The sequence below is a fragment of the Chiloscyllium punctatum genome, chromosome 37, assembly GCF_047496795.1.
Source record: "Chiloscyllium punctatum isolate Juve2018m chromosome 37, sChiPun1.3, whole genome shotgun sequence".
Lineage (NCBI taxonomy): Eukaryota > Metazoa > Chordata > Chondrichthyes > Orectolobiformes > Hemiscylliidae > Chiloscyllium > Chiloscyllium punctatum.
In genome coordinates, this window is record NC_092775.1 from 33,055,431 (window position 1) to 33,199,609 (window position 144,179).

The window sequence follows — 144,179 nt, forward strand, 5'->3', positions numbered from 1 at the left end:
TTTGCAGTGACAGTTCGAGGCAATATGGTATTTACAAGAGCTAGGGGGTATGATGGATGGCACTTATAGGAAGAGAGAAAAGCCACAGATACAGTCAAATGGATGGGTTAACTCCAGGAAAGGTAGGAGGGGTAGGCAGGTAGTGCAGAAGACTCCTGTGGCTATCCCCATTTCAAACAAGTTTGCTGTTTTGGAAAATATAGGAAGTGACGGACTCTCAGGGGAATGTAGCACAAACAATCATGTTTCTGGTTTTGAGACTGGCTCAATTGTAATGAGGGGTATGTTGGGTTCCAAGTGACCGATTGTGTTAGGGGACTGTCTAGTCAGAGGCACAGACAGATGTATCTGCAGCCAGCAGTGAGAAATCAGAATGGTGTGTTGCCTCTCTAGTGCAAGGATCAAGGATATCTCAGAAAGGGTGCAGAATGTTCTCCAAGGGGAGAGGGATTAGCAGGAGGTCATTGTATACATTGGAACTAATGACTTAGGAAGGGAAAAGGATGAGTTTCTGAAGGGAGAAAATAGGAAGTTAGGTAGGAATTTAAAAAGGAAGTCCTGGAGGGTAGTAATACCTGGATTACTCCCGGTGCTATGAACTAGTGAGGGAAGGAGGAGAAGGATAGAGCAAATGAATGTGTGGCTGAGGAGCTGGTGAGGGGAGAAAGGTTCACATTTTTGGATCATTGGAATCTCCCCTGGGATAGAAGTGACTTGTACAAGAAAGATACTTTGCACCTAAATTGGAAGGGGACCAGTTGGCAGGGAGATTTGCTAGAGATGCTCGGGAGGATTTAAACTTGTGAGTGGGGGATGGCAGGAAGACCAAGGGAAATAGTGAAGAAAGAGATCAGTCTGAGACTGGTACAGTTGGGAATGGGATACTGGATTAGTGGTGCTGGAAGAGCAAAGCAGTTCAGGCAGCATCCAACGAGCAGCGAAATCGACGTTTTGGGCAAAAGCCCTTCATCAGGAAAGGCTTCCTGATGAAGGGCTTTTGCCTGAAACGTCGATTTCGCTGCTCGTTGGATGCTGCCTGAACTGCTGTGCTCTTCCAGCACCACTAATCCAGTATTTGGTTTTCAGCATCTGCAGTCATTGTTTTTACCCAGTTGGGAATGGGAGCAAGTCAAACAGTCAGAGCAGGCAGGAACAAAACAGAGAACAAGGTCGGACTGATAAATTAAACTGTATTTACTTCAATGAAGGAGGCCTAACAAGGAAGGCAAATGAACTCAGGGTATGGTTAGGAATATGGGACTGACATATAGCAATTACAGGATCATGGCTCAGGGTGATGAATTGTCAGCTTAATGGTCTGGGATATAAATGCTACAGGAAGGATAGATAGGGGGGCAAGAGAGGAGGGAGGACTGGCATTTTTGATAAAGGATAGCATTACAGCTGTGCTGAGGGAGGATATTCCTGGAAATACATCCAGGGAAGTTATTTGGGTGGGAGTGAAAAATAAGAAAGGAATGATCACCTTATTGGGATTGCATTGTAGACCCCCTAATAGTCAGCAGGAAATTGAGAAACAAATTTATAAGGAGGTCTCAGTTATCTGTAAGAATAATAGGGTGGTTATGGTAGGGGATTTTAGCTTCCAGACATAGACTGGGACTGCCATAGTGTTAAGGGTTTAGATGGAGAGGAATTTGTACAAGAAAATTTTCTGATTCAGTATGTGATGTACCTACTAGAGAAGATGCAAAACTTGACCTACTCTTGGGAAATAAGACAGAGCAGGTGACTGAGGTGTCAGAAGGGAAGCACTTTGGCACCAGTAACCATAATTGTATCAGTTTTAAAGTAGTGATGGAAAAAGATAGACCAGATCTAAAAGATACGTTCTAATTTGAAGGAAGGCTAATTTTGACGGCATTAAGTAAGAATATTGCGTGCAATTCTGGTCTCCTTCCTATCGGAAAGATGTTGTGAAACTTAAAAGGGTTCAGAACAGATTTACAAGGATGCTACCAGGGTTGGAGGATCTGAGCTACAGGGAGAGGCTGAACAGGCTGGAGCTGTTTTCCCTGCAGTGTCGGAGGCTGAGGGGTGAGCTTATAGAGGTTTACAAAATTATGAGGGGCATGGATAGGATAAATAGACAAAGTCTTTTCCCTGGGATTGGGGAGTGCACAACTGGAGGACATAGGTTTAGGGTGAGAGGGGAAAGATATAAAAGAGACCCAAGGGGCAACCTTTTCACGTGGAGGATGGCATGTGTATGGAATGAGCTGCCAGAGGATGTGGTGGAGGCTGGTACAATTGCAACATTTAAGAGGCATTTGGATGGGTATATGAATAGGAAGGGTTTAGAGGGATATGGCCAGGTGCTGGCAGGTGGGACTAGATTGAGTTGAGATATCTGGTCGACATGGATGGGTTGGACCGAAGGGTCTGTTTCCATGCTGTACATCTCTATGACTCTATGACTCTATAACTTTCAAAAGCTGATTAGGGGCAGATGTTTGCAGGTAAAGGAACAGCTGGTAAATGGGAATCCTTCAGAAATGAGATAACAAGAGTTCAGAGACACTGTATTCCTGTTAGGGTGAAAGGAAAGACTGGTAGGTCTAGGGAATGCTGAATGATGAGAGAAATTGAGGGATTGGTTAAGAAAAAGAAGGAAGCATTTATCAGGTAGAGATAGGATAGATCGAGTGAATCCTTCGAAGACTATAAAGGTAATAGGAGTATACTTAAGAGGGAAATCAGGAGGGCAAAAAGGGGCATAAAATAGCTTTGGCAAATAGGGTTAAGGAGAATCCAAAGGGATTCTATAAATACATTAAGGATAAATGGGTAACTAGGGAGAGAATGTGGCCCCACAACAATCCTCAAAGCAACCTATGTGTGGAGATGGGCGAGATACTAAACGAGAATTTTCATCAGTGTTTACAGTGAAGAAGGACATGGAAGATATAGGTTGTAGGGAATTAGATAGGGGTGACCTTATAGAGGTTAATTAAATCATGAGGGGCATGGATATGGCAAATAGACAAGGTCTTTTTTCCTGGGGTGGGGTGTCCAGAACTAGAGGGCATGGGTTTCAGGTGAGAAGGGAAAGATATACAAAAGGCCTAAGGGGCAACTTTTTCATGCAGAGGGTGGTGCGTATATGGAATGGGCTGCCAGATGAAGTGGTGGAGTACAATTGCAACATTTAAAAGGTATCTGGATGAGTATATGAGTAGAAAGGGTTTGGAGGGATATAGGCCAAGTGCTGGCAGGTGGGATGAGATTGGGTTGGGATGTCTGGTCAGCGTGGACAAGTTGGACTGAAAGGTCTATTTCTGTGCTATACATCTGTATGACTCAATGACATTTTGAAAAATATCCATATTACAGAGGAGGAGGTGCTGGATGTCTTGATTCACATAAAAGTGAATAAATCCCCAGGACCTTATCAGGTGTACCCCAGACCTCTGTGTGAAGCTAGGGAGGTGATTGCTGGGCCCTTTGCTGGTAAAGGTGGTAAGGAAAATCCAGGGAACTGTAGACCATTGAGCCTGACATTGGTGGTGGGCAAGTTGTTGGAGGAAATCCTGAGGGACAGGATGTTCATGTATTTGGAAAAGCAAGGACTGATTAGGGATAGTCAGCATGGCTTTGTGCATGGGAAATCATGTCTCGCAAATTTGATTTGTTTTTTGAAAAAGTAACAAAGAAGATTGATGAGGGCAGAGTGGTAGATGTGATCTATACGGACTTCAGTAAGGCATTCTACAAGGTTCCCCATGGGAGACTGGTTAGCAAGGTTACATCTCATGGAATACAGGGAGAACTAGCCATTTGGAAGTTGGCTTTTAACTCTGGAGGCCTGTGGTGTGCCACAAGGATCGGAGCTGGATCTTCTGCTTTTCATCATTTATATAAATGTTTTGGATGTAAACATAAGAGGTAAAGTTAATACATTTGCAGATGACACCAAAATTGGAGATGTAGTGGCCAGCGAAGAAGGTTACCTCAAAGGACAAGGGGATCTTGATCAGGTGGGCCAATGGGGGATGGTGAATGGCAGATGGAGTTTAATTTACATAAATGTGAAGTGCTGCATTTTGGAAAAGCAAATCAAGCAGGACTTATACACTTAATGGCAAGGCCCTGGTGAGTGTTGCTGAACAAAGAGACCTTGAAATGCAAGTTCATAGTTCATTGAAAGTAGAGTTCAGGTAGATAGGATAGTGAAGAAGGCATTTGGTATGCATACCTGTATTGGTCAGAGCATTGAGTATAGGAACGGGAAGGAGTTGCAGCTGTACAGGCCATTGGTTCAGCCACTTTTGGAATATTGCATGCAGTTCTGGTCACCTTCCTATTGGAAGGATATTGTGATGCTTGAAAGGGTGTGGAAAACATATACATGGAGATTGCCAGGGTTGAAGGATTTCAGCTATCGGGAGAGGCTGCATAGACTGGGGCTGCTTTCCCTAGAGCGTTGGAGGCTGAGGGGTGACCTTATAAAGGCTTATAAAATCATAAGGGGCATGGATAGAATAAATAGATAAGGTCTTTTCCCCGGGGTGGGAGAGTCCAGAACAAGAGGGCATAGATTTAGGAGGTGAAGGGAAAGATATAAAAGGGAGGCAACTTTTTCACACAGAGGGTGGTACGTGTATGGAATGAGCTGCCAGAAGTGATGGAGGCTGGTACAATTGTAACATTTAAAAGGCATCTGGATGGGTATATGAGTAGGAAGGGTTTAAAGGGATATGGGCCAAGTGCTGGCAGATGGGGCTAGATTCGGTTAGGATATCTGGTCAGCAAGGGCAGGTTGGACTGAAGGGTCTATTTCAGTGCTGTACATCTATATGATTCTATGTGCAGGTTAGGTGGATTGGTTATAAAAAAATTGCTCTGTGTCCAGAGATGTGTAGGTTAAGTGGGTTAGACATGGTAAATATGGGGTTAGAGTGGGAGGCTATATCTGGGTGTGATGCGGTTCAGAGGGCCAGTGCAGTATCAATGGGCTAAAGAGCTTCTTCCCACACTGTGGGGATTCTTTGATTCTATGATGAATCTCATGTGTGTCGGTGGTAAATTGGCTGTGTACCTCCCTATATTATGTCCATGATTACACAATTGGCTGTGAATTACTTTAGGATGTCTTAAGCTCATGAAAGAAATGTATATAAAAGTAAAGCTTTCCTTTCTTTCTTTGCAGGGTTTTGATGCTTATTGCATTGCTGTGATAGATAGTTTTCAGATTTTTACCAGGACATTATGGCAGCAGTGTTTCTTTCATATGGTTTAGTTTTAAATACAACTTCTCTTTTACATTTAACTTTTCCAATCTAATTCATGTATCTGTAGCTTTTAAGTAGAATAAAAACATTCATTATTTAGGATGAGGTTTTTCTTCGTATTGCTATACATCGCCAACATTCCAGTAATACATACAAACATATTCTGAGCTAATATAGTACCAGAATTTACAGCTGTAAAGATAGCAGTGCCATCAGTGATGGTCACCATTACTTCTTCAAAGGGACATTAGTTTCTGGCGCCTGCACATGTGCAGTTAAGCCCAGAAGTTGTCAGCAATATGCTGCGCGCCCGTAGGGTGCAGTTTGATGTGTTTGTGGACACAATCACACAGGATCAGTGAACTGCAACTTTTTTGCACATTATTCTTGCTCTAGAAAAGAAACCAAAGTAGTAAATTTTGTTTAGTCAGCCATAACTTGAGTTTTGAATAGCAAACACAGAGAATGCTGCAGAAACAAAACAGCTAGGGCAGCATCAGTGGAGATAATTTTAATTAATGTTTTGAGCCTGATATGACTCTTGTCTCTTTTATTAAGTTGCTAATGGTGTATTAAGTCATAATCACTGGTGACTACCACTTGAGTGTAAATAAACTAATTTTATAAGTGTAAAGTGTCATTCCATCAAGACATTCAAAATTGCATGGTTTTAAAAGAAAAAATTATCTTTTTTAATCAAAAAGTCTTTCTTTATTTTTCAAATTCTTCCCTGATCATGTGTACCAACCTTTAAACTGTATTCTGCACAGTGAGTAGAAAGTGAATTTTGTTTAGTTCTCTTTGCTACTTATGATAATTCTTCAGTGTGTTTGGTTGATAAGTGCCTTCTCCATTGCTAAATTCCACAGATCCTCTAATTATGGTGCCAATTTCAAAGTGAAATTTACATCTTAAAATTGCTAAATCAAAGTCAGCATGAGCTCCATCCTTGACAAAAGAATTGAGTTTTAAAGAGTCTTAAAGTGAGAGAGTAAGATGGAAAGAAGGGGGTTTAATAATGGAGTTCGAAAGAATTCAAAAGGATGATGAACCCACAAGAGCGCAGGGCTAGAGGAAATGAGAGTTTGTGGGGCAGAAAATACAGAGATGGGGAGGTGGAGGAACCTGGAAAGGCATTGATAGATGGAAGAACTTTATATTTGACACATTGAGCCCCCAGGAGCTGGGATAGGTCAGTGAGCACAGCAGGCAGAAAGAGTATATCAAATCTGATATTCTGAGTCATAATATGACCATACATACTTACTTGAATTCTTAACTCTCCTTCAGGCAAAACAATCAAGATCGATCATCATCAGATTCCTCAGAATCTACTGATGGCTTCCAGCTTCATGGTTGTTTGCACAGTAAATTAGTCTCACTAATTATGTATTCAGTTCAGGTTCACAGCCACATAAAATTTAACAATGCATTGGTTGCTAAGTGTTGTAAATGTGTGTTTTTATTCAATGGAGGCTTGATGGTGATATAACAAGTACAAAACTTACTGTTGATATTCCAAATTCAGAATGCAAATTTTCAATTCTTCACGAGATATAGATTAAGGAGAACTGGCTCAAGTCTAGTGTATAGAGTCGAAACTAACTTGTTTTACCTGAGAAATTGGAAAATAAATGGCAGATATGCATATTATTTGAAAATGGTTTAATTTCTATTTATGAAAGTTTCATTTAGCAAATGTGCTTTTATATCTACTATTAATCTATGTAAAGGAGAAACTGAAACTTCTATTGAACTTTAGAAATTACAGCTCAACATACAGGTGATATCTTACCCTTCTGTACCATTTAATGGAATTGTCAAACATATTGTATGGTTCAACTATATTGTGTACTTTGATGTATGTTGGAACATTAGGTTGAGGTTATTTTAGTAATCAATAAAGTAGCAAATAGATAATTGCTGTGTTCACTGATGTTTCTTATGTAACCACCATGAAATACTTCACATTTTGTTAAAGGTAAAAATTTTATTACATATTCTTTACATAATGTACCTGTTAAAAGTCTCAGCAATACAAAACTGTCACGTAGAAAATTACAGTATACAAAGTAATACCAGTGTACCCTTGTAATGTAAACAAATATATATTGTGACAATTCTGTACAAACACTGTATAGAAAAAAGATGCATTCACCAGGCACCTGTCAATAGCCATAAAAATCTTTTGGCACACACCTGTCAATAGTCAGGCATCTATCTAAGCCCTGCATTGTAACATGTGACAACTGCTTGCCATTAGTTATACATCCACTGAAAAGCAGTTGTTAAGGTTGATATTAACAGGTGCTTCAGCTTGCCTGTAAACAGGAATCTTATTTCAGATTGCAAGTGATGTCTACTAAACCCATTGCACAAATCTTTAGACACTGCAGGGTTTCATTGTTCCACTGAGAACATTTTATGCCAGCAACCCTCAGAAAAAGACATTATATTGCATAGTTACACAGTAAGAGACAAACTCTTTTTCTGGTGGGTTATACCGAATAAAATACTGAATGTTTTTGATATCCCTTAAAGAATCTCTAAGAGAGCCAGCGTTTTCTGTTCTTACCTCCTCGTCCCCTCAAAAAAGATGGGAGCCTTGATATACAAAAACAAATGTTAATATTTATGTTCAAATAATAAATAAAATTCAGCATAGGCCAGCATAAGAGATTCACTCTATAATCAAATGAAATGGGCTGAAATGCACACAGCAGTTCTCATTTTAAAAAAATAGTTTCAACGAGTTGCGCAGCATCCTGTTTCTTCATGTTTATGAAGAAGAGACATTCTGGAGAAAGTCTTGGAGCAGTTTTTGCACTGGTATTTTTTGACATCTGAGTGAGTCTGCAGGTGGGCTCTGAGGTTGGACCGATCTGCAAATGCTCTGTTGCAATGAGGGCAGGAGAAGGGTTTCTCACCTGAAGGAATATGAAAAAAATAACAATAAGGAATGCTGTGAATTCTCTGAGGATAATTGATTCCTCAGGTATTTTTAGTAATAGGAAATGCATTTAACTTGCTTATCTTAGTTCAATTTTACCCAGAAATAAAATACACAGTGTATAGAAATGAAAGAATATTTTATGCACTGAGAAGGGTTGAAATTTGATATAAACTAAATTAAATAATTGGATCTCTGAAATTTTTTCCCCCACAATGAGTCTAATGCAGCCAAAATAAAGCAAGAACTGAAGAGCTCTTAAGCAAACAAACACAAAAATTGCTCAAGAAACTCAGCAGGTCTGTTGCATCTGTGGAGACAGAAACAGAGTTAATGTTTTGAATCCAATAAATTGTTCTTCAGAAATGCAGAGGTCATATTGGACTCAAAACATTACTTCTGTTTTCTCTCCAGATGTTGCCGAACCTGTTGAATTTCTGCAGCAATTTTTGGTTTTGTTTAAAGCAGCCATCTTACTTTAAAATAGCAAAGAGTTGTAATGAATTATATTAACAATGGATACAAAATCACAAATCAGAGATTTAATAAAGGCATAGTTTTATCAGTTTATCCTAAATTGTGCAATACATTAAATGGTTTAAACATCCTAAACTGAATAGTGGCAAAGCTGCAACAAAGCAAGGCTGAATATTGAACTTTTAACAAAATATAAAACAAATAAATCATCTGTCTTTAAAACAGTGGAGAAGTTGGAACCTAAAGTTAAGAATGGCATCATCAAACAAACTATGATTACGCCTTGATTTATGGCAAAATGAAAAAAAGAAGTTTTCTTTAACTAATTCCTTTGAGGGCATTTGCTTTTCCTTAAGGTGGTGTGAAATCAACAACAAAGTGGGAATTAACCCACGCCAGAGGCTGGTAAATAGATCTGGGGAGGCTGCATTGTGAAAAGTGATAATTCTTGTATTTAGAACTGATGGCCCCAATAGGTGACAGCTGGAGTCTATAGCTGTGCCTGCAGTGTACTGTAACAGGTGCACTGTACAAACTGCACTGCTACATCAATGCACCTGCCCCATGTCTGTCAACCATTCACATACACGGTCCTCCACAGGACAACACCACCACTCAAAAAGAATTAAATGCGATAGTGGTGAAACGAAGAATCACAACAGGGTCTTTTTGTTTGCCACTAAGAACATCCTCTTTTAGCTGTTGGAGACAATGTAAGGGACAAAAACGCAGCCTGGAAAGCCACGAACAATGTTTTGCCTGAAAGGTGGTTTTATTGCACCATGTGCGCCTTTTGTACTGATCCAAAGAAAAGTAAGTTATACACCAGTGTGTGAAATACATGACGCATATTTTTTTTTAAAAATGGAATAAATTGTGAGGAGCGGGTTACTTTCAGATATTAGTAAAGGTGAACTGTAAATGCTGACACAACTATGTGTATCAAAAAATGCTAACTGGTCCATGAGGGTACCGCGAATTGACTACTTATCAGAAGCAGGTACAGAGACGTATCTGTCCATCTGATCATCCTTCTCACTAAGACACACAAAATATCCCGGAAATGGCTCTTCAGGGATGAAGGTTCCGCGGATTTGCACAGGTCAGCACTGACATAATTGTACTATATGTTACAAAACACCCAGAATATTGTGCAAATCACCTTCCAATGTATCGTATCGGCAGGGATTAAAGCGTTTAAAATAATCGCGTGGTCGTCAATTCCTCAATTTTAAAAAAAACTAGAGCAACGTTTAAATCTCCCTATCCAAGAACGGATTGATGAGAGAAGTGGATTGGAAAGGAATGCAGTACTCACCAGTGTGCGTGCGGATGTGCCCTTGGAGCAGCCACGGTCTGGAGAAGGCTTTGCCACAGATTTTGCAAACGCAAGGCAGCGTGTGGCTTCTGATGTGCATCTTCAGGGCTCCCAGACTCACGTATTCCTTCTCACAGTACTTACAGTTAAAGCATTTCCTGGCCTGGGGCTCGCAGTGCAGCTGCTTGTGTTTGGAGAGTCCCGCGAAAGTCGAGTAGCATTTGCTGCACTGACTGCACTGAAATTTCTCCGCTTCCGTGGCCGAAGAGTCTGGGCTGGGCGGCTCCGATGTCTTGCCGTCCTCTTCCTCGCTCGATAGGGATGCCAGGTCGTGAGGTTTGCGTCGTTTGGGGTTGTCCGCCGTGGGGGGCTCGCTTTTCTGGCTGGCCAGGCTACTCTCGATTTCGGCAGAGTAGAGGCTTGAGATCAACCCGGCGTCCCACACCATGGCGGGATAATAAGCTCCGGGACTGAGGATTTCAGGCTGAGGGATGACTGGGATCGGATACTTCTCATAGAGAAATGGAGAGATAATCACTGCAACCAACAAACAACATGACACTAAATGAATGGAGCTCCCAGTATCTGCCCGCACCCTTTAACACACCACAACAGGGCACTGCTTCCAAAATTCTAACTCACGGGCACCAACACGTCTGCAGGTTATATCGATGCTGTCTCCCAGTCACCCCAATATGTCCCCCAAGGCAAAGGTTTTACTTTCTTCTTAATCCTAACTTCAATCGGCAGCATTTGATACATTGACATTGCCAGTTTCACTATTCACAGTAAGTTACATCTATTGATATAGGAAGGAATAAAGATCCCACCCACTGCTAACACAACCGAATATTGTCATCAATTTGTCTACCTGTCTGGCTGTCGAGTTCACTGTAGTTTGGTTTCTTGGTGGTCGAGAAATGCTTCTTAATAAGAAACGACCGAGGCATCTTGAGATTCCGGTTTGCCTAAATTCTCCCAAGTCCTGTTTAAACAGCGAGGGTGCCTGGATTAAAGACAGCCCGTTGGTTTGCTGCAGGGAGCCAGCCCACTTGTGGAAAATGTTCGCGATCTGGTGTACATATTGGCTTCAGGAGCCGGCTGGAGGAGGGGGGAAGAACTTGCATTTGTCACATCGCCATCCAATCGGCTCGAAGCACCGGGGGGAAGCCGAGAGACAGGGCGGGGCTTTCGCGTCGGGCTCTGCTCCCAACAGGTGTTTGTACAAAGCTGCAAAGCTCAGGCGCTCAGTGCACAGACTTCCCAAGGACTGAAGGACATTGACGGACCGATCGAAGCCCATTGTCTGGGTGGAATAAGCGCTTAGCGCAACAACAGCAATTCACAGCCGTTCAGGAATATAAAGGGCTGTGAACTGCTGCATTAAATGGAGCATTTTAATAGCATGAGGTTGATGCAGTAATGCATTAAAATTCAGTTTCAGAAGTTAAAAATCACACAATACCAGGTTATCGTCCAACAGGTTTAATTGTAAGGTTTCAGAAGCGGTAGGCTCAACTAAGTGGATTTTTATACCAGAATGTTGTATTGAGTGAATTGATTTTAATTGTAAATATGATATACTTATATCCCAGAGGCATGGAAATGGTCCCTGCTTTGACCTGTTCACTCCTGCACCATTTAGCTTGGTTGTATTCTCCTTCAGTTTGCCTGAACTGATGATTGTCACTAGTTTTGAATTGCTGTTAACTGGAGACGTGTGGTGTCTCGCGTCAATCTGGTCATTCCTGCAGCCCATACCGCACAGATAGCGAGGGATAACCTCGCCGACACCCTCACTCCGTTCGCAGCAGTTGAGAAAAGATCATTTGTTTGTCTGAGACAGGTACAAAAACCGAAATCAGACGTGCATCACTGTGCACGGTTGAGCTGTGTGCTGTCTAAACAGTTGTTGTTGGAATCTTAGAAATCTACAGCACAGAAAATTCTAAGATCTTAGGATTTTTCTAAATACATCTCAATCACTTGTCTAATATTGGATTTGCTTGCAAACAGAACTTTATTCTTCACCAGACATTAAATATGAAGGGAGCCGCAGCTGGGAAAGCTGCGCCTCCTCGTTGTTGATCTGTTTGTTGAATGGAGTCCCGCCAGTTTGCTCAAAGCATACCAACGGATCGAATGCTGGTGCTTTTGAATGCGAGGCTCACTCGGATCCTCCTTGTAAAACTTAAAAGGTGATCATTTGAGTTGAGAATAATGCACAGCAATAGAAGCTAAAATGGACGTGGCCTAATGTTGTACCAGCCTCATGGTTATGTATACCTAATGCTAGGGATGCCAATGCAAGTCGCGTCTTGCTTGTTTAAAGAGCAGTAACTGATTCAGCTTCGGAGTGCTTGGCACGTACAGCATTCCATGCAGGCAAACAAAACACTGGCTAGTGACTCAGATTTCCTCCCAGGCACCCCGCCCCAACCAGGCTAGGAGCCACGTGTCAGGACAGGATGCACCTGCCTGGCGCTCGCCTCTCTCTGCTGTTGTCATCCAGGTGTGAGGACAGATAAGGTAAGACATTTCTGGACAGGTGCAGGCAGTCACAGGTATTCTGCACATGGGGACTCCTCCTTGTACTGGATACAACTGCAGAGAAAGTCCATGCCTCCGGGGCAGCTTGTCAAGTGATTCCATGTTAACCCTTTGAACCAGCAGCGCAAAATATCCGCCTGAACAAAGGCACCTCCAGACAAACCCAACATTATTCAAGGTGTTTTTTTTAAAAAAATGTAGATCATACCACAGCTTAATGTAATAACATTAGACCCAGAATTGTTCTCAGGGCAGGTGGCTGCAGAGTTTCCTAACTTTATGTTGCTGGATGCCGGCCATGATGAAAATGGGCTAGCGTTTCAAAAAGCAACTTCGGAAGATAGCACCATGCTGGGGGGGGGGGGGGTTGCCATATAATCATTAACTCTTCCGTCAAATCTGACCGTGTAGAACTCAAGTGGAGTTAATAAAGACAGTTTAACAAAGTTGTCTCGTATGCATCAGTAACATCTAATGCAATGCTCAAACAGCAATGTACAGAGACGTCCGTTGATTTTCAGAAACGAACAAGTATTTAGGTGTAAAATGGTGCATGTTGCAGTTTAATTGCAATTCTGTTTATGTTGTATTTAGCATTATTCCATTACTGAAATGCAAATGGCATTTCAAGAGACTTTATAACTGTATCCATTTTGAGGAGAAATTCAAAAAAATAAATTGTAGATTTTACAAAAGTTTCAGTTAAAACAAAACTAATGCCAGTTCGTACATCGCTTATCATTGTTCAATGTCTTTATCAAGCTTGCCTTGCAAACATCATACGTTTCAGATATTCTTGTAAGAATTCAGTTGCTGCTGGTCTCATTTGGGATTCTAGTTTGCTCCATTTGTTATTTTTATCAATGAACTGACAGGGGTGTTCTCCAATAGTACCTTCATTCTATAATGAGAAAAGTGAGAGCCAACAAACAGACATATTCTTAATAATGAGAAGATCCTGGTGCTTCCTGACCGTCTGGGGACAACACAACTCTACTCGTTTCAGTTTCTGATGCCCAACTGGCGACAATGTGTGCGTGTGTTTTGGGCAAGGGTGGCTGTTGGGGGAGAGAGGGGAGACATTGGTCACGAGACTATCGGATCAAAATAGTTGACGGTAATGGAAGATTAGAACTAAATCAATGACTTTTAATGCTCTGTGACAGGCTTGGTCAACCATTACTTGAGGCCAGGCCGGTCTGTTGTACGTAATCGGGTCACTGGTGATTGACTAGTGTCCTGGCTCATTGATGGGATCCATTATAACCCAGTGCTTTAACCCAGGTCGTACGTGGACAAGCGGTCTTTGTGCTGATAAGCTGCATGGTTCATTACCCCTGTGGTCATAGTGGGGTCTGCAAACTTTGGCTCTTAACAACTGGTATCTATATTAACCTGGCCTTAGGCATATTGAGTTTGTACTTACACGGGAAATGAGCATCCGTATCAAGAAACAGAAACTCTACTATACTAATCCCTCAATGGCTGCTTTTTAAAATAGCTATTAAGCATAATAATAGGCTTTGTGTATATTAGATTGATCAAAAGGTTTGAATATTGACATGATATTGAATTACTACAATCTTTTAACGACAAAATTATACACCAGAACTGTTAAAATTGTAATGAATCTAGATTTGAATTGGCGTCCATCCTAAATACGATAATTTCTATAGTCAAAGAAACAACATGAACATGTTTTTTCCTGCCAATAAATGTACACTTCTTAACCAATTGTATTTATAAAGAATCTGTATTTTATGTTAATGAGATAGAAACATAGTCAAGTTAAAACAAATATTCATGTGCTATGTTCCTTACGTATATCTTTAAATGTAACAATTTAATTTTAATAACTGCGCTTAGCTCACCGGAAATTTTATCAAAATTGTAAAAGCTGGAACATAAAGAAACTGAATCATTTAATAAATCGTTTGTACTGGTATCAAAACTGGATCTTCACAGTGATGACTTCATCAAATTTGATTACTTTAATATATAAAATATAATTCTTTTAACGATTGTTACAGGGAATAGATATATTGGTTTTGAAATACTGTCAAGAGTGACACCTACTGCTCACTTTTAGTATTGTGGATCTCCTTTGATACAGGATTGGGGATAGTGTGTATTCGGAATAATTTGCAAACCTGCATTCCATAATCTCAATAATAAAATTAAAATAGAAACGGGTATGTTGAATACAAGCCCACTTAAAATTTCAACGATTTCTCAGCTCAGTAATGCAACTATTTTAAAGTTAATACATTCTTTTAAATAGGAGTAAATACGTTCAATACAATGTTAGAACCCTGCAATTTACATTTATTCATCGAAAGACGAAGACAACAATTATCTGGTCATATTATAATTTCTCTCAGACTATTAAATGTGAACCTATATAAGACAAATGCATACAGTATTTAAAGGATTAGTTTGATCAAATTGTTTTATACTAAAAGTTCTCATCATTTGATTTAATAACATTTGATTTTCTTTTAAATTTTTAAATATTTTATATGCTGCACATTTCATCCAATTACCTTATTTCAGGAGTCCCAACGGTCTAAACTAGCAGAACAAAGTATACATATGGTGAATAATATAAATCTTGCCAATTTCCTGCATCTGAAAAATATAGCAGTAGCTAAATTGAAATAAACATAAGCTCCTTGTGTTGAAAAAACACTGCATGTCATATTTCAAATTATTTATGCTTTTCTCTATCTTGTTCACCAACAAAAAATATCTCCGTTCCAATTAAGTTTTCTAAACTCATCCAGTGAATGGATAACTATTTTTCGGCTTTCCATGTTCTTACCTCTCTCAACTCAATGCCATTGATTCAGTCTTTTTTTCATTTTCCCTGACAAATTTAATTTAGCAGTAGACTTCTTCAATTCTCAAGTGTCAAAGTATGAATTTGTTTACTCTGGATTTATGTTCTTCATGATATAAACTTTCTTGGTGTATGAAATTGTAAATTTTCTTTATCAAGCTATATTCTGAGATTAAAAACAGCCTTTCATTATAAGTCCAGGGCTCCTTGTAGTGAAACCAGCATGTATCATGCTTCTGAGGAGCTAAATTAAGATCATAAATATCTACATTTCAGTTCCAGTTCCAGTGCTCCATCTGGTGTGTTTCAGGCAAACATATAATTTTCAAAGTCAAAAAGTGTCGTGCTGGAAAAGCACAGCCGGTCAGGCAGCATCCAAGGAGTATCGACGTTTCGAGCAAAAACTCGTCAGGAATGGGGAGGGGGCGGTGGGAGCTGAAAGATAAACGGCAGGGGGAGGGGCTGGGGGAACGTACCTGGGCATGCGATAGGTAGGTGATGGTGATAGTTCGGGGCAGAGGGCGGAGCGGATACATGACTTTGAAATGAGTGACATTTTACTTTGGATTTGGGGCATAATTAACATGGAATTGGAATTTGTAATGGGATTCAGTTAGGTTGATCTTTGTAAAATTTATCAGTGTGGGGTGGAAGACATCAAGTGGAGGTATGATTGCGGAATTGTGTATCTAAAGTCCTAGCAGTCGTCATTCGCAAACTTTCCATTACTGCACAGAACAGCCTTTCCCTCAGTGATGCACCTTGAAGTATTTTCTCTATGTAAGTACAATTTGTTCCTCACGTGTAAGTGAAAAAATAAAAAAGTAATTTCTGCATAATGCTAATTTAGAATATTAGGATTCCTGAAATAACGTGATTGGATGAAACTGCAGCCTGTCATATTCTGTTGTTTCTCATTGAAATTATTTAAGCAATTGCAAAGATATAGTACAATTCATATTCAAAGAATTTCCCAATCTCTGAACTTGCAGTTACGAATTTACTAGAGTATTACAAATCACATTATAAGGCATATTTCTGTAAATACTGTCCTTCATATTATTTAGCTAAAAGATATGACTTTATATCAAAAAATTGTCAAACTCCATGTATAATAAAGATTCCTAATATAACATATAATATATAAAATAAACTCAATTCAACAACTAAGTACAAATAAGCAGTTCATCACCATCTTCTCAATGGGCAGCTAGGGATGGGAAATAACTGCTCACCTATGTCCCATGACTGAAATTAAAAAAAAGATTATGCACCAAACAACTATAAAAAAGTTTTTTTTTTAAAAGAACCATTAATTGCATATGGGCAGGTAATTAAAGCTGATTAATAACAATTGCTCAAATAACTTTGTTAACAGTGTTTGAGTCACCATTTTGATTTTACAGCTGGATAAAAATTACACCCTTGTAAGTAATGTTTCTAATAGAAGAATTCCTTTAAAAGTTATTTACAAAAAAAGCTAGGAATGTAAATTGTCAAGGCAAGTCTGCAAAAGATATATAGACAAGTTAATTCATTGGGCAGAAATTTGGCAAATAGAGTATAATGTAGGAAAATGTGAACCTGACCTCTTTAGCAGGAAAAATGCAGATGCAGCAGATTATTTAGATGGAGATAAATTGTAAAACCCTATGGTACAGAGGGGTCTGGATGCCCTAGTACATGAATCATAAAAGGTTATGCAGGGATAGTAAGCGATTAAGACGACAAATGGATTGTTGGTCTTCTTTGCAAGGGGAATTGAATATAAAAGGCAAGTACTGCTACAGCTGCACAGGACTTTAGTAAGATTGCATCTGGAATATGAGTGTGTTTTGGTCTTTTACTTAAAAAAAAGGATGTAATTACATTTGAAGTAATTTCAGGGAATGTTCACTCAACTGCTTTGAGGAATGAATGGATTATCTTATAAGGAAAAGTTGTGTAGGTTGGATGCATACTCATTACAAGAATGAGAGGTGATCTTATTGAAGCAGAAGATCCTGAGGACACTCTGATGCTATAATGATGTTTCTACCTGTGAGGGAATCTAGAACTAGAGGACATAGTTTAAAGATGAGAGATCTCCAATTTAAGATGAAATAAGACTTGTTTCCCATCTCAGAAGGTTGTTTATCTTTTAAATTCTGTTACTCAGATAAGAGGGAATGCTGGGGTAATTGAAGAGATTCAAGTCTGCTAAATTGTTTTCTAATTGATGAGAAAATCAAGGATTATCAGACAGTTAAATGAATTTGAGGCCACGATTAGATCACTGAATTGCAGTGCAGACTCAAAAGGCTGAATGACTCATTCATGCACCTTATTTATGTATTTATTACTAAAAGCTCAATTGCTATACATGAATACCATGAAAGTATGTTTCTGCATAGGTCTCCCTCCACTTGGAACTTGACTTACAATAGCGAGACTCCAAGATGATATGTTGCCTCCCTGGTGCTCAGGTCAAAGATGCCTTTGAGCATGAACAGTATGTTTTGAAAGGAGATGGCGAGCAGGCAGTGTTTGTGGCCTATATTGGTACCAATGACACAGACAGAAAGAGAAATGAGGCCCTGTGAAGTAATTGAGGGACTTCGGTAGGAAGTTGAAAAGCAGAACCTGTAGGTTGTAATCTCAGGATTAATCTCTGTGCCATGTGCTAATGAAGCCAGAACTAGGAAGGTAACACAGTTGAACGGTGGCTAAAGAGCTGGTGTAGGCAGGAGGGATTCACATACCTGGATCATTGGGATCTTTCCAAGGGCAGGCAGAACCTGTAGAAGAAAGACCAATATCCTTGCAGGGAGGTTTTCTAGTGCCACTTGGGAGAGTTTAAACTTATGTGGCAGGGGACAAGAAACAGAGCAGTAGGTCAACAAATAGAGCGATTCAGGAGAAGTTGGCATTAAGAGAAGTCGGCATTAAGAGAAGTCTAATGGGAAGGACAGGCAGGGGCAGGTGATATAAGCATGGCAGGAATGGTGGTCTTACATATATTTATTTTATGCAACAAGTGTAACAGGTAAGGTTGATGAGCTTAGAGACTGGATTAGTACATGGGACTATGATGTTGTAGCCATTACAGAAACTTGTTTGAGAGAAGGGCAGGACTGGTAGCTCAACATTCCAGGGTTTAGATAATTCAGGCATGATGGAGAGGGATGTAAAAGGGATGGAGGAGTTGCTTCATAACTGTAGCCACAGCTGTACTTAGAGTACACCTTGATGAACTCACCAATGAGGAAGTGCCTAAGATGAGGGTAGGGCAGTGGATCTTGTCTATATGGACTTTACTAATGCTGTTGACAAGGTTCCTTATGGTAGCCTGGTCCAGAAGATTAAGTCACAAGGGATCCATAATGAGTTGGCAAGTTGGATACAAAGTTGTCTTGGTCATAGGAAACATAGGGAGTTGTGGAGGAACGCTTTTCTAATTGGAGATCTGTGACCAGTGATGTTCCTGGGACTTCTGTTTGTAATATTGATTTGGATGAAAATGTCAATGGTCTAATTAGTAAGTTTGTAGATGACACAAAAAATGAAGTTTTGGATAGTGAGGAAAGCTATCAAAGGATACAGCAAGATAAAGACCTGTTGAAAAATTGGGTGCAGAAATGACAGATAGTGTTTAATTTAGTCAAGTGTGATGTGATGCGTCCTGAGGAGCATTGATATACAGAGGGATCTTGGGGTCCAAGTTCAGAGGTCTCTTAAGGTGACAACTCAAGTGCCTAAGGTGATAAAGAATGCATAGAGCATGCTAGCCTTCATCAGTCAAGGCAATGAGTATGAAAGTTGACAAGTCATGTTGCAGCTGTGTGAGAATTTAGTTAGGCAACAGTTAAGAATATTTATGCAGCTCTGGTCACCATACTATAGGAAGAATGTGGAGGCTTTGGAGATGTTGCTTGGATTGGAGTGGAGCAGTGATAAGGAGAGTTTGGACAAACTTGGATTGTTTCAACTAGAACATTGAAGGCTTTGAGGTGACCAGATATTATATAAAATTATGAAAGGTTTGGATAGGATGAATGGAATGTTTTCCTCAGTGTATAAAATGTCAAATACTAAGTTGCATAGTTTTAAAATGAGAAGGGAAAGATTTAAAGGGGATATGCAGAGAAGGTTTTCTTAAACACAGAGTGGTAGGTGCTAGGAACATGCTGCCAGTCAAGATAGTAGAAGCAGATATAATAGCAATGTTTAAAAGGTATTTAGACAGACACATGAACAGAGAGTGATAAGGACCACGGACAGGAAGATGGGATTAGTTTGAAATGGCTTCATGGTCAGCATAGACATGGTGTGCTGAAGGGCCTGATCCAGTGCTGTACTGTTATATGCTACATGTTACAATTAGTCTTTCTTGACAATTTTTCTTCTGATGGTGCCTCAGTACATCACTAAAGTAAGATGTCACTTTCTCTTCTACAGCCTGATCCAACCACTCTCCCATAGCTCTTACAGCATCATGGGCCACCATTCCTACGTGGTGTGTATGGTTTGACAAACAAGCATCTCATGTTTTTACAAGCAATCTGTCTCTGTTATCCAGGCTTCTTCTCAGACCATCACAAACCATTTTCTCTTTGTACTGACCCACTAATGTCTTCATACAGAGAAAAATGGCAATCATAATGTGACAAAAAAGCATAGAAAGAAACAAAGAAGCGCAGGCACAGTTACAAAATGTCCTTTACTGTTGTCAGTGGTGCTCTTGGAAAAATTAAACTACCAATCATTGTAACAAAGAAGTTACCACTATTTGTTACAAAATATCAGCTCCTCTGCACTTTGATAGATTCATTAAACTATGTTTGTAGCAAAATCGGAGTTTAAAATAACAACATTGCTTTGTAGAGTTACCAGTGGAAATGAAACATCTAGAAAAACTATTTCCCAAGTTCAATGCTACAAATTGGATAACTATAGCTAGTAGATCCCCAAAAAGTCAAGGAAACCAAAAATTATATATAGACAATAAATTGTTGTGGTTCTGTTCGCCAAGCTGGGAATTTGTGTTGCAGATGTTTCGTCCCCTATCTAGGTGACATCTTCAGTGCTTGGGAGCCTCCTGTGAATCGCTTCTGTGATCTTTCCTCCGGCATTTATAGTGGCCTGTCTCTGCCGCTTCTGGTTGTCAGTTCCAGCTGTCTGTTGCAGTGGTCGGTATATTCGGTCCAGGTCGATGTGCTTATTGATTGAATCTGTGGATGAGTGCCATGCCTCTAGGAATTCCCTGGCTGTTCTCTGTTTGGCTTGTCCTATAATAGTAGTGTTGTCCCAGTCGAATTCATGTTGCTTGTCATCTGCGTGTGTGGCTACTAAGGATACACGACCAGCTATCCTTAGTAGCCACACATGCAGATGACAAGCAACATGAATTCGACTGGGACAACAGTACTATTATAGGACAAGCCAAACAGAGAACAGGCAGGGAATTCCTAGAGGCATGGCACTCATCCACAGACTTGATCAACAAACACATCGACTTGGACCCAATATACCGACCACTGCAACAGACAGCTGGAACTGACAACCAGAAACGGCAGAGACAGGCCACTATAAATGCCGGAGGAAAGATCACAGAAGCGCTTCACAGGATGTTCCCGAGCACTGAGGATGTCACCTAGACAGGGGACGAAACGTTTGCAAGACAAATTCCCAGCTCGGCGAACAGAACCACAACAACGAGCACCTAAGCTACAAATCTTCTCCCAAACTTTGAATTATATTACATAATTTAACCTGGATGTATTTATTTTCATGCCATAAGCTTGGATCCCGTTACTTATTCTATCCATTGGTATATGTATATCGTCTATTGTGCTGGTCACAGAAAATGGTCATCTGCAAATGTTACAACCTTCACAACTGAAATCATACCTCAACACCTTTGTTATTTATTAATTTTTTAAACCTTGACTTCTGCATTAATGTTAAAAGAGCAATAGCAACTCAATACCTAGCTGAAGAAATGAAGCTGCAAAAACTACAGGCTTTTAACAAAACCGCAGCTGCAGTACTGAAAATCTGTGTTTCAGAAGTAGTTAAAATTTTGACAATTACCCGGCAATGTTTTTCAAGACACCCAACACCCACTCCTTAATTTTGACATGCTCCAAAATATCAACACATATCTCCCTAACCTTATCATTATTCACTTTCTTCTCCTTGGTGAGTACAAAGTGAAGTACTTGTTGAAGACCTCACCCCTTTCCTCTAGTGTTCTGCATAAATTCCCTCCTCTGTCCTTCAGTGGACAGTTTCTTTCCTTTGTTACACTTTTGCTTTCAGCAAGGATACTTAAGCAGCACGTCCAAATCCATGATCACTTCCACCTAGAAGGACAATTATTTTGTGATACAGAGTGTAGTTTGTGTGTGGAATGAATTTCCAGAGGAAGTGGTAGATACGGCTTCAGTTACAATTTTTAAAAGACATTTGGATAAGTACATGATTAAGAAATGTTTGGAGGGATATGGGCCAAGTGCAGGCAGGTGGCACAAGTTTAGTTTGGGATTATGTTCAGCATGGACTGGTTGGACTGAAGAGTCTACTTCCATGCTGTATGACTATGACAAGGGCAGCAGATTCACAGGTCCACCCCATATAAGTTCCCCTCCAAGTCACTCACCATATAATTTTGGAAATATATCATCGTACCTTCACTAACGTTGAATCAAAATCCTGAAATTTACTCCCAAACATCATTGTGGGTCTATCTACTGCACATGGTCTTCAGAGGTTCAAGTGGACGGCACAGTGGTTAGCACTGCTGCCTCACAGTGCCAGAGACCCGGGTTCAATTCCTGCCTCAGGCAACTGTCTGTGTGGAGCTTGCATATACTCCCCGTGTCTGCGTTTCCTCCCACAGTCCAAAAATGTGCAGGTTAGGTAAATTGCCCCTAGTGTTAGGTGTAGGGGAATGGGTCTGGGTGGGTTGCTCTTCGGAGGGTCGGTGTGGACTTGTTGGGCCAAAGGGCCTGTTTCCACAAGGTATGTAATCTAATCTAAGGCAGCTCAACACCTCCTTCAAGAGCAACTAGGGTCAGGCAATAAATGGTGGCCCAGCCAGCAACGTCCCACGAATGAATTTTAAAAAAAGATAATTCACTGCCACTGTGAGATGATGCAATCTTTCAAAAAGTAACACCGTAGTGAGAGAACAAAGATTTCTAATACCTTATCCAAAAGGTGGTTATTCTTTCAAGTAGCTCCATAAATCAGAGCACATGAGCTTCCTATTGGTCCTGTTTTGGAACTAGAATTTGTTGGATTATGTTAATACTTTCTCATGGAATCCCTGAGCTTCCTTGCCTGCACCTCAGGAGCTTCCATGCCACAAGGTGATACCACAACTGTAAAAGGAATATTTCCTGTCCTTGAAACATCACTACCACCTTAAGGTCAGGAATCCAACTTCAGGCACATCAGATGAGGGAACGACAATGGGTGTACGTGTGTCTCTCTCTAGATGGCATTCGATGCAAGACTGAGGGTGTTGTACTTAAATGCACAGAGTGTATGAAACAAGTCAAATTGAAATTGGCAGGTATGATATTGTAGGTATCACAGAGACATGGCTGCAAGTGAATCAGGGCTGGGAACTAAATATCCAAGGATACACATCCTATTGAAAGGACAAACAGTTGGGCAGAGGGGATGGGGGTGTTTTGCCAGTAAGAAGTGAAATTAAATGGGTAGCATGAAATTATATTGAATTGAAGTTGTGGGTAGAGTTGAAGGAGTGCAAAGGAAAAAGGGCCCTGATAGGAGCGGTTTACAGACATCTGAGCAGTAGTCAGGTTGTGAAGAAGAAAATAAATCAGGAGATAGAAAAGGCATTCAAAGTTTGTGCGAAGATTTGTAGCTTAGGTGCTCATTGTTGTGGTTCTGTTCGCCGAGCTGGGAATTTGTGTTGCAGACGTTTCGTCCCTTGTCTAGGTGACATCCTCAGTGCGTGGGAGCCTCCTGTGAAGCGCTTCTGTAATCTTTCCTCCGGCACTTATAGTGATTTGTACCTGCTGCTTCCGGCTGTCCGCTGCAGTGGCTGCTATATTGGATCCAGGTCGATGTGCTTATTGATAAGCATCAATAAGCACATCGACCTGGACCCAATATACCGGCCACTGCAGCGGACAGCTGGAACTGACAACCGGAAGGGGCAGATACAAATCACTGTAAATGCCGAGGAAAGATCACAGAAGCGCTTCACAGGAGGCTCCCAAGCACTGAGGATGTCACCTAGACAAGGGACGAAACGTCTGCAACACAAATTCCCAGCTCGGCGAACAGAACCACAACATAGAAAAGGCATGTGAGAAAGGCACGATTACAATAATTATGAGGACTTCAATATGCAGGTGAACTGGAAAAACCAGTTTGGTAGCAATCACAAGGAATTCATGGAATGTCCACAAGATGTTGTTTTTTGGACCAGATTGTGCTAGAGAACAGGCAATTCAGGATTTGGTGATGTGTAATGAAGCAGGCTTGATTAGGGAGCTGAAGCTGAAGGACCCTCTGGGGCTTACTGACCATAACATGATAGAATTCACCATGCAGTTTGAAGGGGAAAAAGCTGGCGTCAAATGCAACAGTTTCACAACTGAGTAAAGGTAACTCTGGAGATACAAGGGAGAAGCTGGCCACAGGCGATTGGAAAGGGGATCCTAGCAGTGAAGACAGTGGAGCCACAATGCAAGGAATTTCTGAGGGCAATTGAGACTGGAAAATGGTTAATGAAACATCTATTTAAAGGAGTGTTGAGGAAGTGCAGAAGAGAGGAAACAATAGGCTGGTTACCAGTGACTGAGGTCAGGCTAAGATTTTCAGGTTCATTATTAGGGATGAGATTGCGGAGTACCGTTCTTGGAAGTGTATGGTAAGATAGGGCTGAGTCAGCACGGTTTATTCAAGGAGAGGTAAAGCTTGACAAATCTGTTAATTCTTTGAGGAAGTAACAAGTATATCAGACAAAAGACATGATCTACAGTATTTGGATTTCCAGAAGACCTTTGACAAGATGGTACACAGGAAATAAGAGCCCATGATTTTACAGGCAAGGTATTGGCACAGATATACAGTACTGGATTAGCTGACCAACAGAAGACAGACAGTAGGGATAAAGGGTTTATTTTCCAAGATGGCAGCCAATGATTAGTGGAGTTCATGTGGGGGTCTGTGTTGGGATGGCAACTATTCATGTTAAAAATTAATGATCTGGACAAAGGTAGGTGGAGGGACAGATGGTGTTGAGGAAGCACAGAAGGACTTGGACAGGCTAAAAGAATGGGCAAAGAAGTGGTAGATGCAATACAATATAGGAAAATGGGAGGTTTTGCAGCTGGTAGGAAGAATACATGCATAGACTATTTTTTAAATGGGGAAAGGCTTGGGAATCCTAGTTCAGGATTCCCTTAATGTTAACATGCAGGTTCAGTCGGCAATTAGGAAGGCAATTACAATGTTAGCATTCATTTGAAGAAGGCTAGAATTTAGACCATAGATGTTTCCTGAGGTATAATGACTCTGGTCAGATGGCATTTAGAATAGAGAGCAGTTTTGAGCCTGGGATCCAAGGAATGATTTGCTGGCATTGGAGAGTGTCCAGATTTACAAGATAGATGCCAGGGATGAAGGCCTTGCCATAGGAGAAGTTGAGGACTCTGGGTTTGTACTTGATGGAGTTTAGAAGGATGACAGGGATCACATTGAAACTCTCAGAATATTGAGGGGCATGGATAGAGTGGGCATAGAGAAGATATTTCCATTAGTCGGAGGGAGTAGAACCTGAAGGCACAGCCTTCAAGATGTATCTTTAGAACTGAGATGAGGAGGTTAATCTGCAGAATTCAAAATCATAGAGGGGTGTGGAGGGAAAGTCACTGAGTGTCTTTAAGACTGAGATAGATAGGGTCATGTTTGGTAAGGGGATCAGGGTAATGGGACAAAGGCAGGAAAATGGGGTTGTGAAAGGTATCAGCCATGATCGAATGGCTGAGGAGACATGATAGGAGCAGAATCAGCCATGCGACCTATGTCTTATGGTCATCTGCAAGTTTCCTCCAAGCCACACACCATCCAAACTTAGAAATATATCAGCATTCATTCACTACTGCTGGGCTAAAACCCTGGAAACTCCTCTCTATGGCATTGTGGGTCTATCTTCAACACAGCGACTGCAGCAGTTCACAACTGAACAATAAAGATAATCCACCCACTGCCCCTTAATGTTCAACAGCATTACTATGACTGAATCTCCACCATCAACATCCTGTGAGCTCCTATTGACAGTCAGATCAATCATACAAATATTGTAACTACAAAAGGGCATGACAGATCATGGGAAAAAATGTGGGAAATGCACTTACCAATTCCTCAAAGGCTGTCCATCATGAAAAAAACACAAGTCAAGAATCCAACTGATTACTCTCCAGTTGCCTGGATTAGTGCAGTTCCAACACAAAACTCAATCACATCGAGGAAGGAGCACTTGATTAGCACTCAATCTGCTACATTAAAACATTCACCCACTTCCCACTAGTGCAGCAGTAGCAAAATTTTGCATCAGCTACAAAATGCAGAGCAGCCCAGGTTCCTTTAATAGTATCTTCGAAAGCCATGACCTTTACCACCTGGAAGATCAAGGGCAGCAATAATCAGTGAATTTTACTCCTTGGCTTGTCCATGATTGGATAAGCAATGAGCAGTAAGGAAACTCTGTGTTGGCTTTAGGGGACTGTCTGTGCCTTTTTCTCAGGGCTGGGATCCTGCCAAGACATGGAGATTCCCCCAACTCCAGAGCTGGTGAGGACCAGTAAGGGGGGGGGGGGGGGGGGGGAATGGAGGGGGAGAGGGGTCGGTGGGGGATGGAAATAGAGAAGGGGGTTGGCATAAGATTAGTATTTCATTTTGCTGGATCTGGCAGCTCCATCTGTTGGGGATGGGTACCGTTACCCAGTGAAGGCAAGAGGTTGAGATGAAGAGGCAAGAGACAGAGGGAATGGTAGGGGTGAGGTGACTGCAGCAGGAATAGATGGAAATAGAAGAAGGTGAGGCAAGGAATGAGGACGATGCCAGAGGAGTGGGTGGGGTGGGGGGGGGGTGGGAGGGGGGAGGAGGAGGACGAGGCGGAGATAGTTACAGGTATACGGAGTTGGAGAAAAGAGGGTTCAAAACGACATGGAGTGGTAAAAAATGTTTACAAGAGTTGTAGCAACAAGACGGAAGAGGCTATTGCATGAAGAGTAGGAGTGGGAAGGGAAGTTGCAAGGTGGGGCAAGAGGTAGCCTGTACAAGGCAATAACAGTTAAACAATCATGAACAAAAGGAATACTCAAATAACTAGTGTCGGAGTGACCTCAGTCCCTGAGGCAAGAATACTCTAAGCTTTGGGAATTCAGCAGGAACAGCAGTTTAATCTAGCAGCAATTGATTACAGCAAGGAGAGGAACTCAAGACTGTCACACAGGACAATCAAGCTCACTCTGCAGGATACCTGCGCAACACTATATACTTTTTTTACATCGATATTACACAAGTCTACAAGCTGTTACTATGCCGTTGATTATATCATGTCTATAAGTCAATGAACTAAGCAGTAGTTACATCAAATCTATAAATCAATTGACTGGGTAGTTAATTACAAGTCAATAAATTAATTATGTCAAATTTATAATTCAATTAACTTGGCATTTTAATTATGTCATAACGCTGTGCATTACATATCTACTAACCACATTCAAGCATGTGGTGTCCATTTGCTTATGTGATCACTTATTCATCCCTTAACCTTTGCTCCTGAACATTGTGGTCTGCTCGTGTTCTGCCCTGCTTACCCATATCAGTTGGCAACTAACCAACCATACTTCTGTTTTTTGGGTGGTATGTCTTGAGCAATGCAGCAAGTCAATCACTCCAAACATTTCGTTCCATGGTCCTGACACCCAAAGCAACACACTAGATGCACCACTGCCTAGCCAGGAGCCCCGAAAGACCATCCCTTTCCCTGTCCTCCCTCTTCACCCCATTGTCTCCCCTATCACTGCTTCAATGAAGGACCTCGAGCATACACCTGAGGCAATTCCCAGCAACCAAAGAGTACCCTTATTCCCCTACAACTAGGATCCAAGAAAACTTTAAATCAATGAGGTAATTAATTCCTTACATATTATTGTGGAATTTCTAGTTTAAGGCTCATAAGAGCGATTGTTGTGGGGTGGTAAATGTCAAAAATCAGTGGATTCCTTTGGAATAAATATGCATTAGTGTGACCTCATTAATCAGCGTATAGAACTGTGCCAATTAGTTTGAACAAAACTTTTGTTAACTTACATCTATTGTCTTTCAACAATTTAAATACTATGGTATCTATGAAATTAATGCTCTCACTGTATGTTGTGGCTTTAAGTTCAATAGAAAATTGATAATTCAGGATATTGGTGAGTTATTTTAATTCTGCTTCTGTACATGACCAAGTACCACATCCACAGAAATACAGAAGGTATTGCTATTTATTAAGTGATATTACGTAATGAGTTAAGGAATGAAAAAGCCCCCAAGTAACACTATGCAGTCTGAGAAAATTTCAAACAGACCTTGAGAAAGAAAAATGTTGACCATTGGTTAACAATGAAAAAGTGAGAAAAATCACAATTTACCTGTAATTCAATTAATGTTTTATTAATCTTTCCAATAGTTTGAAATAGCTAACAAGAAACAAGTTACATAACAAGGCAGTGTAGCTGGAATTTATTCAAAATGCAAATATATCTATTTTTAAACATGATTAAAGTGCTTTAACGATCCTCAGACTGAAGAGATCCTATGTTATAAAATGTATCATCCTCAATCTGACATTTAGTATATCTTAGAGTTACCTAACCCAATTGTATCCTAGAGTACCACACTGATGATAAATGGTAGACTTATGATACAAAGAGCTGAATTATTATTGCCATTACAAGTGTTTTAACTAAAGAATCAAAAAAGAGCATAGGATAGATTGGTTGACACACTAAACTGCTACATAGCAGTAATTAGAATTGAGTCTCTCATCTGATATTTGAGAGAAAAGCAGGAATAGGTACTTAAATCTACAAATTCATATTTCTGTCTTGCAGAGAAAGTTCAATGGCTTCCTGTACCATTTCATCCTCGTCAACACTGTAATCCTGAAAAATAAAGAATAAATTTATATAGTGCTTGAAAAGCAGCTTGATAATTGATACTGTAGTTACATGTAAAAAAAAAATCATGCCCACTGTAGTGGAGCTTTAGCTTTAGAAATGTGCTCTAAAAAGGTTATATTCCTGTAAACCAGACCCAGCTTCCTGAGAACCAAGATAGCTTTGAAACCAACCAAAGAAATTCAAATTATGTTTTATGTAGTAGCATTAATATACTGCACAGAAACACTGACCAATATTTGATATCAAGCTACATTAGGAGATAACAGGGCAGATAACCAATCCTTGGTTAAAAGATGGAAGGCTTTAAGACGCTTCTTCAAAGTAGAGAAGAGATTTAGGGAGAATATTTTACACCTTGGGGTCTGTAACTTCAGCTTCCACTGGTAAAGTGATTAAAACCAAGAATACTCAATTAAGATCTGAAGGTATAGGCACAGAAATTTAAGGAGTGCACAAAATGTGGGGAATATTTGAGTTTGACAAAGAAGAGATCAGAAAACAAAGACAAGCCAAGCAGCATTGTTTATCCGGGAATCCATGCAAGTCAGTGAGCAAATAATGGAGATTTGGTGCATTTTGAGACACAGGCAGTAGGTTTTGGCTGATTCTCAAGTTTGCTAAGGGCAGTTTTTTTTAAATAGAATTCCTACAGTGTGGATTCAGGCCCTTCGGCCCAACAAGTCCACAACGACCCTCCGAGGAGCATCCCACCCAAAACCCATTAGTCTACATTTACCCCCGACTAATGCACCTAACCTACACATCCCTGAACGCTATGGGCAATTTAGCATGACCAATTCACCTAACCTGCACATCTTTGGATTGTGGGAAGAAACCCGAGCACCTGGAGAAAATTCACGCAGACATGGGGAGAATGTGCAAACTCCACACAGACAGTTGCCCAGGGCTGGATTCGAACCCAGGTTTTTGGCGCTGTGAGGCAGCAGTGCCAACCATTGAGCAGTTCACAATGCACTAAAATATGGAAACAAATAAAAAGTGGCAGGGGAGGAATAAGGCAAGTTTAGAGGTGTAAATGGGTAACCTTAGTGATGGAACAGATGTAGTGGGTAGCTCAAAGTCAGGTACACCAAAGCTGAAAACAGTTTGGTTTAACATCAGACAGGAGAGGGATTAGAAATGGTTAGGGATTGTAAATTCTGATTGAGACGAACAATAATGACTTTGATCTTTTTCATATTTAGTTGAAGAAAAGTTCAGTGCATTCAGTATTGGATGTCAAACAAGTAGGCTGACAACAGAGAGAAGTCCGAATGAAGAAAATTAATAAAAGTTAATCTAGTCTTTTCCATGACCTCAAGTCCTTCTCATGTGGTTCCCAGCCTGTGAATTACAGCATTAACTTTCCTACAACAGAAAGTTAACCATCAATGTCAGTGATATTAGCAGGAGTTTAAGTTTGGTCAGAAAACTAGAAAGTACCTTAACTTAGTCAAATAGTGCCATGTGGTCTTTTACATCTGTCTTGGAGGTCAAACCTTGGTTTAAGTGGAGCACTTCCCAAACATTCTCCCATCATGATCCCATTTCAAGGCTTCACAATAGCCACAAGCTCTCAATAAGAGAGTTAAGTCAGAAATACAAGAGCAGCTGGGGCCAAGATGATCTGGGATTGGGGGTAGGATGGAAGATCAGTGTGATTATTCTTCAGGAATGTCTTAAAAACCTACCATTTCACAGGCTTTTTTTGGAGCATAAATCTGGCTGAGCACATGACTCCACACCCCCAGCTGGGAGCCCTAATTTAACATTTTATCTGAAGAACACTAGCTATGTCAGAGCAGCATTCATTATTTGCAGAAAAACATTAGCCTAGATGAGGCGCTCAGATTTATGGAGGGGGAGTTAAACAAATGATCCTCCACCAACTTAATAAACCCAGTTTGGGTAAAAAAAAGGTCTATTGTTAGGAAAACACAGATGACTACCTCAGAGATTTGGTGAAACATTGTTAATAGACATGCGGCCCTTTTGGTGGCTTAGGTTTCTAAAGAACAGCATTAGGTTTCTCAACAGCAGATACAGATGAGCAAAGACATACAGTCATTTATTTTTCTACAAACTTTTGGCTGGAATTTATAGACTCTGCAGTATGAAAGGCTTCCTCTATGCTTTATTAGTGGTATTAGTACTGTTCAAACTTCTGCGAAGGGACAAGTCAGTGGGTTTACAGATTGAAGGTCTTGCAGGTATGATTGTGTGTTTACACTAGAGTTTCCTGAAAATGAAAGTACGTACCACAAAAGTATCGTACGAAAACTTATGACGAATTTTCAAATGTTGTATCAAGTTTGCACTCTTGAAGTTTGGGTCACCCCATGGCATGGAGGAACAAATTGGGCAAACCTGGTTAAAAAAAACAAAATGGAATGCAGAAATAATTGTAAAATACCAAAGCGATATGAATTGCACAATACTGATTTGAACAGTATGCTAACAAATAGTAATTATTCCCATTGTCTTTTAAACGGTTTCAAAACACTCTTCAGTCTGAATAGATTGAAGATTGTAAATTCTAACAATCTACTCAAAATTGGAAAGAAAGTGAATAATGGAGATAAAAATAATCTGCTAGAAAATTGGGTTAATGGACAAAATGCTCTTGTTAGGAAATAGTAAAATATTCTAACTCTCACAAAGACTTTGTTAAGAAAGAGATCTCAGTTCCAATCTCCTATCCCTTTCTTGTAGCCCTCCAAATATTTATAGCCAGACTTTTAAAAATAAAAATCATTCACGGGAATGTACCCCAGGCTGCAGGTAGAGTCAGAGTCATACAGCAAGGAAACAGATCCTTCAGTCGAACTGGTCCAGATCAACCTTATTTCCAAATTAAACTAGTCCCACTTGCAAAATTTGTCCTTTATCCCTCCAAACCTTTCCTATTCACGTACTTAACCAAATGTCTTAAATGTTGTAGCTTACCTACATCTACCTCTACATCCACAATGCTACTTGATCCAGCGGCAGGGAAAGAACAGTAATACAGTCAGGCCAGTGAGTGGCTTTTGGAAGGGGATTTGCAAGGGTGGCGTTCCCATGTATCTGCTGCCTTTGTCCAGGTATATTTTAGTGGTTGTGGGTGTTTGGAATGTGCTATCTAATGAGCATGTGAATTTCTGAAGTGCGTCTTGTAGATGGTACACACTGCCACAACTGAGCAGTGGAGGGAATGGATGATAATAGATGGGGCACCAATTAAGTAGGCTGCTTTATTCTGGATAGTGTCAAGCTTCTGGAGTATTTGTGGAACTGCACTCATCCAGGCAAGTGGGGAGTGTTTCATCATATTGCGCATCACAGGTGGTAGACAGGGTGGACAGAGTTTGGAAAGTTAGGTGGTAAGTTAGCTACTACATGATTCCTAGCTTCTGACCTGCTCGTGGCCACATTGTTTATATCACAAGTTCAGTTCAGTCCAGTCTCTGGTACATCGTAATCTGCAGGATGTTGCTAGTGGGGAATTCAGAGATGGTAATGTCACTCAATGTCAAGGGATGATTAGACTCTTTCTCAGTGAAGTTGGTCAATGTGTTGACTCTTAATTCTGGAAGACAATCTTAGCAGGATTTATACACTTAACTGTAAGGTCCTAGGGAGTGTTGCTGAACAAAGAGACCTTGGAGTGCAAGTAGATAGGATAGTGAAGGAGGTGTTTGGTATGCTTTCCTTTATTGGTCAGAGTATTCGGTACAGGAGTTGGGAGGTCATGTTGCGGCTGTACAGGACATTGGCTAGGCCACTGTTGGAATATTGCGTGCAATTCTGGTCTCCTTCCTATCGGAAAGATGTTGTGAAACTTGAAAGGGTTCAGAAAAGATTTACAAGGATGTTGCCAGGGTTGGAGGATCTGAGCTACAGGGAGAGGCTGAACAAGCTTGGGCTGTTTTCCCTGGAGCGTCGGAGGCTGAGGGGTGACCTTATTGAGGTTTACAAAATTACGAGGGGCGTGGATAGGATAAATAGACCAAGTCTTTTCCCTGGGGTCGGGGAGTCCAGAACTAGAGGGCATAGGTTTAGGGTGAGGGGGGAAAGATATAAAAGAGGCCTAAGGGGCAACTTTTTCACGCAGAGGGTGGTAAGTGTATGGAATGAACTGCCAGAGGATCTGGTGGAGGCTGGTACAATTGCAACATTTAAGAGGCATTTGGATGGATATATGAATAGGAAGGGTTTGGAGGGATATGGGCTGGGTGCTAGCAGGTGGGACTAGATTGGGTTAAGATGTCTGGTCGACATGGACAGGTTGGACCGAAGGGTCTGTTTCCATGCTGTACATCTCTATGACTCTATGACACAAATTTCAGTTTAAAAGAGAAACAAATCTTTATTTCTGGATAGTCAGAGAGAGATCCTGAGTGACACCAAAGGAGTCTCATAGTCTTTTTGTGGTGGCATCCCTCGATGAATCTCTGAACATTACATGTAAGCAGTCCACTTAATATCTTGTTTGGGTGTGACGAATAAGGATTTCTTAACATCACATAGCTGATTGCTATTATATTGTTAAAAACAGGTATTTCTCAATCTTGCAATGACTAGTGATTGCTACCTTCCTGTGACAAATACCAAGTTGTTCATAAGGGCCTGTTACTGTATTATTCACAATTTTGTGTTAATGGGTAAGGAGGTCGATAATAGGATCCAGTATTGTTCTCATTGTTGGTCTTCATATACCCTTGTTAATAGGTAAGGAAGTTACATTAAAAGGAACAGGAGGCAGTTAATAAGATGGAATGAGCTGCCAGATGGAACAGGAGGCAGTTAATAAGATCTATAACTAGGGCTGACAGTCTTATCCAAGGAACAAATAGCTTTGCCAAGGGCTGAGGGTAAAATACACACCTATGGCTTCAGACAATTCCTACAGTTCGGAGATAAGCAGATACCTTCTGTGATTTCCCGAGAGCAGGCACACAGTCAAAATTATAGTAAGCCACTATGATAGAGATTTTTTAAACTGTTGAATTCCAAATGCTCTAAAAACATTATGATCGGCCATTATAATAGAATGTTTGCTGTTGAATTACCAAAACTTTATCAAGTGTCTCATGCTTGTGTGGTTCAATTGTCATTTGCCATTTGTCAACTCAAACCTGGATGTTATCTAATTCTTACTGAGTTTGGATATGGGCTGCTTCTGGATCTAAAGAGATATATTATCAGAAGTTCTTTTGAAAGTCACCATTTTATTAAAATCATTCTTTGGAGGAGTGTCACTGACAAAGTGAGCATTACTAATTACGATTGAGATGGTGGCATCATATTCTTGAATCATTGCAGTTTCTGATGGAGGTACGACCAGTGTACTTATTTTGACAATTTTCAGTCTATTTGGGCAGTGCATTCCAGATGCACTGCACACGGTAGTCAAAATCACTTTTCTGAGATAACCTTTGAGCTATTGTCTGCTATTTATCTTAAAAACAAAAGTCTCCATTTCCTGGTTCTCCATCCTTTCTTCAATGGGGAGAGTCACTTTCTACTCTGTCCAGACAAATGATTTTGAGCACCTGTATCAAAATCTCCCTCAAACAGCAGACCCAACTTCCTTATCCCTTATCCTTGAAGTTCCTTATCCCTGGAACCATTCTGTAATAAACCTTTTCTGCAGACTTCTTACATGCCTTCTCATGTTTATTTTTCTCCCCCCAAGAAATATTGTGCCCACAACTGGACTCATTGCACAGTTGAAGCAGCCACAGTATTATGCTCTGCATTAACTATAAGTCCTATTAACAATCCCATTCTCACTTGTCCAGCCAACCTCAATTTGTATATACATATCCTCCCTACCTCTGTCCTTTAGCTTACAATACCTCTCGTCATTCCTTCTTTCAATATTATCACTTCACACATCACTGCATTCTGTTTCATCTGCTAAACGTCCACCCATTCCACCGGCCTACATGCTCTTGAAATTTATCACTATCCTCCTCAGATTTCAAAATACCTCCAAGTGTTGTTCCATTTGAAAATTTTCTAAATGCACCCTACCAAAATGCTAGATATTAAAATGATATCAAAGAACACTTCTAGTACCAAGGTTTGGGAAACTCTACTGTATATCTTCCTGTTGTTTGAAAGATAATTGTTCACCATTATTTCACTTCCTTTTATTCAGTCAACATCATATCCCTGCTGCCAATGTCCCTACTCTTCCAGGGGCTTCCAGAGAGTTAAAGTGCAACATTACTGGTTTGCCTGCAAACAATATATTTATCACATTTACTATAATTTCATGGAAATCACTCAAAGTAAATTGTTTTAAATTCTATTGAATAATTGAGAGGATCTGAGAGATATGCATCATAATTAATCAAAAGATTTAGATTTAAAACATTAATGCAAAAACCTAGGGAAGAAAAGATTAGGAAGAGGCAGTTTTGGAAGAGGCGGTTTTAAAAGAGGCAGGTTTGTTGCCATTGTAAATATTCTGGAGTTATATAAACATCAAATTAACCATGCAATATATAAACATCCTTTTCAATCTTAGTCTTTATTTAGATCAGATCACTTCAACATTGCAAATAATAGCAGTATAGAAAGACAAATTCCAAGTGAAACATAAAGCCACAAACAAACACGTGCAAAGTACATTGAAGTAGGGATAGAAAATAGAAAGTGACCATTTGGTTCATCATAACTCTGCTAACTCTTTCACATAACGAATAGATTTGCAAAATTTTCCACTTTCCGTACTTCTCCAGTTACCTTTTGTATTCAATCTGCTTCCACTAGCCATTTAGTCAATGCATTCAAATAACAATGTTTTTAAAATATTTCCCTCATCATCTCACCTCTAGCTCTTTAACAATTATACTAATTCTGCCTTTTACCAGAGTTTCTCAATTACACTGAAAAATTCATGATCTGAAACACTTGTCAGATCACTCCTTTAAAAAAAAACTTTGCTGCTCTAATGTTTATTGTTTAGTCAACTATATGGAACCATTCCAATTCTGCAGTCTAACAGCTTGACATCCTTCTTGAAATTAAACATAGCACCCAAAATTAGCCAGTACTTCAAGCTGTGTTACAAATGGTTTTCAAAAAGTTTAGCACAACTTCCTTGCTTTGTGTACTCGTCAACTTAGTAGCCCACATCCCTTTCAAAAGGAATTCAAATTATATTCCTCAGGTTCTGTTTCTGCACCTCCTTTAAAACTGTCTCATTCAGATTAGGTTGTCTATCACTGTATAAAACTGAAACCTTTCACATGTCCTAATTTCTGTTTGCACTGTATCTGCTCACTTCGTTAGACTGTCTTACGTACAACTCTATTTCCAAGTTCATGTAAACTTTAAACACATACCCAAGTTCAAGTTGTTGATATCATAAACAGTTGCTGCAAATCAAGGATTCTTGAGTGACACTTGACACTGTCTGAAAAGAAAATTGCTCATCACTATTATTTGCTTTCTATTCTTTGGCCAATGTCCTTTCAATCCTTCAATTTGGTTAGTCTATTATGTGATACCCTGTCAAACACTTTCCAAGATAGCAACTCACTCCAATAACTTCAATGAATTCAATAATTCAACCATGCTGTGCTGTTTAAAAATAAAACACTGGTTTACTATCGCACATATCTTTTCGTTAGTGATATTTCAGTTTGTCTGGGATCTCTTTTTCTGTTAAAAATTAAAAAAGGATGCAGACATCACTGACTGACTGCGGCAGCGTTTATTGCCCATCCTCATTGTTCTTGGTGAATGGTGAGCTGCTGGCTTGAAACTGACACAATCCATTTGATGTGAGTGGACCCACAAGACTGTTCAGAGGGAGTCCCATCCACTGACAGTGAAGGAATCACAACATATTTCCAAGTCAAAGTAAAGTAGTGAGTGGTTTGGGAAAAGGGGAATCTTACAAGTGGTAGAGTTTCTATGTATCTGCTGCTGTTGTCCCACATGGAAGTGGTTAAGGGTTTGGAAATTAACGTCTGAATGGAAATTTTTCAGAAGTTCTGCAGTATATCTTGTAGATGGTATGCATTGCTGCTACCGTGCACCAGTACTGAAGGGAGTGAATGTTTGTAGATCTGGTGCCCTTGTCAGCTTCTGTTCTGGACCCTCTTCTCATCAAGTTGAAAGTTTTTTTTTGGTTTTGATGAATGCCAGTTGGATGACCAATTTGCAGTACATAGTGATGCCAACAGCGTGGGTTCAATTCCCACACTGGCCAAGGTTACCTTGAAGGATTCGCTCAACCTCTTCCCTCACCTGAAGCATGGTGACCAGCAAGTTAAACCACCACCAGCCATTTCTCTCGATAGTACGGTGTTCAGTTCTGGAATCCACGTTATAGGAAGGATATGATTGCACTGGAGTAGGTACAGAAGAGATTTATCAGGTTCTTGTCTGGGCTAGAGAATTTTAGATATGAAGAGAGACAGGATAGAAGGCAGTTTTCCTTGGAGCAGAGGAGTCTGAGGGGGTTGTGATCAAGATGTGTAACATTAGGAAGGGCATAGACAAAAAATAACTTTTCCCTTTGATGGAGGGATCAATAACTAGAATGCATAGATTTAAGGAAAGGAGCACAAGGTTTAGAGGGGATATCAGAATTTCTTTTTCTCCCAGAGGGTGGTTGGAATCTGGAACTCATTGTCTGAAGGGCTGGTAAGAGGCAGAAATCTTCATAACATTTAAGAAGTATTTGGATGTACATGTGTGATGCCAAGACAAACAAAGTTATGGACTAAGTACTGGAAAATGAGATTAGAATAGCTAAGTAGTTGTTTTTGGCTAGTGCAGACTCAATAGGCTGAAGGGCCTTTTCCAGTGTATAGACCTCTAAGAGTCAAAACATTAACCTTGCTTTTCCCTCTAAGATGCTGCCAGATCTGTTGAGTTTCTCTATAGCACTGTTCTTTATTTCAGATCTCAAGCACCTGAAATATTTTGTTTTCACAGGTGTTTACATACCAATAAGCGCGTGTTAATGCAATTGGCACATTCCAGGATCTCAGAGTTGGTGACCCAGTCCTACGAATAGATTATGAAGATACTTCTGTAACAGTAAAGTTAGAAACTGTTCACACTTGCTCTTGCCTAACTGTAGAGGAGGGTGTCAAGTTCACTCTCAGTTTAGTGATCTCAAGTCAGGTTGCTGTTGTTTCACGCTCTTACCCAACTTGGGTATAATAGATGTAGCTTTTGTGGTGTGACCTTTATTTTTAGCATGAAGTAAGAGATTGCTAGCAATTGTGAAGTTTAACTGTGTGAACTGTTATGGCCACGATGGAGAAATGGGCTCAGAATCAAGCCCAACCATTATTGTAAGTATATTAAAAAAAAGCTGCTGATGATGAAAATCTGAAACAAAGTGCTGGAGAAACTCAGCAGGTCTGAGACAGAAAGCAGAGTAAATGTTTTAAGTCCTCTATGCCCTTTTCAGAACTGTATAAGTATGTTGATTCAACCATCAAAATGGTCAAATGATTCCCTTTACAGCAGATTCCAGAATAAGGGAAACTTTCACCAGACTTCTTCAAATGACCTCAAAATTACAAATCAATTTTTTTCTTAAAACAAGTGACAAACGCTGGTTAACATCCAATCTATAATCTGGAATTAGAACAATATTCACTTCATCTCGACCCAAGAAACACTCATGGCACAAAAAGTCAGTCTCTATAATGGGGGAATTATTCTTTTTAAAAACGAAGCAAAAGAAAAAAAAACTCCTGTTGGCTATGTGCATAAAGCAAAAGCAAAGTACTGAATGTGGTGACTTCTCATGCATCCACTGGGTTTCTTGTTGACAAAAAAAAACTGACAGCTGAAGACCAATGGTCGATCTTAGTTCAGACTGAAAACAAGCTCAAGCAGAGTCTTTAGACAGTAGCTACCATTCCACTCCCCAAGGATTTTAACAATATTCAGAAAAAACTAATACAAGTAAACTTTCAGATTGCTAAGCATTTACTGAAGTGGTGGTGGTTGGAGGGGGCAGTGCTGGGTGGGAGAGTTACTTGCAAATCCCCTAGTTTCTTTCTACTCGTCACTTACTCTGTCTTAAAGACCCAAGTCCAGAAAGGATTTCTAGGCAATCATAAGAATCAAGATTCCCAGAGTCACATCAAACGGTCTTCCAACAAATAAGGGCCATTAACTCCATCTTTCATCATGCTAAAAGCTGTCTTGCCTTTTTCTACAATCAACTAACTCTCCAAACAGCAGGTACAACTATAGATCATATTAAAACTGCCAACTTCATTTTCAAGAAAACACACAGTAAACCATTTCTAATCCAGAAAATGTCCAAATAATTCTATTTCTTCCAATGTTTCACATAATCAATAAAAGAAAACATCCTCAAAATAAGTTATTAATAACTACCAGTGCCACATTGTCAATGCTGGTAGGTAGCGGCAGCAATATCCTGGACCATAATATTGATCTTCCTAATGCTGATGATGGAGCCAAAATTTTCACTGTCGTGACAGAGTATATGCACCATTTACTGCTTCAGTACAGTATAAGTTCTTCAGTACAGAATAATAGTGCAGTGTCATCAGCACAGAACAACTCCAACAGAGTAACTCTTACATCTTAGGTAAACAATATTTGAGCAGCTTTCTGGGATGCAAATGGTCAGTCTCTACACATGGCCTGAAAGACTATGGTAGTAGCAGAGAGAAGAATATGAAGAGTTCAACAGTGCCAGAACACAATTACATTTGACTGTACTGTGGATTTCAAAAGGATTCAATGTTGACCCATCATATTGTCACAAAATAGAAGACTGCACTGAACAGTTTCAGTGAGCAGCTTCAACAGGGAATCAATTTTCTTTAGCAGTTTAAATAAATTGCTTTTGCTCATGTGATTGAATACCTTAATGAGATTGACAAGGTCTACTTTGTCAACAGTCTGAGATGATGATTTTAAGAGCAGATTTGGATTAAATGCATTCTGGGGATGCAGGATAAATCATCCAGGCAAAATTTACTATCCAGCAAGGCCAATAAATAAATAATCTTTTACAGGGAGATGCCTCAATAGTTGTTGCAGTTGTGGTCTTCTTTGTTCTTGCTAAAGGTCACAAGCAGGAATACCTGGTCCCTACCCTTTCCTCCAGCAGAGAAAAGAGAAATTTGCATAGAACTTAATATCATGTTCTGACATCTTGAAGGGTAGATACATTGCCAGGAATAGTACCACACACAAAATCAGGATGTTCCCACGTCTGATCTTTGCAGTGTAAACTGATCTGAGCTGGGCAAGTGGCAGACACTTGACAGTTGGGCTTAGACGTTCTGTTGCTAAAGTGTGTGAAAGCAAATAAAGCTAGGATTACCCTATCTTTATAATTCATTTAGTGTCATCCATATGAGACTGTAAGGATTGATTAGTTGCGCTACCTCCACAATAATTCTGTCAATGCTCCAATTTCAGCATTTTAACAAATAGCTGTAATGAATGGCCATATTCTGGAATAATTTGATATTTTTGGAATAAGGGATTGCTGATACTATTAAAATAGTTAGATTAATCTATTTTACATTATATACAGCAGTTTTAAAAAGTCTTACCATTCTTCCATATTCTCCTGTATGGTTTGTACTGCAATGCTCAATCAAGCTATCTTGGTCCAAATTTTTAGCATTGCAGAATGGACAGGTAAAAGTAAAGCGATTCGGGACATTGCTAAAAAATGAGAGGTACAATCCAACATTTATTTAGGTAAGTAAAACGCACATTAAATTACTGATAAAACATTTTAGCATGTCCAGTACTGGCATGCCATATGATAACTGTTCAGTCACTACTTTAATTGGATACAAACAAACAAGCTGTTAAGATGACTGCTACAAATCATATGGCATTTGGACTATAGACAACATTAAGTCTGCTGTGAATATCTAAATAAATACAGACATTGGTAAGGGAAGTACATAGCCACCTGTGGAATCCACAATTCTCTTTAAGAATGGGCCACCACAGATGAACTGTGGACATTCTAGATTGCCCAATACCATGCTATCCCACAAGCATGTAGTTAAAACTGGTTCAAGGGATTGCATTTTTTTAAACTACATCAGGACTCAACCAATCCATCAGTGCCATTCAGGCTAAAAGAAAACAGAGTCTGAAACCAATAGCAATTCATCAAGCAGTTAATTGGTTTAATCAGTCCAATTTTAACATTCACCTAAGAACCAACCTTCTAGTTATTCAAATATCAAAGCTCAATGTGTGAGCCCTTCACTTTACAAAATACTCACTTTAATTTTAAAAAGTTGAATCCATGGAAGAAAGCTGCTGGCTGCAGAAATGTTGGTCTGTGCCTCGGACTAGAAAGTCCCCGAACACGATTGATCTCTTGAAACCAGACATACCCCTCATTGCATGAGAGGTGGTCTTGATACCAGCAACTTGGCTGTCCCTGCTACATTTCCTTGAGAATCCATCATCCCCTACATTTTCCAACGCAGCATACTTGTTTGAAGTGGGGTAGCCACAGAAGACTCCTGCACTACCTGCCTACCTCTCTTACTTTTCCTAGAGTTAACGCATCTATGTGACTATATCTGCGACTTTTCTCTCTTTACTATAACTGCCATCCATTACGGCCCCTTGCTCTAAGTGTCACTCCAAACGATGCATTCAATCTGATAGGATTTGCAACCAATGACATTTATTGAAGATACAATCCTCAGTGACACATAAACTCTCCCTAAACCCCCACATCCGACAAGAAGAGCATATCACTCTACTAAAGGCCACTCTTGCTTCTTCCAATCTCTTGAGAGCAGTAATATCTGGATTACTCCCGGTGCTGCAAACTGAGATTAGAAATAAGAGTGTAGAGCAGACGAATGCATGGCTGAAGAGCTGGTGAATGGGAAAAGGATTCACATTTTTGGATCATTGGAATCTCTTCTGGGATAGAAGTGACCTGTACAAGAAGGATGGTTTGCACCTGAAGTGGAAGGGGACTAATATAATGGCAGGGAGATTTGCTAGAGCTGCCTTCGTTTGGAAAATGGGAAGTCTTCAGAAACGAGATAATAAGAGTGCAGAGACAGTATATTCCTGTTAGGGTGAAAGGAAAGGCTGGTAGATATAGAGAATGCTGGATGACGAAATAAATTGAGGGTTTGGTTAAGAAAAAGAAGGAAGCGCATGTCAGGTATAGACAGGATGGATCAAGTGAATCCTTAAAAAAGTATAAAGGCAGTAGGAGTAAACTTAAGAGGGAAATCAGGAGTGCAAAAAGGGGACATGAGATAGCTTTGGCAAATAGTTAAGGAGAATCCAAAGGGTTTTTACAAATACAATTAGGACAAAAGGGTAACTAGGGAAAGAATAGGGCCCCTCAAAGATCAGCAACGTAGCCTTTGTGTGGAGCCACAGGAAATGGGGGAAGATACTAAACATGTAGTGTGCATCAGTGTTTACCGTGGAAAAGGACATGGAAGATATAGAATGTAGGGAAATAGATTGTGACATTTTGAAAAATGTCCATATTACAGAGGAGGAAGTGCTGGACGTCTTGAAACGTATAAAAGTGGATTATTCCCCAGGACCTAATCAGGTGTACCCTAGAACTCTGAGAAGCTAAGGAAGTGATTACTGGGCCCTTGCTGAGATATTTGTATCATCAATAGTCAGGGGTGAGGTTCCAGAAAACTAGAGGATGGCTAATGTGGTGCCACTATTTATGAAAGATGGTAAGGAGAAGCCAGGGAACTATAGACCAGTAAGCTTGATGTTGGTGGTGGGCAAGTTGTTGGAGGGAATCCTGAGGGACAGGATGTACAAGTATTTGGAAAGGAGGTAAAAACAATGACTGCAGATGCTGGAAACCAGATTCTGGATTAGGTGGTGCTGGAAGAGCACAGCAGTTCAGGCAGCATCCAAGTAGCTTTGAAATCGAAGGGGATGAGGGTGATAGGTCAAGGAGGAGAGGGTGGTGTGGATAGATGGAAAAGGAGATAGACAGGTAGGACAAGTCCGGACAAGTCATGGGGACAGACATCTCCCTCCCCTTCCTGGACCTCTCCATCTCCATTAATGACGACCGACTTGACACTGACATTTTTTACAAACCCACTGACTCCCACAACTACCTGGATTACACCGCTTCCCACACTACCTCTTGCAAAAATGCCATCCCGTATTCCCAATTTCTCCACCTCTGCCGGATCTGCTCCCAGGAGGACCAGTTCCACCACAGAACACATCAGATGGCCTCCTTCTTTAGAGACCGCAATTTCCCTTCCCACGTGGTTAAAGATGCCCTCCAACGCACCTCGTCTACATCCCGCACTTCCGCCCTCAGACCCCACCCCTCCAACCGGAACAAGGACAGAACGCCCCTGCCACATTCCACCCTACCAACCTTTGCATAAACCAAATCATCCGCCGACATTTCCGCCACCTCCAAACAGACCCCACTACCAGGGATATATTTCCCTCCCCACCCCTTTCCGCCTTCTGCAAAGACCGTTCCCTCCCTGACTACCTGGTCAGGTCCATGCCCCCCAAACAACCCACCCTCCAATCCTGGCACATTCCCCTGCCACCGCAGGAACTGTAAAACCTGTGCCCACACCTCCTCCCTCACCTCTATCCAAGGCCCTAAAGGAGCCTTCCACATCCATCAAAGTTTTACTTGCACATCCACTAATATCATTTATTGTATCTGTTGCTCCCGATGCGGTCTCCTCTACATTGGGGAGACTGGGCGCCTCCTAGCAGAGCGCTTTAGGGAACATCTCCGGGACACCCACACCAATCAACCACACTGCCCCGTGGCCCAACATTTCTACTCCCCCTCCCACTCTGCCGAGGACATGGAGGTCCTGGGCCTCCTTCACCACCGCTCCCTCACCACCAGACGCCTGGAGGAAGAACACCTCATCTTCCACCTCGGAACACTCCAACCCCAGGGCATCAATGTGGACTTCAACTGTTTCCTCATTTCTCCTTCCCCCCACCTCACCCTAGTTCTAAACTTCCAGCTCAGTAACTGTCCCCATGACTTGTACGGACTTGTCCGACCTGCCTATCTCCTTTTCCACCTATCCACTCCACCTTCTCCTCCCTGACCTATCACCTTCATCCCCTCCCCCACTCACTCATTGTACTCTATGCTACTCTCTCCCCACCCCCACCCTCCTCTAGCTTATCTCTCCACGCTTCAGGCTCACTGCCTTTATTCCTGATGAAGGGCTTTTGCCCGAAACGTAGATTTCGAAAGTATTTGGAAAGGCAAGGACTGATTATGGATAGTCAACATGGTGTCATGTGAGGGAAATCACGCCTCTCAAACTTGATTGAGTTTTTTGAAGTAGTAACAAAGAGGATTGATGAAGGCAGAGCGGTAGATGTAATCTATACCGACCTCAGTAAGACTATTGACAAGGTTCCCCATGGGAGACCGATTAGCAAGGTTTGATCACATGGGATCACATGGAATACAGCGATTACTAGTCATTTGGATATAGAACTGGCTCAAAGGTAGAAGACAGAGGGTGGTGGTGGAAGGTTGTTTTTCAGATTGAAGGCCAAGGATCAGTACTTGGTCCACTACTTTTCATCATTTATATAAATGATTTGGATGTGAACTTAAGAGATATAGTTAGTAAGTTTGCAGATGACACCAAAATTGGAGGCGCAGTGGACAGTAAAGAAGGGTACCGTGGATTACAGCAGGATCTTGATCAGATGAGCCAATGGGCTCAGGAGTGGCAGATGGAGTTTAATTTAGATAAATGCAAGGTGGTGCATTTTGGCAAAGCAAATCTTAGCAGGACTAATCCACCTAATGGTAAGCTCCTAGGGAGCATTGCTGATCAGTGACCTTGGAGTGCAGGTTCATAGCTCCTTGAAAGTAGAGTCACAGGTAGATAGGATAGTGAAGGTGGCGTTTGTTGTGCTTTCCTTTATTGAGTACAGGAATTGGGAGGTCATGTTGTGACTGTACAAGACATTGGTTAGGCCACTTTTGGAATATTGCGTGCAATTCTGGCCTCCTTCCTATCGGAAAGATGTTGTGAAACTTGAAAGGGTTCAAAAAAGATTTACAAGGATGTTACCAGGGTTGGAGGATTTGAGCTGTAGGGAGAGGTTGAATAGGCTGGGGCTGTTTTCCCTGGAGCATCGGAGGCTGAGGGGTGACCTTATAGAGGTTTATAAAATCATGAGGGGCATGGATAGAATAAATAGACAAGGTCTATTTCCTGGCATGGGTGAATCCAGAACCAGAGGGCATAGGATTAGGGTGAGGGGAAAGATCTCAAAGAGACCTAAGGGGCACTTTTTCATGCAGAGGGTGGTTCATGTGTGGAATGGGCTGCCAGAGGAAGTGGAGGAGGCTAGTACAATTGCAACATTTAAAAGGCATCTGGATGGGTATGAGAATAGGAAGGGTTTGGAAGGATATGGGCTGGGCGCTGGCAGGTGAGACTAGATTGGGCGGGGATATCTGGTTGGCATGGACTAGTTGGACCGAAGGATCCGTTTCCGTGCTGTATATCTCTATGACTCTGACTCTGACTCTAAAATGCAGGCCTGTAATTTGGGAGGCTGGAAATCATAAAGCCAGAGACCAAATTAAATATGAAAATGCACCATCTTCATTTCAGTTTAATCTGTGTGTGTCTGTGCACATGCATGAGACCAGGTATGTGACAAGCATCAAGTTGGCTAAGCAAGTGAGATAAATAACCTTTACTGCTTATAAAACGTGCTGAATTATTCAACTGGAATACACACTCCAAGGGAAGAAGAGATACATTCACGTTCATACAAAAGATGCTGATTACAGGCATTAAAGGGAATCCTAACATTTTTTTTAAAGTAATCACAGACAAAAGTCAGTGAAGGAAGAGCAAATGTTTAAGGTCAAATAATTCTGGAGAGATGATGTGCAGCAGATATAGCACTGTCAGTGTAGTGTTACACTTTAATGAATTTGTTAGAATACGAAAATCATTCCTTATTCAGTGTTGGCAGACTAATTATGGAGGCAATGTAACTAGTCAACATTTACTCACAGTCTCATTATTACTCTTGGAGTTGGCTGTATTTGAGCTCTTCCAACCTTCCAAACTAGTCTTGTTGAACTTGTTTCCACTTATATCAGGAAATGAAGTACATTATAACACAAGTTATAGAGTTAAAGAGTAATATCACACCCAACACAAGTCTCTCATGAAAGCTGAAAAGGAAACATGACCATGTAGGTCTATTTCATATCAAAGAAGGTTATTCTACATTCCTTTCACACTTACCAAAATCTAATAAAAATAGTCATATTCTTGAACTTTCAACAATTCAATCCCAGACAGTGTACCAATGTACTCACCCAGAATCTGGAGACACATTTGTAGAGTACGTTCCGATTCAATCTGATCACCTCCTTCTAAATGTGCCAAAATTAATAGTGCTAAATCTCCATTTGCCTATTACATGTCCCATAAATTAGTATAGATATTTTTGAAAATTAATTTACAAAACTCTCCAGAATACTTGCTTATCTGCCTTTTGTTTCTCCTAAAACTTGAAACAAAATATCAACAAGCTCAGCCCTAGTTTGATCATACCAATTCGCAGGCGTATGACCTTTACACCCCTCATGGCATTAAACATACAGAGCTGAGCCATTACCTAAAAAGTAGGCAGTGTAAAGTGAGGGTCACCAGAATGAAAGAAGAATACCACTGAATGAAGGAGAGATAAGTATGTGAGAGTACAGAAAGTGAATGGTAGCCCAAGGAGTTTAAACAATGTTTAGAAGAATGGAAGGATAAAGTAAAGCACTATTCATATTGTCCTAAAGAGCTGGGCAGAAAGATACATCTAAAGTAAATGTGAAAACATGCAATTATGGTGAAGAACACAATTGGAATGAAGAGAAAAATTTTAAGGTAGCGTCAGAAGTGACGAAGAGATTAAATCTTTGCTTCACAATCTTCTCTACTTATCCCATTACCATATTGTTATCTAATCCCTCTTTCTTCTAGTGTATCTCACGCACTTCCCTTGGTTCTTTACTACCTCCCACAACACAACGCAGCCCTATCCCCCCCAATACTTTTTCTCAGCTTCTACACTTGGGAAGTTCAAATATTTTTGCTCAAAATATATTACACAACTAACATTTCCAGTCTGAAGGTTAGCTTTTCAAATATTAGCTCAAATCAATAATTGGTTTACTTTGAGTCAGTCTTGAAAATTTTTCATGACTCAGTCTACATAATTGCTCTGTTCCAAAAGGGACATAGCAGGAATTTCAACTAGTGAAAGATCTGATCCACATTCAAACAGTAAACACAAAATGCAATCTAAAATCCATTGCATTCAAATACTTTAATTCTACAAAGGATATCTATAAAATGAAAACAAATAGATGCAGTTATGAGGAATGTGAAACAATTAAATATAGTCACCTAAGGCTGGGATGTTGATCCTTCATGGATGCTTTCACACCTTCAGAAATAAACTCCCGGTATTTTGGGCATGTTGCATTATGGGAACGCAACATTTTCATATAAACCTAAATTAGAATAATTTGAAAAGGCTACAGCAGTTATAAAAAATAAACAAAAAAAATTGCTGAATGAAATCATACTCTCAGCAGTTTCAAGATCAAGTGCAATTTGAACCTTATATCGGCTCAGTCAGTCAAACAAATCATGCTGCACATGGCTTTTCAGATTTATGCCTTTGTGGTTTAAGTCAAGTTGTAGGTTTATAGCAAATAGAAGCTAACTTATGACTGGTTTCATTACATTTATCTGTGATGCAATTTTGACAGGCTGAAGGTGTGAAAATGCTCTGAGTGTATTTTTCAAATTATTTTAAAAACAAAACCCTTTATAACAGTGTCCATCCATTTGCTGTAAATGACCTGAATGCCAGATTACTGATTAAATTCTTTTGGGATGATTGTCTGTTTAGCTGCTAACCCAAATGGTACCATAACCTTGATTATGTTTTCGTGTTTCATATTAATATTATTTTAGTATGCCTTTATTACTATTACAGTAAAATTCTGTATGAATGACATCTCAGTCACATCTCAGTATTTAAATTACTCAATTGTTTACAAAAGGAAACATAAAACAGAGCTGTGCATTGTAGGAGGTACTCTGATATTGCAGACATTGGAAGCTCTCTCAAGTATAGGGCAGATCAACCAGAGTACTGTATAACTAATGTGTTCTTCACCTTAAGTTCACCTGTGATTTTGCACGAAGATCTTTTGTATGAGGCCAAGATTTTGACTTATCTGAAAGTAGCAACTAATAAGTTGCTGCTATTATTTTAAAAAAGACACTTCCCTTTTACAAATCAAGGCTGTATTCCACGATCCTTTTAGAGATACTAGTCTGAGGAGTTTTTGGAATAAGGAATACTGCTTACACTCTTTGCAGGTATTCTTAGGGAAAATGGATGTCACTCCTTTTGTACAACCTTACTGTATCCTGGACTCCAAAAGCAGGATAGAAAAAAATCCTGTACTTAAGTGGAACATTGTATCCAATGTTTTGAAATGAAATTAAGTTAGTGAAGTGAGTTAGGGATAAGCCAAAATATGTAACATTTCTCTCATCATCATCATTAGCAGGTACTACTGACCTGAGTTCCACAGCCACTGCAGCTTGTTGCAGTTACTTCTAGTTTTCTCTCAATTTCAATAGCTTTAGTTCCTCCTTTTAGGGGAGAACGACACACTGCACAAATTGGCTTTTTTGCCTTCTGTAACGCAAGCAGGCAAGCCTTGCAAAATCTAATGGAAAACAAGTTTAGAAATTATTGAACTTAAAATATTTGATGGAAGGTGGCAGAACCATACTTTGGATACTACCATTTAAACAAAATAGAAATATAATTTTGGAAACCACAACCAATATCCATATTTTAAAAGTTATATGGCTTAAAAGAAAACTCGTATTCAAGTATCTTCAAATCAAAATATTAACAGTAAAAAAGGAGACCATGGATTGCATTAACCACACAAGGGAGAGATTGATATATTTGAGATTAAATCTGGTTAGGCCCAAATCACAAATTGGTTCAAAACTATTAGCTGTTGACAGCAAATTGACTTTGCCACCAGTTCTCTGTTGATTGGAGTTGTGCAGGATTTCAAGACCCTGCAATGATGTCATGGAGATGTACAGAGTAAAAGCACCAGAGGGGGATCAGGGTTCGAACCTTCTTGAATGAGACAGAGTATTGACAGTAAATGAACAAGAAAACATGAAAGTGGGTTACACTTTACCTAATAAACAATAAGATCAGAGTCTGCTATATCTATATTTACCACATATAACAATAGCCACAAGGATCGGTGCTGGGTCCTCTACTTTTTGTCATTTACATAAATGATTTGGATACGAGCATAAGAGGGACAGTTAGTACGTTTGCAGATGACACCAAAATTGGAGGTGTAGTGGACAGCGAAGAGGGTTACCTCGGATTACAACAGGATCTGGACCAGATTGGTCAATGGGCTGAGAAGTGGCAGATGGAGTTTAATTCAGATAAATGTGAGGTGCTGCATTTTGGGAAAGCAGATCTTAGCAGGACTTATACACTTAATGGTAAGGTCCTAGGGAGTGTTGCTGAACAAAGAGACCTTGGAGTGCAGGTTCATAGCTCCTTGAAAGTGGAGTCGCAGCTAGATAGGATAGTGAAGAAGGCGTTTGGTTTGCTTTCCTTTATTGGTCAGAGTATTGAGGAGTTGGAAGGTCATGTTGTGGCTGTACAGGACATTGGTTAGGCCACTGTTGGAATATTGCGTGCAATTCTGGTCTCCTTCCTATCGGAAAAATGTTGTGAAACTTGTAAGGGTTCAGAAAAGATTTACAAAAATGTTGCCAGGATTGGAGGATCTGAGCTACAGGGAGAGACTGAACAGGCTGGGGCTGTTTTCCCTGGAGCGTCAGAGGCTGAGGGATGACCTTATAGAGGTTTACAAAATTATGAGGGGCATGGATAGGATAAATAGACCAAGTCTTTTCCCTGGGGTCGGGGAGTCCAGAACTAGAGGGCATAGGTTTAGGTTGAGGGGGCAAAGATATAAAAGAGACCTAAGGGGAACTTTTTCACACAGAGGGTGGTACGTGTATGGAATGAGCTGCCAGAGGATGTGGTGGAGGCTGGTACAATTGCAACATTTAAGAGGCATTTAGATGGGTATATGAATAGGAAGGGTTTGGAGGGATATGGGCCGGGCACTGGCAGGTGGGACTAGATTGGGTTGGGATATCTGGTCGGCATGGACGGGTTGGACTGAAGGGTCTGTTTCCATGCTGTACATCTCTATGACACTATTTAACATGAAGGTATAATAAAGTATTTACTTTGAAATCTAAGCCTTAAGAAATTCTTGACTGACTCCTTGATCAGTCTGCATTGAACCCAAACTCAACATTGCATCAAACCATATTTTAATACAGTTGTCAACAGCAAAACTAACGTTTCGAAGATTTCCCTTGAAAAAACCTATGAACAACTGTTTTCTATAAAGGTGTGAAATAGAAAATGTTTTTCTGACACAATGGGTGCAGTCGTACTATCTTCAGTCAAGTAAAGACTCAAGAGGTCTTTTGGGCATGAGTTCTTCAAAATTTTTTTTAAAATTTGCAATTCAAAAACAAACTGCTGATCAGCAGGTAATGAGGGAAAACAGGAAAGAGACTGGGAAAGGCAGCAACAATACATGGAGGCAGGAATGGAGACAGCACAGCTGCAAACCAAAAGAAGCAGGTGTTGAACGAATGAGGTGGCAGAGAGAGGCATGAAGGTCTCAAAAAGTTACCAGATATGCAAGATGATGGACAGGAACAAAATGTAATGGATAAAGGAAGAGCAAAGTTTGCATAAGGAAACAAAGTATTGGAGTGAGTAACAGAGGAAAGGTGATATCAAGAGTGAGGGAGGAGGTGGTAAAGGGGGAAGAGAATATAAAAGAGATTCTAAAGGAGGGAAGAATTTTACAAAAGAAAGAGAATATGCAGTAAGTGGCCATAGTCTGTTTGTTTATGTTGCATATATGAAATATGGTGTCACAGCATTCCCCCATGATGTGTGTAATGACATCACAGACAGACATTTCTATTCCCAAGGCAGATCAAGTTAATGCTGGTGTGATGATATGTTTGTGATGCAATGGTTGAAGAACAATAAACAACATAGCATTTTTTAGTGTTAAAAATGCTAAGGTAAAGATGGAAGAGGAAAATTAAAACATCCAAGGCAAGGTAAGTGGTGCACAGCTCCTAAACAAGGTGTTAAGAAGAATGAGTAGACTGGGAGGACAGTAATAAATTAAACATGACAATACAATTTTTTTTTGATTATGGGAGTTCACCCATAGCTATAGTCACCAGTTTGCAGGGTTGCAGAGGGATCTTCTATGCTAAAGCAACCAGAAGGAAGAGGCAGATCAAGTAATCTGTTCAGATCTTTTAAGAGTCCAGTAAAACACTAAAAAAAATCTGGACTTCAATGCACGTAAATCCTTGTTGTAAATTTAATCTGAAATGCTCTATCCAGTTGTACCGCGGTTCACATTACTTTTTTTTCCATTCCAATGATCAAAATGGAATATCTGATGTTATGATTTATAGAGTAGGAACCAAAACACTCCCAATTGCCCAAATTCTCCACAACTCAGCATATCATGAAAGCTTAACGCGGAATATTATGCACATTGCAGCAGCCAGTATTCATCTGAAAAATCTTCGCTAAAAAACTTTTTATTTAAACTCTCCTCAACAGCAAACTAAATTTAATCCGATGTTATTCGATAAATTTAACACTCAAACTTTGACTATGCAAACTGATTTAATTTTTTTTAAAATACAAAATGCTTTCTTACACATGATTGCATTCGACACGCATGGGATTTTCAAAAATTTCTAAGCAAACAGAGCATGTTAAAGCTTCTTTGTCATCCTCAGCTGTATCTTTGCGACGGGATGCGTCTTCTTTATAGCTCATCGCCATTTCTAATATTTCTGTCTATTTCCGCTGATGATTAACGTCAGGTGGAGGCGGGGATCCTGGTCGGAGAAAAAGACCATATCATATTAAACGATTAGCATTAAGCAACCGAAAGGAGACAGCACCGCCTCTCATTTTGAAGGAGATTACGGCTGTTCTACATCATGCTTGAGACACAAACACTTCCGGTGTAATATTCCCTCAATCGAAAGTTGGACGACAAGAAAAAAAATTCGAGCTTGCTTTTCTATATATAACTCTTATTGCATGTGTTCACTCGGTCACAATGCAAAAAAAAAAAATTTTTTTCGTTAAACGCAATCTGGACCGGTTAATTAAACAACTGACAATGAAGAAGTTAGTTTATGGTTGAAAAACAAATGATCGTAGTGCACATTTTGCAGAAAATCGCCTTTTTGTGCGTACTAGAAGTTAACCTATAGTTTTTTTTCCTTTAAATTCTATTACAGACAATTTAATATTAGAAGTTTGGCTCCCGCGCTATCAACACCAGTGGCCTTGCTCTACAACTATATACTGCAGATTATTGTTTACAAGGGATCTGCCAAATGTCACCTTTGGGGCAATATAGTTTACTCACAACAACGGAACACATTTCATTTAAATTAATTTGGTTGCAAATATCATGTGTTTCTGTAAGTGACAAAATATGACAAATATTAAGAATACATCACAGGTGCACGTTAACTCAGAACCAACTGGGTATTACGATGAAAGGTTTCTCCATTCAAAGAAAAATGGTGATATCGTGGAAATACATGTTACTGAACTGTCAATGAAGAGGTCCAGACTAAGACCCTAAAAATAGGTTCAAGTTTCCCTAATGCAGCTGGTGCATTTATATGAAACGAATAAAAAATCTAGAATTATAAAAGGTCATGTCAGTGTGACCATAACAACACCATAAGAAACACATCTGGTGGTTTACTACCGACCTTTGAGAGGGGAAAAAATTTAAAAGGGATCTAAGGTGTAACCTTTTTACACAGAGGATGGTGCTTGTATGGAATGCGCTGCCAGAGGATGTGGTAGAGGCTGGTACAATTACAACATTTAAAAGGTATCTGGATGGGTGTATGAATAGGAAAGATTAGAGAGAAAAGGGTCGAAGAGTGTGATGCTGGAAAAGCACAGCCGGTCAGACAGCATCCGAGCAGCAGGAGAATCGACGTTTCGAGCATAAGCTCTTCATCAGGAGCTGATTGAAGAGCTTATGCTCGAAGTGTTGATTCTCCTGCTCTGCAGATGCTGCCTAACCAGCTGTACTTTTCTAGCATCACACTCTTCGACTCTGATCTCCAGTCCTCACTCTCTCCTTAGAGAGATATGGGCCACGTGCTGGAAAATGTGACTAGATTAGGTTACGGTATCTGGTCAGGGTCTGTTTCTGTGCAGTACATCTCTATGACTCTATGCTTCCCAAAATGTGACTCCAGACCCAAAACAATATGGTTGACTTTTAACTGCCTTTTCTACTTAGTTTTACAGGCAATTTATTAATGAGCAACAAATGCTGACCCTGTCAATCATGTCTACAGCCCATGAAGTATTAAAAAAAGTTCTACTTTCGATTTTTCCATTCTCACTTAGAACCCATTCACTTAAGATTGAGAACATAAATTATCTCTTTTCTTTATTTCTATTAATGGTTGAAGCCCATTGTCCTCCAGCTTCCACTTCTCCCTTTGATCAATACTCACTCACCACCTTTTTGATTCACATGAAGATCAGGCAAACCTGCTGCATACAATTCATCATTCTATCAAGAAAAATGAATGATCAACTTCTGTTTTGTGAGCCTGCAATTGCTCTCCCCTAAAGAAAATGGAAAAATTACAGGCTAGTGAGCACTTAAAGATAAAATTCCAGCAATGTTGGTAAAGTAACAAGTCTGAAGAACTGTTGTACTCAAGACTTGGTGCAAACTTGGTGAGGGAAGGAGAAGGTTAGAAATATAGATAAGTAGACTAGATATTTAAGAAAGAAACTGTAATACACATCAGCAAAATGCTCTGCATGAACAATAAGGGATATAAAAACAATTTACCTTTTTCAAAAAGACAGACCAGAAACAGATGAAGAAGGATGCCAAAAGTATGAACACCCCAGCCCCAAGAAACATGGGAAAATGTTTTGAATTGTACTTCTAGTGTTGTAAATACCTAATTTCTAATGGTTTTATTTACATTATAAAAAAACATTTAGAATGATAATTATCTAATTGATCTTTCAAATTGCAAACAGGGATCAAAATGACCTATGCCCCTGCTCCCAACTCTAGCGACAACATCAAGCACCTTTTCTTAAAAGTAAGAGACCCTGTTTCTATTGCAGAAACTAACTGCACCCAAAACAAGCAAATGTTAATACCAGAAATTTTGTAGGAAATTACGTAGAGCAACATAAAAAAAAAAGCTATAGAAAGCATCTGATATCAGACCCTGAAGCAAGTAAGCACATAATTCTCTTTCACATACAGTAGTTCATTGCCTCAAGTAACTACACACTTTTTAAGTGTTGCAAGAAGCATTTGAACTTCCTTGGCTCAGCAGACATGATTATCACTGTTATTGCTGTCTCTCAATTGATGTTTACTCAGGTGAGTTTCTGCCATGAAGAGATACACAATTGTGAGAAGAACCTAACAATTGAACATGCTAACATATGCTTACTGCATATCTATGAGTCATAGAGATGTACAGCATGGAAACACCCTGCGGTCCAACCTGTTCATGTTGACCAGATATCCCAACCCAATCTAGTCCCACCTGCCAGCACTCGGCCCAAATCCATCCAAACCCTTCCTATTCATATACCCATTCAAATGCCTCTTAAATGTTGCAATCCTACCAGCCTCCACCACATCCTCTGGCAGCTCATTCCATACACGTACCACCCTCTGCGTGAAAAAGTTGCCTCTTAGATCTCTTTTATATCTTTCCCCCCTCACCCTAAACCTATGCCGTCTAGTTCTGGACTCCCCGATCACGGGAAAAAGACTTTGTCTATTTATCCTATCCACGCCCCTCATAATTTTGTAAACCTCTATAAGGTCACCCCTCAGCCTCCGACGCTCCTGGGAAAACAGCCCCAGCCTGTTCAGCCTCTCCTGTTAGCTCAAATCCTTCAACCCTGGCAACATCCTTATAAATGTTTTCTGAACCCTTTCAACTTTCACAACATCTTTCCGATAGGAAGGAGACCAGAATTGCATGCAATAATCCAACAGTGGCCTAACCAATGCCCTGTACAGCCGCAACATGACCTCCCAACTCCTGTACTCAATACTCTGACCAATAAAGGAAAGCATACCAAACACCTTCTTCACGATCCTATCTACCTGCGACTCCACTTTCAAGGAGCTATGAACCTGCACTTCAAGTTCTCTTTGTTCAGCAACACTCCCTAGGACCTTACCATTAAGTGTATAAGTCCTGCTAAGAATTTCTTTCCCAAAATGCAGCACCTCGCATTTATCTGAATTAAACTCCATCTGCCACTTCTCAGCCCATTGGCCCATCTGGTCCAGATCCTGTTGTAATCCGAGGTAACCCTCTTCGCTGTCCACTACATCTCCAATTCTGATGTCATCTGCAAACATACTAACTGTACCTCTTGTGCTTGCATCCAAATCATTTATGTAAATGACAAAAAGTAGAGGACCCAGCACCGATCCTCGTGGCACTCCACTGGTCACAGGCCTCTATTCTGAAAAACAACCCTCCAACCCTCTGTCTTCTACCTTTGAGCCAGTTCTGTATCCAAATGGCCAGTTCTCCCTTTATTCCATGAGATCTAAACTTGCTAATTAGTCTCCCATGGGGAACCTTGTCGAATGTCTTATAGTCCATATAGATCACATCTACCACTCTGCCCTCATCAATATTCTTTGTTACTTCTTCAAAAAATTCAATCAAGTTTGTGAGAAATGATTTCACATGCACAAAGCCATGTTCACTATCCCTAATCAGTCCTTGCCTTTCCAAATACATGTACATCCTGTCCCTCAGGATTCCCTCCAACAACTTGCCCACCACCGAGGTCAGGCTCACTGGTCTATAGTTCCCTGGCTTGTCTTTACTGCCCTTCTTAAACAGTGGCACCATGTTTGCCAACCTCCAGTCTTCCGGCACCTCACCTATGACTATCGATGATACAAATATCTCAGCAAGAGGCCCAGCAATCACTTCTCTAGCTTCCCACATAGTTCGCTGGTACACCTGATCAGGTCCTGGGGGTTTATCCACCTTTAACCATGTCAAGACATCCAGCACTTTCTCCTCTTTAATCTGGACATTTTGCAAGATGTCACCATCTATTTCCCTACTGACTATATCTTCCATATCCTTTTCCACAGTAAACACTGATGCAAAATATTCATTTAGTATCTCCCCCATTTTCTGTGGCTCCACACAAAGGCTGCCTTGCTGATCTTTGAGGGGCCCTATTCCCTCCCTAATTACCCTTTTGTCCTTAATATATTTGTAAAAACCCTTTGGATTCTCCTTAATTTTATTTGCCAAAGCTATCTCATGTCCCCTTTTTGCCCTCCTGATTTCCCTCTTAAGATACTCCTACTTCCTTTATACTCTTCCAAGGATTCACTCGATCTATCCTGTCTATACCTGACATATGCTTCCTTCTTTTTCTTAACCAAACCCTCAATTTCATATACAAAAGCAATCCTGACATCAGAAATTCATCCCAAGGAAGAAGAAACATATTAAAGGAGTGATGAGGGCAACCAACCATCGCTGACAAGTCAGGGACAGCATAAAAGCAAAAGAAATAGCATAAAATGTGGTGAAGATTAGCGTGAAGCCAGAGGATTGGGAAACCTTTAAAAACCAGCAGAGGATAACTAAAAAAGCAATAGTAGGGGAAGAGGATGAAATATGATAGTAAGCTAGCTAGTAATATAAAATAAGATCACAAAAGATCTAAAAGAAAAGAGAGGCAAGCATGGATACTGGACTGCTGGAAAATGAGCCTGGAGAAGTAGCAATGGGGAACAAAGAAATGATGATGGAACTGAATTGGTGATTTGTATTAGTTTTCACAGCAGAAGACACCAGCAACATACCAGAACTTCAAGAAACTCAGGGGGCAGAGGTGAGTGTAGTAGCTATCACAGAGGTGAAAGTACTTAGGTAGCTGAGAAGTTGAAAGGTAGATAAATCACCAAATGGACTACATCCCAGAGTTCTGAAGGGGAAAGCTGAGGAAGTTGTAACGGCATTGGTGATCATCTTTCTGGAATCAGAGAGGACTCCAGAGGACTGCGAAATGGCTAATGTAACACTCCTGTTTAAGAGGAGAAGGAGGCAGAAGACAGGAAACTATAAGCTGGTTAGCCTAATGTCAGTAGTTGGTAAGATTTTAGAGTCCATTGTTAAGGATGAGATTGCAGGGTATTTAGAAGTGCATGGCTTCATCAAGGAGAGGTCATGACAAATCTGTTAGAAGTAACAACCAAGTTACACAAAGGAGAGCCAGTGGACAGGATCTTTGACAAGGTGCCATACAGGAGGCTGCTAAATAAGATAAGAATAAAATAAGATAAGATAAGAACCCATGGTGATAGCGGCAAGGTACTGACATGGACAGAGGATTAGCTGACAGGCAGAAAATAGGGATAAAGGGGTCTTTTTCAGGATGGCAGTCATCAACTAGTGAAGTACTGCAGGGTTCTGTGTTGGGACTACAACTATTTACCTTATACATTAACAATTTGGACAAAGGAACTGAGGGCATTGTTGAAGATGGCCAAAGATAGGTAAGTGTTGAGGTAGCAGGGAAAATGCAGAAGGACTTGAACAGGTTAGGTGGGTAGACACAGATGTGGCAAAGTGTGAGATTGTACATTTTCTAAACTGGGAAAGGCTTCAGAAATCTGAAACTCTGAAGGACTTTGGACTCCTACATCAGGATCCTCTTAAGATTAATATACAGGTTCAGTTGACAGTTAAGAAACTAAATCCAAGGATAGAAAGGAATCACCTTGGAAATTAGAAACACTGGAAAGTGGTCAAAGGTATTTTAGTATTGAGCAGGGCATGTCAGACTTTGTAGATCATTTCATGACTCTGAGATAATAGAAGGTAGATACTCAAGTAATTCTGGGCAGAAGAGTCTGCAATCTAGAGCACTGAGATGGATGATTTCATGCTCAGAGTAAGTGGATTATTCTGGCAATGAGCAATGCATCCGAAGCCTTTGATTCTTTAAGAAAGATACTTGATGGTGGTTGGGGAAAATACAGATAGACTATTCATTCCAATTCATCGGGTCAAACACGGGTGCCAGAGACCTCTGGAAATGCTGGCATCCAACAATGTTGGAGAGGAACTTTGTTTAAAGGACACAATTTAGAATGTTAACTTTTAGATTCTGTCTAACCTTTTCCATCACTATTTTAAAACTAATAGAATTAGTCACTAGCCCCAAAGTGCTCCCTACTGACACCTGTCACTTGCCCTACCTTATTTCCCAAGAGTAGGTCAAGTTCTCCCCCTTTTCTCGTAGGTACATTCACATACTGAATCAGATAACGTTCTTGTACAAACTTGACAAATTCCACTCTATCTAAACCCTTAACACAATGGCAGTCCCAGTCTATGCTTGGAAAGTTAAAATCCCCTACCATTACCACCCTATTTTCATGCGATGTGCTGCATTTTGGGAAAGCAAATCTTAGCAGAACTTATACACTTAATGGTAAGGTCCTAGGGAGTGTTGCTGAACAAAGAGACTTTGGAGTGCAGGTTCACAGCTCCTTGAAAGTAGAATCACAGGTAGATAGGTAGCGAAGGCGGCGTTTGGTATGCTTCCCTTTATTGGTCAGAGCATCAAGTACAGGAGTTGGGATGTCATGTTGCGGCTGTACAGGATGTTGGTTAGGCCACTTTTGGAATATTGGGTGCAATTCTGGTCTCCTTCCTATCAGAAGGATGTTGTGAAACTTTAAAGATTCAGAAAAGATTTACAAGGATGTTGCCTGGGTTGGAGGATTTGAGCTATAGGGAGAGGCCGAATAAGCTGGGGCTGTTTTCCCTAGAGTGTTGAAGGCTGAGGGATTACCTCAGAGGTTTATAAAATCTTGGTGGGCATGGAAAGGATAAATAGGCAAGGGTTGGGATTGTTGTGGTTGTGTTCGCCGAGCTGGGAATTTGTGTCGCAGATGTTTCGTCCCCTGTCTAGGTGACATCCTCAGTGCTTGGGAGCCTCCTGTGAAGCGCTTCGGTGATGTTTCCTCCGGCATTTATTCTGATTTGTACCTGCCGCTTCCGGTTGTCAGTTCCAGCTGTCTGCTGCAGTGGCCAGTATATTGGGTCCAGGTCGATGTGCTTATTGATTGAATCTGTGGATGAGTGCCATGCCTCTAGGAATTCCCTGGCTGTTCTCTGTTTGGCTTGTCCTATAATAGTAGTGTTGTCCCAGTCGAACTCACGTTGCTTGTCATCGGAGTGTGTGGCTACTAAGGATGGCTGGTCATGTCGTTTCGTGGCTAGTTGGTGTTCATGGATGCGGACCGTTAGCTGTCTTCCTGTTTGTCCTATGTAGTGTTTTGTGCAGTCCTTGCATGGGATTTTGTACACTACATTGGTTTTGCTCATGCTGGGTATCGGGTCCTTAGTCCTGGTGAGTTGTTGTCTGAGAGTGACTGTTGGTTTGTGGGCTGTTATGAGTCCTAGTGGTCGCAGTAGTCTGGCTGTCAGTTCAGAAATGTTTTTGATGTATGGTAGTGTGGCTAGTCCTTTGGATTGTGGCATGTCCTCCTTCCATCGTCTTTCCCTTAGGCATCTGTTGATGAAATTGCGGGGGTATCCGTTTTTGGCGAATAAATTGTATAGGTGTATAGGAGTACCCGAGCTACAAATCTTCTCCCAAGGGTTGGGATTATCCAGAACTAGAGGGCATAGGTTTAGGGCAAGAAGGGAAAGATTTAAAAAGGTACCTAAGGGACAAGCTCTTTATGCAGAGAGTGGCACGTGAATGGCTGCCAGAGGAAGTGATAGAGGCTGGTACAATTACAGCATTTAAAAGGCATCTGTATGGTTATATAAACAGGAAGGGTTCAGAGGGATATGGACCAAATGCTGGCAAATGGGACTAGATTAATTTAGGATATCTGGTCAGCAGAGATGAGTTGGAGTGAAGGGTCTGTTTCCAGGCTGTACATCGCTATACCTCTAATATTCTTGCACAGGAAGGGGACGCAGAAGAATGGCCCCGATAAAGTGCACGTAAGAGCACGTGGGAAATACACAAACAGAAAGAAAATAATTAACGTTTCTATACTGTCTTTCATGATCTCAAGACATCTTAAACAAGGGTCATATCTGTGCCAATTAGTTCACATCATAAAATGGTAAAACTTTAACACCTGAATTAAGCAGCAATATTTAGTTATTAACACAAGTCGCTCAGATCATATAAAAGCATAAAGCACCATTGTGAACAATGAAGTATGTAAAGCTGGCCCTAATCTTTGCATCAAATAATGAGTGAAAAGGGATTGAAGAAATATTCATTATGTGCTAGCGAGAAACGCCGTATATTTGACTCACTGTCATAACTTTATATTTCCAGTCACTACTATAAAGGACAGCGTTCCCTCAAAGCAACCCACTTGTGACAAATAAACTCTCCAATAAATTAAAATTAAATACCTACTGAAGTCTTAATCAACTCTTCAAACCAAAATTAGAAACTGACCAAAAATTGAACGAAGGGCTTGTCAGTTGAGCGAAGGCCCACCTCCGCTTTCAGGTTAACGTCAGAGATGTGCGCAGGCGCCGGGTCCGAGCCGTATAGTGCGCAGGCGCCGAGTCCGAGCCGTATAGTGCGCAGGCGCCGGGTCCGAGCCGTATAATGCGCAGGCGCCGGGTCCGAGCCTCAACGGTCTCCGGAGCTCGCTGATCCGGAAACTGAAGAGAGCCAATCAGAGGGCGAGCAGGTGCAAGGGTGTGGGGGAGGGTGGGATCTGGTCGAAGGTGAGTGTGCCTGATACATCTGTCATCCCTGTCCGCCGGTCAGCATCGCTGTAAAACACGGTCTGCGTGATGGCGAGTAAGATAGAAATCGTGACGGAGCTGAAATATTTCTGATTGAAATGTAAGTGCTGATTGATGAACCAAAGATGGCGGCGTCTCATTAGAGTGTAGCTCAAGTAGCGGTGGGCCTGTATGATATCGCCATGACGCAGTGTGGGAGCCAACAAGATATTTTTATATTAGCTAGAGATGCAGAAAGGCCATGATCAGTGCAGCCTTTGACGCAGCTTTGGTTTTAGAAAGAACATCAGCTGAACGCGGTGCTAAACCGAGCATTTGGGAAGTTGGTACGCAGCGTCTGTAATGTGATGGAGAATCAGATTTCAAATTGACATCTTGTTAATCTTTGGAGCACCGAGTCCTGCCTTCTGAGGCCGTATTTAACCTGTTGAATATAAATTCGCAGAATCTGGTTTTGGTGTTCCTGTTCTACCAGATAGGCGAATGTTAATCATACTACAAGATATTGAGATGCGTGTATTTGTGTAATTTGGTAACCAACTAGAATCGTGTTGGGAAACTGCTCATAAGATGGTCTGCAATAAATTTGTACTGTTTTGTTGATAAATATCCCTGACGTTTAAGGCTATTGCTATGGGAATTTAGTCTAAATGCCCCATGAGGAGATAGTCAGGGTCTTAGAAACCAACAGTCAATAGCTGATTTTGTGCTGTTTCAAAAATGATGACATCAGTTTAAGAAATTGAATCTAATTTTTCATTTGTTTGAACTGTCTTTCATACTGGCACGAGAGAAACCTCTTACTAAGCCATTTAAAAAATTATACTTCAGGCAAAATTTTGTAATTGAGTGTATTGTCTATGATGAGCAACATGCAAAGTACATTGTCCTTGATGGTAACAAATGGAAAGTTGAGAGATTACAGCTCTCTCTTCAAAGAGAATACCTACACTTTTCCCTTAATTCTTATTAATTGCTAAATGTGGTACAAAATGTAGACCACCTGTAACAAATCTTAAATTGAGTGTGCAGACTGGTACTGTTTTTGTATTCCACTTACATGTGTTGACTACATTTATACATAGTTCGGCTGGAAGATGCACCAAGTGATGATTACTTCAATATATAAGCCATCATATTTATGCATTGGAGGCTTAATTGTTTTGAAATAAAATCAAATAATATTTGGCATAGAAGATAAATTCTACATGCTTGTGGTATGAATCCTATGGTCCCAGTTATGCCTATCTCTTTTGTGAGGTACGTGGAACATTCCTTGTTCCAGTCCTATTTTGGCCCCACCTACAATTCCTTATCCGATATATCAATGATATCATCGGTGCTGCTTCTTTCTCTTGTCTGGAAATGGAAAGGTTAATCAATTTTGCTTCCAATTTCCACCCTACCCTCACTTTCACCTGGTCTATCTCTGACTCCTCCCTCTTCCTTGGCATCTCTGTTTCCATTTCTGCAGATAGACTGGCCAATAATATCCACGATAAACCCACCAACTCCCACAGCTGCCTGAACTATGCATTCTTGCACCCTATTTCCTTTAAAGACTCCGTTCCATTCTCCTATTCTTCCCATTCCGTTGCATATGCTTTGATGAGGTCAACTTCGACAAATGAGCCTCTGAAATGTCCACCACCTTCCTCAACTGAGGATTCCCCAGCACTGTTGTCAACTAGGTCCGACCCATCTCCAGCACTTCTGCCCTTACCCCTCTCTTCCTTTCCGCAACAACATTCCCCTTGTCCTTGCCTTCCATCCCATTAGCATACACATCCAGAAGATCATCCACTGCTATTTCAGCCACCTGCAGTGAGATGCCACCACCTGACCCACATTCCCCTCCCATCCCTTGCCTGCCTTCCGCAGGGCTCGTTCCCTTGGGGACACTCTGCCACTCTTCCTTCACTCCCAACAGCCCTATGGCACCTTCTGCTGCAACCCCTAAAGGTGTAACACCTGCCCACCTCTGTGCTCCTCCGTCTCCAAGGGCCCAAACATACCTTCCAGAAGAAGCATTGCTCTACCTCCACTTCTCTTAATCTAGTCTACTGCTGAAAATGTGGTCCAATGTACATTGAGGAAACGAAGCATAGACTGGGTGACTGCTTCACAGAGCATGTGTACTGCCTGCAGAAAAAGACCCTGAGCTTCCAGTTGCCCGCCGCTGTAACTCTCTGTCTCTGTCTCTGCCATTCTGCCACTCTGTCTCTCATTCTGCCAACGTCTCTGTCTCAGGCTTGCTGCAGTGCTCCAGAGAAGGTTGGCACAAGTTGGAAGAACAACACCACATTTTCTACCTGGCAACCCTGCAGTCCTCTGGACTCAATATTGAGTTCAATCATTTTAGGGCCTGAACTCCTCCATGTCACATCCCCCTACCACACGCAACAGGCCTAGTTATCCCATAGTCTGCCATTACACACTACACATTTTTAGCCACAAACAGTCTCCATTAACAGCTACTCACCCTCCCAACTAGATTGTTATCAACCCCTTTGTCCAGCTGTTCTTCCCTCTCTTTGGGCTCTAGCCATACCTATCATTTACTCCTTACCCCCTCCCTCCTACCCTATCTTCTGCAAATAAACCAACATTTTCCTAATTACTGTCAGACTGAGAAAGGATCACCAGATCTAAAGCGTTAACTTTGATTTCTCTTCACAGATGCCGCCACACCTGCTGAGCTTTTCCAGCAATTTCTGTTTTTGTTTCAGATTTGCAGCATCCGTACTACTTTCGGTTTTTATTTAAAAGGAAAAGTTAACATAAGACCATAAGACATAGGAGTGGAAGTAAGGCCATTCGGCCCATCGAGTCCACTCCGCCATTCAATCATTGTTGATGGGCATTTCAACCCCACTTACCCGCATTCTCCCCGTAGCCCTTAATTCCTCGAGACAACAAGAATCTATCAATCTCTGCCTTGAAGACATTTAGCGTCCCAGCCTCCACTGCACTCTGCGGCAATGAATTCCACAGGCCCACCACTCTCTGGCTGAAGAAATGTCTCCGCATTTCTGTTCTGGATTTACCCCCTCTAATTCTAAGGCTGTGTCCACGGGTCCTAGTCTCCTCACCTAACGGAAACAATTTCCTAGCGTCCACCCTTTCCAAGCCATGTATTATCTTGTACGTCTCTATTAAGTCTCCCCTTAATCTTCTAAACTCCAATGAATACAATCCCAGGATCCTCAGCCGTTCCTCATATGTTAGACCTACCATTCCAGGGATCATCCGTGTGAATCTCCGCTGGACACGTTCCAGTGCCAGTATGTCCTTCCTGAGGTGTGGGCACCAAAACTGGACACAGTACTCCAAATGGGGCCTAACCAGAGCTTTATAAAGTCTCAGTAGCACAATGGTGCTTTTATATTCCAACCCTCTTGAGATAAGTGACAACATTGCATTCGCTTTCTTAATCACAGACTCAACCTGCATGTTGACCTTTAGAGAATCCTCGACTAGCACTCCCAGATCCCTTTGTACTTTGGCTTTACAAATTTTCTCACCATTTAGAAAGTAGTCTGTGCTTTTATTCTTTTTTGCCAAAGTGCAAGACCTCGCATTTGTTCACGTTGAATTCCATCAGCCATTTCCTAGACCACTCTCCCAAACTGTCTAGATCCTTCTGCAGCCTCCCCACTTCCTCAGTACTACCTGCCTGTCCACCTAACTTCGTATCATCTGCAAACTTCGCTATAATGCCCCCAGTCCCTTCATCCAGATCATTAATATAGAATGCGAACAGCTGTGGCCCCAACACTGAACCCTGCGGGACACCGCTCGTCACCGGCTGCCATTCTGAAAAAGAACCTTTTATCCCAACTCTCTGCCTTCTGTCAGACAGCCAATCCTCAATCCATCCCAGTAGCTCACCTCAAACACCATGGGCCCTCACCTTGCTCAGCAGCCTCCCGTGTGGCACCTTATCAAAGGCCTTTTGGAAGTCTAGATAGACCACATCCACTGGGTTTCCCTGGTCTAACCTACTTGTCACCTCTTCAAAGAATACCAACAGGTTTGTCAGGCATGACCTCCCCTTACTAAATCAAAACATGGTTTCTGCATAACAATGCTATTTTTGGCACAATGCTTTTATCCACCAAAAATGGTCTAGCTCTAGGCTTGTCTCATTGAAGTATCAAAACTCAAATCTAACTGGTAGAGACGTGAACATAACTTTAAAATCTAATTTATGAATAATTTACAATTTTTTTTTATCATCTTGTAAAAGATTCATAATTTTCTGTATTTGACCATTAATTGCTGCTTTTATTTCACTGAATTTCTTTTCTGTACTGATGAGTAATTAAGGAAGAAATTAAGACTTAGATATTTTCTCCTAATTTTGAACCATAAATATTAAATGGTCAAATTCAATGTGGGAGTAATAGCTTTGTTTTTTAAAAAATAATATCTAATATAATCTACTTGCATTCTTTTAGACCTCATCTGAGATGAAATCTAGCCATTTTCTGCATTTGCTTACTCCTTATGCAGCCAGCTTTGTTTATGAAAGTAATGATTGCAGTAGGAAATAGGCTTGGTTCAGGACTGGGATGTTTGCTTTAAAAATACGTTGATGTATTTGTATTCCATTTAACTGATACATTTTCAGATGCATACCACATCATATTAAAACATTTGGCACTTTTTCTTTGCGAAAAGCAAGCACCAAGAAAACATGCCACAGTATAAGTTTGGGTATTCCATTTAAGTCAGATGGAAATTGCCTAGTTTTGGTATGTTTACTAGTGGAGTCTTTTTTTAAACCTCACTGACTATTTTTGAGAATTTGTTAAATTCTCTTCTGTTCTTACTAGATTGGAATTTCCAGAATATTATGTCTTAATTACAAGAAAGTTAGTTTGAAATATTTAAATTCCAATTCACCATTCTCTTAAACAGCTCCTTTTAAAATAGATTTTCACTGATTATTTAAATAAGGCTTAGTCAGTTTTATACTGCAAACCTTTAATTGCATGTTCCTTTAATTTTTTTTTGCTATTTCCCTTTTGAGAGGGGAATTTTACTTTGTAGCTTTGCAATGAGTAATTCATAATTTTAAAGCATCACCTCAACTGTATGTACCATTTTCATTTCCTTTATATAAACTTGGTATCCTGTTTTAATGACTTGTTGTTTCATAAATTTTTTCAATTTAATTTCTAATTTCTTCTGTTTCTTTTTAATTCATAGGTAAGTGTCACTTTCCCTGGCATCATTGATTGTAGTCTTAAAAACTACTTCCCAGTTGAAAAAAGGAACGCTGTGGATATGTGGTGAATTGTTTCCACACAAATTCCTAATGGATACCAATAAAATCAGAGACACTTTGTTTCGGAAATATGTACAGATTTGTGAATTAAAATTGAATGAAAAGGATCATGCGGCTGATGATGCAGGCATTAAGAAGACAGCTACCTCCTTACTCGATTTATATCGCCAGGACTCCAGTGAAAGATTTAAGGTGTTTAGATTTTATGATATAGTGGAGAATGCTTTGAGGATGGTCAGAACATCAAGTTTAAGTGCGCTTCTCACTGCGTTTGGAATTCTGGAAACCTTCTGCACTAACCTCTTTCTGTATCCCTGGAAAAAAGAATTTAAAACAATAAAGGTACAGTAGACTACTTCACACATTGAAGCTTGAATGGAACATAGGTTATACATCAAACTAAATTTGAATAAATATATTGGTAATTGTTCAGAAACAGTGAACGAATTTGAGAGAATTCATTTTTTTTTCCCTTAATGAAATCGCTTGTTGCTATGTGAATTTTTTTTAATGCTTATTTCCATATTTGCTTTCTATGTGTACATTGCAGGATATTTATAATGAAAGTAGGAAATCCAGGAAGTACTCTGGTACAATCTGTCAAGAGAGAAGCTGAGGTAACATTCCAGCTAATGAAAAGTCATCTCCTGAAACATGAATTTTGTTTCCCTCACCACAGATGCTGTCAGACCTGCTGAGAATTTCCTGCATTTTTTTTTGATTTTATGTCCATTTTCTAGCTTCCACTGTATTTTGTTTCAGGATATTTATAATGTTTCCTCGAGACACGTCTTAGTGTATCACGTGGAAAGAGAAGTAGCTATCATTTGCATCAAAAATACTACCTTAAGCAGCAGATGTCTTTAATTAAGGAATTTTCTTACATCCTAATCTTTAAAGAATTTTAAGTGAAAGTAGAATATTTTCTGTAGTGAGGCTACATGGGACAAACATGATAATATGGTTTTTATATTTGAAATGTTGATGCTACACAAACTGCAGTATTTTCAAAGAACTTAAACCCATCAAAATCCACTAGTATTGCTCATGATATTTAACTTAATACAAACTGATTTCGTATTCAACAGGAATCGATCAGCCTGAGTATTAATAAAATGGCAGTAGACACAGGACTTTTTAGGCCAATGTAACAGTCATTAAAGAATAAAAAAGATTTCATATTTAAATATTTGGCTTGTGCTGTTAAATGGTTTAAGGCGTGCAGGAACCTTGGTGTCCTTGTGCTTTGTAAGGTGAAAATTAGCTTCAGAATGCAATGTGAAATAATCTTTTCCAAAAAGATTTGGAAAAGATTATTTCACGTTGCAGCCTGAACTAATCCTTGGGAAAGAGACATTACTAATGGGATATGTCAGCCCCGCCAACAGAAGAGCTTTTAAAGACTCTCGTCTGACTATTAATTTGAAGTGAAAACTGTACTGCAGTGTACAGATTCAAAATGAAACAGAATAAAATCCATTAACCTAAATCATTCGTGAATTTGCTTAACTTTTTGATGCTCTAGTCCTTGTGAAAGTAGGGGTTGGGATTTGGTGGTCTGTGATCTTTGTTTGTTTAGCTTCATGTCGAGTCCAGTTTCTCATTATCGTTAGCTTAGTTGTGAAAAAACAAGCATCTACTTTCAAAGCACCTTCAATATTATAAATGATCCCAAGTGCTTCCCAGAAGTTTTATAAAACAAAAATGACACTAGGTCACAGGAGGAGATATTTGGAGAGAGTTCAGAAAAGATTTGCAGATGACCCCAAGGTTAGTGTTTATAGTAGACAATAAGGAATGTTATCAAAAATTATAAAGATTTTGATCAATTGGGTCAATGGGCTGAAGAGTGCAGAGTTTAATTTGAATAAATGCGAGGTATTGCATTTTGGTAAAACAAAGGCAAGAGTTATACAATTAAAAGTAGGGCCTTGGGTAATGTTGTTCAACAGAAACTGAGGGGTTCAGATACATCGGTCTTTGAAGTTTGCATCACGTACAAGTAGGGTGGTTAAGAGTGCGTTTAGCATGCTTCCTTTCATTGCTGAGACCTTTTAAGTATAGGAGTTGAGATGTTGTGTTGAGATTGTACAGGACATTGAGGTCTCTTCTGGATCTCTGGTCTCCCTGTTATAGAAAGATGTTATTAAGCTGAAGAGGGTTCAGAAGAGATTTACCAATCCTGCCAGGGTTGTAGGGTTGAGTCATAAGAGGCTGGATAGGCGAGGACCTTTTTTACTGGAGTGTAGGAGGTTGAGAAATCACCACCTTTTTAAAGAGGTTTAAAAAATTATCAGGGACACATACACATACACATACACATATATAAGTTGAATTGCAGCTGTCTTTTGCTGAGTGTGGGCGATTTCAAAACTAGGGGGCCAATTTTTTTAAGATGAGAGGAGAAAAATTTACAAAGGATGAGGGGCAACGTTTTTAAGAGTGGTTTCCATGTGGAATCAACTGCCAGAGGAAGTAGTGAATGCAAGGTACTTACTACATTTAAAAGACATTTGGATAAGTACATGAAAATTGGAAGGTTTTAGATGGATATGGGCCAAATGGAGGCAAGTGGGCATAGTTTGATTTGGTAATATTGTCGGCATGGACTAAGACCAAAGGTCTGTTTGTATGCTGTGACTCCATGACCTAGTCAGAGTCTGGTTTTTAAGGAGTATCTTAAAAGTGGAAAGCAAGAAAGTGAGATGGAGAGGTGTAGAGAGGGAATTTCAGAGACCCAGAGTCAAGGCATCTTGAGTGTTTGGGGAACTAGCTGAGAGTTATAGCACAAGCAGCAGAAATTCAGATGACTTCTATGTTTGTGGAGATTATAAAAGACCCACCAGATGCTTTGGAATATTCAAGTATAGAGATTTTAAAGTATGAACTAGAGTTTCAGCAGGAGATGAACTGAGACAGGTGATATTGAGTGATGTCATGGAAGTGGAAATATTTGATCTTTCTTAGATTAGATTACTTACAGTGTGGAAACAGGCCCTTCGGCCCAACAAGTCCACACCGCCCCGCCGAAGCGTAACCCACCCATACCCCTACATCTGCATTTACCCCTTACCTAACACTATGGGCAATTTAGCATGGCCAATTCACCTGACCTGCACATCTTTGGACTGTGGGAGGAAACCGGAGCACCCGGAAGAAACCCACGCAGACACTGGGAGAACGTGCAAACTCCACACAGTCAGTCGCCTGAGGCGGGAATTGAATCCGGGTCTCAGGCGCTGTGAGGCAGCAGTGCTAACCACTGTGCCACCGTGCCGCCCACCATCTTAGTGATGAAATAATTGTGTGATTGGAAGTTCAGTTGCCTGGGAGACGAATGGAGACCATAGCTTTGGAGTGGAGAACTGAAAACAATGGGGGGGGGAAGGAAGAACTGTGGATACTGGAGATCAGAAATAAAAACAGAAAATGCTGGAAAAACTCAGCAGGTCTGGCAGCATCTGTGGGAGAGAAATCTATGCTTGGTTCTGAAATGTTAACACCGAAAACAATGGTTTCGGTCTTTCCAATATTTAATTGAAGGGCATTTCTGCTTATCCAGCATTGAACATCAGATAAGCAATCTGATCATTTTGGCATCAGCAGAGAAGTCGAGAGGTGACAGATGTTCAGCTGTTGTGTCATTTACCATACAAGTCAAAACTAATGCTATGCTTTTGGATAATGTCAAAGGACAACATATTGGTGAGAAGTGTGAGGTATCGGGGGTCAATCTTTTGGGGGACATCAGAGGTAATGGTTTGGGAGCAGGAAAACATTATTGCAGGAAAATATTCTCAATAAAATTTGAGAGATGATGTCAATCCCATTCAGTGGAGAGATGTTGGAGGAGGATTTATGTGGTCAACTGCCAAAGGCTGCCAATCAGTTGAAAAGGATAAAGAGGCAAAGTCTAACTTTTGCTGGAAGTCCGTTTAATGAATAATAAGTAAAATGATTCTGCAACCAGTGAATTAGATCCAAGCTCTGTAATCCTGCCGTGTCATTTATGGATAGTGTGGGACACTTGGGAAACAGTAACGAATGGAGTGTACTCTACAATGTCCCCATACTCAATGATAGATTTTACCACCTGAGTTCGAAAGACATAGCTGAACTGTTTGCAACCATCTGCAACCAACAGTGTCAAAGTGTAAGGTCCACCTCTGCTGTATCCTAAAGCATCCACCATCATAGATACAACTCTTTGGCCAATTTGATCAATTGCATATGATATAAAAAGTGCATTGGATACAACATGTGCTGTGGACTGTGACTGCATTTTGACTTTTGTTTTGAAGACCTCTGGCCCAGAACTAGTTTTTGCCTCTTAGCTAACACATCCAGCACAGCTGCATTAGTGACATCTAGCCAACATGGTGGTAATTGATCAGGTGTATTCCTAAACCGACAAGGATCTAAAGTAAGCTTGAAGTTAAGAAAATCAGAAGCGAGAGGGAAACTCATCATTGAAAGGAGTAATGTCTAGCACAAATGAAAGTGGTTGTTTGAGCAAATTATCACTGCTTCAGAACAATGCTACGTGTATTCCTCAGGTCAGTATTGGAGGTTCAACCATTTAGCTCCATTGCAAAGCTTCCCTATATCATGAAGTAAGAAATGGGATGTCTGTTGAAGGGTATACAGAGTTCCATTTACAATTACTTCGATGAGTCGGTGCTTACATGCAGCACAATCGGGACAATGTTTATGCTTGTGCTTATAAGTGCTAATCATGATTTCTGCCGGTTAATGCCAGACTATTTCCAACAAGAGAAAGTCTAACTGCCTCCCCTATAACTTCAACAGTATTACAGTTGTCATAAGCTTCACCATCCGAGTTGCCATTGACCCAGAAACTGATCTAGTTGAGAATGTTATGACTACTAGGAGGTTTGTATTCTGAAGTGAGTGGATCATCACATGATTCCCCCCCCCCCCCCCCCAAGCATTTCTATCATCTCTAGCACAAGTCAAGAGTATGACTAAATACTCTGTGCTTGCTGGAATGAGTGCAATTCCAACAGTACTCCAGCAATGCCATCCAGCAGAGTTTGATTGGCATAACCTTAACATGCACTCCTGCTGCCAAAAAAAAATGATCTGCAGTGGATGCACAAACTATAAGATACACTGAAATAATTTTCAAAGTTTCTTTATCAGCATTTCTCGACACTTTTGACTTGCCACCTTGAAGGCCAAGGTAACATGCATGGGAGTTATGCATCATCCTGAGTTGGAAACTTATTGTCATTCTTTTGTCATTTCTGGTTCAAACTGTTCAAGGATAGTTAAAGGACATTCATCACCATCTTCTTGAAAGCAGTTAGGAATCGGCAATAAAAAAAAGTTTTATCCAAACTTAAATGGGCTGCAATTTCCTATACTTTTAGTTTTGTCCATGGTGGGCATCATAAAGCCTGATCCTGTTCTCATCTCATGTACTTTGTCCATTAGGGAGCACAGTATTAAAAATGAGGAGCAGGAACATTAGTTAATTTTTCTCCAGCACACAGATAGTACCTAAATGTGGACTAGACTGAATATAGCTGATTCAGGCCGGACCAATGAGTCATTTGCAACCTTCCATGTTTTATATCTTGATTGCATACTGCAAGGTGCATTTGGAATACTGTCCACTGTTCCTTTTTGGGGGCTACTGCTGGAAATATGAAGACTTGGAGTTCTTTTTATTTGAGGTCCAATGTTCAAGCTCATCTTAGTTCAAAATTTAAGTGAAAGATCGATCTTTGGCTTATTATTTCTATAGTCAAAAAGCCTTTCAGGAGGGCTTATGCCCAAAATGTCGATTCTCCATCTCCTCTGATGCTGCCTGACCTGTGCATTTTCAGGACCACGCTTTTTCGACTCTGATCCAGCGTCTGCAGTCCTTCCTTTCTCCTTATTATTATTTCTATAGCCTCCCAAGTTCTACTAGCCATAAACCTGTAATCCAAATTTCAACTATTCTCACTTGCACTGAGTGCATTCATCTGTTTCCCCTCTATTGGCTGACCTAATTGACTCCTAGATAAGCAATACCCTCCATTTCAAGATTCCCAAACCTATCTACAAATATGACCATAACCTTGCCCATTCCCATCTCTGTAATCTCCTCCTGGTCACAAAATCTTTGTGATAAACCATATAAAGATTATTGCAAAAGATAGGAGCTCATAGTGTAGAGGGTAACGTATTATCGTGGATGAAAAATTGGTGGGCAGAAAAGAGTGTTTGCATAATTGGACCTTTTCCTGATTAGCAGGATGTGACATGACGAGCTTTTAAGTTCTGGAATTCCCTAAGCTTTTCCACCCTTCTTTCTTTGCAATGCCCATTAAAAGAAATCTGAGTTTGTTTGTTTGTTTGTCTACATATATGTGGCCTATTGTATACTTTTGCTTTATAACAAAAGCCTTGAAATGCTTTAGGTTTTTAAAGGTCCTATATTATATTAGGGAAAATATTATATTGTAAAATTAATATATCAGTTGTTAGATTAATTTATGTGCAAGATCATGCAAAACTCTTCTGCCAGTGTCCCAAGTCTTTCAGTCCATTTCACTTGACATCCTGGTTAATGATTTAGATGAGGGTAGTAAATGTAATATCTCAACATTTGCAGAAGACACAAAGCAGGGTGTAAGGGTGAACTGAGAAGGATGCAGAGATGTAGCAGTGTGATTTGGAAAGGTTGAGTGAGTGGGCAAATGTATGACAGGTACAGTATAGTGTAAATGTGAGATTATCCACTTTTGTAGCAAATATAGGAAGCAGATTATTATTTGACTGGCTAGCTGTAGAATCAGGTGAACATTTATCGAGATCTAGTTCTTCTCCTGCACCAGTCGCTGATAGTAAGTGTGCAGATACAGCAAGCACGAAAGAAGGCAAACCGTATGTTGACCTTCATAGCAAGAGGATTTGAGTACAGGAGCAAGGATATCTTTTTCTAACTATACAGTGCATTGTTGAGGCTACACCTGGAACATTGTGTGTAGTTTTGGTCATTTTATCAAGAAGGATGCTCTTGCTATAGAGGAGTGCAGCAAAGGTTTACCAGTGATTTCTGAGATGGAAGTACTAATTGTAACCACTGGAGTTCAGTTGAATGAGGGAGGTCTAATAGAAGCCTATAAAATTCAAATAGGACTAAGCAGGTTAGATGCAGGAAGAATGTTTCTAATAGTGGAGCAGTCTAAAACTAGGGGTTATAGTTTAAGGATAAGGGCCAAACCTTTGAGGACTGAGATGAGGAATCATTCCTTCATCCAGAGAGTGGTGAGTCTGTGGAATTCACTAGCACAGGAAGTGGCCAAAACATTGTGGTCTCAAGAAAAAGGTGGACCATAGCTCTTGTGGCTAAAGGGATCAAAGGGATATGGGAAAGGCAGGATTAGGGTATTATCAAATAAAATGGAGGAGCAAGGCTCAACTTGAATGGCCTACGCTTGCTCATGTCTTCTATATTTGCGTGTTTCAAACACAAAAACGTTCTCTACTGTACTTTTGTTTTTGGAGTCTCACCTTTTTAGGTGGTAATCTTTTCTTCTTTCCTACCAAAGTGCATTACCTCATTTTCCTATAGTAAACTTCATCTGCTAAGTTTTGTCCACTCACTCAACCTATCTACATTACTTTGCCGATTCCTGCAGAATTCTAAATCTCTGACCTGGTCTTTGCCTATAGTATTTATGTGGCTAGTTCTGTTCTGTTTCTCGTCAGTAGTAAACCTTAGGCTATTTGATGACAATGTAGTTACTTGCCCTATTTCTCTACATTATTTGCAACAGTGTATTTGTGTTGTAGTATTTCACTGCAGCTGCAAATGCATACAAGCCAAGAATATGGCCTTTTCTTTCATGGCCAGTATTATACAGACATATGAAATAGGAAGAAAAATAGACCATTCATTCAATCAAGTCTGTTGTGTTATTTGTTAAGATCATAGTTTTGGAAAGACAGATTAGCTATCTACCTGAACAAGTTTTGATTGCTTTCACTAACAATGTACTTGTGCCTTAAAAATATTTAATCACCCTGCCTTCTGAACAGAGAACTGCAAATCCTTAGAGGAAATGCTCCTCCCCTTTTGTGTTGCAAGAGTGACCCCAAATTTTAGTACAGGTGTCCCCTAATTATGGACTCTTCCCACAAGACGAAACATCCTTTCCATGTTCACCTTGTCAAGACCATCTAGTTTCTTACAATCAAGTCACTCATCGCTCTTCTAAATTATGGAAATAAGCCCAGCATATCCAATTTATCCTCATAAGCCAATCCACTCACTCCAGGTATCAATCTAGTAAACCACCTCTGAACCATTTGCAATGCACTGTATCCTTCCTTAAATAAGGAAACCAAAACTTCTTCCCACAATAATTGAGATGTCTCACCAATGCCCTATATAACCGAAACATAATGTTGTTATGTTCAGCACCTCTGAATAAAAGATAGCATTCCATTAGCCTGTTGATTACATGATGCATCTGCATACTATTACTTTGTGATATCAAGAGCAAATATTTTTAGATTAGATTGCTCAGCGTGGAAACAGGCCCTTCGGCCCAACAAGTCCACACCGACGCGCCGAAGCGCACCCATCCAGACCCATTCCCCTACATTTTACCCCTGCACCTAACACTACGAGCAATGTAGCATGGCCAATTCACCTAACTGAACATTTTTGGACTGTGGGAGGAAACTGGAGCACCCGGAGGAAACTCACGCAGACACTGGGAGAATGTGCAAACTCCACACAGTCAGTCGCCTGAGGCAGGAATTGAACCCGGGTCTCTGGCGCTGTGAGGCAGCAGGGCTAACCACTGTGCCACTGTGTCCCCCTAATGTAAATTAATACAGAATACATAAACTAATACAGAAAAAGCGTGATGTAATGCATTTTGGACATGCTAGAATGTAAATTTTGTTAAATGATGTTTATTATGAATACAGTGGCAGAGCAATAGGATTTAATGTTGTAATTTTATTATGCCTTTTAAAAGATGATCAGGCTTGAGATTAAAATCCATTTAAGACAAATGGGATTTATATAAAGAGATCAAGCAGCATGTGTCGAGAGAAGTGTAGTTAATGTTTCAAGTCAGTTGTATTTCCATTCTACCGCAAGGTCTTCAAACTGAAATATTAACTCTTTCTCTTCCACAAATGCTACTGTGCATTTCTAGCATTTTCTGTTTGATTCACTATTTTGTTTCTCTTTATCAAGGAATTGATTCTTTGAAAAAAAAATCAGTGACTCCTACAAAATGATAGTTCTGTGTAGTCTGGAATACTGTATTCTTGTACTCTTTATGCACAAGAGAAAGGTGCAATACTGTTTTAGCAAGGTGATATCAGGGACTGAGAACCTGAATTGTGAGAAACAAGAAGGAACTGGAACAATTTGGCCTGCACTCTCTTGTGCTGTGGTGAATTTGATAGAGATTTTCAAAAGTGAGAAAAGGCACATGCATAGCATATATAGATGAAATCCATTGTAACTAAATAGAAAGCAGGCTCTAGTCTTAAAGTATGGACTAAATGTATAAAGGGGAACATTTGTCATAATAGGAAAGCTTTGCTCAAAGTGATCCTGCAGTACTTGTAACTAACAAATATATTCAATAATGATCCAAAGGAGATAATAAAATGAAAGGATTTTGTACAATTAGCTCTTGAAAAGAATATGAGATTAGCTCAGACAAGAAAGATCACAAGGCTTTCTGTAAAGAATAAAAGATCCAAGTTTGAAAAATAGTATTTCTTTCAGCTGAATACAAGGAAACCCAAAGCAATCATTTCTGGCTTCTGCCAGAAATTTAAGATTTAATTTCCTTGGTTTAGTTGAAGCATTGCACAGCTTTAGCAATCCTGACCACTTGTGCTTCCATTCAACTCTGAGCAGTCTGTTCCAGATCAATATTACTCACTATGTCACTTGGTATCCTGGAACGTGCTGTCCACAAAGGAAGTAGAAGCAGAGACAAAGAATAATTTTGAAAGAAAATTGAATATGTACTTGAAGGAAATAAACTTTCAGCACAATGGGGATAGAGTGGAGAAATAGGACTGACTGGATTGTAGTCTGTGGAAAGCCATCATAGTGTCAGTGGGCTGAATGGCTGCCTTCTATTCCCTAAATGAATTTGAATCAATCCAGAGCTGAAAATGCTATCATATTATTAAAATTCTCAACTACTGGTTTGCCACATTAGATTTGTCTTTTCTCTGGACAAGTCAGATACCAAAATAAACTTAGCTTGATAGAGTTCATTTATTAGCTGGGTAATGTGGTGGCTAGCCACTGAGACATATTCAAACAATGCTGCATATATTCTTAAACAACAAAACCTGTTTATTACATTATAGTGGTAAAAACTAAATATAGAAGACAAAGATCAACATCTCAATCAGTCTTCTAGAACTATCTAATTATACTCCGATCACAAGTCTTCAAGTTTAAACTTAGCTGACTGCTTACAGGTTCTTTTCTGTGGATTGTGAAGATAATTTGAGTTCTTCCCAAGTCTGCTGATGTGAACTTGTCTCAAATTTGAGAGCTTAATTTTCTCCATTTTAATAACCTGCAGATTTCTAACCCGACTCCCCTTGTTTGGAAGATTCCCAAATTAAGCCCTTCTGATGAATTGGTTGATTTGTTGAAGGAGGGAAACTAAATTTGCTTCTAAACTCAACCCTGGTATTTTCTGAACTGACCTGAAAGACTTTTGAACTTTCCTCTTGTGTTTTCTGAAGTAAATTTAGAAAGAAAATGTTTATCTCTAGATTTTTCTGAATTGGAAACAAATGTAATGGTTACACATTTATACTACCTGTCATGAACTCAACAGTATTAACATCCGGGGTTTGCAATCCAACTCCGATTGTTTCAGAATGATTCTCTGAACTTGTCTTTGCAAAATAAAACCCACCCCAGAAGTTACCAACAGTTTTTTATTTTGAAATTCAAATTCCAAAAATGAGAAAAATATAAATTACACACTTTTCAGCACATATATAAATGCATATTGTTATTTATTGGCTCCTCTCTTCTAATCATGCTTTATGGTGTACATTTTACTGGCTCCTGACTTCTTTGTTCGTCAAAATGATGTTGCCTAAATTCTAAGGAACTCAACTTCAAAGCTTCTGAGCAGAAAAGCAAGGTAGAGTTGCATGGAACATTACTTATGATTTCAATACAGGAAGGCTTATATGAAATCAATTATCTTGAATTTATTGAGTGTTGTTGAAAACCTGGAAATATTTATTAAAATATTTTACTGATTGGGAATCAAAAGAAAAATAAGTGTGATACATGAAATATACTAAAATAGAGTGCACTGTTTATGTCCTACAAGTAAAGCCTGCTGTCCAAATTATTTTTTTGATTTTAACTTTTAAAAGCTTTTTCTATTGGCCATGCTTTTGTTTAAAACATGTATTCGCTTGGTGAAAAGCTTTTTGAAATTTTTATGGATTCCTAATTTATTTTTAAAATGCTGTTTATGTCTACAATGAATGAATTAAAACCGTTTACAATTGCTAAATGTTTAGCATTCGCAACCCTCAAGATGTCAGCTGAGCTCCAGTTTAAAATTCATGGCTGGCTTAATTATTTGAGTACCCAAATTCTGTCAACTTAGTTTCCCTGTTAAGGAAGCTGTAGGAATTACACTGACAATGTAGGGATAGAATTCATGTGAGAAATGCTAAGAACGTGAATTATTGAAATTTTCTTTCTGTTCTAGACCTTCACAGGCCATTTTGTCTACTATATCAAATCTGCATTGTGTGAAGAAGACATTTGGAATATCCTATATCAGATAGGATACCACCTTGAAAAAGAAACATTTGAACTGAAAAACAAAGTGAACGCTAACTTTGTGAAATTGATTTCTTTTGAACTCTTCCTGGCTAGAATTGAATGTGAGAATTTACTTGAAATCTGTTCACAAATAAAAGATAAGGGCTATTCGGAGCTTAATGTAGTTGAAGAACGAAAGAACAATGCAGAGGATGTGAGAGGTTGCATTGATGTAATGAAAAGACAACGGAGACTAATGGAAGATTTGCATACATCAGTGACACAAATGGACTTTCGAAGATCAGATGGTGAACGGTTAACAAACAGTAGCATGAAGCAGCTTATGTACAAGCCACCTTCATTTTTAGATAGTGATGAAAATCATTTGGGAAAGCAGTTAAGTAAAGTTCATTTGACACCTGTACATCACAAGAAAGAGACTGTTTATGGTTCTTCGTTTGAGGAAATGACTGATGAGATTTGTCGTCCTACACCTTCACTTCTTGCTATATCAAGCTCCCCTCGTTTAGGGTCAGAGGAATACTTCCAATCTGTTAATGACAATTGGAGAGTAGAAAACAGTTTTAATACATCTTTCCATGCACTTGGTGATGACTTGGATCTTTACACAGCTGAAGATTCTCGAAGCACTTTAACACCGAGATGGACAGACACAACTGGCCACAGTGCAAGATTGATCAAAAATAATGATCTAAGAGGTATGTATCATGAAACAGCACATCTTACCAAAGAAAGTGTATCTAACACAATTGCATTGAAGTGCCAAATGTGTGGAATATCCAGTGGTCTCATAACTTGCCAAAAATCTAATGAGCCTTTTTGTAACCAATGCCATCGTAACACTGGAGAGTGTTCACTTTACTCTTGTAGACATGAATGTCCAAGAGACATAGGTATCTTATCTCGCTCATGCTCCGTCCAGAATGATCTTTCTATGAGTTCACCTCTGAAAGAAAAATGTGCATTTTCTGTCACATCCCAGTATCAAGAGCACTTACCCAGTTCCAAGGAAACCAGCACATTGCGCTGTGGATTTTGTGATAAATCTGGTGCAAAGTTTACTTGTATGAACTGTTCAAAGGTCTCCTGTGAAGTTTGCAGGACTGTTTATCATCGAGATTATTGCAACAAGAATAAGACACATAATTTCCACCCAAACAATCAGCTCAGTTACAAATCTGGCAAAATTTATACCATATACAGATGAATTATTCAACCTGGAATAACAACAAAGCATGATCAGCCCTGGAAAAATCTATGCTGAGAATACTTTGAAAATAGATTTTAGGATGAACATTCTGTTGAAATACAAATGCACACTGTGAATTCTTGTACTACAATATATACCTTAAAGTATTTAAGTTGCTGCTATATTTTTCAAGGGCTGATGTATGTATAATAAAGCTGCTTTGATCTAAAATTTCATACCAGTGCAAAATGGGATAATGATTTAGAACCTGGAATAGCAAATATTTTTGTTACCAGAAGTGAATGGGAGACAACAGTCTGCAATATTTTATGCTGGAGGATTTAATGTAAAACTGTCAGATGTTTATATAATGAGCCTTGTTATTGATGTGCAATTTTCTCTTGCCTTTTTCAAATGTGATCGTGTTTCGTATTTACTTTAAACTTAGAGTAGGTGGGCAAGTGTGTGTTTTCTGATCAGAACCCTGATCTTGTTCTGGTATTTCTTGGCTTATCCATGCATTTACATTTTGAAGACTGTTACATCATTTTTTTGCTTGTATGAATAAAACTGTGCACCTGGCTATAATAAGTTGTGATTTGTTTATTTTTTAGGTCAAGAATTAATCTGTTTGAAGACTAGGTTAATGTTCTTATGTACTGATAATACGGAGTTAACTTTTTTCAGTTTAACAAATGGAATACACCTGTTCTTAAGTTCGGGATTGTTCAGCATTCTGTGAATTTTCCCTGAGTCCATGAGTTATAATATCAGTTGGGCTCACATGAAATCATCCAACTTGTTGCAGACAAGAGATCAAACACTGAAGCCATCTGTTGTCTAAGGTTTGGAAAATTTTGCTCTCGGTTGAAGAGGTATGTGGGTTGCAGAGTATGGTGCTGGAAAAGCTCAGCCGGTCAGGCAGCATCTGAGGAGCAGGAGCATCGACATTTCGAGCAAAGGGAATGTGCTCTCGGAGGGTGATGATCCAATTGTCACGGTCTGCATGGCTATGAGCAACACACACTGCTAGGAATGAATGTTCTGCAAAGGGATTATGATAATTAGGGTTCAATTCAAAAGCAGGGTCTCATAGTTAATAATAATAATAATAATAATCTTGATTATTGCCTGGACCACAGAGAAATGAATACATAGCTCAAAGATTTATGTTAGAGAAATGGTTTCAATTTTATGTGGCAAAGACCAAATAAAGAATGATTTGAAACAAAAAAGAGAAGCTGAAGGAGAGTACGAGAAAAAGCTGGCTAGTAATATAAAGCAAATAGTACATGTTTCTATGAGTGTTTCAGTAGGGAAAAATTGTAACTAAAGTTAGTGTCAATTCATGAGAGAAAGTGGCAGTATGATAATGGAAAATAAGGAAATAGCATTGGCCTTTCAGTAACTAATTAACAAAGTTACCCAAGCCTGTTTCCACCCTCTCTTGAGAATTCCTCTAATTTCAGTTTCTCTTACTGGACTACCTCACATCACTCCAAATTGTGTTCCATCATCCAAGTTTTTGACTACCTACTTACCCTCTGTAAATCCCCTTTTTATCCCCATAACTCAAATTTTGACCTAGTTTTGTGCAATCTGCAAACTTGGAATTATTACATTTAATCCTCACAGGTAAATCAGATATAGATTGTGAATAGCTGGGACCCATGTACTGATCCATGTAGAACCCAATAGCCACACACTAGTCAAGTTGAAAATTACCTCCTTATTCTATTTCATGAAATCTCAATTCATATGAATTTTATGTGCTCTAATTTTGTTTGTAAGACTTTATTGAAAGCTTTCTGAAAATCTAAATATAGCACATGCACTGGTTGCCCTTATCTATTCTCGTTACATCCTGTGTAATTGTTCCATTATTTTCTAACTGATGTAATTGTATTCTTTTCTCCATGACTGTAAAGCAAACCGGTCTATTCAGTGTGTGTCTGTCTGTCTGTCTCTCTCTGTCTCTCTCTGTCTCTCTCTGTCTCTCTCTGTCTCTCTCTGTCTCTCTCTGTCTCTCTCTGTCTCTCTCTGTCTCTCTCTGTCTCTCTCTGTCTCTCTCTGTCTCTCTCTGTCTCTCTCTGTCTCTCTCTGTCTGTCTCTGTGTTAAATAGGGCGATTTGCGTTTTGCCACTTTCCAATCCATCAGGACTACTCCAGGCTTTAGAGTTTTGATAGGTAACCACTCACCCATTTATCTTTACAGTCACCTCTATTCAGAGATGTAGACAAGCAGGTGTAAGGGATTTATTCACATTAAGTCCCTTTGATTTCTCTAACACTTTTTTCACTAATTAATAATCTGTAGTTTCTCATTTACATTAGTCCCTAGATCCTCCAGTATTTCTGGGATGTTTTAAATATTTTCTTCAGTGAAAGTACACAAAGTATCATATTCTGGTGATCGACAATATCACCAAATTTCTTATGTGAAGAATTAAGGATACCTCTATTGCAATGGTTGTTTCACACTGACAAATACATTCTGTATGTTTAGTGTAGAAGGTAGTCCTCAATTAGTGATTTCTCCATTACAGGGTTCTTTATTACACATAGTTCTATTAATGTGTGTCTCATTTGATATATTACGGTTCTTAATCAAGTCCAAACACCATGGAGAAATAAGTGTATGAGAAAAGCTCCACATTCCTGGGTAAACTCCTGTTCGTTCAGCATATTTTGGCTGTTGCTTGCCTTGATTAAGGCTGGATAAGTTTTTAAAAATGTGTCTCCCCGAGAACACTCAACTCTCCATCTCGAAAGCAGCAGAAGGGCAGTCTGATGATCCTCATCCTTCCAGAACCATAGATTAATTGAATGCAGATACACAGCCTTCCACCTTCAGATAAGAAATCTTGTATATGAGGGAAAAAACATGAAAAGGTACTATTTTTGCATATGTTCGTGTCCATTTTGCCCGTTCAAATTGTTATGAGTCAAGCCCTTGTACCATTTTTTTTCTCCCTTCTTTCCAACAATGCATTACATGCACATGGTTGGGCATGATTGTGTCAGAAGGAAGTGTGTGAATCTGTTGCCTAAACATGAGTGCTGCTCATGAAGATTTGCCCATTCAATTAACTTTGTTCATTTATTTAATACATGTTCCTATATACTAGAAACAACCTAAATATTTACATGGATTTCTTGGGAATATGTGCTTCAAAAGTCATGGTTTTGCTTATTGCAATTTTCAGGAATATAACCACTGCTTTAATCAAGGACTATTTGTACCTCAACAGACTAACAAACAGAAACAGTAGTTGCCAGAGAGGTTCAGTTTGTGTGGCAGCATTTGGGGAGAGAAAATAGAGTTTCAAATCCTTTGACTCTTCTTCAACAAATTGGGTCTGATAATGACCCCTTCAGTGCACCCTTCCAAGATGTGCAGGAAATGGGGCATTTATTATATTCGCTTGTCTCCTCACTACCCTCAAGTTGAACAGTCTCGGAGAATGCACTGTTTAGGCTGTAAAAACCATGATCCGTAAGTGTAAAGTAACTTGACAAGATTTTCAGATAGCATATTAAATCTTCATGCTACATTTCTAAACAGCAGTTTACCCTCATGAGCAGCGCTCGTGTTTAGGCAACAGATTCACACACTTCCTTCTGCCACAATCACGGCCAACCAAGTGTATGTAATGCATTGTTGGAAAGAAGGGAGAAAAAAAATGATACAAAAGCATGACTCATAGCAGTTTGAACAGGCAAAGCATATGCATATCCCAGATTTTATCTCAAACACTTGGGTTCATGGAAAGATACTATGTTTTGTATCAATCTTGGATCATGATACATTGTAATGAGCAATGGTCAAATCCTGTGAAAAAATTGATAACATGCTCAAACTGCTGATTATCACCATCACACAGGATGACGATCTGGATACTGATGGTATGCCTAACAGTACCTACACATTTACAACAAATGACACTCAATCATCCACATTGACTTTAGCAGACTGTGGGCAAACTACACCACCAAGTTGTGATAACCATAAGTGTGTATATCTGGTTGTATCCATCAAGGCATTATTTTAATATATCATGTCAACAAAATTATATGCACACTTGTACATATTATCAGGAAAAGACTTCTTTAAGGGAGCAAGGGTCATTATTATGGCACAGATTTCCGACAGTATTGCCCCTGTACTTTTAAGGCATTTACATAACATCATTCCATGTGGCATTCATTTATAATACCTCAGCTCAGCCACTCTCGCCATAGAATAAACTCAATGTCATCAAGTCAGTTATGTCTGTGACGTATACACACCAGTAAGGATAGAACCCAGATTATGTGTGTAAATCTGTGAGATTGTAGTCTTGTAACTAGTTAGTGTTGTTCATAAAATCAAGATATCTGTCTCATCAGAACCCAACCATCTGTGCTACATGTTATGTGGGCTAACCTATATATTAACCACAAACAGCAAGTGATACCTACATGAACTATGTTGACTTGATCCTCTTCCCCTGCACCACTACACGTTCCTCTTCAGCCTTGAGCAGAAATCCATACTCCTAACATTGGACAGATATAGCACAGCCTTGTGAATTCACATTTGAAGCTATAGCAAAAAGTATCTATTCCCTGAATATATTATCCTCTATATTTCTGTCAATTCCCCTTCTTGAATGGCTTCCTGTACCAAGGTTTCATAGTCAGTCATCTCATCTGACACTACAGCCATTGCTCTTGTCGACACAAGTTACAAGAACCTACCTGAGTGAAAGTGCCAGGAATAGGGACAGGTGGTGGGCTCATTATGTTAATTTGGTCCAAAAAGGCTGATCACACGGGATTAAGTGCTTGTCAATCAGCGCAGACTTGATGGGCTGAAGGGCCTTTTTCTGCGCTGTAGATATCTAAGATGCTATGAGAGCCAGCGGGGGATTGTGAACATGATTTTGTGCTACAAATGGGTTTAATGACTTGACTAGTTAGGAAATGTTAGCAGACCTCTTACCAGCACCAAAGTCTTGAAACAGTAATCCCATTTTACCATTCTACTCCAGAATTTATTGATTCCACCAACAACATGGTTGGATTTGAACCCATGTCACTCAAGACAAATTGCCAATGCTCCTGAAATACTAGTTCAGTTACAATTCAATGGTACCATTTTTTTCATTCACATCACTCTCATTCCTAGTTTACTTATATCAGCATAAATCTGAGTGATCTGCTTCAGTATCTCTCATCCATAATCCCTTCATATGTTCAATTCCTCCCATCCTATCAGTAACTGTTCTACAAACCTAATTCACTTCTATCCATTCTCATTACAAATACATAGGCAACATGTCACCTTGTTCCATAACTCAAGAACACTTTTTGTAAATCTGCCTGATTTCAGCCTTCACCATATGCACTATATTTGTTTGATCTGCACAATTTTCAGAGTCATTTCGGTCTGTCATACTTGCCCCCACTTAACAGAAGAGAATGTAAAATGCCAAAAAGAGGACCCAGCTTTAACAATTGAATAGAGGATATTGGAGGTTAGCAGCATCTCGAGCATCCTGAATATTGGATGTGAAAACTTTAGCGATTCATCTGAACAGAGTGAAAACATTAATCGTGCAGATCACAAAAAAGTTCTCCCTCAGAGGACTATAAAGTGTCAACAACACTAATCAAGTGATTCATGTGCATAGAATCAACGTTGAAACAGTATTATTACCAAATCATATTTTCTTCTTTCCTCCAGGGTATCACAAGAAGACCATCAACTCCTGCCAAAGGATCTGACAATTCTGCAGGAATTCTTTCTCAATACTGTTGATGTAATAATAAATATGCTTCTCTCTTCAGCAATCTTTCAGGATCAAGGATGACTTGCTTCTAATCTGATTAGATGAGTTCTGACTTGATTTATGAGGCTGACTGCAATCTTTGCCAAATATGGATCACTGGTTCTTAAAGAGTTAGATAGTTGGGTTGTTTTGAGTTTTGTGCACTCCACCTGAAGTCATGACTTTGTCTCTGCGTGCTCCGGACACACAATGTGTTCAGTGCATTCCAGAATGAGTCTGCTCCAGTCATAAATCAGGGTTCTCATGAGTCAACTGGTATGTTTAATCTCTTCAAGGATGTTTTGTGGACATCCATAAAACATTTCTGCTGACTCTATGCCATGACTGAGGTCTAAGTACAATAACCTGGTGTCAGGTTGTCCTGCCCAACAGAGCTCATTTTGAGAGATTCACATCTCAATGCTGGAAAACATAGTTGAGGTGAGGATGCTGCTTGCATTGAATTTAGAATATCTTGCAAAAGAATCACTCTGATTTGAAGCGCCTGTTGTAGTTTGTCCATGTCTGGAAAGCATACAGCGCAGGGATGACTACTAGCCAGTGGGTGGTATGGTGGCTCAGTGGTTAGCACTGCTGCCTCACAATAAAAGGGACTCTGGTTTGATCCCTGCCTCAGGCAACTGTCTGTGTGGAGTCTGCACATTCTCCCCATGTCTGTGAGGGTTTCTTCTCATGATCCAAAGATGTGCAGGTCAGGTGAACTGGCCATGCTAAATTGCCAATAGTGCTAGGTGCATTAGTCAGGAGTAAATATAGGGGAATGGATCAGGGTGGGGCATTGGTGTGGACTTGTTGGGCTGAAGGGCCTGTTTCAATACTGTAGGGAATCTAATCTGAACCATGAACTTAGTCTTGGGTTTGGGATCCTGGCCCTTAAATATTCTTTACTTGGCTGAAGGCTGATCTGGCGCATTTGACGTGGGTATTTTGCTATGGAAGCTGGTTGAAAGAGGACTTTAGGTTCCAGATGTAAATAAAAGGCCAACTTTTTCATAAGCTTTGAAGAAAGAATCAACAAAAGATCTGGAGATGTTTCTGAGTGACAGCACACACAGTATTTGCACACTGTAGCTGTATGATTGAAGATGGACTAGTTTTCATTTTGGATGAAAGCAGCATTGGTTGAACAGCTTCCTGTCTGTTCTGTAGAGTATCTTCTATAGACAATTTGCTGGAAGTGAATTGCTATATTGCGGTAAGGGGAACGGAGAAGAGAACTCGGGCAATGACAGCTTTATTTAACACACATTTTCACAGAGATAAGGTATATAATGGTTCTGCTCGTGAGGATAATGTCTTCTACATAATTTTAAAACAGGCAGAGGATTATGACAAATTTCTAATGGCAGCCAAATTTGAGGAGAATGCTCCTTAAACCCGTGTGGTTAACAGAATCAAAGACTTTTGTGATGTCTTCGGCACGGTTCCTTGAATTTATCTTGAATTTGCTGTGCAGTGGAAACTATGTCTTTGGTGCCTCTCAATGAAAGTCACACTGTAACTCTAAGAACTTTCCTTGACCTCTCAGATGAGGTAGTTGGGAGGAACCTTGAAATGATCTTTGGTGTGGCAGAAATCAAGCAGACTCCTCTGCAGTTAATGCAATTGAACATGGCCATGCTTATATAGTATATGTTCTTCTTCCCACATAAGGCATATGCAGCTGAACCTGAACTGTATTTCTGCGAATTAATTGCAGAAATTCAACAATGAATCCATCTGCTAGTGAAGCTTAGTTATTTTTCAGTAATTGTTGGCTTTTTTACCTTTACGCCACACCAGGGCAGCACTGAGACTGAACTACGTGGGATATTTGAGGAATGAGGTCATGGAGGTTCAAGTTGAGATTGTGTGGTAAAATGCAAATATTCCTTAACTAAAGAATTAAGGAAAGTAAGGAAAATGGGGTAAAGTTACATGCCGTGACTTTGATAAATGTTCCAATTGGGAGAGATATCATCTCAGCTGTAAAAGATAGTCTCTTCACTCTGAGACTGTGCCCTAAAGTCCTAGTCGCTCCTACAACTGGAAACATCTTTTCCATTTCCACCCTAACTTACCCTCTCAGTATTCTATATGTTTCAATGTAATCCTCCCTTATCCTTCTAAACTCTATTGAATACAGATTCAGATCCTCATATGACAACCCCCTTCATCCCAAGGATCATTGTTGTAAACCTCCTCCGGACCCCTCCAATGTCAGCACAACCTTTCTTAGATATGGGACCCTAAATGCTTACAATATTCCAAATGTGGTCTGGCCAGAGCCTTATACAGCCTCAAAAGTACATCTCTGCTCCTGTATTCCAGCCCTTCAAAATGATTGCTAACATTACATTTGCCTTCCTAACTGCCAACTGTGCCTGCATGTTAACCTTAAGAGAATCCTGAACCTTTTGTGCTTTTAGGCCTGTTTCTACATATAGTGTCAGAAAAGAAGATTTTGTGCCATGCTCCATATCATAATGATGGCATTCCACAAGACAGACTAGTAGATGAGTGATGACAAGAGGTAGATGTTGGGTGATAAATAGTGCAAAACAATTATAAAACTGGAGGGAGGAATAGAAGTTTCTGATCAGCACACATTGGAACAAATTAGTTCAGGAATATAAACTGACCCAACAGATGTGAATATTGGTTTCCTCTTTGTCCATTTGTTGAATGGATCACTCATTCTTTTCTTTGATCATACAGGGAATGATAGCTATGAACAAATGTGCAAAGGGTCTGTAACTGTAGTCACATACTGACTTGGTTAAACTGTGCCCTCCCTGTCAAAAAGTTCACCAACCGTCACTATTTCTAATGTTTCTCACTTAAGCAAGTGAAAATATCTGAGAATATCTTACGTTACTGCTGTACAGTCAACTATTTGCTAACCTTTTAAAGTTGGAGTATGTTGAACTCCTGGAATGCACTTTTATTAAATTGCAAAACCAATGCTGTTTGGAACAAGCATCTTAAGGTGATTCACAGTCATGAAAATAGCTTGTATGATGTGTCAAAAATAGCTCTTGTGTTGATTCATTAATAAAAAATTGTCAAAACAGCAACCAGAGCATCATTGCTGCATTACTCTAAGCAATGTCAAATTATGTTATGAGCACACTTTAGCAACAGATGGTGCAATGGATCCACATTTCTAATTTAAGTCCCACTGAAAGGGGTTCTTACGGCAGAATGGTAGTCTCCCTACCTCTGGGCTGAAAGGTCTGAGTTCAAGTCCCATCTGGTCTAGTCATGTGTCATAACATCACTGAGCAGGCTGATTAGAAAATATCTATAAATTGAAATATTTTCATTTTGATACCTAAACAGTTCAGGAGATAATTAATTTCTATTTACAATGTTCAAATTCATTTGCAATGCTAAAATACCAATCTTTTAAGGATGTGGCTTCACATTAGGGTTAAGTTAGACTGTTAACTAGTGTTCGTTGACCAGTTAGTAGTGAGCTCAAATTATATCATGTGATTTTCGTGTCCTTGTGGGTCTGCCTTAGATCGGAGATTCAAATAATGGTGGCATTTTAATTTTGTACACAGTGGACCACTTTGCATGGATTGAAATGTAATAATTCAGCTATAGCCCAAGGCATGAGAAATGCAGATGCAAGGATAACAGAAGCATTTTGATCATTCCAATTTCTACCACAGAACCCGTGTTTATAAATCTCTGCGCATATATATTGAAGGAAACCCACTTTTACCATATCTTCTCAATCATGCTGGCTGCTACAGCACTATACATGTTTTTGTGTAATGTACAAGAAGTATATGAATCAGAGACATTGCTCATTCCTGAGAAGCATACACTACAATAAAAAGAAGAAGCTTTATCTATAATATTTGAGCATTTATACAGTAAATTAATTTACAAATACTGAGGTTCACAAATCAGCTAGTTTCTTGCTGAGTAGATGAGACAACAGTGATTAAATAAATAAAATTGCTTGGCAAAATCATTATTTGTTTGACAATTTTGCACTGTTATTGTTTTTAATCTTGTAACAGATGTGTGAACATGTGGAATCTTTTGCAACAGCTCAATCACAGCTTGGTCTAGTAAAATTCTTAAGATTGTTTAGTTCTAAAATAGAGTATTTGTTGGATTTATTGTGACTAACAAAGTTGTAATATCAGGACTAGTCAATTTATTTTTGTATTTATTTATTTTGAACTGCTGCTTTTGAGTCCAAGGCATTGATGCAAGTGTCATGACATATTTTAAAATAAAAGCAAGGTATCACAGACGCTGGAGATCTGAAAAAAAAAGAAAGTGCTGAAAAGACACAGCAAATCCAGCAGAATGTGTGGTGTGGAACGCAAAATAGAATTAACATTTTACATTCAATATGATTTCTTCTGAAATTGAGTCATACCTGACTCAAAGTATTAACTCTTTTCCTCGTCACAGATGCTGAGTGTGAGTTTCTCCACTACTTTATACTTTTATTGCATTTCCTACGTTGCTGTTTAGTCTGTTCTAATTTCCTTCCAAAACCTAAGTATTTAAGATCATAAGCATAAGCAGAAATAATTACAGTCCAAGTAAAATTCCATTCACTATTCACTAATTCCTTTTGGAAAACAGAACAATTAATTTATTTCCAAGCAATATGACTCAAGAATTGAATTTCACAAGCGCAGTAACTAAACCTTTTACATTTGCCTTTTTCTTTGCCACCAATCTCTAATAGAGTTAACTGAAAATATTCTCTTTTTAAATTAATATTGTCTACTATCTGCAAAATAAAAACAATAGTTTAAGCTGCAATTTTAGAAATAATTAGATAGAACCTGAATTTAAATAACACTTTTTGTAACCACCAGAAATCCCAAAATGCTTTATAATCAGTTAAGTATTTCTGATATGTAGTCACTATTGTGATGTCAGAAACATGGCAGCCTAAATTGCTTTGCACAAACAGCGGTATAAAAATAACACAATAATTTTGTTTCTAATGCTGATTAAGGGATAAGTATTGGATAGGACACCGGACAAAACTCCCCCGCTTTTCAAAACAGAGGCTTGGGACCGGAGATAGCACACGGTGGTTCAAGTTAATGTTTCATATGAAAGATGGCACCTCTGTACACAGTGGAGTGTCAGCCTAAATGCATGTGCTCCAAATTTTGGAGTCAAACTTGAAGCCATAACCTTCTGACTCAAAAGTGAGAGTGCTACCAGTGAAACCAGCACTGTTACACCAAATTAATTTTGCTGGACACCTTTAGTTTTGAGTTTAGGTACAGACTCAGACTGGAGAAAGGAAAGGAGAACATTCTTTTAGACTTGTTGGAGAAGCTGAGAGAAAGCCAATGGGGGAGGTGCAAAGCAAACGGATCTAACAAAAATACTTCACTTCCACTTTTAAAGTCGCCCGACCTGTACTGCATTTTGGGAAAAGAAAATCTAGATTTCCACCAAGCTTTATATGAAAGAATATGTTTTCTGATTTCAATGTTAAGTGGTGAGCTCCAATTATAAAATTACATCCTCCTGTTCCAGATTTCCACACTACAGGAAATAGTTTCTCTGCATCTAACATATTCTCTGCATATTCATTCCTGTTATCATTATAAACATCTTCCCCTTCTCAGTCTTCTAAGCTTAAGGGAATACAAGTCAAATGTATTTTTTAAATTTGCTCACAAGATGAGTGTTGCTGCCTAGACCAACACCTGTTACTCATCCCTAGGCAATGGTGAGCTAACTTCTTGTCACACTGATGTCTAGGGGATGTAGTGCTGTTAGGCAAAAAGTTACAGATGTTTGGCACGGTAACTTAAAGGAGGAGTGTTATAGTTTTCAAGTGGTGTTAATCCCTTTATCCGCTATCCTTGTCTTACTAGATATGGCGACTGGAATTTGGAAAGTACTGTCTAAGAAGTCTTTATAAATTGCAGCAGTGATTCTTGTAGGTGGTACACGCTGCTCCTATTGTTTGTTGATAGTGGAGGAAGTGAACATTGAAGGTTTTGTGTGTGGTGCCTGTCAGGTGTGCTGCTTTGTACTGAATGGTATCAAACTCCTTGACTGTTGTTGGAGTTGCAAATGTAGGCAAATTGTGGAATATCTGATCACCTTCCTGACTCGTGCCTTGAAAATGGTGGACAAGCATTAGGGAGTCACGAAGCCAGTTACTTGCTGCAGAATTCCTACCGTCTAATCTGTTTTTGGATACACAGTACTTATATGACTAGTCCAGCTTAGTTTCTGGTCAACGGCAGATATTGATATTGCGGGATTCAACAAAGGTAATGCATTTAACATCAAGGGGTAATAATTAGATTCTCTCCTATAGGACATGGTCATTGTTTTGCACTTGCCTGGTACAAATGTTACTTGTCATTTATTAGCCCAAACCTGGATGTTGTCCATATCTTATGGACATGGATATGGACTGCTTCAGTACCTTGAGGACTTATATAAAATGCTGAATATTGTTGCAGTCATTAGCGAACATCCCCACTTCTGATCCTATAATAAAGGGAAGGTCATTGACGAAGAAGCTGAAGCTGAAGATAAAGATGAGGCACTACTCAGAGTCTTCCCAAACTGGGACCTCGAGATAATTGACTGCTATTAACTGCAAAAATTTATCTAGTTATGACTTGAACCAGCAGAGAGTTTCCCCATGTCTGCCAGTGACTCCAGTTTTGCTAAGGTTCTTGATGCTACATTCAGTCAAATGCTGCCTTGATGTCAAAGGCAGTCATTCTCACCTCACCTGTGGAATTCAGTTCTTTTGTCCATGTTTGGACCGAGGCTGTAATGAGGTCAGGAGCTGTGTGACCCTGCCAGAAACCAACGAGTGTCAGTGAGGAGGTGACTGCGAAGGAAATATTCTTTGGCTGGTAACTGGCTTGAGTGGATTTGTGTTCTTTTTTGTGCACATGACACTCCTTAGGTAATTTTTCACATTGCCAGTAATGTTAATATTTTAGCTGGCCTGGAACAGCTTAGCCAGAAACTAATTCTAGAGCCCAAGTCTTCAGTACAATTGCTGAAATTTTATTAGGGCCCATATATGTGCATAATCACTGCCAAATAAATTTTACATTATTCAGCTCCTAGAACTGCCTATATGGAGAAACAGCAAGTAATTAAGGATGGCAAATGGAATTTTGGCATTTATTGCTAAGGGAATAGAACATAAAAGTAGGGAAGTGTTGCTGCATTTTTAATAGGTATTAGTGATGAGTTGAAGTGTTCGGAGACTGGGCAGGAAAATGGAGTTGAAGCTGAGATGAATGGTGATGCAGGCTTGAGGGGTGAATTGCCTATTCCTGCTTCTGGATCCTGTATTATTGTGTTTTATTTGGTATTATCACCAAGCTTACCATGTTAGAATTCAATTCATACGCACAGATTTCATCATGACTTTTCCCTCTATTGAAGGCTTTCTCCCTATTTCTTATTGATTTCACCTTTATGAGGGCTCCTTGATGCCATGCTCATTCAATTGTGCTTGATGACAAATGCAGTCATTCTCATGTTATACAAAGAAGTGCAGCATTGGAATAGGCCCTTTGGTCCAACAGGCCTGTGCCAATACATGGCACCTTTCTAAATTAGAGTCATCTAAATTGAAAACCTTTTGCCTTTATGAGTTGTGTGCCCCTCTATTCCGTGCTGTTCATGTATCTGTCAAAATGCCTCTTAATCATTGTTATTGCATCTGCATTTATCACCTCCTTTGGCAGCACATTCCAAGCACTTACTACCCTCTGTGCAAAAAACTTGCCTTTCACATCTCCTTTCAACTTTCCTTAAACTAAACCTATGTTCCCAAGTAAATTATATTTCTACGCTGGGAGAAAGACTCCAACTAACCATTCTATCCATGATGCTCATGATTTTGTAAAACTCTATCAAGTTGCCCCTCAGGCTCTCATGTTCAGGTGAGAATGAAATTAGTTATCCAATTGTCCTCATAGCAACTACCTCCAAACCAAGCAACATCCTGGTAAATCTTTTTTAAAGTCTCTGCATTCTTCTGGTAGTGTGGTGACCAGAAAATTCCAAAAGTGGCCTTATTAAATTTCTATAGAGCTGCAATGTGACTCGCCAATTTTTATACTTTATGTCTGACTGATGATGGCAAGAAAGCCATATGTATATTTGGAATCCATTTCTTTTGTTGATGCTTAGACCAAGGATATAATAAGGGCTGGAGTAAAATGATACTGCTGGAACCCAGACTGAGTATTGGCAAACAGGTTATTCATACTGAGTACCTCTTGATAATACTGTCAATGACAATGAGCTGATTGATAGAATTGTAATTGGCTGGACAGGATATATCTGGCTAATTTTCCTTTTAGTTGGGACAGATGCAAGTTCAGTAGCAGCACTGGATCAGCTTGTCTAGAGGCTACATAACACGTGCAGATTGATGACATGGACATGATGGACTGAATGGTCCACTTCTATACTGTGATTCTACATCACTGTCAAATGAGGGTTTCAACCTTGGTTCAATGAGGAAACAAGAGCATGCCAAGAACAGCACCAGACATACAGGTGGTGCTTCTATAATGCAATGGTTGTGTTCTTGTGCTGTGGTCGATGTAATTGTGTTACAGCCAACACATATTTTAAAAGTTCACGCTTTAGAAACAGCATCCCCAATTCGTCAATTGTTTACAACGAATTCACATTGACAAAACACGCAATATGGCAGAATTACATGTACCTAGAAACGTGGTGCCAACCTTGTCAAAAAGCAGTACAGGCTAATTTTGTGTTTTACAGTGGTGCTAGCATGATATATATATACATCAAAGCAATCTCACTAACAATGAGTCAAATCTAAACTTTGGAGTTATACCATATCCACAACAGAAAACCTGCCACAGGATTTGCCTGTCAGCTGTCTTTTCTGGACTGGGGCAATTTGATCAGTGCTACCAATTCACATTGGGTGGTGGCTAATGGTGTTACCCACCCAGACTACACGCAGTGCTCTTGCTTTTAAATATTGATCAACAAAAAAAGAGTACTAAGTTATCAGCTGACAAAAGGCTGATGCTGGTAATAAGCCGTAATTTTTTGTGTCCATATTTGACATGAGGTAGCACTTCATATTTATCTAAATTAAATTTCATCTGTTACTCCTCGGCCCATCAACTTATCAAGGTCCCAATGTAATCTGAGGTAACCTTCTTTGCTGTCCACTACACTTCCAATTTTGGTGTCATCTGCAAACTTACCAACTATACCTCCAGTGTTCACATACAAATCATATATATAAATGACTAAAATCAGTGGACCCAGTACCGATCCTTGTGGCACACCACTGGTCACAGGCCTCCAGTCTGAAAAGCAATCCTCTGCCACCTTCTGTCTTCTACATTTGAGCCAATTCTGTATCCGAATGGATACCAAATTCTCCCTGTATTCCATGTGATCTAACCTTGTCAACCAGTCTACCATGAGGAACCTTATCAAATGCCTTATTGAAGTCCATAAAGATCACATCCACCACTCTGCTCTCATCAATGCTCTTTGTTACTTCTTCAAAAAACTCAACAAATTAGTGAGATACAATTTCCCATGCACAGAACCATGTTGACTATTCCTAATCAGTCCTTGCTTTCCAAATATACGTATATCCTGTCCCTCAGGATTTCCTCCAATAGCTTGTCCACTGGTTTTCGGTTCCCTAGCTTGTCCTTACCATCTTTCTTAAAGAGTGACACCATGTTAGCCAACTTCCTGTCTTCTGGCACCTCACATATGGCTATCGATGATGCAAATATCTCAGCAAGGGGCCCAGCATTTATTTCCCTAGCTTCCCACAGAGTTCTAGGCTACACTTAAGCAAGTCCTAAGGATTTATCCACTTCCATGTGTTTTAAGATATCCGACACTTCCTCCTCTGTAATATGGTCATTTTTCAAGATTTCACTATTTATTTCCCCACGTTCCCTATCTTCCATATCCTTCTCCACAGTAAACACAGTTGCAACTCATTGGTCCTCAACATGAAGTCTTATGGCAATGAGATTTTAAACTCCAATAACAGAATGACCCCCCTAAAACCTTCTACTGTTCTTATCCACACAGCTCACAGCTCACAGCAACTCCTGCAGGCAAGATAATTGGGTTTCTTCACGTTTTTTTTTATTTCTGCAGAGACTGGGCAGCTTCATCTGGGGAGAAAAGCAGCATAATTTTCTGTGTTCTGTGTGTGTGTGTGTCTGTGTCTCCAAAACTTGTTTCCATTTCCAACCTGCTCGGTTAGCTATGAACCAATTAACATCAATTGTAAACAACTCCTGCGCTCATGATTATCTGCATATTGTAGGAATCCAAAACAGAATTCACAAACGGTTTTGAATGCCTTGCTTGAAATTATACAGCCATCCTCGTATAGATCAGATTCCCTACAGTGTGGAAACAGGCCCTTCGGCCCAACCAGTCCACACCGACCCTCCGAAGAGTAACCCACCCAGACCCATTTCCCTCTGACTAATGTACCTAGCACTATGGGCAATTTAGCATGGCCAATTCACCTGACCTCCACATCACTGGACTGTGGGAGGAAACCCACGCAGACCCAGGAAGAACGTGCAAACTCCACACAGACAGTCGCCCAAGACTGGAATCAAATCTGGGACTCTGGTGCTGTGAGGCAGCAGTACTAATCGCTGAGCCACTGTGCCGCCCAAGATAGCCTTACTTTTAAAAGTCTGCATTGCTAACACCCAACACATGTGCTCAATGTACAGCTTTAAACCTTGCATTCATAACCTAACAGTTTTGGGGAATAAGGCCTGAAGGAGGGAGTGTTTGGGGTCCAGGAAGTGGGGGTGGGTGATCAGGACTGCAGGAGAGGGAGTGATCAGGACTGGGGGTGATTGTGACCAAGGGGACGGGTAGATCAGGAAGAGGGTGCAGGGAAAGTGTTTAAAGGTAGGGGAAAATCAGGACTAGACGTGGGAGGAGAGCTCTGGATGAAGGAGATGGGGAGATAGGGGTTCACGAACTTGGATGAGGGTGGGGAACATTTAAAGGTTGGGATCTGGAAGAGAAGTGGTGGAGGTGAAAAGAGCCAGGACAGTGTGGAAGAAGAGAGATAGAGGGAGAGAGGGTCTCCAGGCTCCCGGAGTCTCTGTCACCCCTCCACCCACACCCCCAACTTGGATTCTGCTCCCACTTCCCTCCTCATGGGGGGAGGGGGGGTATTTTCACCATTATACGTCTAGTGTCTCGCCCCCTGGATGATGTACTTCATTTCAATATGTGGAATATAGGTAAAGTAGTGTTACTTCTGCAATCATAATTAATTATGCAAGGTAAATGAACTCACACCAGTGTATAATTGTTTCAGTTAAGTGCTGAGTCAACAAGAATGAAAACTATGTGAAGGAAATACATAATTGTTTTTGTATTAGCTAAAATGTGCATACAATAATAAAATGTGCCTGCAAACAATGAGATGTTACAGACAAATAGATAAGGTGCTGTGAGGGGAGGGGGTTAAGCTAGATATACCTGTACAAACAGTGGTTATAAGCATCTGTTTCCTGCTTCTGCAAAAACAAGAACAAACCACAATCAAGAAGTCATGAGGTCATAGGTCATAATAAGTAAGGGAAACAGATGGTCGTGAAGGAGGATATACCTAACAATGGACCACAGCAGGATCTGGTCAAACAGCCTTGTGAGGCCAGAAATAAGCATTTTGTCACAGACAAGGCCAGATAAGGCAAGAGATAAACAAGAGTAATGGGCGCCGGTCTTAGAGAGGTGGGAGATGTAAACAGGGGAGGAGTAATGGGAGGAGAGAATAGGAACAAATTGCATAAATATTGTGTACTAGTTGAATTCAATGTGTGTGTGTGACTGCCTTTGTTCACAGTAGACACCACACCCCTCTTGCAAGAGTGAAATAAATGACACTACTGATTCAGATCTTGTCTCAGACTGAAATTATTGAAGTGAGTGAGCTTCGTTTCTCACAATTGGGGGCCGTCCAGGATATTCTTCCATTGCCGGGGGGAGTGGCTGGCATAGGACACTGGGAAGATGTGCCCCGTTCCCGATTGAGGAGCGGTCTCGTGTCCCGGTTTGGTCCGCTTCCTTGGGCGACTGGTACGAATCCCACAAGAGAGACATCTGAATCAGACAGTGAAAGGATGTTGATAGGAAATATGGCAAAAAGGGGCCAGACAACTCTGTGCACAGACCAAGGTAAGAAAATTGACTTTTAAATGCTGCCTTGGTGGCCAGAATTGAGTTTTAGTAGTTAATAAGGGACTAACGAAGGAACTCAATATGGGTTGTGCAATGGGTAAGGAAAAAACCTCCAGGAAAGCAAAAGAAGAAAAAGACAATAGAAATGGAGGCGGGGTCCCTGACAACATACCTCCAGAAAGTCCATTGGGCAGGATGTTGTGGAATTAGAAAAATAATACTTGTACAAGGGGAAAAGATAGGAAAAAGATGATTAAATATTGTTGCTTTGTATGGACTAAGGGATCCATTCTTCGTCCCGCCGTCTTCTGGCCAAAGTACGGGTCGGACGAAGACTGGGTTTGTAAATATTTGAATTTATATATCAATGCAAAACAGGGATCAGATTATGCTTCAAGTCGGAAGGGCTAGAAGCTGAAGAGCTACTGAGGGTACACTTTGTAACTAAATCATGGCCAGACATCCAGAAAATATTCAAAAGATAGAGGGGTGAAACGAGGAGCACCTAGAGGTGTTGTTGTGGGAAGCTCAGAAAGTGTCTGTGCGATATGGTGTGTGAGAGAGAGAAAGAAAAGAGCTGTACAGCTGGTAAAAAGTTTAACCCTTTGTGATTCGGTTTGAATGCACATTTGTTTGTTGGTGATTGAGTGTTTGTGCTTTATTCCCTGGAGCTTGAGATCCAGGACTGTTTTGAATCTGATTTTTATTTTGGAAATTTAACATGATTTCTTTTAAGGTTAAGGATTTTACAGTGATTATGAAATAAAATGTTAACTCCTGTTCTTTTTACAGGTCATGACTGCCTTACTATCAGTTTCTAACTAATAGAACATAGAACATAGAAGAAAACAGCGCAGTACAGGCCCTTCGGCCCTCGATGTTGCGCCGATCAAAGCCCACCTAACCTACACTAACCCACTATCCTCCATATACCTATCCAATGCCCGCTTAAATACCCATAAAGGGGGAGAGTCCACTACTGCTACTGGCAGGGCATTCCATGAGTGAAGAACCTACCCCTAACATCAGTCCTATATCTACCCCCCCTTAATTTAAAGCTATGCCCCCTTGTAATAGCTGACTCCATACGTGGAAAAAGGTTCTCACTGTCAACCCTATCTAACCCCCTAATCATCTTGTACACCTCTATCAAATCACCCCTAAACCTTCTTTTCTCCAATGAAAACAACCCCAAGTGCCTCAGCCTTTCCTCATAGGATCTTCCTACCATACCAGGCAACATCCTGGTAAACTTCCTCTGCACCCGTTCCAGTGCCTCCACACCCTTCCTATAGTATGGCGACCAAAACTGCACACAATATTCCAGATGCGGCCGCACCAGAGTCTTATACAACTGCAGCATGACCTCAGGACTCCGGAACTCAATTCCTCTACCAATAAAAGCCAGTACGCCATATGCCTTCTTCACTGCACTATTTACCTGGGTGGCAACTTTCAGAGATCTGTGTACATGGACACCAAGATCCCTCTGCTCTTCCACACTACCAAGTAGTCTACCATTAGCCCAGTAATCCATCTTTTTATTACTCTTACCAAAGTGAATCACTTCACACTTAGCTACATTGAACTCCATTTGCCACCTTTCTGCCCAGCTCTGCAGCTTCTCTATATCCCGCTGTAACCTGCCATATCCTTCCTCACTGTCTACAACTCCTCCGACTTTCGTATCATCCACAAACTTGCTCACCCAACCTTCTAACCCTTCCTCCAGGTCATTTATAAAAATGACAAACAGCAATGGTCCCAAAACAGATCCTTGCGGAACACCGCTAGTGACGGCACTCCAAGATGAACCTTTGCCATCAACTACTACCCTCTGTCTTCTTCCAGAGAGCCAATTCCTAATCCAAACCTCCAACTCACCCTCAATGCCATATCTCTGTATTTTCTGCAGTAGCCTACCATGGGGGACCTTATCAAACGCCTTACTAAAATCCATATATACCACATCTACCGCTTTCCCCTCATCTACCTCCTTAGTCACCTTCTCAAAGAATTCAATAAGGTTTGTGAGGCACGACCTGCCCTTCACAAAACCATGCTGACTATCCTTGATCACATCATTCTTATCCAGATGTGCATAAATCCTATCCCTTACAATTCTCTCTAAGACTTTGCCCACAACAGAAGTGAGACTCACTGGCCTATAGTTACTAGGATTATCCCTACTCCCCTTCTTGAACAAGGGAACCACGTTTGCTAGCCTCCAGTCCTCTGGCACTACTCCTGTAGACAAAGAGGACACAAACATCAAGGCCAATGGCTCTGCAATCTCCTCCCTTGCTTCCCAGAGAATCCTAGGATAAATGCCATCAGGCCCAGGGGACTTATCTATTTTCACCCTTGCCAGAATTTCCAACACCTCTTCTCTACATATCTCAAAGCCATCCATTCTACTTATTCGCGCCTCAGTATTCATATCGACAACAATGTCCTGTTCCTGAGTGAATACTGACGAAAAGTATTCATTCAGCGCCTCCCCAATCTCTTCAGCCTCCACACGCAACTTCCCATTACTATCCTTGATTGGACCTATTCCTTCCCTAGTCATTCTTTTATTCCTAACATACCTATGGGAAGTTAGGGTTTTCCCTAATCCTACCAACTAAGGACCTTTCATGTCCCCTCCTTGCTGCTCTTAGCTCTCTCTTCAGGTCCTTCCTGGCTACCTTTTAACTCTCAATCGCCCCTATTGAACCTTCACGCCTCATCTTTACAAAGGCCGCCCTCTTCCATTTAACAAGGGATTCCAACTCCTTATTAAACCACGGCTCCCTCACACGACCCTTTCCTCCCTGCCTGATAGGTACGTACTTATCAAGGACACTCAATAGTTGCTCCTTGAACAAGTTCCACATATCAATTACGCTCTTGCCTTGGAATCTACTTTTCCAATCCACACATCCTAAGTCATGCCTCAACGCATCATAATTTCCCTGCCCCCAGCTATAACTCTTGCCCTGTAGTACACACTTATCCCTCTCCATCACTAGAGTAAAAATCACCGAATTGTGGTCACTGTCCCCAGAGTGCTCACCTACCTCTAGTTCTAATACCTGGCCTGGTTCGTTACCCAGAACCAAATCCAGTATGGCCTCACCTCTTGTTGGCTTATCTACATATTGTGTCAGGAAACTCTCCTGCACACATTGGACAAACACTGACCCATCTAACGAACTTGAGCTATAGCTTTCCCAATCAATATCAGGAAAGTTAAAGTCTCCCATAACAATCACCCTATTACTGTCACTCTTCTCCTGAATCATCTTCGCAATCCTTTCTTCAACGATTCTAGGACTATTAGGAGGCCTGTAAAAGACTCCTAACAGGGTGACCTCACCTCTCCTATTCCTAACCTCAACCCAACCTACCTCAGATGGCAAATCTTCGTCCATCTTCCTTTCCACCGCTGTAATACTATCTTTGACAAGCAAAGCCACACCCCCCCCTCTTTTACCCCCACCTCTGACCCTACTAAAACATTTAAACCCTGGAACCTGCAACAGCCAATCCTGTCCCTGATCTAGCCACGTCTCCGTAATAGCCACAACATCGAAGTCCCAGGTACCAACCCACGCTGCGAGTTCACCTACCTTATTTCGTATACTTCTGGCATTAAAGTATACACACTTCAAGCCACTCTTCTGTTTACAGGCACCCTCCTTTAAGATTGATGCCATATTCCTAACCTCCCTACACTCCAGGTCCTGCACCCTAAAGCTACAGTCTGGGTTCCCATGCCCCTGCAGAGTTAGTTTAAACCTCCCCCAAGAGCACTAGCAAACCTCCCCCCAAGGATACTGGTGCCCCTCAGGTTCAGGTGCAGACCATCCTGTTTATAGAGGTCCCACCTTCCCCAGAAAGAACCCCAGTTATCCAAGTACCGAAATCCCTCCCTCCTGCACCCTGTAGCCACGCATTTAACTGTTCTCTCTCCCTATTCCTCGACTCTCTATCACGTGGCACAGGTAACAAACCAGAGACAACAACTCTGTTCGTTCTAACTCTGAGCTTCCAACCTAGCTCCCTAAAAGCCTGTCTAACATCCTCAGCACTCCTCCTACCTATGTCATTGGTGCCAATATGGACCACGACTTCAGGCTGCTCCCCCTCCCCCTTAAGGACCCGGAAAACACGATCAGAGACATCACGTACCCTTGCACCTGGGAGGCAACATACCAAACGTGAGTCTCTCTCGTTCCCACAAAACCGCCTATCTGTGCCCCGAACTATCGAGTCCCCAATTATTATTGCTCTGCTCTTCTCCACCCTTCCCTTCTGAGTAGCGGGGACAGGCTCCGTGCCAGAGGCCTGAGCCCCGTTACTTACCCCTGGTAAGTCGTCCCCCCCACAAGTATCCAAAACGGTATACTTGTTCTTGAGGGGAACAACCACAGGGGGTCCCTGCACTGGCTGCTTCCTCCCAGTCCCCCTCACTGTCACCCATCTATCTGCCATCTTTGGAGTTACTACTTCCCTATAGCTCCGATCTATGACCCCCTCTGCCTCCTGAATGATCCGAAGTTCATCCAACTCCAGCTCCAGTTCCCTAACACGGTCTTGGAGGAGCTGGAGATGGGTGCACTTCCTGCAAGTGTAATCAGCAGGGACGTCCATGGCATCCCTCACCTCATACATGTTGCAGGAGGAACATTGCACTGCCTTCACTGCCATCCCTCTAAAGCTAACCTTTATTTAAAAAAAAACTGGGTCTAAAGAATACAACAAGCAAAATTCGGCACTTACCTCCTTACCACAACGGATCTTATTATTAGGTTAGAGGAGGAGGGCGGGTGGGAGGCACTACCTCTGTAGTGCCTCGGGTTCTTCAGCTGCGCGCTTTTAAAGGGGAAACAAACCTACCCAGGTAAGCTTACGCTCTACCTGCTTCCGGGTCTCGGCTGCCTCTCTGGTCGTCGTCACTTCCCCCTACTGCTCCCGCTCTTTCTGTGAAGAGAGAGTGAAAATAAAACACCGCTGCCCGCTACCGGTAAGTACTTTTAAAACAAACAGTCTTACCTTAGCTGCTGCTCGCACTCAAAATCCTTACATAAAAGCGATTTATGGAGGACAGTTGAAGTTTCGGCCTTGGATTCGGCCATTATTCATACGTTAGAAGTTTTTTTTAACTTGAATAGACAAATCCTTTTAAGGTAGCTCCGATTATTTCATGCCCTATAGCATTGTAATTGAGCAATGATTGGTCAGGACTACTTAAGATAACTAATTTTGGACTTAAATTAAGGGACTAAAACTGGGTAATTATAGTGGATTTCAAAGTTGGGAACTGTATGCATTTTACATTTTAAATATTGAATACTGAATAAATGAATTTATAATATATAAATATATATTTACTATTTAGGAACAGGCTTTAAAGTTAGACAAGCATAAATTGATGAATTGGTATTTGAAGTTATAGGGAGCAAGAAATATTGCAATATTTCTTAAAAAAAACAAATTTTCAAGGTCTAAACAAAACATTGGGTGATGAAGAACGGCCATTAGGTGGCCCTAAGGCTGTTCAGTTGGTTAAATCGGGTCAGCAATTGATCTGGCAACGTAACATGAGAAGTAGAAACAAAAGGCAAAAATAATGATGGCCACAGTTGATGAGACAATAAAGGAAAGGGACAAAACTAAAAGGAGAAAGAAACCAGAATGGTCGGGAGGAGATGTTAAGGAGTCTGGTGGACAGGAACAAGGATCAAAGTGGAAATCCCCACACAGGAGGGATGTTATTACTGTGAAAGGATGGGTCACTTTAAGAGAGAGTGTCCAGATTTGAAAAAGGAAGTAAAGGCAGTACCATTTATGAACCTTGATGGGAAATAGGGGTGTCAGGAGTTCCTGCCCCCGGGGACCGACCAGAAACCCTTGATAAATTTAAAGGTGGGGCTTTATAAAGAGGACGTAGTTTTCCGAGTTGATATGGGGGCAGCAAGGTCGTCCTTAAAATTTAAGCCCAAGGCAGTGGGAACAAAAGTGTTAATTGGATTATGGCGATAGTTTTGTGATGAGAGGCATGAAGAATCAGTTTTGCGCTCATGACAAAATACTGCCACCAAATTGGGATTGAATTAACTGCAAATGGTGCTATGAAATCTGTTGAGGTTCTTAAAAATGAATGTGCTCGAGCAAAACAATTACAAAAACAGAATGAGAAGTCACAAATGACTAGTAAACAAACAGAACTGCGCAATTACAGTTTTAAAAATGTTTTGGTCATTTGCGTTTCCACCCTGAATTACAGATAATGATTTTTATACTTATATAATATATTTATATATAATGTATAATATATATAATATATTATATAATATATATAATATAATATATATTTATATAATATATAATTAACAATTAATAATTATAATAAATCGATTGTGTTAGCCTGAATCAATATTAATTGGTAGGATCCCTGCACACATTCTCATTGATTCCTCAAATCTGGACCTTTCATATTGATTCATAGTTAATTTAAAACATGACTGCATTAATTCATTGTTAATTAAAGAATGGAAAGCTACATTACTGGCTGATGAGGTAACTAAAGAAGCAGCTCTGAATCCACAGGAAGCGGTGGTTTATCCCTTAATACCTACTGTCCCAAGTCCTTGGGAAGCTCCTATCTCTGGCCACTGCCAATCCCAGAAACTAAAGATTTGTTGTTAAAGAAGTATATACTGGGCTTGTCCTCCTCTTTGTCTTTCCTCAGGAAACAGGGTTTATTGGCACAGATTTCTCCCCACTGTTCATCCAATTCGACCGGGAGATTGGGTCTTAGTAAAATCATGGACAGAGACTAAATTGCAGCTGGACTGGGAAAGGCCGTATCAGGCTCTTTTGACCACTGAAACAGCGACAAGAATGGCAGAAAAAGGCTGGACTCACTACACTCGAATCAAAGGGCCAGTGGAACCTCCGGTTGAGGAAGAAGTCTGGACAGCCGAATCAACACCATAACCGCTGAAACTCAGGCTAAAGAGACTTTGAGTAACCGATTATACAGTGGCGACGCGAGCGCGGGATTATTTCTATGGGATTGCATATTAAGTCTTTTGGTGCTTCAACACAATTTTTAGAATGCTGGGGATGCTTAGGGTTATGATACAAGTTCTCTTAATATTGGGATTTTCTCAAACATTATTTTCATATGTGTTATTAACGGTCCCTGAGTCTGATAATCCGCAAGTAATAGACCTGATGCATGTAACTTAGTAAATTGTGGGGATGTAGATAATCAGAGACAGTACAGCAGCTCAGAGATACATCTTACGTCCTTTGGGGATAGTACTTGGTATAATGGTCTTGTCACAGTACACCGGGCCCCCTTCCGATCAGCTCTCGACTGTCCCGATAAAAAGTGTAACCCAATATACCTAATGATAAAGAAAACCACATGGCACGAAGCAACTCTGGGGAGGTGGGGGGGGGGCACCTATGATATACAATTAAATGAAACATTTGGAATAGGAATGAAAACAAACGGGAAGGATTTCTCGGGCTGTTGTTTTCGAATTAGCATAGGAAAGGGAAAACGGATATAACTACTGGATAATAAGATACAACCTTTCACCCCTCCCGATGACCTTAAAGTATTAAAAATTATAGAGGTGAAGGACTTGAAACAGACCATCGAAGTAGAAACTGGATATGGGGATGCAAATGCCTGGGTTGAATGGGTAAAGTATACTGTAAAAAGTCTGAACAAGAGCAATTGCTATGCATGTGCCTCCAGTAGATCAGTGGCCCAGGTGGTTCCCTTTCCGCTCGGGTGGAAGCAAGACAGGAAGGGCATGAAATGTATGATAGCCCTGTACCAGGATGGGACTGCATGGAATGATAGGAACTGTACCTCCCTATCTCTGATGTTCCCTCTCTTGGAGAAGAAAGACTTAAAAGCACCCCCCCCTATGTTTTCAGCTGCAATTGGAAATCACACGTCGTGTGTGCATGGACAAGGTACAAATCGGTCTAGAGACTTGGGGGAGCTGAAATTATGTACAGAGATTAAGAATGTCACTGAAACGGACAAGGGAGGGAACTACTCAGCACTGAAGGTTCCCCGAGTGGATCTGTGGTGGGACTGTGGAGGAAAGATATTGAGACCCACCCTCCCTCCAGTTTGGAGAGGGATATGTGCAATTGTACAATTGGCAATTCCATTTACTCTGGCATTTGAGAAGGAAAAGAAAGTAGAGAAAAAGGGAAGGAGTGAGAGATCACTGTTAGACACCTCTTTCGATGGCAGGATTTATCTAGACTCTATAGGAGTTCCAAAAGGGGTACCTGATGAGTTGAAGGCTCGCAATCAGATTGCAGCAGGTTTTGAGTCAGCTCTTTTCTGGTGGGTAACAATTAATACAAATGTAGATTGGATAAATTACATTTTCTATAATCAACAGTGATTTATAAATTATACAAGAGATGCGGTTAAAGGAATATCAGAACAGCTTGATGCGACAAGTAGGATGGCATGGGAAAACAGAACGGCCCTTGATATGATTCTAGCGGAAAACGGATGTGTGTGTGATGTTAGGAGGAAGCTGTTGTACCTTTATTCCTAAAACACTGTGCCTGATGGTTCAATGACTCGGGTTGTAAGGAGATTGACTACCTTAGCAGAGGAACTGGCTGAGAATTCAGAAGTAGACACATCTCTCAAGGGATGGCTTGAATCATGGTTTGGAAAATGGAAGGGGGTGGTGGTCTCCATCCTTACTTCAGTGAACGTAGTAGCTGGGGTATTGGTAGCCATTGGCTGTTGCATCATACCCTGTATACGAGGACTCACGCAAAGACTGATTGAGATGGCCTTAATGAAACAAATGCCCCTAAAGAGCAATTGGAGAGAAGGGCTCTACCTGTTAAACAATGAAGGAATAAGTGACCTCAGGGAGATTTCCAAAATAAATGAAATTTTGGGTAAGATGGTCATCAATTTGGAAGTGATATAAAAGAAAAATGCAGGAGGAAATTAAAGAAAAAGGGGGAAATTGTGTGATATAGGTAAAGTAGTGTTACTTCTGCAATCATAATTACTTATGCAAGGTAATTGAACTCAAACCAGTGTATAATTGGTTAAGCCAATAGCTGAGTCAACAAGAATGAAAACTATGTGAAGGAAATACATAATTGTTTTTGTATTAGCTAAAATGTGCATACAATAATGAAATGTGCCTGCAAACAATGAGATGTTACAGACAAATAGATAAGGTGCTGTGAGGGGAGGGGGTTAAGCTAGATATGCCTGTACAAACAGTAATTATAAGCATCTATTTCCCACTTCTGCAAAAACAAGAACAAACCACAATCAAGAAGTCACGAGATCATAAGGTCATAACAAGTAAGGGAAACAGATGGTCGTGAAGGAGGATATACCTAACAATGGACCACAGCAGGATCTGGTCAAACAGCCTTGTGAGGCCAGAAATAAGCATTTTGTCACAGACAAGGCCAGATAAGGCAAGAGATAAACAAGAGTAATGGGCGCCGGTCTTAGAGAAGTGGGAGATGTAAACAGGGGAGGAGTAACGGGAGGAGAGAATAGGAATGAATTACATAAATATTGTGTACTAGTTGAATTCAGTGTGTGTGAGTAACTGCCTTTGTACACAGTAGACACCACACCCTTCTTGCAAGAGCGAAATAAATGACACTACTGATTCAGATCTTGTCTCAGACTGAAATCATTGAAGTGAGTGAGCTTTGTTTCTCACAAATATAACTCACATTCTCACAAATATAACTCACATTTCCCTGTGCATGCACAATACTATATTTGGGTCATGACCTCACAGAGGAGAAAGTGAGGACTGCAGATGCTGGAGATCAGAGTTGAAGAGTGTGGTGCTGGAAAAGCACAGCTGGTCAGGCAGCATCCAGGAACAGGAGCTCCTGGGGAAGAGCACATGCTGGAAACGTCAACTCTCCTGCTCCTCCTTTTCCAGCACCACGTTTTTCGACCACGATCTTACATGCAAATTCTACATGATGACATGTACACATTGCCTTTTTAAAATCTGTTCCTTTTTCATTGCAGCCCAGTTTTTAAAGACACAAAAAAAGACACAGTTGTCATAAAATCAACAAGACTTCTGGACGAATAGACAAGAATTTTGTTTTACAGCGAAGAAAGGAACTGCTCTGGTGGATAACAATGATCGTACAGAGAATAAAGTAACTTAGATAACCAGTATGTTTTTATTGCCATAAGACAAATCATATGTTTAAAATGCTTTTCTGAAGCAATTTGTTGTGGAATAAACAAGAGCAGCAGTTTTTAACTGTTGTGCGGCGGCAGGCTAAGTATATGGTGACAAAATATGAAGCGTGCTTGAAATGTTTTGGGAATCAGCGTTGCTTTAGCTGAGTGTCGAGACTATGTTCGTGCTTTCAAACTCCTCTGGAGTCTTGGTTTCTACTCCAGAAGGCTGAACAGGGTTTCATGAACGTCTGACTTAGGAATCCTCGTATGTACAATGGGATCTCATACGGGTGTACGTTTAAAGATCCAGCACACGAACATTTCCTGTATGTACAAGTGGCACTTTTACATTGTCCTGCATTCTGTTCAGACCTGCGCACAATAGAGTTATTGAGTCCTAGAGATGTACAGCACGGAAACAGATCCTTCAGTCCGACTCATCCATGCCGACCAGATATCCTAACTTAATCTAGTCCCATTTGTCAGCACTTGGTCCATTTCCCTCTAAACCCTTCCTATTCATATATGCATCCAGATGCTTTTTTAATGTTGCAATTCTGCTAGCCTCCACCTCCTCTAACAACTCATTCCGTACATGCAGTACCCTCTGTGTGAAAACATTGTCCCTTAGGTCCCTTTTGTATCTTTCCCCTCACACTCTAAACGTATGCCCTCTAGTTCTGGAGTCCTCCACCCCAGGGAAAAGACTTTGCCTATTTATCCTATCCATGCCCCTCATGATTTTATAAACCTCTCTAAGGTCACCCCTCATCCTCTGATGCTCCAAGGAAAACAGCCTTAGTCTATTCAGCCTCTCCCTATAGCTCAAATTCTCCAACCCCGGCAACATCCTTGTAAATCTTTTCTGAACCCTTTCAAAATGTTCAAACCTTTCCCTTAAAAGTATTTCAGCATCAGTAAAATTTGCTATAGCATTTTATATACTGTATATAGCTGCTACTTTCAACTCTTTGATGCTGTTAATTTGTCTCGAAAAAAGGGTATAGCAGAAAGATAATCAATTTTGGACTAAACAAAATCAATTTGTTATTCTTCTGAACAACTGTGTATGGTATCATTTGGAGCAAATTGGATGAACTGGATAATATTTTCGACACTTAATAACTGAGGAAATCTGAGAAATCTTGCAATATTTACAACAGCTCCACTGACTTGAACTTGACCTATTTCAGTCAAAAGTAAAGTGTCTTTATCGAGCTAGTGAGTGAGATTCTGAATCAGGCCGATACCTGAAGCGTCACATCATTCTACAGGAAAGAAAAGCACATGCCCGTCGAACTTGGTGCAGTGGCAATATTGGTGATGAGTTCCTTGGATTTGACCGCAGGGCCAATTGATGCCACAAATTTCCCGGTTCTGGAATTCAATCATGTTGCAGCGAGTTTCACTCATTGGATTTGAAGTAGCACAGACTTTACCATTATCTGATACACATCAAGGACCCAATACAGACCAAAGTGGCAGGTCCGTTTGAAGTTGGTCAAATGCTTGGAAAGTCTTTATAGTTTGGAAAAATCCAATGCTAGGAAAGGCAGATAAAACAACAGATATAGAGTGTATATTCATGAAAGGCGAGGGTGTGTATGTCTGCACTGCTTTGATATTTCACATTGAACTGGTGTAAAGAATCATCGGTCAGTAGTGATTATTGCTGTATATAGAGCTGTGAAGCACTGCCTTCTGAACTTCCAAGCAATGAATGCGAGCAGTGAAATTGTGACTTGCAGGTTTGGCGTTTTCATAAATATTGACTAAATGTTGCACGCTGAGCCCGCTTTAAATGTGACTCATATTTCCAGCTATTGGAGGGGATCTGGGAGTAGGGTTTGATTGAAGTAGAGAACCCACCAGTGCAGCATTCAGTGAAAAAAAAAGTAGGAATGAAAGGACGCCACAATAAAAAAGGCTCAAAAGGCATCTTGTGAAACAGTGGATGTGTCCCTGCATCTGGGTAAGAAAGTCTGGATTCAAGTCCCACCAGCACTGGACGTGTGTCATAAGGTACCAGGGCTGGTTGGTTAAAAATAGTAAATATTTTAAACAAAACACAAAGACAAAACTGTTTTGCAAAGTTCAGCTTTGCAGGGGATGGCACAGTGGCTAGCAATGCTGCTTCACAGCACCAGGGTCCCAGGTTTGATTCCGGCCTTGGGCAACTATCTGTGTGGAGTTTGCACATTCTCTCTGTGCCTGTATGGGTTTTCTCCAGGTGCTCTGGTTTCCTCCCACAGTCCAAAGATATGCAGGTCAGGTGAATTGGCCATGGTAAATTGCCCCTAGTGTTAGGTGTGTCAGTCAGAGGGAAATGGGCCTGGGTGGGTTACTCTTCAGAGGGTCAGTGTGGACTTGTTGGGCCAAAGGGCTTGTTTCCACACTGTAGGGAATCTAATCTAATCAACTATAAACATCCACAGTTAATTAGAAAAGAAGCTATTTGTAGGTGAGTCAGGTAAGATTTTTAACAGTGCAGTAACTTTATGATTACTCTTCTTTTAAAATACAAATGAGTAAACACCCAAAACAGTATTAAGCAATATGCATTGCAACAGTTTATGTTAGCCTTCATTAGAATTTGGAATGCAATAAAGTTGAAGTGTTTGGAAAAACGGAATTTGCATGAGTCTGCAATGTATGAGTAAACATAAGGTGTTTTGTATTAAAGGTCTGTGTTCATATTTCCACCTTTGGCAAATCAAGTTTGGTTTGGACCTGATTGATTGAATCAATGATATGGTGCTATGACCAGGATGTGTCTTCTGGATTTTACAGTGAGTAGTTGTAGTAAAACTCCCATGATTGCTGTCATTACTCTACTGAAACTAACAGCAATTTTTGAAAATCCCGAAGTTGTGGCCTGTGATTCCAAGCTTTCCTCACTATTACATAAAAATGATGGGTGGCTAACCCCTTTCTGCTGTCCCCAACCTAATCCCCAAAACGTAGAGGCAGAGGCAAAAATTGACAGCATACACGGTAATCTGGTCAAGAATAATTAATGAACCACTGAGTTTGTTGTCATGCCAATTGTCCCAATGTTAAGCTACTCACAATTATTGCACTTGGGCTGAAGAGGGGTGAGATGGAGGATTTAATATTTTCACCATCTAAGGTGGAGAAATGAAAAGCAAGGGCAGTGTATTTTTGTGGGCATATCCTCATCTTTCATGTAATAACTCAATTCTTACCTGACCTAAAACAATGGATCCATTTGAGATATTTCCATGAAGGATGATATCCAATCACTAAGTCATCCTTTACTTACATGTTGCTAGTACTTGGCACTGTTCTTGCTAGCACAGAACCAGCTCCTATAGTGAGCAGAACCCTTGTGTCAAGGGTTCAGGCTGTTTATATTTGTCAGCCTGGACTCCCTGATTGGACTAGGTTAGAACTCATACTCTATGAGATCTACCTGGTGGACATTGCTCAACTTTGTGGGCCTGTTTTCAGTACCAGCAGTCTCCACGATGCAGTCCTGGCACTGTTGAAACTGCCAGGGCTGCTAGATGGGTTGGCAGTTCTCAAGGATGGTCCTGCTGAAGGGTAGGACTTGATCCCACTGAAGAGTAGAGCACCCATTCTCTGTTCATTTCAGTTTCTGTCAATCTGTCATTACTGTGAGGCAGAATATTTTTCATAAAGCAAATCAGTTTGGAACCAAACTTTATAAAGGATGGCCTCACTCTTGAAAAATTCTGTCCCTTATGAATTAACAAGCATTTTCATCCTTATAGTGTTAATTTTATTGTATATTCTCTTGAAAATGCTATACCTTGGTGAATCAGATGAGATTTTTAACAGTATAGTAACTTTATATTCATCCTAAACACCCTCTTTGGCCCTGAAAACTGAAATTTGTTTTAAAATGTAAATTGTTTCATAATGACAAAAAGGATTCCATGGAGTTTAAAAGAAATTGACTTTTTAAAAGCAATCATTTAGCTCTTCTTAAGCTTCTATCTTAATCGAATCATTGTGACTTATTCCAACATTTGAAAATTTAAGCTAAAAATTCAGGACATTACATCATTTCAATCTTGTGGTTTGTTGTGTATGAATGCTTTCATATAATTGGGAGCTCAGCTCTTTTCTGGAAAGCTATTGAAGCATACCACTATCGTCCTTGTTTTGGTCCAGATTTAAGCTTCTATTTGGAAAAGGCAGAATTTCAACATATAAATTGCTCGATGTTTGTGGGCATTTTGTTTCAATTCCTTCACAGCTCACCACAAAATCTGGGTCAATATAAAATGGTCTTTATAATGCTGTTGCCAGCTGGTACCCTAACATGGAAGCACTCAAGGAAATGCTGCAAATGAATAACAAATATTCATTCAGTTCTACTAACTACTGATTGGTTAACTAGTAAGTAAAAGAAATCCAATCATTATGACATTCGGACTTGTGCTGAGCATGGCGAGATGGTTATGCAAACAAGGCAAATGTTTCTGTCTTCAATTAAAAACAATAGACCTAATCACAATGCAGCACTATTAACCTAGTTATTCCTCAGGCTCTGTTCATGCTGTGTCTCACATAATTCATCTCATATTTGAAAGGTAAAACTGCCAGTCTTATCTGACCATCGGACATCTCTCTCTTAGTAGAGGGAGACAACTGGCAGTGGTTCAACTTAAGGGTCACCACACCTCAAATGAGGAGGGAGGTTGGGACAGAGAATCGTTCAATGGTAACCTCAGCCAGAATAGGAACTGAATCCAGTTGGTGTTACTCTGTATTGCAAACCAGCTGTTCACCCAACTGAGCTAAACTGATCCCTACACAGAGATATACATTAGTCATGATAATATTTTTTGTTCTGCTCTTGAAACCTAGCATTGAGTAAGCTGTGAGTAACATTGAGGTTGTTTATTTGGTACCGGTACCGAGTTAATTGATGTTTAAATCTGCAGCAGTACTTTGAGCAAATAAAATTTCTTCTAGATTTAATAAGGAAACTGACTGATTGGCAAACTTCAGGACTGCATGAGGTGATTTGTGAGGTTATTTAGAAGAAAGAATTACCCAGAGAAAAAGCTACAATTTACTCTCTGACCTCTCTGATCATTTTCTTTTTAAGCAGGGATTGAATGACTGAAATGCTGTTCAGATGCTCTTCTATCACTGAGGCACGTTGTGTTAATTAGAATAAGTTTTTACACACTCATGAACTTTGCAAAAGGGCAATTCACTTTAAATGTTTGAATTCTTTAGCCTTGTGAAATCATATGCTACATAGACTTCAGAGACTGGAAGTTGCTGTAACACATCCTAATACTGTCCATATTAAGTTTTATTTTCTCCTTTTGATAACAGTGGGCTGAACATCTAGGAAAAACATCAGTTTCAAAGGTAGCATAGCAAACAAATAAAGCTAAAATATATTGAGAGACTCTAACTTGTTTTGGAGACACTAATTTTCAGATGATGAACTGCAGTTGATGAACTGGTCCTTATTTTGACATTTTGTTTTGCATCTTCATATTCTTCCCATGGAAAATAATGTTGAAATATGCAAAGACTGAATAACCTTCTGAAATGCCATGAACACACTTTCCAGGGATATACAGGTCAATAGAATAGATAATAACACAGGATGACAATAACATAGCAGGGTTTTAAGGGGCTACCATCACCCATGTGATGTTTGCAGACCCCCGCCAGGCAAACATAGAAAAGCCCACTCAATGTTGCTGGAGTCAAGCTCTATCACCATTTGCTAGGATTGTTCAGAGTGAGGATTTGAAACTTGTTCATCTGACTCAGGCAGGAATGTTATCACTAAGTCAAAGGTTTGGGTTTCATATGCACATTGCTGCTATGCCCTACATGGGGTTTATAACATTGCATGAAGTTGAAAATTGCCTAAATCTAACCATAGCTATGTCATGTATGGATAACTATCAGATAGCAGTTCTGATTTGGCACTGCTGATACAAAGAATCATGTGTAGAGACATTGATTGTGGAGATCCTACAGAATTTTTTCCCCAATCCTATGAGACCTCCTGAGCCAAGTGCTTGAACTTCCTTCCAAGTGCTGTAGGGCGATAGGTTTTAGCGAGTTCGGTGGAGATTTGCAGCTCAGGCTGATGATAAGTATGTAAGTTAGCTCACTGAGCTTGAAGATTTGTTTTCAAATGTTTCATCACCATCACCAGTGAGAGTCTCCAGTGAAGCACTGATGGCATGTCCCACCTTTCTATTTATAGGTCTTGGTTTCTTAAGGTGGGTGATGTCACTTCCATTTCTTTTTTTCAAGGGAAGGTAGGTAGGATCAAGATGATGTATTTATTGGTGGTGTTCTGGTTAGAATGCCATGACTCTAAGAATTCTCATGCGTGTCTTTGTTTCGCCTGTTCTAGGATGTGTGTTTTTCCCAGTCAAAGTGGGGTCCTTCTTTGTCTGTATGTATGGAAACTAGTGATAGTGGGTCATGTCTTTTGGGTGGTCAGTTGGTGTTCGTGTATCCTGGTGACAAGTTTCCTGCTAGTTTGTCTGATGTAGTGTTTTTTTACAGTGTTTGCAAGGTATCTTGTAAATGACATTAGTTTTGCTAGTAGTATCTAATGGATCCTTTAGGTTCATTTGTCGCTGTTGAAGTGTGTTGATAGGTTTGTAGGCTACCATGATGCCAAGGGGTCTGAGTAGTCTGGAAGTCATTTCTGATATGTCTTGGATTTAAGGTAATGTGGCTATAGTTTTTGGTTTAGTTGTGTCTGCTTGTTTGGGTTTGTTTCTGAAGAATCGGTGGATTGTGTTTACTGGGTACCTGTTTTTGTTGAAGATATTGTATAAATATTTTTCTCCTGCCTTTTGTCATTCTTGGGTGCTGCAGTGTGATGTAGCTCATTGAAATCATGTCTTGATGCAGCTTCATTTGTGCGTGTTGGGATGATTGCTTCTGAAGTTAAGCATTTGGTCCGTGTGTGTTGCTTTTCTGTAATTGCTGGTTCAAAGCTGTTTGTTAACTGTATGTTCAGCTGTCACTTCCAGGAATGGGAGTCTGTTGTCATTTTCCTCCTCTTTTGTAAATTTAATGTCTGATAGGATATTGTTGATGGTGTTGCATGTTTCCTTTAATTTGCTTTGTTTGTGTAGTGACAAAGGTGTCATCTACGTAGCGGACCCAAAGATAGATGGAAGGGCAGCTTGCTCAAGTCTCTGCATTACTGCTTCCGCTATGATCCCTGATATTGGTGATACCATAGGTGCTCTGTTGACTTGTTTGTAGGTTTTGTTATTGAATGTAAAGTGGGTGGTGAGGCACAGGTCCATTAGTTTGAGGATGTTGTCTTTGCTGATGAAGTTGGTGCTGTCTAGTGTTTGTGGTTCTGGTTTTCCTAATAGTGATGCCAGTATTTCTTTGGCCAGGTTGATGTGAATTGATGTGAAAATGGCTGTTACGGCAAAGGAGACCATTATTTTGTCCTCTTATATCTTGGTGTCTTTGATGGTGTTTAGGAATTCTTGGGTGGAGTGAATAAAGTGGCGTGAATCTTCAATTAGGTGTTTTAGGTTTTGGTGGAGTTCTTTGGGTAGTCTTTATGTTGGTGTACCAGGTAGGGAGATTATGGTCTGAGGGGGGCACCAGGTTTGTGTATTTTTGGTCATCCATAGAAGCGTGGTACGTTGGATCCATCTGGTTTCATGTCTTAGAAGTGTGTCCTGTTTAATTCTCCAGAGTTTTAAAGTGCTGTGAGAAAGGTTTCCTCAGTAAAGTTACAGTTGTACCTTTATTCAATGCAACAAAATGATGAAATATCACGGGCTCTCATTTCTACTCTTGTGCCACCAGTGCAGATTAACTGTGATTTAAGCACTGGACATAACAGTTTTCTCCCACAGAACTTTACACAGCAAGTTAATATATTATTGGTCAGAATCATTAGCAGTATACATCAATTCAAAAGAAGAGGCAAAAAAAAGTGATTTATTCATTGAATAGAGACAACAAAAAACACACAAAAATGCTTATATTGTGAGTAGAGAATTAACAATGAGATAAAGTTGTGGAGAAATGACAGTCATGTAGTATCAACCCTCTCACCACCCAGAAACTACAGTTTAATGTTTAGTTACTCCCACACAGTAACTCATTATTTTCATTAGGCAGGATGTATGTCTTTTACAGAAAATAACCGGGCCAGGAGAGAAAGGATAAAGATATACCATCTTCTGAGTGGACAGCAAGGAAATTACTTATTGAAAAGTTGGGATTCATGTTGTCCCTTATCATTCTTGGAGTTCAGAGTCACAGAAGAAAAACTTAATATTGCCAAGTCCAACCAGGTAATTATTACTGGCATTGGTCAATTCGGAGCATAACACTCTCATCTGCTAAAATGTTTGTGGACTATTTCTTTATTGAAGGTGGAAATGAACAAACCAAAGCAGTGGTGACAAAAGTAAACTTTGGCATACAGAAGAGAAGAATTCAATGATCAATGATCTAATGCCATTGTGATGGTTATTAATGACTTCTCTGAGTAACAACTATGCTGTGCTCTACACAATGCTGCCAGACCTGCTGAATTTCTCCAACAATTTCTGTTTCTGCTTCAATGCTATGTTCTCATTTAAGTACTAATGTGACTAGGGTTAGTTCTATCACAATGGATGCATACAGACCTTTTTAGATAACTGGTCTTAATATTATATGTCAATTACTATATATCAATTGGTAAATCCACGAGGACTACAAACTTGGTGATGAACTGAGAAAATTTGACAGATTAGTTTTGTGTCAGAGAAGTAGTGGAAACATCTTATATCCCAATGGCTAACCAGAAAATGTCTTTATCTGACTGAACAATGCAGCTAGATTGAAAGCAACAAGGAATTTCACAGCTATATATCGTGTACATAATTATCTCCTTAAATATCATTTTGTTAAGGGAGACATTAAAAATTGATTTTACAAACAAATGGTTAACTTATTTTGTGAAAAGGATAGTATTGGAATTTGATTTGATGGAAAGAAACTCTAGGGGAGGGGAAAATAATTTTATAAAGTGATATAGGAAACAAATTATGCTTCACAATGGCAATGTTTGAAGTCCAAGGAAATCCAAAGTTGGACCTTTTGTAAAATAAGACAGTGCGGGTTTTTCTTTTATGAAAAGCTGGGCTACTTTAGTCAACATTTAAACAACTAGTTTTTCAGCCACAGCTTTAGAAAGATTTTTCAAGTTTGACATTGTTTTAATTGATTTACCTTATTTTAAAGGTTCTTGAAACAACTGCTTTATGTTACTCTTAAAGTATTATTTAATGAGGAGCCAAAATGTCTACTACTGACAACACTCCTATAAACATTACCAAATGTTCCATACGAAAATGATACTGCCATAGGTAGCGACATATCAGTTTATTATGAACTAAGATAAGGTCAACAAACAATCAAGGAACAAACTGCATAAGAATTAATTGGCTCTCTTTATAATGTTTTACCTGTTATGTTCAGATGCTGGCCCAGACTGTAAAAGGTTGATTCATGATACCTGCATTTTCAGTGTCAACTCATGTTCAAAGTGGAACTTCAGTTCAGGCCCATATTGAACATCATTTGAGTAGGTCGCGAGCACACGTATTACATGTACACACTGGAGATATGCAGAATTGACAGATAATGGTAGCCGGTGTGGAATACTTTTTTTTTAGATTAGATTAGATTACTTACAGTGTGGAAACAGGCCCTTCGGCCCAACAAGTCCACACCGCCCCGCCGAAGCGTAACCCACCCTTACCCCTACATCTGCATCTACCCCTTACCTAACACTACGGGCAATTTAGAGAAAGCTGAAAGTTAACATTTCAAGTCCAGTGACACTGTTCTCCACAGGTGCTGCTAGACCTGCTGAGTTTCTCCTGCAGTTTGCTTTTGTTTCAGATCTTCTGCATCCACAGTTATTTGCTTTATTACAGAGTAAGACAAAATATTCACCGGAGGGCTCAGAAAGGTCAGCACGGTGGCACAGTGGTTAGCACTGCTGCCTCCTGTGCCAGGGTCTCAAGTTCAATTCCAGCCTCAGGTGACTGTCTGTGTAGAGTCTGCACATTCTCCTCGTGTCTGCATGGGTTTCCTCCAGGTGCTCCAGTTTCCTCCCACAGTCCAAAGATGTGCAGGTCAGGTGAATTGGTCATGTTAATTTGCCCATAGTATTAGGTGAATTAGTCAGAGGGCAGTGGATTACTCTTTGGAGGGTCGGTGTGGACTGGTTGGGCCGAAGGGTCTGTTTCCACACTGTAGGAAATCTAATCTAATAAGGCTTGGCACAAGAAACCATATCCACTCAGGATCTTCAGTGTGCAATTCCCTAAATCAATGAGAAACAGTTTTTACTTTCTTCCTTCATGGTGTTACTCACAACGTCAGCGCTTGTTATCCTCAATGTTCTGGAATTGAGTGGCTTTCAGAGAGCAGTCAGGAGCCAACCACATTACTGTGGCTTTTGAGGCACATCTAGGCCGGGGTAAGGGAGACAGATTTCCTTCACTAAAGGACATCAGTGTGCCAAATTATGTTTACAATATTTTATGACAGTTGTCAGGGTCACCATAAAACTAGTTTCATTTTCTAAATTGCCCATAGTATTAGGTGCATTAGTCAGAAGGAAATGGGACTGGGTGGGTTATTCTTCGGAAGGTCGGAGTGGACTTGTTGGGCTGAAGGGCCTGTTTCCACACTATAGGGAATCTAATCTATATCCCTGGGTATAGGTAGCTGGCACAGATACCAGTCTTTAGCCAATTCAATTCAATCCATTTGATATCAAGAAATGGTTGGAGGCACGGGATACTCAAAAGCTATGGGCCCTGACAATATTCAAGCAATTGTACTAACGGCTTGTGCTCCAGAACTCACCACTCCCCTGACCAAGATTTTCAAGAACAGTTACAAAAATGGCAGCTAACTGTCAATGTGGAAACTTGCCCACAGGTATGTACTGTACAGAAAAAGTAGATCAAATTTAACCCAGCCAATTACTGTCCCATCAGACTATCTCAAAGTGATGGAAAGTGCTATCAAGCAGCATCTTCTCTGCAATAATCTGCTCAGTAATGCTCAGTTTGGGTTCTGCCAGCGCCATTCAGCTCCTACTTCACTATAGATTTGTTTCAACATCGACAGAAGAGCAGAATTCCACAGGTGAGGTGAGAGTTTCAGCCGTTGTCATCAAGGCTGCATTTGACCAATCTTGGCATTAAGAAGCACTAGAGAAGCTGGAATCGATGGGTATCAGGGTGCAAACTCTCCACTGGTCTTAGTCATACCTGTCCCATAGGAGCATGGTTGTGATGGTTGGAGGTCAGTCATCTAAGCTCCAGGACATCTCCACAGGAGTTCCTCAGGGTAGTGTTCTAGGCCCAATAATCTTCATCTGCTTCATCACTGACCTTTCCATGATTGTAAGGCCAAAAATGGGAATGTTCGCAGATGATGGCATAATATTCAGCACCATTCACAACTCCTCAATAACCAATCCATTTTCAAATGCAACAGGATCTGAACAATATTTAGGCCTGAGCTGACATTTGTACCACACAAATGCTAGACAATGGCCACCTCCAACAAGAGATAATCTAACCATTGTCCCTTAGCATTCAATGGTGTAACCATTACTGAATCCCCCACTACCAACATCCTTGGAGTTCTCATTGACCAGAAACTCAACTGGGCTCTCCAATTAACACAAATGCTACAAGAAGCTACGAATACAGCAGTGAGTAACTCACCCCCTGACTTCCCAAAATTTGTGTAATATCTACAGGGCACAGGTCGGGGGTGTGATGGAATACACCCAGTTGCCTGAATGGGTGCACCTCCAATGCTCAAGAAGCTTGACACCATCCAGGACAAAGTAGCCTGCTGGATTGGCGCCACATTCACAAACATTCACTCTCTCCACCGATGCTCCGTAGCAGCAGCATGTACTATCTACAAGATACACTGCGGAAATTCATCAAATATCCTCAGATATCATCTTCCATATCAACACCCACTTCCATTTAGCAGGTAAAGGGCAGAAGATACACAGGAACATGACCATCTGCAAGTTCCCCTTCGATACACTCACCATCCTGACTTGGAAATATATTGCTCTTCCTTCACTGTCTCTAGGCAAAAGTCCTGGAAGCCCTTCTTAAGGGCATTGCGAGTCAACCTAAAGTATATGAATACAGCAGTTCAAGAAGGCACCTCACCACCATCTCCTCAAGTGCAACTAGGGACAGGAAATAAATGTCGGCTAGCCAGTGATGTACATGTCCCTCGAGCCTTTAAAACAAAACTATTTGATGCCGTGAAACATCTTGCGGCATTGTGTGTACGTTGTCAGTATCTTTGTGCTCATTGCAGGCAGTTTTCTGATCGAACTCCTGATCCTCTGGGGAAAGAGAATCGCTTTTCTCCAGTTCCAGTCCTACCCAATTACTCAAGCATAACATCCAGAAGATTGTGAGCATGCTACCTTGCCTATTGCACACTTTGGATCTTTCATATAGTTTTTCAATGTTCCCCAAACACTTGCAGCCGGCACTATAGCTAGAATGTTCCTCTCTTCAAGAGGTTTTGAGCTAGCTTTAAGTCTTATGAATGAACTCAGCCCTCTCCTGCTGAGACATACACAACCTCATAGCACTTTCACCACTGTGCTGCATTGTATTAGCATGGAACTGAATAGAGGCAGCACCAAGTGTGTGTGTGCTTCCTACATCACTTCAATGAGAGTATGATGATCACACGCTGTGCACCCCACATCCAGATCCGGGGGTTATCCAACTTAATTCCCTTTCTTTCAATTCAAAAAATTAAAACACAAAACTCCAAACATTCGGTCTGTTCTTATTTTGTTATATGAGTCACAAAATACTTGTGACTCTTCAGGCTGAAATAACATGTATTTGGAAAGGCGAGGACTGATTAGGGATAGTCAACATGGCTTTGTGCGTGGGAAATCATGTCTCACAAACTTGATTGAGTTTTTTGAAGAAGTAACAAAGAAGATTGATGAGGGCAGAGCAGTAGATGTGATCTATATGGACTTCAGTAAGGCGTTTGACAAGGTTCCCCATGGGAGACTGATTAGCAAGATTAGATCTCACAGGGAGAACTAGCCATTTGCTTACAGAACTGGCTCAAAGGTAGAAGACAGAGGGTGGTGGTGGAGGGTTGTTTTTCAGACTGGAGGCCTGTGACCAGTGGAGTGCCACAAGGATCTGTACTGGGCCCTCTACTTTTTGTCATTTATGTAAATGATTTGGATGCGAGCCTAAGAGGTACAGTTAATAAGTTTGCAGATGACACCAAAATTGGAGGTGTAGTGGACAGTAAAGAGGGTTACCTCAGACTATAACAGGATCTGGACCAGATGGGCCAATGGGCTGAGAAATGGCAGATGGAGTTTAATTCAGATAAATGCGAGGTGCTCCATTTTGGGAAAGCAAATCTTAGCAGGACTTCTACACTTAATGGTAAGGTCCTAGGGAGTGTTGCTGAACAAAGAGACCTTGGAGTGCAGGTTCCTAGCTCCTTGAAAGTGGAGTCGCAGGTAGATAGGATAGTGAAGAAGGCTTTTGGTATGCTTTCCTTTATTGGTCAGAGTATTGAAGACAGGAATTCAGAGGTCATGTTGCGGCTGTACAGGACATTCGTTAGGCCACTGTTGGAATATTGCGTGCAATTCTGGTCTCCTACCTATCGGAAAGATGTTGTGAAACTTGAAAGGGTTCAGAAAACATTTACAAGGATGTTGCCAGAGTTGGAGGATTTGAGCTATAGGGAGAGGCTGAACAGGCTGGGGCTGTTTTCCCTGGAGCATCAGAGGCTGAGGGGTGACCTTATAGAGGTTTACAAAATTATGAGGGGCATGGATAGGATAAATAGACAAAGTATGTTCCCTGGGGTCGGGGAGTCCAGAACTAGACGGCATAGGTTTAGGGTGAGAGGGGAAAGATATAAAAGAGACCTCAGGGGCAACATTTTTACGTGTATGGAATGAGCTGCCAGAGGATGTGGTTGAGGCTGGTACAATTGCAGCATTTAAGAGGCATTTGGATGGGTATATGAATAGGAAGGGTTTGGAGGGATATGGGCCGGGTGCTGGCAGGTGGGACTAGATTGGGTTGGGATATCTGGTCGGCATGGACAGGTTGGACCGAAGGGTCTGTTTCCATGCTGTACATCTCTATGACTCTAAATGTAACATGACCTTGAGCAATATGTCTAAAGAGACTGGTACAATCAAGTTGTCAAAACCACTGATTTGTATTCTTGCAATTTTATTTAAGGCATTTTAGATCTTGACCTCTCACTCAGAAACTGTATTCATTTGAGCACTAACATTCTTAATGTTAGTATATATCTAACATCTACAAATATATTTGCGGGTGGCATGGTGGCACAGTGGTTAGCACTGCTGCCTTACAGCACCGGAGACCCAGGTTAAATTCCCGCCTCAGGCGACTGACTGTGTGGAGTTTGCACGTTCTCCCTGTTTCTGCATGTGTTTCCTTCGGGTTCTCCGGTTTCCTCCCACAGTCCAAAGATGTGCAGGTCAGGTGAATTGACCATGCTAAATTGCCCGTAGTGTTGGGTAAGGGGTAAATGTAGGGGTATGGGTGGGTTGTGCTTCGGTGGGTCGGTGTTGGGCCGAAGGGCCTGTTTCCACAATGTAATGTAATCTAATCTAATGTTCCTCACTTATTATAGTATTTGCAGCTGGAAATGCCAAACAATCAAAATACAAAATCCTTTGCTGAAACACCATTTAGGTTCTCTCCTGTGGTGCTGGATTCTTCCAATCTGTGATTCTGCACCTAACTTTATTCTGTTGGGCCACTACAATGACATGAGGTGTATGTTTGCATAGGCCAAAACAAGGATCCATTATGGACCTTGAAAATTGTGTCCAAAACAAATTTAAAGGGATCTGTCAACAGAAGATAAATACTACCATATAAAGAGAAATTTGCTGTAACGTTTTCAAAAACCTCAGAAGGTACCGAATCACATTTACCTGAGAGAGCACGGAAGTGGGGAGAGATAAGCATGAAAGGGGAATGCAGCCCTACATACAGAAGCTAGGGTACAGGAAAGGGACGCTACAGCACTGATCCACTGTTTGATGCTTGCTAACCTTAAGATTAGGTACTTAAGAGAAGTGACTGCATTTGTGTTTTCATACCCATAGATCAGCATTTCAGTTACAGTGAAGGATGTGGCAAATTTACAGACCCCAGCTGATGACTACTGCTGCTGTATAATAAATACAGGTGTCCCTGGAAAGACAGCACAACTCTGCTTCTGTGTCTCTGATGATCCAGACCTAACAAAATTGTTGACCAGGCTGACTGCTCCTTATGTGTGCTACAGTCTTGGCAGATAATGTTGGTGGTATCTTCAAAGATGCAATCAACAATGCAATGTTTGCTGTTGATCACCTTTGTGATGACACTGGAAGAATAGCACACTGTATAATAATGGTGCTTCTGAGGAAATGTCTGTCAATGTTGGAACAGGCTTTCACATAGTAGTGATATTATTGGGAGTCTGCTTGGAAGATTTCCTTTCTCAGCTGGAGAGTCCACTACATCTGTCAAACGCACATTACTCAACCATTGTTTGCTATGACTAGTTAGTGGAGCCACAACATCTTTTGCTGAGCTTGACAAGCCTGCAAAATTCCAAACATTTTACTTCCAATTCCATAATTCTCAGCATTGCTTCTGGACATAACATTCAGGTTGTAGAGTGGGGAGGATGGGGGTGGTGGAAGAAAAGTGGGGAGTACAATTAAGGAAAACACGCTTTAAAAAATGCCTAACATCCAACAATTTTTGATTACCGTCCCTTTTTTCAACACCCTTTTCATTGTCACTGAATAACTCTTGTTGTGGAGAAAATATAGAGAATCACCAGGAGACACAGAGAGTTCTTCAAGAAGTAAGTCCTTTATTTGCCAACAAAAAACCGTGACACTGAGACAGCAGATTCTCGAATGCCCACGAACCTCAGGGTCCGTGGATTTTTATATATTTTTTATCATGTTTCTGTTAGCTTATCAGCATGTCCAACTATATTAATCAAAGTACCTCACTCTAGCTACACAATAAACCAATGATGTTACTTCCCATTATCTCTTTAGTTGTGCATTCTACTTAATGTTATTCTAATGTCCTGGTTAGATATTTATTGCTAACTCTGCTACAGTGATCTTCTATTCCAGACTAACCTGTCATGATAGATATTTAGCTATTCCATCAATTACAATAGTCTCCTGTCTCAAGCTGACTCTACTAACTATTAATTAGATATTTTAATGTCATGTCCCAAATATTTATGGTCCCAATCGTGTCATAGTAACACTTAACAGAGAAACTTGTTTTATTACTTGTGTTATCTCATCTTGCCATAGTGACCTTTCAGCCTGAACCTTACTCTGCTAATTGGTGTAAGAGCATTCCACTATTCTTATCCCATCCTGCCTTCCACAGACCACAGATTGCCAGTGGTCTCCATGCTTTAACCCTTACCATGCTTTCATATTCTTTATTTCCCATACTCTCAGCATCCCTTTATAATGGGTATTATTCATGCCAGACATTCTTCATGATAGAAGGCCAGAAATGGGCAAAACATCATATCTGAAATTTGAATTCAAATGAAATATTATCCTGCTTCAGCCAAGCATTTCCAACAGTGAGAAAAAAAAATGTCAGGGCACAAACATGTTTGCCAAAGTAGGGCAGTCACCATCACTTGCTCCACACATCCTCATACTATCCCAACTTCTTCCCCATCCAAATAATGTCAGAAAGCTAGCATAACCTAAATGGAAAACTCTGTCTCACAATGATTTGACATACCTATACATATATTTCCTTTTCAATCCTTAAAATCTTCTCTCCTTAAGTGTTAAAACAAATTGCAGTGCATGTTTTTACACAACTGAATAACAAAATGAACATTATGATCTTGCGTCATCAAACTTCAGAGACAGAAGGAGAGCATTCAGTGTCATCAAATGTTACCCACTGGAGGGCATGTGCTTTCTATTTGCTATGCCAGTGTGCTCAATTGATTCCCAGGCAGATTGCATAGTACTGATTTATTTCCTTTCACCAATGTGCGCCTGAAGTTTTAAAATGTTGATGGATGTGAAGGAAGAATGTCCTTTGCTAAAGTATTCATTACAGGAACAAATTTAACCAAGTTATAAAAGAGTTTAAGCACAAAATTTAAATTCAATTTAACTTGAAGAACTGTGGCTTTTTTATGCATTCAACTTTTAGTGCTGAGCGTAGTACAATGAAACATTAATGCATTAAGGCATTTTAATCACTTAAGCATAATGTCAAAAGCCTGTTTATATTATCCCACATCGAAAAATCCCACAATTTCACTTCCAATCAGATATGTCTTAAAGGTTCCACTAATGGTTCCTGGGACAATATGCCAAGTTCATGGAAGATTACAAAACTGCTAAAAATTGCCAGACTCCCAGAAGCCGCTCTCTCATTGAAAAGCAATAACTAGAAGTGAGTTTAAGTTGACGGTCACAATGCCACAGGTTAAAGGGCAAGGCTTTCATGATGACCTCAGCCTGCATGGAGATTGAACTCACGCTGTACTACAAATCAGCTGTCCAGCCAACTGAGCCATGTACAGTTTAGTACATGAAAATCCATTTGATAAGAATCTAATTTTTATTTCACCTGACTTTAATACTATCATATAATGGCAACTTGCTAACATCCACTTAACACAATTTCACAGTCAGTTTTACAGCAGTGGGGACTCATTTCAACATATAGCAGCAGTGGAATCAAGGCTTTTAGAGGGAAAAGGCAGGAAAATAGACATGAGAAATGTCGGATCAGCCATGATCCTCTTAAATGGTGGAGCAGCCGAGACCTATTTGATGAATGTTTATTCCTTATCGTCTTATGGTCTTATATTTGACAGCAGAGGAAGTAACAGAAAAGTCCCATGATTGTAATCCCATTCTGTGCTGAGTTAATTGATTTTGGTTGTAATTCCATGCAAAGGGACCACAATTGGTCACAGTGATGCTGGATTAGGGAACTGAAAACAAATTAATGATCTCAGCTGAGAGATCTTAGTGATGTTTGTATCCTACCTCTAGGCCAGAAAATATTAAGTCCTATTTCCCCCAGAAATGTGTCATAACATGCCTGAACTGATTGATGTTTTTTCAAAGGGGGAAACAAATTATCCCAACTGAAAATAAATACATTGTATCAGGAAAGTACTAGAAAGTTCAACAGACGTGTCATGATTACCACCAGAGCTTTGGAGAAACTCTGGACAGCTGCTGTTATGATTGGGACCAGGTTGACTTTGTTAATTATGAAGTTCTTGATTGGGGTTGTTAATGTGGGCTTTGTAATTAATTGTGTTTGAGTGTGGGACTGGAAGGCTGATGATTGTCCTGCAGGAAGGCTAACCAAGGATGGTCTGATCAGTATGTGGTGTGGACTGGTGTTTTTTAAGCTATATTGGGTCTGTGTTCTATGCACTGTTTCTCACTTGATTGGACTGTTATCTTTGTGATGACTGAAAGTGGGATTTGAGGTTCCTCATCTCCCTGAAAACAACTGGTTAAATGGTGGGGTTTGCTGCCCCTTGCCCCTGTATAGAGTGGTTTCTTTATGAAGTGCTTTCTGTTTTATTGTTAACTGTCTTTTTTACCTTTTTAAAGGTTAAAAAATAACCAGGAGCTGGTACTTGTTCAGTCACTGTCTGACACCTACACCATGTGGGTGCTGGGGAAACATAAGCCCTAAAAAGAACAGGAAAAAATAATCAAGAGCTGGCTGGCTACAGCCACTGTACTGTGCCCTAGTAAATAAAGGGTGACTCGGTGACAGAACCTGGCCTTTGAGCAGCTATTTCTGATGTTTAAACAATCGGATGAAATCTTCTGCTCTGGAGGAGGTAAGAAGACTGGGCAGGAAATTGGGTGAGTGTCCCAAATTCAGAATTTCTCTTAATGAATTGCAATTAAGATCTCTGATCTTAAAAAGCAGGTCAATCTTGTGGACTGTTAGATGTTTATTTGCTCACATCTACATCTCACTAAAGTGTAACTCACCTGCATTAACAGATCCACCCCAATGATTCTCTACAATAAAGAATGCACGCTTTCAGATACTCCACTGCTTAAAACAAGCATGTATTTGGCAAACTTGACTAGTTTCAGAGCTTCACAGTATTTGCTGCTTTGTATTTCTAGCTATATGGTTTTAGATCAAGATTAATGATTGAGTTATGCTGTAAGGTCACAGACAGAATAAATGTGGTAGAGGAAGGAGGGTGGCTATGGGACAGGGTAAAGGAATAAGGAGAGTTGTGGGGAAAAGAGGAGCACTTGCCAGGCAATGGTGTGTGATTGTCAAGGCAGCTGTTTTATCTTTGGCTTGGTTAGATTGGAGATATTGCTTTGCCACTAATGTCATTAGGCTACGCACCCAGGAAACATGGACTCCAATTGCAAGTGGCAGAATTAAAATGCAATTAATAAATCTGGAATCAAAAGCTAGCTCTTGCAATCGCAACTATCACTGACTCTTGTAGAAACTCATCACATTCATATGAGCTGGTAAGGGCAGGAATAGGAGGATAGAGCAAATGAATGTATGGCTGAGGAGCTGGTGTATGGGAGAAGGATTCACATTTTTTGATCATTCGAATCTCTTGGGTAGAAGTGACCTATACAAGAAGGATGGATTGCACCTGAATTAGAAGGGGGCTAATATACTGATAAGGAAATTTGCTAGAGCTAATAGGGTGGGGGATGCCATTACACCACTTTGACTTTCACCAACCTTGATCTGACCTTCCCAGCTGTCAGCCTTTATTGCAACATGGGTGCACCTGCTTGTTGGATTTCTGAAGAGGAACAAAATGAACAGGTGCCATCTCCTCAGCCACATGCTGCTCCCCAATGAAGGGGGTTTGATGGAGCAATCTGGTTTGAAAGAGTAAGCGGTGACAAAGTGGTAATGTTATGCAAATAGTAATCTAGCGAACTAAACACATGCTTTTGCATGAGAATTCAAGTGTAGGTGATGTTTTACTAAGAACTTTCAAAAGCTGATTGGGGGCAGATGTTTGCAGGTAGAGACCACTGGAAAGTGGGAAGCCTTCAGAAATGAGAATCCAGAGAAAGTATATTCCTGTCAGGGTGAAAGGAAAGGCTGGTAGGTATAGGGAATGCTGGATGACTAAAGAAATTGAGGGTTTGGTTAAGAAAAAGGAGGAAGTACATGTCAGGTATAGACAGGAGGGATCAAATGAGTTCTTTGAGTTTAAAGGCAGTAGGGTTATAACCGATAGAAATCAGGAGGGCAAAAAGGGGCCATGAGATAGCTTTGGCAAATAGAGTTCAGGAGAATCCAAAGGATTTTTACAAATATATTAGGGTAACTAGGGAGCAAATAAGGCCCCTCCCAAGATCCACAAGATGGCCTTTATGTGGATCTGCAGGAGATGGGGGAGATACTAAGTGAGTATTTTGCATCAGTGTTTACTGTGGAGAAGGACACAGAAGATATAGAATGTAGGGAAATAGATGGTGACATTATGAAAAATCTCCATATTACAGAGGAAGAAGTGCTGGATGTCTTGAAACGTGTAATCATGATTTGGAGATGCCGGTGTTGGACTGGGGTGTACAAAGTTTAAAAATCACACCACCAGGTTATAGTCCAACAGGTTTAATTGGAAGCACACTAGCTTTCGGAGTGATGCTCCTTCATCAGGTGATCGTAACAGATTTTATAGCAAAAATTTGCAGTGTGATGTAAATGAAATTATACATTGAAAAATTGATTGTCTGTTAAGCCTTTCATCTGTTGGAATACAGTGATAGTTTCACTTCTTTCATGTGTAAATCACAAAACCTTTTTTTTTTAAAGTTGTATTCTCGGGTTAGCTGTTAACAATGGTGATAGCTAGACAATATGTTGAAGGTGTTAGCCCCTTGTGTTCTCTGTCTATGACCTGATGTTTAGATTGATTCTAATCTAAAAAGAGAGATAACAGTGTTACATAAATTCATGCAGTTTTTGAGCTCAGGTGTGTGTGTCCACTGAAGTCTTCCCCCAACTGGGAGGGAACCCTCCTGTCTGTTTGTTGTGCGGTGCCCATTCATCCGTTGTCATTGCCTTTGCTCGGTTTCCCCAATGTACCATGTCTCCGGGCATCCTTGCATGCAACATATAAGATAGACAACGTTGGCTGAGTCACATGAGTACCTTCAATGTACAAGGTGGGAGGTGTTCCCATGCGTAATAGTGGTATCTATGTCCACAATCTGACACATCTTGCAGCATCCACCGTGACAGGGTTGTATGGAGTTGTCCTGAGAGCCGGGCAGTTTGCTTCGAACAATGATCTGTTTGAGGTTTGGCAGTTGTTTAAAGGCAAGTAGTGGAGGTGTGGGGAAGGTCTTGGTGAGGTGCTCATCCTCACTGATAATATGTTGCAGGTCACGAAGAGCATAGTGTAATTTTTCAGTCCCTGGGAAGTACTGAACAACGAAGGGTACCCTGTCAGTTGCAGCACATGTCTGTCTCCTGAGGAGGTCATTACGGTTCCTTGCTGTGGCACGTCAGAACTGGTGATCGATGAGTTGAGCTCGTACCCCGTTCTTGTGAGGGCATCCTTGAGTACTTCCAGGTGTCCATCACATTCCTCCTCATCTGAGCAGATCTGGTGTATGCGTAGGGCTTGCCCATAGGGGATGGCTGTTTTAATGTTTTGGGTGGAAGCTGGAGAAGTGTAGCATTGGGGTTGTCTGTGGGTTTGTGATAGAGCGTGGTGCTGAGGTGTCCGTCCTTGATGGAGACGCACGAGTCCAAGAATGAGACAGACAGTAGAGAGTAGTCCATGGTGAGTTTGGTGGGATTAAACTTGTTGACGTCACTGTGTAGTTTTATCAGTGTCTCCTCGCCATAGGTCCAGAGGAAGAAAATGTCATCAATGTACCTGGTGTACAATGTTGGTTGGAGATCCTGCATAGAGAAGAAATCTTGTTCGAACCTGTGCATAAAAATGTTGGCATATTGGGGTGCAAATTTGGTCCCTATGGCTGTTCCGTGTGTCTGGATGAAGAATTGGTTGTCAAAGGTGAAGATATTATGATCGAGGATAAAGCGGATGAGTTGTAGGATGGTGTTTGGAGATTGGCAGTTGTTGGTGTTGAGTACTGAGGCTGTTGCTGTGATGCCATCCTTGTGGGGGATGCTGATGTAGAGTGCAGAAACATACATTGTGACGAGGAATGTTCCCGGTTTGACTGGTCCATGGGTGCTGAGTTTCTGTAAGAAATCTGTAGTGTCGCGACAGAAGCTGGAGATCCCCTGTACAATAGGTTTCAAGATGCCTTCCACATAGCCGGAGCGATTCTCACATAGGGTCCCATTGCCTGACACAACGGGACATCTAGGTGTGTTGGCTTTGTGTACCTTTGGAAGGCAGTAGAAGTCGCCTACACGAGAAGTACGTGGGATGAGGGCACATAGGGAACTCTGAAGGACTAGATCCAAAGTTCTGATCAGTGTGTTTAATTCTCGGGTGTGTTCTTTGGTCAGATCAGCCAGTAATTGCCTGTAGTGTTCCTAGTTGTTCAGTTGTCGGTATTCTTCCTTGCAGTAATCTGTTCTATTCTGAATGACAATGGCTCCTCCTTTATCTGCTGGTTTGATGACAATGTTGTGATTGGTTTTGAGTGCCTGGATGGCATTGAGTTGTGAACGGGTGATGCTTTGCTCTACCTTGTGGGTACGGCTGATGAATCTGGCATTTATATATTTCCTGACAGTTTGAGCATACATGTCAAGCCCAGGGCAGCAGCCCTCCGGTGGGGTCGATGTTGACACCTTCTTTGGTCGCTCCTCTACAGATCCCTGTGATGACTGTTCCAGTTCATCAGTGGATCACTGCCGGCACCTTGAAAGAATTCCCGGAGTCTCATTCGTCTGATGAACTCCTGTGTCTGCTGCCAGAACCAACGGGTCCATTTTGGTGGTGGGACAGACAACGGTGAATGGGCACCGCACAACAATCAACAGACAGGAGGGTTCCCTCCCAGTTGGGGAACACTTCAGTGGACCTTCGGGTGACCATCCTCCAAGGTGGACTTCGGGACAGGCAGCAGAGAAAAGTGGCCGAGCAGAGGCTGATAGCTAAGTTCAGGACCCATAGGGAGGGCCTCAACTGGGACCTTGGGTTCATGTCACATTACAGGATCACCATTGCACTACACAGATATTCCTACACACACACACTCTCATACACAGGTACACACAGACACCCACACACACCCTTTTAGACACACACACTCCCACACTCTCTCGCACCCCCTCACAGACTTAAGACACTCTGCACTCACACACTCTCTCTCTCTCTCTCTCTCTCTCTCTCACACTCACACTTACACACACACACAATTTCACACACTCACAACCCCTACCCCAGACAGACACACAGACAAACAAAGACCCACATGCATACATATATTTTGTGGGGTGAATTTGTCCTTGCAGAGTTACATTGCATTTTGCTCAAAAACTGCATACATTCATGTAGAACTCTGAGCTCAAAAACTGCATGAATTTATGTAAAACTCTGATTCTAATCTAAAAAGTGAGATAACAATCTAAACATCAGGTCATGGACAGAGAACACAAGGGGCTAACACCTTCAACATATTGTCTAGCTATCACCATTGTTAGCAGCTAACCTGAGAATGCAACTTTAAAAAAACTGTGATTTACACATGAAAGAAAAGAATAGTGATAGTTTCAAACAGATGAAAGGCTTAACAGACAATCAATTTTTCAATGTATAATTTCAGTTACATCACACTGCAACGTTTTGCTATACATTCTGTTACAATTGAGCCCTCCACTATCACCTGATGAAGGAACGTCACTCCGAAAGCTAGTGTGCTTCCAATTAAACCTGTTGGACTATAACCTGGTGTTGTGTGATTTTTAACTTTGAAACATGTAGAGATGGATAAATCCCAGGACCTGATCAGGTGTACCCTAGAACTCTGAGAAGCTAGAGAAGTGATTGTTGGGCCCATTGTTGAGATATTTGTATCATCGATAGTCACAGGTGAGGTGCCTGAAGTCTGGAGATTGGCTTAAGTGGTACCATTATTTAAGAAAGATGGTAAGGGCAAGCCAGGGAACTATAGACTGAGCCTGACATCCATGGTGGGAAAGTTGTTAGAGGAAATCCTGAGGGACAGGATGTACATGCCTTTGGAAAGGTAATGACTGATCAGGGATAGGCAAAAGTGAGGATTGTAGATACTGGAGATCAGAGTCTAGATTAGAGTGGGAGGGGGAGTTGAAATGTTGGGCCACGGGATGGTGGGGTTGATTGATGATTAGGAAGATTTTAGAGGGATATGGGCCAAATGCTGGGCAATGGGATTAGATTTGTTTTGGAAATCTGGTCAGCATGGACCGGTTGAACCGAAGGGTCTGTTTCCATGCTGTACATCTGACACTATGGCTTATAGGGAGGAAAGTGTCACCTGTTTTGCTTGTGACTCTAGACTCCCAGCAATGTTTATTGTCTCTGAAGTTAGATTAGATTCCCTAAAATTTGGAAACAGGTCTGTCAGCCCAACAAGTCCACACCAATCCTCAAGAGTAATCCACCCAGACCCATTTAGCTTTGACTAATGCGCCTAAAGCTATGGGCAATTTAGCATGGCCAGTTCACCTAACCTGCACATCTTTGGACTGTGGGAGAAACCCACACTGACATAGGATAATATGCAAACTCCACACAGACTGTCACCTGAGACTGGAATCGAACCTGGGTCCCTGGTGCTGTGAAGCAGCAGTGCTAACTACTGAGCCCTATGCTGTCCTAATGGTCCTGCAAGCCTCCTGTTTGCCAATAAGGTGATCATCCCTTTCTTATTTCTCAGTTCCACCCAAATAACTTCCATAGATGTATTTCTGGGAATATCCTCCCTCAGTACAGCTGTAATGCTATCCCTTATCAAAAACACAACTCCCCCTCCTTCTTGCCTCCCTTGCTATAGCATTTGTATCCTGAAACATTAAGCTGCCAATCCTGTCCATCTGAGTCAAGTTTCTGTAATTGCTAAGATATCCCAGTCCAATGTTCCTAACCATGCCCTGAGTTCATCTGTCTTTCTGTTAGGCCCCTTTCATTGAAGTAAATGCAGGTTAATTTCAGTCCTACCTTGTTCTCTGCTTTGTTCCTGCCTGCCCTGACTGTTTGACTCTTCTTTTCTCAACTGTACCAGTCTCCGATTGATCTCTTTCCTCTGTATTTCCCTGGATCCCAACCCCTCCACCTCACTAGTTTAAGTCCTCCCAAGCAAATCTAGCAAATCTCTCTGCCAGTATATTATTCACCTTCCAATAGGGGTGTAATTCATCCTCCTTGTACAGGTAACCTCTGCCCAGAAGAGTTAATTGTAATTTAATTCAATTTCACTTCATTTAATTTGATTTTAATTTATGTATGAAATGATTGTATCCTGTACAGTAATGGATAGTTTATTATTATATTACAAAAATTAGCAATGTATTATCTCTTCTGTAGCTTTGTATTTTTATTACTTTTTTGTATAAGAGTAAAGATTTTCCAATAAAAATATTAAAACAAATGTTATTTTTCAAGGACTGAATTGCTTTACTGACTTTAAGCACTGTCTTAAAACTACTATGAAAATTCATTGAAAAGTTGACTTTTCTTCAATAATGCCTGTTATTTATTTATTCTGGCTGCTATGTCACATAATGATGAATATATCAACCTGCTGGAGAAACTCAGCAGGTCTGGCAGCATCTGTGGGGAGAGATAAATAGTGTTAACATTTCGAGTTGGATATGGTTCTTCAGAACTCGCTATTGCTGAATATTTCACTCATTAATTTCAGGCTTTTACAATTTAGTAAGAATCAACATGCATATAAAACATTTTGTCATGTTTTCAATGTTGCTAATACACAATAATTAGATGGATTGCTTACCAAAGATTTTCAAATTGAATTTAAATTTGATTGCTGAAAGCCTGAAGCAATTTTGAATTTTATTTCTCCTTTGGACAATAGGCCATTTTGTCTAGATAACTCACTTCATCCTGTTTTTGTAATATTGCTTTTTGAACCATAATACAATATTTAAAAGTTGTTTTATACAGATTCAATAGCATAAAAATACCTAGTGAAGGGTTATTAACACATCCTTCAGATGGATAGTTCATAATATTATGACCTCTACTTTAACACAGTTATTAAGCTCTCAGTATACATTTTGGATTCTGTTAACTGGGGAATTGTGGCTGTATTTTCCTTGATTCAGACAGCATACTAGTAAAACAATGTAAAGGAAGGGACATAACTGGTTATTATATCACCCTGCCATGATTTGCAATTGTTACTCTTCACCTTGCTTTCTCTGCCCCAGCAGGAATGTTGGCCAGTAGCCTCTTCACTTAGAATCAGGGAACTGACCATTTTGGCATTCTCCCACCTATACTCCTGCGAGCCTGAAGAATCACCAGGAAATTAATGACATTAATCTCAGATGTGCAGAGATTTTGAGTGAAATCTCTTTTGGGGGGGGGGGCGGGAGAGAACTCCGCGGTGAGCACAGCCCTTTCTATTTTGTCCTCCAATTACTCACTTTTTTTTAAACAGGCTCTAGCTCAATCTGAGGTGACGTCAAGGTAGAACCTAAAGTTCTAATCTCAGCGTGGAGTAAAGTCCAAGTTTAGGCTGGATTTGGGGTTTTGGTTGAATTTTCTTTAGTACAAAACTTTGTCTTGTGTTCAAAGGAGTACAGGAATCCTTCAACATACTAAATCTAAAATTAGTAAATTAATCCTGAGTATACTGGACTTTTCCAGACCTTTTTAAGATTTCCACAGATCAAAGAAAGCAATTTTTGATCGTTACATAACAGTAAATGTTTTCAGTTATCACAGAATACTGGGAGGACATGTAAATGTAAGTAGTAAGCATGGAAAAAGGCGATTCAGCTCAAAGTTTATCCTCCAATATTTTAGCTCTTTTAAAGATTTATTACTCTTTAGGTTTAGTTTTTTCTTCCATTTGTATTGGATGGCTGATAATGTCAACATTTTCCTTTTCAACAGCAGTTACTCCCTGAACTGTTGCTGGGGTGTTTTTGGTCAATTCCGTATTAATGGACACTGCCAAGTATTCTACCTCCCATACAAATAGACATTCAGCATGAAGAAGCTACTGTTAAGACAACCTGAAAAGTGAGTAAAACCTTTGTTACTGCTAACGTTGTTGCAGTAGAATGTGATGCATCACCCTACAATTGATTACATTGGCTTGCTGGCCTTCTATAGTAGAAACCCCCTCCCCAGTCTCTTTACCAATCTTGGATGGTGCATTACAATGGTACTAAAGCATAAATGAAGGCAAGTATGATATGGTTAATGTAAGGTTATTAGAGTAAAAGGAAACTTCAGTTGCTGTGGATCCATGGCATAATCATGTTTTTAAACAATGTTTCTCCAAAATTTAGTTTTATTAATAATAGAGAATATTTTCATATGGTAGCGATACACTATTTCAGAGTTTAGATTAGATTCCCTACAGTATGGAAACAGGCCATTTTGCCCAACAAGTCCACACCAACCATCTGAAGAGTAACCTACCCAGACCCGTTCCCCATATTCAACCCTGACTATGGGCAATTTAGCATGGCCAATTCACCTGACCTGCATATCTTTGGGCTGTGGGAGGAAACCAGAGCATCCATGCAGACATGGAGGATGTGCAAACTCCACACAGACAATCATCCAAGGCAAGAATGGAACCCAGATGTGCTGTGAGGCAGCCTGCTAACCACTGAGCCACCATATTGCCCCTAAAGTTGAGTACATCTAATATGAAGGCATTATTACAATGGTATGTAGGTGTGAACATACTAATGTACAATTCATTGATAAGGGGCCTTGAGCTCTGTTATACTGTCAATCACATGTCCAGAGATGGAAGTTCCCAGTTCACCCCAAAATGTATATCACATTATTTCAGATTTTCATGGCAACCTGACCCAATCGTGCATTGAATCAAAAGTTTAGTTGTCTTCAAGTGGTATTATTATTAACAGAAGAACAATAGTTTTACAACTCCAATTCATCTAGACATGTTAAAGTACTCAAGTAATCCACTGAGCCTCCTAAGAACTTGAGACCAGATACTGTTGAGAAAGCAGAAATGGCAGATGTTGTTACATTGTAAGAATTAGCTGCCACAAGAGTTGATAAGGAGCCTACAAAGGGATCTAGACAAGTTAAGTGAGCACACCAATATCAGGCAAATGAACTATAATGAGGGAAGTGTGAAATTATTCTCATTACAGAAAGCATGAAATAGAAGCACATTATCTAAATGGTGTGAGACTGCAGAACTCTGATACAGAGAGATCTTCATGTCCTAGCCATGAATATCAGGAAGATTAATGTGCAGCTATAACAAGTAATAGGGAAAGCTAATGAATGTTATGGCTTATTGCAAGTGAATGAATTGAATAGAAGTGCAAGGAAGTAATGTTACTGTCATACAGGACATTGGTGAAACCACATCTGGAATATTGTGTAAAGTACTGGTTACTGGAGAATGTTAATGCATGAAAGCAGTTCTGAGAAGGTTTACTAAACTAATACCTAGAATGAGCAGATTACCTTTTCTTAGAAGGCAAGACAGGTTCAGCCTGTATCCTCTGGGGTTTAGTCCAAGGTGACTTAACTGAAACATGTAAGATCCTGAGGGGACTTAATCTAGTGGATGTTGAAAGAATGTTTTGTCTTGTGGGAGAATCTAGAACTGGAGTTTTAGCTTAAGGGGGTGCCAAATTCAAACCAAAATGAAGAAACATTTTTTTTTTGCTGAGGTTTGTGAGCCTTTCAAATTCCTCAATGAAATGGATGCAGAATCTTGAAGTAGTTTCAAGGCAGAGGTAGATGTAATATAATCTGGGAGATGCAGAAACGTACACTTGAAGTTAAAATCAGATCAACCATGAACTTATTGAATGGCAGAGCAGGCTCAAAGGGCAGAATATCCTCCTCTTGTTCCTTGTCTGTATGTTTGTATATACTGGTCATTCACATCTTGTCACTATCGAATCCCTGAATATTGTATGTAAAAAATTTAGGTAAGTCCAAACACTAGTTTTATTGGCAACCAGCAGCACAAAGAAATGAACTTAGGCTGCAGTTTACACTCAATGCACATCAAATGATGGTCTTTCACCTTGACAGTCTATGATACTCCTTTGCACCCAGCTGACATCTACTGGAACTGGATGTCAGTCAGGTCCTTTCTGCTTTGTAATATTCAATGCCACTGAGCTCTGTCACACTCAAAGGCAGCAGTCTCCAACTCCAAGTCCTCATCTGTCCTGGGACAACTACTCCCATTTCCCCCAGCTCCTCAACATCGATCGTATTACCTTGCTGCCCGACCCAATTATGCAAATTACAGAATACCAGAATGATACAGCACAGCCTGTCCAAACAATACAGAAGGGCTGTCCAGACTGCTCCAAGTTGTGGAACAGCATTTTCTTCAGCCATATTGTCTGTTCCCCCATGGACCTGGTTGTAGAATGTTTACCAACTTAGTAAAAGGTGCTCACTTGCAGAGTGACCAACACACTAAATAAAGAAGTGAATGGCTGGTGTTCTCAGACTTCCTTCCCATCCCATACCCACAATCATCTATTGTATTTCACTTACCTTCCAATTCAACAGTCCATGATAGTGTCATATTTCATGCTGTGTTCCCACTGTCCCACAGCACTGAGCAAATTCCACAAATGACGGGATGCTTTGAGCCAGCATTTTTCTCCTTTTTAAGTTAATATCACTAATTTCTGCATCATAGAGATGCCAAGTAAGTTTAGCAAGCACTAGTGACATGGTGCAATCTGTCTTGGATCACCATTTTACACCATGTATGTTTACATTACATTGTGTATGTGCAAAGAAATGCTTGCAGATGAAGCATAAAGGGCATTTGGAAACTTCCACCTCCAGCAAATGAGGATTCTCTATTTTTGTCAATCGAATGAACACTGACTCTGTATACCCTGGGGATTATTTGCAACATTTTTTTTTCAATTGCATTGCACATCTAGAAAACAGCAAGTGATGGCAAGGAGCACAGCTCTTGATTAACACCATCAGCACTGGTTTCTGTTTAGTTGTCAGGTACCACTTCAGAGTCTTCCAAGTTTCCTTTCACATTGCTGTACCTTGACAGCTTATTTTCACCCAATATACGAAACCCCTATGTCCCTCTCAGGATAGCAAACCTCCAGCTACCCTGAGCTCTTATTACACCTTAATAATGCCCACTCTTGTTCTCCACACTCCCCTTTATAGAGGCCACAGTGGTAGTCACTGCCAGTAATCCCCCCTCCACTACAAGGTGAAAAACAGAATGGAAATGTAAAATTTTAAATGATAATACTTTGTAAAGTGTTGATGTTCATAAGATCTGTGTCCTTCTACACAATGAATGAAAGTAGACAGGCAGGTACTGTCATTAATTCAGACACTGATTATATACTAGCCTTCCTTGCATGAAAATTTGAATTCGGGACAACAGATGCCTTACTGCAGCACTATAAGGCTGGTGACACCATACCTGGAGTACTGCATTCAGTTTTGGTCTCCCTACCTTAAAGGGATATACTTGACATAGAAGGAGCAGAGTAGATGTTCAGAGATGTCGTTGCATAACTCTGGAGTAGGTGGGACATGACGCCAGGTTTCTTGGCCCAGGTGTAGGGACATCACAAAAGCCCCTGCCCCCCCAAAAAAAATTCCCTCTAATCACCCTATGTGATTCAATCCAACTAATCTAATTTGCACACAAGGTAAAAACATAAGAATATAGAAGTTCTTCACCATACACCAAAGCCTCATCAAACAGCTGTTAGGCGAGCATGAATAAATTTCAATCAACTCTAATGAATCAAAGGAATGAGCAGCACAAATTCATTCACATCACATCAAATCATGTATTTTGTTTCAAATTCAATATTCTGATAATAGCAAATTTAATCAGTCAGTTGTTCAAAAATGGTTTTGGTTATTCATGCCAGATGTTATGAAACAACTGATTTTCACAATCAAAAATAACAGTTCTACAATACAGTGTTTGTTTTGCCCTTTTTTATTCATGGTTTTTTTGGTTTCTGTGTTTCAGATGATTGGCTGAGACGGACTCTATTTTTCAATATTTCAGTCATCGTTTTCACTTGAGAAGCCACTTTAGGTTCAGCTTGGAACATTTGAATTAGAACTAGACTGCAGGGACCAGTGGACACTTGAAATTATTTAGGATTTTTCGATTGATTCAGTTGTAAATCTACCATGAGATGGGGAGGATAGGTTTCCATACTAATGCAAATATGTGCAAAAAAGAAGGAATATCCTCAGAAGAAACTTTTTTTCATAAAGTATTCTAAATTCATGGAGATGGAGTAACATCACAACAAAATAATTCAAGTTATTGAAGTTTCAAGTTAAAAGAACTCATTGTATGCATGTTTTAAAATGTTGCTTAACAATGCAATAAATAACTATTTTTGTGAGGCTCTAGCTTACAGCATCAGTAGGAAAAATTGACTTATTAACTCGAGTTATCTGTTCACAAAGCTTTGTAAAGGGCAAATATTACACAAATATATCGCATGCCCATCAAGACGGATAAACTGCAGCAGTGGGACTGTGATAAACAAAGTAGAAATAAATGGATGTTTCCATGTTGACAGGAGGTGACTGATGGCTTACTTCAAGGATCCGTATTTGAGGGTCCAGCTGTTCATGATCTGTATCAATGACTTGGATGTTGGGATTCATATTTCTATGTTAGTGAATAATATAAACCTTTGGGTATTTGTGTTTGTTTTGTTGTGAATTAATTCACAGGACGCAGGTGCCACTGGCCAGGTCAGGATTTATTATCTATCCCTAATTACCCAGAGGGTAGATTAGATTACTTAGTGTGGAAATAGGCCCTGCGGCCCAACAAGTCCACACTGGCGTTTTCACCCCCCCCCCCCCCCCCCCCCAAGAGTAACTGACCCAGACCCTTCCCCTAACACTACAGGCAATTTAGCATGGCCAATTCACCTGACCTGCACAACTTTGGACTGTGGGAGGAAACCGGAGCACCCTGAGGAAACCCACCTAGACACTGGGAGAATGTGCAAACTCGACACAAACAGTTACCCGAGGTGGGAATTGAACCCAGGTCTCTGTAAACTTGTTGGCAACCGTGCTGCCCACGGTAGTTAAGTGTAACCACGTTGCTGAAGGTCTGGAGTTGTGTAGGCTAGGCCAGACCAGACATGGATGGCAGATTCTCTCCTAAAGGACATTTAGTAAACCAGATAGCTTTTTCTGACTTTGGCAATAGTTTCATGGTCATCGTTAGACTCTTAATTCTTGAGGATGATTCAAAGGGACTTCACAGTTTGGACAGGCTGACTGAGTCAGCAATATATGGCAAATGAAATGTAATGTGGATAAGTATGAAGTTATCCACTTTGCTAGAAGGAACAGAGATATGGAGTATTTCCTAACTGGTGAGAGTTTGGAAAGTATTGACGTCCAAAAAAACCTTGGTGACCTTCCTTATTGCTATCTGGATCTGCATATTAATATAAGGAAGGTAAAAGTCATGTTATCCTTTTATCGCAATAGCATTTAAGTGCATGAGTAGAAGTATTTTGATTCAATTAAATGGCATTAGTGAGACTACACCCGAAGCGTTGTGTGCAGCTTTACTCCTTTTATCTAAGGAAGGCCTTACTTTCTGTAAAGAGAATGTTGCGGTGGTTCAACAGACTAATTCCTCACATGGCAGGACTTTTCTATGAGGAGAGACTGAAGAAACTGGAATTGTATTTAGAGACATATATTATGATTTTGAGCTTGGAGGGCAGAGCACAATTTCAAATTTGTGGATGATACTATGTTAACTGTGAGGAGCACAATCTAGAACTCCAAAACAAAATGGACAAGTTGGTGGAGTGGACAGACAGGTGGAAGATGAAATACAATGTGCAGAAGTCTGAGGTAATTCCTTTTGATGGGAGAACATAGACAGATAATACAAAATAAGGGGTACATGACTTCAGAGGGTACAAGAGCAGAGGGACCTGTGTGTATATCCACAAAGATCATTGAAGATCGATGGCAGGACCATGTAATGCAGCACACAGTAACCTTAGCTTTATCCATAGAGACATAGACTACAAGAGCAAAGAGGTTATACGAAACCTGTACCAGACATTTGTTACATTTCAGATTAAGTAGTATGTGAAATTCTGGATGTTACACTGTAGGAAGGATGTGAACACATTGATATAACTGCATAAAAATTATATTTAAAATGAGGAACTTCCATTGTCAGGAGAGGTTGAGACTGTTCTTGTTGGAGTGGAGAAGTCAAAGGTTAGATCTGTTAGAAGTTTCCAAAAGCATGAGACAGCTAGATAGAACAGAGGGATTGAGATTTAAAATGACTTGCCAGTTTATATCTGGAATGCGCTGTGTGGATGTGTGATGCAGACTGGATAAGGGTATCATGATTAATGAGAAGTAAATTGTTTCTATTTAAATAAAGTCCTTATTCGCTTTGCATCTTATTCCCCTCATTTTACCAAGTTGTTAGATGGTGCAAATTTCAGACGTAAATCAAAGCAGCTACCTGGAAACTGAAGCTCACCAATGGCTCATCCTGTCTATTATAAAATGCTTCTTTACAAGAGTATCCTGCATGCTCCAGGGCCACCATCCTTCTTGACCGTTCACCTGTACAACTTGTACCATTAGTCACCACAACATCATGCCTGCTCTTGGACCATCTCACATACCATTCACTTTCCTTTCAAACTCAGGGAAACCGATGGCAACTATGGTTCTGCAAGGTCACTCCACTTACAATGACATACGTGCATCTCCCTTCCTGATGAAGGGCTCGGGCCTGAAACGTTGATTCTCCTGCTCCTTCGATGTTGCCTGACCTGCTGTGCTTTTCTAGCAACACACTCTCACTAATTGCATCTCATTGCCCTTAGTTTGCTTTCTTACCTCTCATTCACTTGGTGACAAACACACTAAAGTGCTTGATCAATGACCTTCCCTCCAGTAAACTGCAAATATTTGCTGATGATTCCAGTGCTTGGTACCATTTGCAACTCCTGCAGTAACAAAACAGTTTATTTCTATTACAGCAAGACCTGAATAACATCCAGGCTTGGGCTGATAAGTGGCAAGAACATCTGGATCACACAAGTGCCAGAAAATGGCTATCTCCAACAGGACAGAACCTGATCATCTCCTTTTGAAATTCAGTAGTATTACCATCAATGAATCACACCACTTTCAACACCCTCGTGAGTTAGGATTGATCAGGAGCTAAACTGGAACTGAACATAAACACTTTGATTATAAGGCCAGTTCAAAGAGTATGTATTCTGTGACCAGTGACTTACTTTGGAACTCCTGAAATCCTTTCCATCACCTACAAAGTATAACTCAGGAAGGTGATGGAATATTTTTCCATATGATGGATCATTGTAGTTCCAAGAGCACTCCAGCAGCTTGACATAATCCAGGACAAAGCAGTCTGCTTGATTGGCACTCCATTCACCACTGTAAACATCTACAAGATGGGCTGTAAAAACTTGCCGAGACTTCTATGAAAGACTTTGCAAACGTGTGACATCTACCACGTGGAAGAAGCAGGACAGTAGGTGAAAGGGAATATCACTATCTGCAAGTGCCCTCCAGGTTAGGCACTATGCTCATAAGAACATCTGCCATTCCTTAGTGTTGAAGCCTTCTGGTCTCTGTAGTGAACAGTATTAAAGGTGTAGCTGCAGCACAAGGGCAGAATGCTTCACCATGGCAGCTCCCCGCCGCCTTCAGGTCATTAGGGAGGGACAATAACATCCCAGGACGAGGCAAAACAAACCTCAGTCACTACCTCACTTGCTCAACGAAGGCTCGAATCAATACAAGTGTCTGTAGCAAAATTCCTGTATGTGGAATAGACGGCAATCTGGGATTACATCACTGAAGTAGGAACAAAGTGTCGTAAGAGGAAGAGTTAGTGAAATAGAGGCGGGCGGGGATACTCCCAGTGGTCGCTCTCTATGAACGGCTCAACACATCAGAGAAGCAGTAACTGTGCAGTGAGTCTTCTCTCTCCATGACCAGATTACACCAATGATGGTCTGCAGTTTCCTTGATTAAACCCTGGCGCTGCAGCCAAGTTTGCAGGAAAGCGTGTACACACTTTGGTTCCAAAAGGCGGACATCCTCCTGTTAAGGTAAAATTTTCACAGCAACTTTTAGTTACTTCCTTTTGATCTCCTAATTTTTTTTTAAAATTGAGTTTTCTTCAGAGTTCATTTATTTCTATTCTTCTAGTAGTATCTATTTAAATGGCCCCGTGAAATACGAATTCCTGTAGTCGTTTTTATTGGATTTGTAAAGAATGACATGATTGTGTGGGGAAGACGAAGTAAATAGACAGCAACGGCGAGAGGTTGTTATCTCAACTCTGAAACGGCAATGTGAATGTCCGAGAGAGAGAGAGAGAGAGTGCTGGGTCCTCGGGGGTTAGTACTGACTGACCATCGTTTGACAGATGGACTGGGCTGGGCTGGGAGAGGGGAGGCGGCCGCTCTCTTGTCACAGAATATCATGTTGGTGGCATTTCGTTTCACATTGCACTCTGCAATCATCGAACGAAAATGCACGAGTCCTGATTTTTCTCCACGAACTGCAGATTCAAATTTGCCCACAGACCCAACATCACCCAGACGTGATCCGCTGCTATCTTATGCTGTAGCTGGAGTTCGGGGTGGGGGTGAGGGGGAAGGCCAGTGTACATTCGACAGCAACCACGTCAGAGATCTCAGGATTTGCGAAGGGAGATGTTCGTGAGAGAAGGGAGAGGAGAAAGGCATTTGGAAATCGCACGAGGTTATGAAAAGGGTGCAAAATTTGCACTGAAAGCTGAACAGCCACAAGAACAGAACGGAATCACATGGGCTTACAGTGTGGGGTTAAAACATCATTCTGGAGGGCACATTTTTAAGGTGAGAGGAGAGATATTTTAAAAAAAGACAGGAGGGGCAATTTTGTTTTACACAGAGGGTGGTTCGCTTGTGGAATGAACTTTCTGAGGGAGTGGTGGATGTGGGGAACAGTTACAGCGTTTAAAAGACATGTGGATAGGTAGACGAACAGGAAAGATTTGGAGGGATATGGACCAGGAGGAGGCAGATGGGATAGTTTAGTTTGGGACTATCCTCATGACCTGTCCTACCCGCCAATCTCCCTTTCCACCTATCCGCTCCACCCTCCTCTCTGACCTATCACCTCCATCCCCACCCCCATTCACCTATTGTACTCCTCTTTTTGCTTCTTTCTTGCCAGCTCCTCCCCCCCCAACCTCCCATTTATCTCTCCACTCTGGAGGATTCCTGCCTGTATTCCTGATGAAGGGCTTTTGCCCGAAACGTCGATTTTCCTGCTCCTACGATGCTGCCTGACCTGCTGTGCTTTTCCAGTGCCACCCTGATCTGAACACTAGTTTGAGATTATGTTCAGCATGGACTGGTTGGACTGAAGTGTCTGTTTCCTTGCTGTATGACACCCAGTACTTAGCTCAATATTCTTTAGACAAATAACCCAGTTTCCATTGCTCTCGATTTCCAGCATACACGGTGTCTCTAACATGCTGAGTTATTTCAGTTTCTTTGAATTTGTTATTGGGGTATGGGCATCAGCTTTTCATCCCTAGTAATTCTCATGAGGTGCTTTCTAGAATAACTGAACTTCGTCTGGGGCAA

General features: G+C 40.5%; 3 protein-coding genes and 1 long non-coding RNA gene across 11 annotated transcripts; 1 reads left to right on the top strand and 3 right to left on the bottom strand.

The window, feature by feature from the left end:
* Positions 1–7,222: 7,222 nt before the first annotated feature.
* Positions 7,223–11,075, bottom strand: LOC140462981 (protein snail homolog Sna-like). Its single transcript, XM_072556554.1, has 3 exons — positions 10,869–11,075; positions 9,998–10,534; positions 7,223–8,179 (listed from the first exon to the last, which is right to left on the bottom strand). Exons 1-3 carry the CDS (start codon positions 10,945–10,947, stop codon positions 7,998–8,000), a joined length of 798 nt encoding a protein of 265 aa, XP_072412655.1. The 5' UTR covers positions 10,948–11,075; the 3' UTR covers positions 7,223–7,997.
* Positions 11,076–28,055: 16,980 nt separating this feature from the next.
* rnf114 (ring finger protein 114) lies at positions 28,056–60,434 on the bottom strand. Of its 8 annotated transcripts, none has more exons than XM_072556561.1 (8): positions 60,281–60,372; positions 53,312–53,419; positions 51,459–51,642; positions 48,209–48,359; positions 47,017–47,123; positions 40,150–40,264; positions 30,845–30,952; positions 28,056–28,567 (listed from the first exon to the last, which is right to left on the bottom strand). In XM_072556561.1, exons 3-8 carry the CDS (start codon positions 51,584–51,586, stop codon positions 28,490–28,492), a joined length of 687 nt encoding a protein of 228 aa, XP_072412662.1. In that variant the 5' UTR covers positions 51,587–51,642; positions 53,312–53,419; positions 60,281–60,372; the 3' UTR covers positions 28,056–28,489. The 8 variants fall into 8 exon arrangements, with proteins under 8 accessions (XP_072412662.1, XP_072412659.1, XP_072412661.1 ...); XM_072556558.1 differs by having other exon boundaries at positions 53,309–53,419; XM_072556560.1 differs by having other exon boundaries at positions 53,305–53,419.
* A 122-nt stretch (positions 60,435–60,556) lies between these two features.
* Positions 60,557–79,524, top strand: spata2 (spermatogenesis associated 2). Its single transcript, XM_072556563.1, has 3 exons — positions 60,557–60,721; positions 65,836–66,256; positions 77,668–79,524. Exons 2-3 carry the CDS (start codon positions 65,945–65,947, stop codon positions 78,949–78,951), a joined length of 1,596 nt encoding a protein of 531 aa, XP_072412664.1. The 5' UTR covers positions 60,557–60,721; positions 65,836–65,944; the 3' UTR covers positions 78,952–79,524.
* LOC140462985 (uncharacterized) lies at positions 78,212–101,810 on the bottom strand. Its single transcript, XR_011954568.1, has 3 exons — positions 101,745–101,810; positions 83,395–83,471; positions 78,212–78,274 (listed from the first exon to the last, which is right to left on the bottom strand). It is a non-coding gene; the product is annotated as an uncharacterized lncRNA (long non-coding RNA).
* Positions 101,811–144,179: the final 42,369 nt, after the last annotated feature.

Coding starts and splice junctions, on each gene's coding strand:
- spata2 (XM_072556563.1), top strand. CDS start 65,945: ATGGATACCAATAAAATCAGAGACACTTTGTTTCGGAAATATGTACAG. Junction 66,257..77,667: donor AAGAATTTAAAACAATAAAG/GTACAGTAGACT, acceptor TTTCTGTTCTAG/ACCTTCACAGGCCATTTTGT.
- LOC140462981 (XM_072556554.1), bottom strand. CDS start 10,947: ATGCCTCGGTCGTTTCTTATTAAGAAGCATTTCTCGACCACCAAGAAA. Junction 10,535..10,868: donor TGAACTCGACAGCCAGACAG/GTAGACAAATTG, acceptor TGTTGGTTGCAG/TGATTATCTCTCCATTTCTC. Junction 8,180..9,997: donor GCACATCCGCACGCACACTG/GTGAGTACTGCA, acceptor ATATTCCTTCAG/GTGAGAAACCCTTCTCCTGC.
- rnf114 (XM_072556557.1), bottom strand. CDS start 51,586: ATGGCGATGAGCTATAAAGAAGACGCATCCCGTCGCAAAGATACAGCT. Junction 47,124..48,208: donor GCAGTGGCTGTGGAACTCAG/GTCAGTAGTACC, acceptor ATTCTAATTTAG/GTTTATATGAAAATGTTGCG. Junction 40,265..47,016: donor GATCAACATCCCAGCCTTAG/GTGACTATATTT, acceptor CTCATTTTTTAG/CAATGTCCCGAATCGCTTTA.